The sequence below is a fragment of the Ranitomeya variabilis genome, chromosome 1 (genome assembly GCF_051348905.1).
Source record: "Ranitomeya variabilis isolate aRanVar5 chromosome 1, aRanVar5.hap1, whole genome shotgun sequence".
Classification (NCBI taxonomy): Eukaryota; Metazoa; Chordata; class Amphibia; order Anura; family Dendrobatidae; genus Ranitomeya; species Ranitomeya variabilis.
In genome coordinates this window covers 1,101,573,373-1,101,717,551 of record NC_135232.1, presented here as the reverse complement: position 1 = coordinate 1,101,717,551, position 144,179 = coordinate 1,101,573,373, and the positions used below count along the sequence as shown (strand labels likewise).

General features: G+C 44.9%; 2 protein-coding genes across 4 annotated transcripts; both read right to left on the bottom strand.

The window, feature by feature from the left end:
- Positions 1–2,618: 2,618 nt before the first annotated feature.
- GRPEL1 (GrpE like 1, mitochondrial) lies at positions 2,619–8,776 on the bottom strand. Its single transcript, XM_077280099.1, has 4 exons — positions 8,546–8,776; positions 4,157–4,304; positions 3,461–3,542; positions 2,619–3,332 (listed from the first exon to the last, which is right to left on the bottom strand). Exons 1-4 carry the CDS (start codon positions 8,617–8,619, stop codon positions 2,986–2,988), a joined length of 651 nt encoding a protein of 216 aa, XP_077136214.1. The 5' UTR covers positions 8,620–8,776; the 3' UTR covers positions 2,619–2,985.
- A 22,668-nt stretch (positions 8,777–31,444) lies between these two features.
- LOC143793269 (uncharacterized) lies at positions 31,445–110,168 on the bottom strand. Of its 3 annotated transcripts, XM_077280095.1 has the most exons (20): positions 109,936–110,168; positions 102,609–102,681; positions 98,024–98,199; positions 93,652–93,805; positions 90,720–90,889; positions 72,596–72,749; positions 71,615–71,796; positions 70,827–70,977; positions 67,355–67,399; positions 66,376–66,423; positions 65,279–65,353; positions 63,313–63,372; positions 61,453–61,512; positions 60,913–60,963; positions 56,873–56,986; positions 43,256–43,369; positions 42,072–42,185; positions 37,583–37,725; positions 35,685–35,722; positions 31,445–32,782 (listed from the first exon to the last, which is right to left on the bottom strand). In XM_077280095.1, the coding sequence occupies exons 2-20, from the start codon at positions 102,628–102,630 to the stop codon at positions 32,752–32,754; spliced, it is 1,902 nt and encodes a 633-aa protein (XP_077136210.1). In that variant the 5' UTR covers positions 102,631–102,681; positions 109,936–110,168; the 3' UTR covers positions 31,445–32,751. The 3 variants fall into 3 exon arrangements, with proteins under 3 accessions (XP_077136210.1, XP_077136211.1, XP_077136212.1); XM_077280096.1 differs by lacking the exon at positions 61,453–61,512 and having other exon boundaries at positions 109,936–110,167; XM_077280097.1 differs by lacking the exons at positions 31,445–32,782; positions 35,685–35,722; positions 37,583–37,725; positions 42,072–42,185; positions 43,256–43,369 and adding an exon at positions 54,985–56,431 and having other exon boundaries at positions 109,936–110,156.
- Between the last annotated feature and the right edge of the window lie 34,011 nt (positions 110,169–144,179).

Below are 144,179 nucleotides of genomic sequence, written 5' to 3'. Positions count from 1 at the left end.
TGTCATCTGCTGGTGTAGGTCCGCTGTGTTTTATCAAGACCAAAGTCAGCGCAGCCGTCTACCAGGACATTTTAGAGCACTTCATGCTTCCCTCTGCCAACAAGCTTTTTGGAGATGGAAATTTTATTCTCCTGCACGACTTGGCCCCTGTCCACACTGCCAAAAGTACCAATACCTGGTTTACAAACAACAGTATCACTGTGCTTGATTGGCAGCAAACTCGTGTGACCTTAATTCCATAGAGAATCTATGTGGTATTGTCAAGAGGAAGATGAGACACCAGACCCAACAATGCAGACGAGCTGAAGGCTGCTATCAAAGCAACATGGGCTTCCATAACCCCTCAGCAGTGCCACAGGCTGATCGCCTCCATGCCACGACACATTGATGCAGTAATTGATGCAAAAAGGAGCCCCGACCAAGTATTGAGTGCAGTTACTGAACATACATTTCAACATCATCAACATTAACAGAAATAAACACTTGAAATAGATCACTCTGTTTGTAACATACAGTGCCTTGCGAACGTATTCGGCTCCCTGGAACTTTTCCCACATATCATGCTTTAAACAAAGATACCAAATGTACATTTTTGGTGAAGAATCAACAAGTGGAACACAATTGTGAAGTTGAACGAAATTTATTGGTAATTTTAAATTTTTGTGAAAATTCAAAAACTGAAAAGTGGGGCGTGCAACATTATTCAGCCCCTTTACTTTCACTCCAGAAGTTCATTGTGGATCTCTGAATGATCCAATGTTGTCCTAAATGCCTTTTGATGATAAATATAATCCACCTGTGTGTAATCAAGTCTCCGTATAAATGCTCCTGCTCTGTGATAGTCTCAGGGTTCTGTTTGAAGCACAGAGAGCATCATGAAAACCAAGGAACACAACAGGCAGGTCCGTGATACTGTTGTGGAGAAGTTTAAAGCCGGATTTGGATACAAAATGATTTCCAAAGCTTTAAACATCCCAAGGAGCACTGTGCAAGCGATCATATTGAAATGGAAGGAGTATCATACCACTGCAAATCTACCAAGACCCGGCCGTCCCTCTAAACTTTCATCTCAAACAAGGAGAAGACTGATCAGAGATGCAGCCAAGAGGCCCATGATCACTCTGGATGATCTGCAGAGATCTACAGCTGAGGTGGGACAGTCTGTCCATAGGACAACAATCAGTTGTACACTGCACAAATCTGGCTTTTATGGAAGAGTGGCAAGAAGAAAGCCATTTCTCAAAGATATCCATAAAAAGTGGTGCTTAAAGTTTGCAACAAGCCACCTGGGAGACACCAAACATGTGGAAGAAGGTGCTCTGGTCAGATGAAACCAAAATCGAACTTTCTGGCAACAATGCCAAACGATGTCTTTGGCGTAAAGGCAACACAGCTCATCACCCTGACCACACCATCCCCCCTGTCAAACATGGTGGTGGCAGCATCATGGTTTGGGCCTGCTTTTCTTCAGCAGGGACAGGGAAGATGGTTAAAATTGATGGGAAGATGGATGGAGCCTAATACAGGACCATTCTTGAAGAAAACCTGTTGGAGTTTGCAAAAGTCCTGAAACTGGGACGGAGATTTGTCTTCCAACAAGACAATGATCCCAAACATAAAGCAAAATCTACAATGGAATGCTTCACAAATAAACATATCCAGGTGTTAGAATGGCCAAGTCAAAGTCCAGACCTCAATCCAATCGAGAATCTGTGGAAAGAGCTGAAAACTGCTGTTCACAAACAATCTCCATCAAACCTCACTGAGCTCGAGCTGTTTGCCAAGGAAGAATGGGCAAGAATTTCAGTCTCTCGATGTACAAAACTGATAGAGACAAACCGCAAGCGACTTGCAGCTGTAATCGCAGAAAAAGGTGGAGCAACAAAGTATTAAGTTAAAGGGACCGAATAATATTGCACGCCCCACTTTTCTCCTACTTCTAGGTCAGTTTTACCATATAGTGAAAAAAGGTAAATAAAAAAAGAAATTGTGGAATTGCATTTTTTTTTGCAATTTCAACACACTTGGAATTTTTTTTCCTGTTTTCCAGTACACTATATGAATGGGCCTTTTTATTTACTGTTTAAAAAAAATTAACATTGGGGTGTGGCTCACAGGATCCTCATGGGCGTGTCTTTAGGCTGCTCTGCATTACTGCACGATTAGCCATGCTCACTAAAATAGAATACTCGGGGGAGCAGCAGGAATAAAATGAGAGCAAAACCAGATCACTTTTGACCTAGTGACAGACACCCCCTTTAAGTAAAAAAACAAAAAATGCCCTGAATGTGTATTATGTCTTTATCTACTTCTGTGCATTGATGTAATCACTATAAAGATTAGGGAATTTCTCAGTGCAAAATTGTAACCTGAGGTAAGCAGACGACCGTATTTCTCATGCGAGGATCACTTCGCAATCCTCGGACTCACCGTCGGCCCGCCTGACCTGAGCATGACAGCTGCATAGAAATATCTCACGCTTAGGTCAGGAGAGGTGCCGGGCCAGTCCGTGCAGTGCACTGCGCTCCTCACACGAGAAATACGGCCGTCTGTCTACACCCGTAATTATGTAGATATTGGACTTTAGAGAACGGCAGAGTAAGCATCTTGTTCATAAATTATATATTGTGAAAAATATTTATTCCGGGTAATATATCCAAGAAACACGCGCTGCAGGAGAACAGACAGGCGGTAACCCTGCAGCGTACTGACCAGACATTATCATAATTATATGCAACATTCAGTCCGTCAGCATCATCCGCTGTGCGATAGGAGCACAATATTGGAATGCAAGTCTCAGTAAAAGTCGCCGCTGGCAGAGCCCAGTTCTGGTATATGATACTCATCAGCTTTACTCCTGGGACATTGACCATTTCCCTGCCTAATTTGAAGAGGCGTTAATATTTCTAGAATGGAATTGGTCAAATGATGTAATAAAATACTCCTCTGCTTAGCGACGGTACAACGTAGATATTAAAAACGGACTTATGTTCCTTTTACAACTCCTACCAGGGCCGGCCTCAATGTACGTTCATGCAGCTTGTAGCCCACTTTAGTGACTAAGGCTACTGTGCCAGGCTCCTTGCCCTCCACCGGGCTGTGGAATAAGGCTTCGTGCTCGTACGGATCAAACTTTGCACCCACTGGATTGAGCTTGACTATTCCATGCTTCGTAAAAACTTTTTGCATCTGGACTTGAGTCATCACCAGCCCTTCGTAGAGGTTCTTCAGATGAGGGTTTTGATCCTTGATTTCTTCCTTGGGGACGCTCTGAGTCGCTTTCTCCAAGATGTCGGCCACTTCCAGTAAATCCTTGCAGAATCCTTGTATTCCTTCAGATATAAGGAAATAAAAATATAATAATCGGTCTCCATTGTATCTACAGGATGTACCATAAATGTCAGAGTGGTAAGTGAGCGAAGGCCGGCCGTGTGGGTGACAGACGATGCTAGCTACTCACCGTACAATTTTGCATCTTCCAACATTTTTTGGCTCCTTTGCCTCAGGTTCTCTGTATCTGCTAAGGCCCGCTTGTATTTATCCTGGAGAGACAAAGACAATTATTAGGAACCTTCACCCCTGGGGTAAAATCAGAGTGACCATGGCAGCCATACTGTCGGCCTCGAAAGGGAACATGTAGGCTTGGATGCAACAGTGATCGCCCATCACTGCACCGACCGCCTCTGCAATCTCATCCGGGTATGTGTCATACAAAGGATCGGTCATTTGTAAATCCAAAGTCTAATCCTTGTTTCGCCCAAGAATGACGACAAGTCATGGCTCGTTTGACATTACAAGAATTTAGCTATAAGGTGGCGCTAGAGACAGAAAATACACACAGGGGTTAGAAACCTGGTGTACTCCCCTGTCAGGACCTGCTGGGATATGTAGTTTCAAAACAGCCAAAAAAGCCACAGCTTGATGATGGAGATGATCAAAATTGACCAGAGCTCTGAACTTTCTCCTACCTGCTGGCTTCCCTGGAACCTCTTCTGATTAGTAGGAGCGCCCAAAACATCGCGCAGGGCCTACAAATCAGAAGAGGTGCGGGAGATTCAACATCATGCAGGTAGTTGGGAGGATTGCATGGCTCTGATCTGGTGGCCAAAGACATGGCGGAGGGTCCAGGGTTCTGCAGATCTTTTTATTTACTCACCGTAACCTCTTTCACTTGATCTTCCAGCTTCGCCTTCTCTGCGCTCAGCTGTTCTGTGCTCTCCTCCCCTCGCTTTTTACCCTTCTCCTCCTCGCTCTCCGGGTTATTTGGCTGCTGAGCCGCTGTGCACATCAGCTGTGGACACGTCCTAATGTACAAAAAGGCAGAATCTGGGTTATTGATTGACCCCATCATTATAGTATTAATGGCCATTGTTGCAAAAAAATGCTTGTATTTAAAGGGAACCTGTCACCCCCAAAATCGAAGATGAGCTAAGCCCACCGGCATCAGGGGCTTATCTACAGCATTCTGTAATGCATTCTGTAATGCTGTAGATAAGCCCCCGATGAATCCTGAAAGATGAGAAAAAGAGGTTAGATTATACTCACCCAGGGGCGGTCCCGGTTCTGTTCTTGTCCGATGGGCGTCGCGGTCCGGGGCCTCCCATCTTCTTACGATGACGTCCTCTTCTTGTCTTCACGCTGCGGCTCCGGCGCAGGCGTACTTTATCTCCCTGTTGAGGGCAGAACAAAGTACTACAGTGCGCAGGCACCGGGAAAGGTCAGAGAGGCCCAGCACCTGCGCACTGCAGTACTTTGTTCTGTCCTCAACAGGGAGATAAAGTACGCCTGCGCAGGAGCCGCAGCGTGAAGAAAAGAAGAGTACGTCATCGTAAGAAGATAGGAGGCCCCGGACCGCGACACCCATCGGACAAGAACAGAATCGGCACCACCCCTGGGTGAGTATAATCTAACCTCTTTTTCTCATCTTTCAGGATACAATCGGGGGCTTAGCTCACCTTCGATTTTGGGGGTGACAGGTTCCCTTTAAGTAAGTAGAATGGTTTATTTGGTTTAATGTTTTTCTGATGAAGGCCACGCATACCTGGATTTGGGACATACATACACATATATATCAGGATGGGAGATATCAGTACAGAATTGACCACATTTTTTGCTTCAATTTTTTTTTTCTATTTTCCGCCTCTAAAATCTAGGTGTGTCTTATAGTCTGAAAAATATGGCAATTCTCTTGTCTTTCCTTGACTGTTGTCACTGTTTATGTGTTTTTATTTTGTTCAGCACTTACGTTTTCAATAAAGCCATTTTTACCATCTTTCATGGTTGGGGTACAGCGATATTTTGTACACAGGACGCTTTGCCGCAAGTATGCAATTTGCTTACATGGGAGCATGTGCCGACTAGAAGTGGGCAGCCTCGCTCAATACAAAAGTACACGTCTAGTGGGAAAGTGGCAGAAAGTATGCTAATCAGCACCAGCACTAGAGAATCCTCACAGTGTGTACTGTGTGGACTCAAGTCTACAGTCACATAGAGTGACTGCACACTTGTACCCCAAGGCCGGACAACCCCTCTAAGTCTAGGCAATCATCTACAGGGAGCATACTTCTGCTGCGCATATTGCTGTCTTGTTCTGTTAGTTTGGCACAGTGTATCGGTGCAGATAGAATGTATCGGCCCAGAGTATGAGCCGTTCAGCTCAGAGCACTGCTTACGCCTTTTAGGTATGTACCGTAATGTTCCCAATTATTGGTAACAATGTGCATGTTCGAGTCCATCGGGTTCGGCCGAACTTAATAAAAAAAAAAATAAAAAAAAAAGGTTTGGTTCGGGTACCAGAACAGTGCCCAAACCCCAATGAAATGAATGGGGGGCCCGATCAGCGCTCTGATCATCGGTAAACTTACCGCCAGTCACAACGCTGCAGTTCCCATGCAGTCACACAGATGACAGCAGTTGTGATCGGCGGTGAAAAGGCTACCGCCGTTCAGGTGTCGGTGGATGATGACTACTACTCTCATCAATGTAAGAGTCATCTTGCTGATTGCAGTGAGAGGAAGCGTACACTGATGAGAGTATTCTCCAGCCGGTGTATGTGCATAACAAGAAATATGTCAGTGAGATAATTAGTGCAGTGCGTATTTATTGTATTGTACATGTATTTAACTAATACATGAAAGTAAAAATTGGCATGAGGTCCCCCTTATTTTTACTAACCAGCTGAGGGAAAGCAGACAGTTGGGGTGATCGTCACGGGACCTCATTATTATGGATTATCTGCGGACACCTGATTAGTTGGCTTCCATATTTTTAATTTTATGCTAATAAATGCGTAAAAGAGGGTATCTGTCAGGGAGTGTTCAATTAAAGGACTTTTCTATGTGATTGTGCCTTTTTCTCTTTTGATTATGGGGTTAGTAATGTTCTGTTAGTTTGGCACAGTGTATCGGTGCAGATAGAATGTATCTACAAAGCTGACATCAATCCCACAACTATTAACCCACTACCACTGTACCAGGTCAAATGGGAAGAGTCCGGCAAAGCGCCAGAATCAGTGCATCTAATAGATGTGCCATTTCTGGGGGGGCTGAGGGCTGATGTTTTTAGTCTGAAAGGGGGCCAATATCCATGACCCCTTCCCAGCCTATTAATTTCAGGCCCCCAGCTGTCTGCTTTAGCTTGGCGGATTAACAAAAATGGGGGAGACCTCACGATGTGTTTTTCAAAATTATTTAATTTTTTTTTAAATGGCATGGGGACACCTATGTTTTGATAACCAGCCGAGATAAAGCTGACAGCCGAGGGCTGCTGCCTACAACTGTCGGCTTTACCTGCACTTGTAATAAAAAAAAAAAAAAAAAAAAAGAAGAGGGAACCGTACATCTCTTATTTTTACACTATGCTCCAGCCAATCATAGCCATGCCAATACTTGACATAGCAATGATGGGGCAAGAAGTGCCCACACCAGAAAAGCTTGTTGATTGGCTGTACTGCAAGTGTTGTTTGGGCTTACGAACCCGAACAGGAATACGGAGTCCATGTTCAGGGTCCTTGCATTGACACTAGACATCTGGTACAGACCCCGAACTTTACTGTTCGTGTTCACCCATCATTAGTCAGGAATGATTCCCAAAGGACAGTATACCCCCAAAACAGAGTATATCAAATTATATCTAACCTTTATTATAAACATATTATGGTCCCCCTGACAAAGCTGCACGCGAAACACGAGCCGGGGCTACTGGGTAGTGTGGTTTCTACTTACAACGGCATATGGTGGCTCTAATATATTGTTTTATTAATTATTCTAAATGCTATTGCAGGGAATTTACAGTTTTCTTACTGTTCTAATTAAGTACATGGTTGGTTACTTTTGGCTCTAGCACTCTGTACACTCATTAGTTATATTAATAATTTATATATGGTTATGTAATACCTAGCGTTTGTGATCATTGTATGTTTCCCTTTGCCCCCATTTTACTGATATATGAATATATATTATCTTCTCCACACTGCCCAATTTTTCCTTTTATGGGGTTTAATTAGTTTTTTTTGTCTTTGTGTAAAGCGATTGTTAATAATAAAGGTTGGATATAAGTTGACATACTCTTTTGTAGTATAATTATTTAATTTGGTGGTAATTATGAGATTATGTATTGGATGCTTTGGTACCCCCGGAAATTAGCTATATAAAATGTAGCCATAGTTTATTATGGGCCTAGCTCTCCAGTTATTGGTTATATAGAATTTAATAGGCCATAGTGATGTCCGTGAGTGCCCGGCCATAAAGCCATAATACACTGGGATATTACACAAATGTTTGTATCCTTGGAGCTCAAAGAAAAGTGAGGAAACGGCCAAAACAGAGGGATGATGCAACCCTGTACAAGCAGAGACTACGAGCAGATACTAGCAGCGTCCAAGGACGAGGGGTCATATGATGAACGAGGCGGCTACGCAGCTGAGCGAGCCGTCATGGGCGCCTATACTATACAGCCTCCATCATAGCGAAGGTCCGGCAGTGGAGGGGGACGCGCGGTCGGGGACTCTCGGCGGAGGGGGCGCGCGGTCGGGGACTCTCGGCGGAGGGGGCGCGCGGTCGGGGACTCTCGGCGGAGGGGGCGCGCGGTCGGGGACTCTCGGCGGAGGGGGCGCGCGGTCGGGGACTCTCGGCGGAGGGGGCGCGCGGTCGGGGACTCTCGGCGGAGGGGGCGCGCGGTCGGGGACTCTCGGCGGAGGGGGCGCGCGGTCGGGGACTCGGCAAATGGAAAGGGGGGATGCAAATTTCTTTAACATTTTACTGTTTAAAAAAAAGTTTCTATTTTTTTTTACAAATAAATGGGTCATAGCTATACAATGGCGGTGCAGATGTAGCAGAGCTGAGCTTGTAATCGCCCTTCACTCTTCTGTACACCGCAGTCCTATGTAAGACTAAAAAGAAAACAACAGGTGAGCAGCACAGTTATATGTGACTTGACCCCGGAGAACTACCATTCCCAGCATGCCTCCGTGCACTACAAGCATAGCGGAGAAAGAATAAGCACGCTAGTAAGGCGACTACAGCGGGCAATGTGTCTTCCTTCTTACCGGAGCGGCGCCCTGTGTGTCCGCAGCGCTGTGCTCAGGTTGTGCCCCAGTATCCGCAGACCCCTGGACGCCATGTCTGACCCTCTTAGCACTCACGCGCACTGCACGCAGAGGACAAGCCGCATCACAACCTAACTTGCAAAATTATACTTCAGCCAATGAGACGCCAGGACTATGGTGTTGCGCGTGCGCAGAAGGAACAAGGTCATGCTGCCAACCTAGTCAAGAGAGGTTGTAGAGGAGTTGAAATGTCAGATATGAAGTTGAGAGGGAGGACGCGCAGTGATAGGCTGGAGAGTGGGCGGGGCCTGAGATGACAGCTCATGTGATTCCCTGCAATATAAAAGCTGGCTACATCCCTGGCTGCAGTCCTTATCCTCACCGTCTGCAGCGCTCCCTCCTCAGTCCTTATCCTCACCGTCTGCAGCGCTCCCTCCTCCGTCCTTATCCTCACCGTCTGCAGCGCTCCCTCCTCCGTCCTTATCCTCGCCGTCTGCAGCGCTGCCTCCTCAGTCCTTATCCTCGCCGTCTGCAGCGCTCCCTCCTCAGTCCTTATCCTCGCCGTCTGCAGCGCTCCCTCCTCCGTCCTTATCCTCGCCGTCTGCAGCGCTCCCTCCTCAGTCCTTATCCTCGCCGTCTGCAGCGCTCCCTCCTCAGTCCTTATCCTCGCCGTCTGCAGCGCTGCCTCCTCAGTCCTTATCCTCGCCGTCTGCAGCGCTCCCTCCTCCGTCCTTATCCTCGCCGTCTGCAGCGCTCCCTCCTCAGTCCTTATCCTCGCCGTCTGCAGCGCTCCCTCCTCAGTCCTTATCCTCGCCGTCTGCAGCGCTCCCTCCTCAGTCCTTATCCTCGCCGTCTGCAGCGCTCCCTCCTCAGTCCTTATCCTCGCCGTCTGCAGCGCTCCCTCCTCAGTCCTTATCCTCGCCGTCTGCAGCGCTCCCTCCTCAGTCCTTATCCTCGCCGTCTGCAGCGCTGCCTCCTCAGTCCTTATCCTCGCCGTCTGCAGCGCTCCCTCCTCCGTCCTTATCCTCGCCGTCTGCAGCGCTCCCTCCTCAGTCCTTATCCTCGCCGTCTGCAGCGCTCCCTCCCCAGTCCTTATCCTCGCCGTCTGCAGCGCTCCCTCCTCAGTCCTTACCCTCGCCGTCTGCAGCGCTCCCTCCTCAGTCCTTACCCTCACCGTCTGCAGCGCTCCCTCCTCAGTCCTTATCCTCACTGTCTGAGCAGCTTTTTGTCTCCATTTCATTTTCTTATCTCTGTATTTCAGAATCTTTTTTATATTTTTTTTCCAGTGCATCTTAGTTTTTTCCCCAAGATCTGCATTACATACAATGAAGCCGCTGCACAAAGAGAGATCTTTCTCCACACTACTACCTTCACTGCTAAAGTCGAGAGTACTAGCTTTAGCTTTAAAGGGGATGTCAACCAATGGGGACTTTTTTTTGGGGGGTTGGGGTAGCCCCCTCATAGAATATAATGTAACCCCCTCATAGAATATAGTGTAGCCCCCTTCATAAAATGTAATGTAGCCCCCCTCATGGAATATAATGCAGCCTCCATAGAATATAAAGCAGCCCCCCTTCATAGGGTATAATGCAGCACCCCACAAAATATAATGCAACCCCCTCATAACGTATAATGCAGCCCCCCACATAGAATATAATGTAGCACCCACATAGGGTATAATGCAGCCCACCACAGAATATAATGTAGCTTCCTCAGAGTATAATGCAACCCCCTCATAAGGTATAATGCAGCCCCCCATAAGGCATAATGCTGCCCCCTTCATATAGTATGTCATAGCCCCTGAGAGAATAATGCAGCCCCCTCCACCTACATCATTGTTCTCCCCCTCCACCCCATCATTGCCCTTTCCACCACCTCCGTCATTGCTTTCTCCCCCACTACCCCATCATTGCCCATTCCACCACCTCCATCATTGCCTCCCCCCATCGTCCTTTCCACCACCATCAACATTACCTTCTCCCCCACCACCCCATCACTGCTCTCTCCATCACCCACATCATTGCCAATCTCCAATACACACACGGTACCGCGCACACAGCTCTGCACTGCTCTGTCACACACAAAGCACTGCATCGCACACAAACACATGAACACACACAAAGCACCGCACCACACTGCATACACACACAAAGCACCGCACCGCATACACACACAAAGCACCGCACTGCATACACACGCACGCAAACAGACACACAGCAACACTCACCTCTCCGAACGTTCCCCGCCGCCGCAGCACATCCCAGAAACATCTTTGTCACCGGCAGCTTTCTGTCTGAAATATCTACGCGCTTAAAGATGACGTCACCCAGCTGCGCTGTGTCAGACAGGAAGCAACGGGCACTGCCCACTATTAAAGTGAAATGAATGTTCACTCCTCTCCACGCCAACTTTTTTATTTTTCAGTCAATATGGCCATGTAAGCAGGGGTGTACATAGAAATCATGTCCCCACCCCTCCCCCAAAAATTGTCAGGGTCACAGAAGGTCATATCTCACAACTTTCTAGCCTTTTCATAGTAATTTTCATCCTGCTGAAGTCCTAGATTCCTCTTTCATTGCCACAGTATGATACCCCTATGGTGAAGTCCTCCACATTGGCTTCTACATGCACAGGATAATGACCCTACTGTACCCCACCTCAACTCCCAAGGCAAAGTATGGTGACCTGAACACAGTATGATCCCCCAATTGTAAGCCCCACAGCCCTCCATGTAGTATAATAGCCCCACGCTGTATAAAGGCCAGCACTAGCCCTCAAAATAGTAAAATGGCCCTCACCACAGTATCATGGACCCCATAAAAACCTTCACACTGTATAATTGCTTGTATACAGTATAATATATAATATCCAAATAACCTTCCACATAATATAATATGCTCATCATAATCTTCCATATAGTATTATGCACCCATCCATGGTCCTCCATACAATATACTGCACCCTCATGGTCCTCCATAGTCTATTATGGACACCAATCATTGATTAAGAAAGATAAATACAATACTCAGCTCTCCTTGTCCTACCCGATGCTCTGGACCGCTGAGCGTGTGGTGCGCTGAGCGTGTGGTGTGAAGCTCTGCACATCTTAGAACAGCGGGCGCTCTGTAATGACATCACGCCCGATACTCTGACACGTCAGGGGGTGGAAGTGTCTGCTGTTGCTACCTCCTCCATCATCATTGCTTGCGATGACGGTCGGTGACAAGAAGAACACGTCATTGGATGCTTCACGGATTACACAATTTTTTTAGGCAGCTGACTACTGCAGCCAATCACAGAGTGCAGCAGCCCCTCTAACTTCCAAACTGAGCAGGCCTCTCTGTCATTCAGGTTTTGCATCTGTATGTTACCACTGAAAAGACCAGACTATGTATGAGCAACGTCTTCATCGCCAGTGAAATGTTCCTCGATTTGTAGACCTTGTCCATTGACTTTTTTGTGGATTTGCCCATAGCTATTCTCCTATTGACTTCCGGTGTCGTCGTTGAATCTTGAGTGATCATTGATCCGAATAGGCAACAGTCCTCATCGAACAACATCCAGTTCGTCGCCGTCCATCTCAAATGTGTTCCCGTTGTACCTGGCAGTAGTCAGTATCTTTGTCCTCTTTGTATTGAGTAGCAGTCCCATGTTCAAGCTCTCCATCTTGAAACTCAGCAACAAGTGTAGATAGAAGGAAGGGCTGACGATCAATGTTGTATCATCTGCGTATTTAAGATGGTTGTTGATTAATCCAGCAATTTTCATTCCTTCTTTTTCAGCAAGTCCAGCTTTCCTGAAAATAGCTTCTGCTCTATGGGTGGGTTAAAAAAAAAAAATCAGATCCCACACAGAACATGCGTGTAGAATCTGATTTTTACCGATACATTTCTATTATAAACCTAGGAAACCATATTTTATCACTTACATTTTTCAATGTATGAAAATGGATCGCTCACAGTGCAGCACCCCAGAGTCCTGGTCGTTGCAGTAACGTCGCTCTGCCGCTAAGGGGAGTGATGTTACGTCTGATTGCACTAAAGGAGTTCACCTGACCAGGTAACACTCACACTACACTTCACACTCCGGCCACCAGGGGGAGTGGTTCTATCTAGTAGGCCACTCCTCACACTCTGGTAAAACTGGGGGTTGGACAGGAAGACCGGGAGAAGTAACTGGGAAGAGCTAGTGAGAGGACCTGTCAGGGATGGGATCCTGGCAGACTCCTAAGAATAGCACAAACCAGTGAGCAACGGGGATACAGCAAAGAAGTGATAGAACCAGAAGGAGTCGTGCTGTAAGATCGAGGCAACATCCTTCTGAGGGGCAACAGTCGGTGGCCGGAACGCCGAGCAAGTAAGAGACTACAAGCATTACTTCAAACCACGGCCGGACAGCCAATTATAGGTTGGCTGTCTCACTAAAACACCTAAGCAGACAACGGAGGCAGCTGTGGGAGAGGGGCGACTCTAGAGTCCCAGAATACCTCCAGGCCTACCCCGTCATACGGGTGCGTCCTAGCCATATCATCTGGGGGACGGAGAGAACGAGCATCAGAGACAGACAGAAGCAGTTGTGAGGGCTATCCCGGGAGCTCAGCAGGGAAGGACTACAACACATAAGCGCTAGAAGGTAGACGCTGATTCCCACCTGTGAAAGGGACTCCTGATGTGTCTTCGGACCGGCCGGTCTCAGACAGCCCGGTTAACAGTGCCCTGGATTGGACACCTGAAGCCTTCAGTAAAGAGGTAAAGAGACTGCAACCTGGTGTCCTCATTATTAACTGCGACCGGCGCTACACCGCACCATCCACATCTATCATTGTGCGCCCCTCAGCAGGGTCACGGACCGGGTCTAGCCACCGTGACAACCCCAGAGCAGAGACTCAGAGGCCCGGTACCGGGTACCCCTCGGCCCTGCGGCAGTGGGGGGGGGGCGCTACAACTTGGCGTCACGAACAGGATCTACTTAAGCCTGAACAATCAGGTCATGTGTGCCTTGGAACTGTGATTTACTGTGCTTGGACTGTACTTTATTGCAAAGACTGTGTGTTGCCAATTGCCGCCAAGAGTTCCCGCCACGATTAGCATTGCCGTGCACGGAGGGAGGAGCCTTAGCTTCGTGGGCGGAACCGGCCAAAAGAAGCGCGGAACGAGAAAGCGCGGTAACGTGCCAATCCCGGAAGAGGAACTCTGAACTCCAGCAGGTTAGTGGAGGAGGGGCCAGTCATGTCCGAGTCGGGAGGAGCGGAGGAGGAGGCCGCAGCCGGGGACGCAGGGGCACCTCCGGGCCCCGCTGCGGGCGAAGCCGCGGCCCTAATACAACCACCGGTTGCCGCAGAACCCGCTGCCCCCCTCAGCCAGTCAGACGCTGGCACTAACACAAAAGCCATAATGCCCTTCTCTATGCCGTACCTGCCCGGAGCGGCCTGGCTCCCACGATATTCCAGGGAGTCACATACATTCACTGACTTTAAAGAAGGAATCTGCAGCCTGATCAAGTTCTATCCCCTGACAGAGCCTCAGAAGGTTCATATGATAACCGGCCAACTCTTTGGGGCGGCTCTGAGAGAAATGAAGTCCTGGCCCGCCGCGGATAAGGAAACGGCACAGCAGGTTTTTGCAAAGCTTAAAGCCACCTTTGATACCCGCACTGCTACAGAGATTAAATTGACTTTCTATGTATGCAAACAGAGACCGCAGGATAGCTTACGGGACTATGCCCTTAATCTCCAGGAGGCGCTGCGGGCCATTAAGCAGAGTGACCCCGACAGCGTGCAAGATGAGGATAAACTCCTGAAAGAACGGTTCATTGAAGGGCTCCTGTGCAGCCACCAAAGGGGTCAACTGCACTTCCTGGCCATGCAAAATCCAGACTTGACTTTTGCGCAATTCAAGGATAAAGCTATCCAGGCATGGCAGGAGCGACAGCCTAGCCGTGCAGCACCTCCCAGGCGTCCCGCTCTCACATACCACCAGGAGGTGGCGTCGGATGCCCCAGTCGCCGCCGAGGCCGACGGCCAGAGCCTAGAGGACGACTCCCCTGCAGGACTCCGCCTCCAGATGCAGGAGCTAACCAAGAGCGTTGCTGCCCTGGCCCGGACGGTGCAGTCCCTACAGGAGGCCCCCAAGGAGAAGATCCAGCTGACCTCCAGACCGGAGAATGTTCCTTGGACGCGACAGAGGAGGACCCCGCCAACCAGAGGCCGATCCAACGATCGCTTCCATGAGGATGGACGACCCATCTAATGCCGCTGTCATCAGGTGGGCCACTTTGCAAGGTACTGTCCTTTAAACGAGCAACCCCTGGGGCGAAGGGCCAACCCCCAGGAGTAGGACGGTCAGGCCCACAGCATTGGAGAGCCAAATTGAAGGGCGACCAGTTCTTCCTGTGGTGGTTGACGGCATCCCCCTGAATGCTTTGCTGGACACTGGTTCTCAGGTGACGACTATGCCTTATGTCCTCTATAAACGGTATTGGGAGGACACCGATATTACTCGTGGCCCCGATGACGATTTCACCATAATAGCCAGTAATGGTCAGCCATTGCCACAAGTGGGGTATAAAGAGGCCACTATCAAAGTGGGGCGGGTGGAATTGAAAGCCCAAGGGATTGTGATTGTTGATATTGATCGCCGAGAATGTAATCCCATGATGACTCTTGGTACTAATGTTATAGAAAATTGTCTTGCAGAAGTTATTGTTTTGTTGCAACAGGTGGCAGAAACCGCTGGCCGCAGCGAACAACGTGCCCTGCAAAAAGAAATCAAAGCTCTGATGCAGAGACAGCAGGTAGAGCTGACTGGTGGTGAGATTGGTCGTGTCACTGTGCGTGATTCAAACCCCATCGCGATACCCCCCAGGAGTGAAATGTTAATATGGTGTCGGGCAGCCATAGGCCTCAGGGGAAAGGATTACCAGGCCTTGGTAGAACCCATATATTCAGACAATAGGCCTACTATTCTGACGGCCCGGGGGGTGGTCGACGTCCGCCAGGGGAGGGTGCCCGTCCGTGTCCTCAATTGCGGGGAGGAAGAGGTTCATCTCACCAAGTATGCCACGCTCGCCAAACTGTTTACTGTCAATAATAGTGTGATACAGACACTTGAACCCTTGGTCCCGTCAGACGTGGCGGAGGGCAACGGTTCTGCAGGGCACTCGAAAGATTGGTGTCGGGAATTGCATGTGGGCACTGACTCCACCCCATCCCATCAGAAACAGGGGGCCTACAGGGTGGTTCACGAGTACGAGCGGGTATTTAGCAAACACCCCCTAGATTTTGGACAAGTGAAAGGGATCCAACATCACATCCCCACGGGAGATCACCGGCCCATAAAAGAGAGATACCGCCCTGTACCCCCAGCTCATTACCAGTGTGCCAAGGACATGTTGCGAGAAATGAAGGAGGCTGGGGTGGTGAGAGACAGTTGTAGCCCCTGGGCAGCTCCGTTAGTCCTTGTTAAAAAGAAAGATGGCACCATGAGGATGTGCGTTGATTACAATCAGTTGAACCGCATTACACATAAAGATGCATACCCACTGCCCAGGATAGAGGAGTCTCTGGCTGCTTTAAAATCCGCTAACTACTTCTCCACCTTAGATCTCACCAGTGGGTACTGGCAGGTTCCCGTGGCGGAGGCGGACAAAGAGAAGACAGCCTTCACGACGCCGATGGGACTCTGCGAATTCAACTACATGCCCTTCGGATTGTGCAATGCCCCTGGGACGTTCCAGAGGATGATGGAGTGCTGCCTGGGACACATGAACTTCGAAACCGTGCTGCTGTATTTGGATGATGTCATTGTCTTCTCTAAGACCTACGAAGACCATCTGAAGCACCTGGCCGAGGTGTTTGAAGCCCTGTCCAACTTTGGCTTAAAGGTGAAACCGTCCAAGTGTCATCTGCTGAAACCTAAAGTGCAGTACCTGGGCCATGTGGTGAGCGCTGAAGGAGTGGCCCCAGACCCCGACAAGGTCACGGTGATCAAGGACTGGCCAAAGCCCAGTGACCTTCACGAAGTCCGGCAGTTCGTCGGGCTGGTAGGCTATTACCGGAGGTTCATTAAGGACTTTACCAAGAAGGCCGCACCCTTGCAAAACCTGTTGGTGGGCCAACCAAAAAGGACCAAGGGGAGGAGCACCCCCTTTGATTGGAACGAGGAGCTGGAGGGATCCTTCACTTGTTTGAAGTTGGCACTGACGGGAGAAGAGGTACTGGCTTACCCCGAATACGACCAACCGTTTGTGCTGTACACAGATGCCAGCAATGTGGGATTAGGAGCCGTGCTGTCCCAGGTCCAGAAAGGCAAAGAAAGGGTGATCGCTTACGCCAGCAGGAAACTCCGTCCCACGGAAAGAAACCCTGATAACTACAGTTCCTTTAAGCTGGAATTCCTTGCCATCGTCTGGGCAGTGACAGAGAGGTTCAAACACTACCTGGCCTCCGCGAAATTCACCGTCTTCACGGATAACAATCCGCTAACGCATCTGGATACTGCCAAACTTGGGGCCTTGGAACAGCGGTGGATGGCCCGGCTGTCCAACTACGATTTCACCATCAAGTACCGGGCAGGACACAAGAATGCCAATGCCGATGCCTTGTCCCGAATGCCCAATTTGCCAGAAACGGGAGAAGACCCGGAGGCACTTGAAGAGGTGGAGCTGCCTTCATTCCATCGCCCCAGAGCCACTCAGAACTCTCATCATGTGAAGAACAGGCACAGGAACCAACCGGATGCCACGCTGAATCCCCTGCCCCATCACGGATGGGCGGAAACTCAGGATGGTGACCCTGCGGTCCGTCGGGTGAAAGAGCTCTTGACGCAGGCAGGGTTGCATCCCGGCCCAGATGATCCACAAGAAACCCAACAGCTGTGGAAGGGGAGAAGCAAACTGTTTATCCATGATGGCAAGCTGTGCAGGAGGAGCATCGACCCACGTACTCATGAATTGGTGTGGCAGATAGTGGTGCCAAGGCGAGATGCGCCCATGGTTCTGGGAGCCTACCACGATGGAGCCGGACACTTCGGATGGAGGAAGCTAGAGAGGCTACTCCGAGGGAGGTTCTATTGGATTGGCATGAAGAGAGCCATTGAGAAGTGGTGTCGGGAGTGCGGTCCATGTAGCCTGCGCAGGAAGGACCGTGGCAGCCAAAGGGCTCCCCTGCAGCCTATCATCACCAAACGGCCGCTCGAACTGGTCGCGCTGGATCATGTGAAGTTGACACCTAGCCGGTCCGGCTATATCTATGCTCTTACCATCGTAGATCACTACTCCAGATTTCTGGTGGTTGTACCTGTCAAGGATCTAACGGCCAGGACTGCCGCCAAGGCCTTCCAGCAGTACTTTTGTAGGCCCCATGGCTACCCGGAGAAGGTACTGACTGATCAGGGACCAGCATTCGAAGCAGAAGTGTTCCAAGAGTTCTGCCAACTGTACGGGTGTAAGAAGATCCGAACCACGCCGTACCACCCTCAAACCAATGGGATGTGCGAAAAGATGAACCAGGTGGTGATCGACTTATTGAAGACCTTGCCCGTAGAGGAACGGAACCTGTGGCCGACAAAGTTGCCTGACTTGGTGGATATCTACAATCACATCCCAGTAAATTCCACCAACTGTACTCCAGCGTACCTAATGAGGGGAAGGCCTAGCCAGTTACCCGTTGATCTGGACATGGGGGTCCTAGTCCCCGAAGATACCTCGCCGGATGCAGATTGGGATGCAGAAAGGCAGCGAAGGTACCGCAAAGTACAGGAGTGCGTGGAAAGAAGTCTCGCCCAGGCTAGGCAAAAACAAGAAAGGGACTACAACCAGCACGCTCCTGCGATTCCCCTGTCACCTGGTGAGCAAGTACTTAAACGAAAGAGGAGACTACACAAGCTCGATGACCAATGGGAAGCAGAACCGTATACCATCCTACCATCTGATTTCGACAACACGAAGGTCTGTCTCATCAGCAAGGACAGAGGGGAGACCTCGACAGCGGTATCCAGGGATCACCTTAAGGTCTGCTCCGATAAGTTGAGAGAGAGGGACACGGCCCCAGGAATCTCCCCGCCAGTGGAAAAGGAGAAGATGATCCATACCGTCCTTGGTGACTTTCCCCAGTCCTGGACTCAGATAAATCAGGCCATCGTGGTACCTGTTCTAACGTTTCAACAGCCGGACCCACCAGAAACAATGGTGGTACCAGATCATCCGGCCCCGCAACCTCAACAAGCCCTACCTGAAGATGCTGTGCCGACCGTTGAACTGGCGGATCCTCCCTCTGCTATCGGCGAGCCTGCCGTACCCACTGTTGCTAGTAGCAGCCCTGAGAGCTCTAGCCTGCCCGTGCTACCCAGACTCACTAGAAGTGTAGCTAGGAGGCAGTACACTACACCAGCGGTAGCAAGCATAGTGGGCCCGGCTAGGCCAGTAGCAACCCCTGCGCTGCGAAGGTCCACGCGCAGCACTCAGAATCAAACTCCCCTCCGCTACAAAACTTGGAGGTATTAATATGGGCTGCTATGTAGTTGAAAATGTTTGTGTACATATCTTTTGTTACAGGTTGTAAAATGGACAATAGAGTAATGGACGGTGAATTGCTCAAAAACTTTCAAAAGGGGGACCCCTTTGTTTACCCGGGGTCCCTGCTGTTTCAACCACTGAACTGAGAGTCATAAACTGTGCATGACCTAACTTTCGCAACGTTCAAGAGTCCTCACCTCCCATAGAGGGAAGCAATGTTATGTTTAATTGTGTATAATCTTTCAAAATGTTGTGTGTGTTTTCCTGTTAACATGTATTGTTGTTCTTATTTTTCCAGTCCGGGAGTACTGGATTTAACCGGGGGGGAGTGCAGCGCCCCAGAGTCCTGGTCGTTGCAGTAACGTCGCTCTGCCACTAAGGGGAGTGATGTTACGTCTGATTGCACTAAAGGAGTTTCTCTGACCAGGTAACACTCACATTACACTTCACACTCCGGCCACCAGGGGGAGTGGTTCTATCTAGTAGGCCACTCCTCACACTCTGGTAAAACTGGGGGTTGGACAGGAAGACAGGGAGAAGTAACTGGGAAGAGCTAGTGAGAGGACCTGTCAGGGATGGGATCCTGGCAGACTCCTAAGAATAGCACAAACCAGTGAGCAACGGGGATACAGCAAAGAAGTAATAGAACCAGAAGGAGTCGTGCTGTAAGATCGAGGCAACATCCTTCTGAGGGGCAACAGTCGGTGGCCGGAACGCCGAGCAAGTAAGAGACTACAAGCATTACTTCAAACCACGGCCGGACAGCCAATTATAGGTTGGCTGTCTCACTAAAACACCTAAGCAGACAACGGAGGCAGCTGTGGGAGAGGGGCGACTCTAGAGTCCCAGAATACCTCCAGGCCTACCCCGTCATACGGGTGCATCCTAGCCATATCATCTGGGGGACGGAGAGAACGAGCATCAGAGACAGACAGAAGCAGTTGTGAGGACTATCCCGGGGTGCTCAGCAGGGAAGGACTACAACACATAAGCGCTAGAAGGTAGACGCTGATTCCCACCTGTGAAGGGGACTCCTGATGTGTCTTCGGACCGGCCGGTCTCAGACAGCCCGGTTAACAGTGCCCTGGATTGGACACCTGAAGCCTTCAGTAAAGAGGTAAAGAGACTGCAACCTGGTGTCCTCGTTATTAACTGCGACCGGCGCTACACCGCACCATCCACATCTATCATTGTGCGCCCCTCAGCAGGGTCACGGACCGGGTCTAGCCACCGTGACAACCCCAGAGCAGAGACTCAGAGGCCCGGTACCGGGTACCCCTCGGCCCTGCGGCAGTGGGGGGGGGGGCGCTACAACAGCATCACACACACACATTATAAAATGGACACACAGATGGCACATGGATGAAAATCTGATTAAAATTAGTTGAAAATCGTCCAATTTTTTTGGATGAAAATCGTCCAATTTTTTTGGATGAAAAGCGGACAATTTTTCATACTCTCGTCTTCAGCCAGCATTAGACTTTCTGACAGCCATAGTAGAAGGAGGACTCGGCCATAAAAACAGCACAGTGGGACCCCCTCCTAAATGTGGACCTCAAGAGTTTCCTATAATGGAGTGTAAAATTAGATCGGTGTTGCCTTCCTGGTTCCAGCGTCCGATCTCCGCACTACCTCGATCACAGTATTTTGGCTGCAGTGATGACATTTCATTGACCGCTCACACAAACGCACCAACCAATCACTGAGCTCAAAGAAATATTTGCGCACCATGTCTCTAAAAGTGGAAAAAAACTGTATTTTTTTATTAATACCTTTTTGGGTACATATGAAATTTCAATAGCTTGTGAATGCTTTTGTAGGGGAGGGGATTGGGAGTGTGGCAACTGAAAAACTACTTTTTTTTCCAGGATGGTAAAAATATGTAATTTTGATAGCGCAAACATTTATGGATTCTATGATGCAAATTTTTTTGTTATTATTATTATTTTTTAATTTGGAAAGTGAGAATAATTTAAAATTTTATATACTTAAAACTTTTTTTTTTTTACAGTATATTTTTTTGTCTCCCTAGGCTAGTACCTGAACCTCAGATCATTTGACAGCGCATACTATATATATATATATATATATATATATATATATATATATATATATATATATGTGTGTATATATATATATGTGTGTATATATATATATATATATATATATATATATATATATATATAGTGCCATACTATAGTATTGCAGTATATAGTGTAACTAATGTTCTCGTATGAAGCCCAGTCAAATACATGAGATGGCAGCAACATAGACCCTTTAGCAGGCCCCCAGCTTCCATGATAACTCATTGGTCCCATTACCCTGGCACGGAGGCCATTTAAAGGCTCATCAGTGGTTGACAGCAGCATCTAAGTGGTTAGCAGCCATGATGGGAGCTAGTGCTGAGACTTCAGTAGTCAGTGAAGGTGGCATTTTGTGATGAATTTAGAAAAACCACTCACAATATTAGTTGTGCAGATCCATCTGTCCAAGAAGTCTCCCATGTATCTCGGTCCACAGTGGTTTCTCCCTATACACAACACTAAAAGGGCAGTGTGAGGCAAGAAGCCGCCGGGAACCTGTCTGTGTATCCAGTCTCCTGTACTGCTTGGTCCCCGGCGGCTTTTACAATAGGTTTTTCTCGGAAATATCACAGTAAACATTCCAAAATTGGCTGAAATTTATGGTCGTTGTTTGGGCAGCATGTATCCATTTTCAGGTTCCCTTTAGGAATCCACTAGGTTCCCTGTCAGGAGCTATATCTATAATAAGCATACGTACTTATGTGCTTATTATACTGCTTCTCTGTTAGTGGAGACATATGTCTGAGGAGCTGGGTTACTTCAGACTACAGCCTATCCTGAAACGTGACTAGGACAACTGCCGTTTGAATCATGTGACGGGTGCCATTTTATTACATTTCTGGTGAACCCTATTTAGGGGGCTGTTCCGTACACAATATTTATCACCTATCCACAGAATAGATGATTGTTGAGGGACCAGCTGCTGGTAGCCCCACTGATCATGAATATGGAGAGAGAAAGTCACTTTTGTGAATCATGTGGAAGGGAGCATCTATATGTAACACCCCAGGTAACCGGCTGTTACAGTGATGTTGCCTTCCTTTCTGGGAGGGCGATATCATACTTGGAGGCAAGGAGGATTCCCTTTACCAGGTAACGCACCTACATGCAACACATTCTGAATCCAGGCCAGAAGGGGAAGCTCTGAACCCGGATTCAGGGGAGCTTCCCCAGCTTTAAGTGTTCTGGTCTGGAGGAGGAGTTAGTTCAGTCTGGAGCAGACAGTGAAGGGAGAGGAGTGGAGAGCAGACAGCGGAGCAGTGCAGCCAGGACTGAGCTGCAGTTCCAGGAAGGTAAGTGAACCCGAGGGGTTGAATGTAGTGAAGCATCAGAGCAAAGAAGCAACAGGAGAAGGAAAGGGGCTCAGAGGGGAACTGCGACCCAGCACCCTCAGAGCCGAAGAGCGGGAACCGGGAGCCCGAGGCTCTGTTGTACTCAGGGCACATGGCAGCACCGGAGGGCACAGGACTTTATGTAATTTGCCCGCACCCACACCTGAAGGTGCAGCAGTATACTAGGAGCCCGGGTCGTGATAGAAACCCTATAAAAAGGCTCACACTGATCATCATACAGGTAACCTGCTTCTGGTACCCTAGACTGTGGACTGCTACCATCAGTAAACCAGGTAAAGACGTTACAACTCTGTCCTCCATTTATTTGCCGGCATAAACCATCTCTGCCCAGCACATCGGGAGCCCTGGGGACCCTGCTTCACCTGTGGGAGGCGTCACCATCTTTGCTGCAGTAACATCACCCCAGAGGAACCTTTTAAGCAGCGTCGGTCCCTTTTGACCGAGAACCACAGGTGGCGTCACGAACACAAACTTTAATACAAATCCCCTTAAAAGACCTTTCCCTTTAATTGGGTGCCCAGGGCCACGAACCGGGTCGCAGCCACCGTGACATCCCCTTTAAGTGCGATCGGACCCGGTACCGAGTACCCTATTGCCCTGGCAGGCGTTCCATACAACCACCACTCGCTATAAACTATAAAAAACAGTTGAAACCAGAAGCTTCCATCCACTATATAAAAAGACACATCTGCAGGTTTTTCTCAATATCTGACATTAAATCAGAATAAACCTTTCCCATTTTAGATCATTTAGGATTACCATAATTATTAATATTTGCCAAATGCCAGAATAATGAGACAGAGAGAGAATGTGTTAAGGCATTTTTATTACTGCAAAATCAAAAGTTTACATACATTTCATTAGTATTTGGTATCATTGCCCTGAACCTGAATGACTTCGGTCAAACGTTTGTGATTTCCTTCCACAAGTTTCTCACAATAGTTGGTCGGAATTTGGGCCCATTCCTCCTGACAAAACTGGTGTAACTGATCCAGATTTGTAGGTCGCCTTGCTCGCACCGGCCTTTTCACATACCGTATTTTTCCGACTATAAGACGCATTTTTTCCCCAAAAAAATTGTGAGGAAAATGGGGGGTGCGTCTTATAGTTGGAATGCAGGCTTACCGGCATTGTGGCAGTGACAGAGGTGCGGGGATGATGTGGCGCAGTGAGCGGTATGGCGTGAGCAGGGTCCCTTCCACATTTGCGGTGACGCCGTGGCCTGGTATTGAAGGAGAGCAGCAGAGCTGGATGAGTTACGGCTTTTCCGGTGGCGGATGCCATCTTCCTGAGGCCGCGCGTGCGCAGATTGAGTTTTCTGCTTCCTGGGGCTTCAGGAAAATGGCAGCGGGAGGCCGCGCGTGTGCAGATTGAGATCGCAGCGACCATTTTCCTGAAGCCCTGGTAAGCAGAGTACTGAATCTGTGCACGCGCGGCCTCAGGAAGATGGCCGCCGCCACTGGGAAAACCGTGACTCACCCAGCTCTGCTGCTCTCCTTCAATACCGGGCCGCGGCATCACCTCAAATGTGGAAGGGACCCTGGCCGCCACCACCTGAGGAAGTGACCGCACATCTGCCGCCGCCACAGCACTGCCACAACCTCCCCATGGACACCAGGCCATGGCGTCGCCCACCTAAGCAGGATGGGACCCTGCTCAGGTGCACGCCGTTCCGCCCACCGCACCTCAGCATCACCTCACCTCTGCCACCACCATGCTTTCTGTGACCCTGCTCTGCCACTGCCTGCCCTCAGGTAAGAGATCTTATTTTCGGACAATAAGACGGACCCCCATCTTATAAAAAAATCTTTTTTTCTGCAATTTTCACCACAAATTTGGGGTGCGTCTTGTGGTACGGTGCGTCTTATAGTCCGAAAAATACGGTACATTTTCAATAGGGCTAAGATCAGGTCTTTGTGATGGCCACTCCAAAACATTGACTTTGTTATCCTTAAGCTACTTTGTTACCATTTTGATAGTATGCTTTGGGTCATTGTCCATTTCCCCCTAAGCTTTAGCTTCTTGGCTGTTGTCTTGAGATGTTGCTTCAGTATTGCCACATAATCTTCTTTTCTCATGATCCCATCTATTTTGTGAAGTGCACCAGTCACTCCTGCAGCAAAACAACCCCACAACATGATGCTGCCACCCTGTGTTTCACAGTTGTTATGATGTTCTTAGGCTTTCAAGCCTCTCCCTTTTCCCTCCAAACATAACGATGGTCATTATGCCCAAAAAGTTCAATTTTAGTTTCATCACTCCACAGGACATCTCCAAAAATTAAGGTCTTTATTCCTGTGTGCATTTGCAAACATTAGTCTTGTTTTTTTATGTTTCTTTTGAAGTAATGGCTTCTTCCTGGCAGAGTGGCCTTTCAGCCCATCTTGATACAGTACTCGTTTCACTGTGGATGTTGAAACAATCATACTAGCTTTCGCCATCATCTACACAAGGTCTTTTGCTTTGGTCCTCGGGTTGATATGCACATGTCGGACTGAAGCACCTTCATCTCTGGGACACAGAACAATTCTTCCTGACCGGTATGTTGGCTGGACATTCCCATCTTGTTTGTACTTGCATATAATTGTTTGTGCAGATGAACGAGGCACCTTCAGGCATCTTGAATTTGTACCCAAGGATGAGCCAGACTTGTGCAAGTCCACAATTCTCTTTCTGACATCTTGGCTGATTTCTTTAGACTTTCCCATGATGCTACACAAAGAAGCAGTATGTTTCAGGTGTGCATTAAAATACATCCATAGGTGTGTCTAATTACAGAAGCTTCCAAACACATGACATCATCATATGGGAAGTCCAGAATTGTTTAAAGGCATAGTAATCTTAGTGTATGTAAACTTTTGACTTTGCAATAATAAAAATGCCTTAAAACATTCTCTCATTATTCTGGCATTTGGCAAATATTGATATAGGGATTTTTGTGTACTTACCGTAAAATCCTTTTCTCCGACCCACTCATTGGGGGACACAGGACCATGGGTGTATGCTGCTGGCACTAGGAGGCTGACACTAAGTAAATCCAAAAAGGGTTAGCTCCTCCTCTGCAGTATACACCGCCCACTGGCTCCGGATAATACCAGTTCATAGCAAAGCAGTAGGAGATAAACAAAATGTAACCGTAGGAACAACATGTCAGAGACTAAAACACTTATCATAGGCAACAAGCCAAAACAAGGGTAAGTGCTGTGTCCCCCAATGAGTGGCTCGGAGAAAAGGATTTTATGGTGAGTACACAAAAATCCCTATTCCTCCATTGCCACATTGGGGGACACAGGACCGTGGGACGTCCAAAAGCAGTCCCTGGGTGGGAAATAACAACCCAACAGTGTAAACTTATGGCACCTGCTGTCTACAGGTGCGCTACTGCTGCCTGCAGAATACGCCTACCCAGGCCAGCATCTGAAGATGCCTGAGTATGGCATTGTAATGCTTTGAAAAGGTGTGCAGGCTAGACCAGGTTGCAGCTTTGCAAACCTGCTCTGCAGATGCTTGATTCCGAATGGCCCAGGAAGCACCCGCCGACCGAGTGGAGTGTGCCCTGAGGCCCGCAGGGATAGGCTTGCCTCTGACACGATAAGCCTCTTGAATAGTCGACCGAATCCATCTGGCGATTGTCGACTTAGAAGCAGCCAGTCCCTTCCAGTCTCCCGCCGGGAGCACAAACAGAGCATCCGTCTGTCGAAAAGATGCGGTCCTGGACACGTACTTCCTGAGAGCTTTAACAAGATCCAAGGGGTGAAGAGCCTTCTCCACACGGTGCGTTGGAGTGGGGCAAAGAGATGGAAGTATGATATCCTCATTGAGGTGGAAGGAAGACACGACCTTTGGGAGGAAAGTAGGGGACGGTCTGAGAACCACCTTGTCCCGGTGGAACGTAAGGAACGGCGTCTGACAGGAAAGAGCAGCCAACTCCGAAACTTGTCTGATCGAGGTAATAGTGACGAGAAAGGCCACCTTCCAAGAAAGGAGAGGTAGAGAGATGTCCTGCAACAGCTTGAAGGGAGATTCCTGCAGGACACCTAGGACCAGATTAAGGTCCCAAGCTTTGTAGGGAGGCACCACGTGAGAGACTCCCTGAAAGAATGTTCTGACCTGAGGTTTGGAAGCAATTTTTCGTTGGAAAAGGACTGACAAGGTCAAGACCTGCCCTTTAAGGGAACTCGGCGAAAGCCCCAAGTGCAGACCGGATTGGAGGAAATCCAGGAGGATAGGGATGTTGAAAACCATCAGAGGGCGACCTCTGCTTCTGTACCAATCAAAGAAGATCCTCCAGGTCCGATGGTAGATGCGCGATGACACCGGCTTTTGGGCATTGATGAAGGTGGAAACTACCTCATGGGAAAAACCCGCTTGAGTCAGAACCCAGGATTCAACGGCCAAGCCGTCAAACACAGGGCCCCTGAGTTCTGGTGGTAGATCGGGCCCTGAGAAAGTAGATCTGGACGATCTGGTAGGCGCCAAGGAACGTCTGCGATGAGCTGGACCAGCTCTGCTTACCACGCTCGGTGGGGCCAATCCGGGGTGATGAGAATTACCGGGACACCCTCTGCCCTGATCTTCCTGATGACTCTGGGAAGCAGGGGCAGGGGGGAAACAGGTAAGGAAGGCAAAACTGACTCCAAGGAAGGACTAGCGCGTCCACCCCGATTGCTCTGGGATCCCGGGACCGGGCCACAAACTGAGGTACCTTGGCATTGAACCAGGAAGCCATCAAGTCTACGTCCGGAGTACCCCAACGAAGGCAGATTTGTTGGAATACGTCCTGATGGAGAGACCACTCTCCTGAGGCAAGGCCTTGCCGGCTGAGGAAATCCGTGGCCCAATTCTCCACTCCTGGAATGTGAGCGGCCGATATGACCGAGTGATTGTGTTCGGCCCAGCGAAGGATGTGCTCTACCTCGCGCATTGCAGCTCTGCTGCGGGTGCTCCCCTGATGATTTATATAAGCCACAGCTGAGCTGTGGCATTGTCTGACTGGATACGGATGGGGCGGCCTGCTAGGAGATGATGGAACCGCTTTCGGGACAGCCGAATCGCACGTATCTCCAGGATATTGATTGGAAGACGAGACTCGTGATGAGTCCAGGTTCCCTGTGCAGTGTGATGGCGAAAGACCGCTCCCCAGCCTAGGAGGCTGGCATTGGTAGTGACCACCAGCCAATGGACTGGGAGGAAGGACCTCCCTTGGAGAAGAGAGGATCGGAGCATCCACCATTGGAGTGCTTGACCCGAGGGGAGAGAGGACACAATCGGTCAAGGGAAAACGGGCTCCCGTCCCATGCGTCCAGCAGAGCGTGCTGGAGGGGACGGAGGTGTAGTTGCGCAAATGGAATCGCCTCCATTGGGGCCATCATCTTCCCGAGAATCCTCATGCCGAAACGGATGGAAGAGGGGGACAGCTGAAGAAGCTTCCACACCCCCTGTTGAAGAGCCAGGACCTTGACCCGAGGAAGAAGCACCAACCCTAGGAAGGTGTCCAGGGTCATGCCCAGGAAGGAAATCCGTTGAGCTGGAACAGGAGATTACTTTTAAATCGATCAACCAGTCCAGCCGAGAAAGAGTATCCAAGGAAATGCATACGCACTCCTCGCAGGCTTGGAAGTATGGGCCTTTGACCAGTAAGTCGTCTAGGTAGGGAAGCACGACTAGACCCCGAGAATGCAGAATGGCCATGACCGTCGCAATGACTTTTGTGAAAACTCTGGGGGTGGTGGCGAGGCCGAAAGGCAAGGCCGTGAACTGAAAATGTTCCTCTCCGATGGCGAAGCGGAGAAACCTTTGATGAGGTGGGAAGATTGGGATGTGGAGGTACGCATCCCGGATGTCGATGGATCCTAAGAATTCGCCATGTTCCATTGAGGCAATGACGGAACGGAGAGATTCCATCCTGAAATTACGGACTTTGACAAATCTGTTCAAGAGCTTTAGGTCCAGGATGAGCCTTACTGTTCCATCCTTTTTGGGGACCATAAACAGATTTGAATAAAAACCGCAGAATCTTTCATCCTCTGGGACAGGGACAATCACTCTGTCTTGTCGGAGCGACTGGATGGCCTGGGAAAAAGCTCGAGCGTGCACTCCCGCTTCGGGAGGGCGGGAAGCGAAAAACCGGGTTGGAGGGAGAGAGGAAAAATCGATACTGTAACCGGAGGACACCAGATCCATGACCCACTCGTCGTGAACGACTGCGAGCCAGGCATGACGAAACAAGAGAAGGCGTCTGCCATCCTTTGCTGGTGTCGTCCGGACGAGATTGCAAGTCATTTAGAAGAAGATGGTTGGGGTCTGGACCCCCTGGACCTAGACTGTGTGGAGCGGCCCCTTCAGGAATGGTTGGGCCTGTATGAAGCCTGAGGGCTTATGTCTCTGCCGGCACGGCGCCCCGAACCAGGGGAACGGGCTGAGGAATGCCATGCGTAAGTTCCACGATAGGGCCGAAAACGAGCCTGTGGTTGTCGTCGGAACGGTTGCCTGAATCTCTGCTGGGGAAGGGAAGTACTTTTTCCCCCCGTAGCGTCTGAAATCAGTTTGTCCAGCTTTTCACCAAAAATACGGCCGCTGAGATATGGCAGAGACGTGAGGGACTTTTTAGATACGGAGTCAGCTCGCCAGTTCCTCAGGCATAGCGCTCTCCTAATCGCCACAGCATTTGAAGCCGTAAGTGCAGAGCAGTTCGCCGCGTCCAGGGAAGCTTTTACTAAGTAATCGTCAAAGGAAATTTGATTTGCTAGCTCCGCTATGTCAGAAGGAAGGTCACTGTTATGCAGAGAGTCTGCCCAACAAGTCACGGCTTTGGCTACCTAGGTAGCAGTGAAGGAGGGAAAGAGTGCCGAGCCTGAAGCCTCAAAAGTTGAACGGGCAAGACTGTCAACTAGGCGGTCTGTGGGATCTTTGATAGAAGATCCATCTGGTACGGATAGGATACTTTTAGAGGACAAACGTGAGACAGGAGGATCCACAGGAAGGGATTCTGTCCATTGTTTTCGGTGATCAGGAGAAAAAGGATATTTGGACTCCAGAGATCTCTGGCCCTGAAAGCGTTTGTCTGGACGCTCCCTATGTTGCTGGACTATGTCCTGGAACTCCGGGTGATTGGCAAACACCCTGTGAGTACGTTTTGTCCTTTTGAAGGACACCGAATTATCCGTACTGGAGGTCGCCGGTTCCTCATCAACCTGAAGGGACTGGTTGATGGCCTCAATGAGACTATCTATAGTGCTCTGATCTAGAGGCCCATCAGACTCAGGATCAGAGTCCTGGTCGGAAGAGGTGCCTGGGGAGCGAGAGCGGGAAGCGGAGCTAACGAATGCCGAGGCACCAGAGGGCCTGGGGGACGAGCTACGGACGTGCTTCCTAGATGGCCGCTTGTGCTTAGAATGAGAGCGGCCCCTGCAGGCTGAAGATTCTGCAGCCATAGGGGAAGCTTCCTGAATAGGCGGATTAGTGGTCCTGCTCCTGGTTAGATCCTGGAGTGACTCAATAGCTTTAGTCGAAGAAGCCATAGATGGCGAAAGTGACAAAGCCCACTCAGGGGGACTGGTCACCGCGGGCTCGTTTGCGGCGGGGGACTCCGGAGCGCATTTAGGGGCACAAGCACTACAGAGCGGAGAAGTATGCCCGCTTGGTAGTGCAGCCTGACAGGAGGTGCAAGAAGTGAAGAACACTGTATGTGTTTTTGCGGACTTTTTGTGTTTAGGCAGAGACATGTTGTCTGTTAACCTCCGTGCAGGGCTGTGGGGCACCCTCAGCATGCAGCGCACCTACCCAGGTCCTGTGTCCAGATGCCGCACTGAGACCGGGGGAAGAAGGTGGCGTTGAGGCTCCTCGTCCCAAGATGGCCGCCCAGAGTTTGGGGGGGCGCTTCTCGCAGTGTGCGAGAAGCGCTGAACCTGTGGGTGGGCCGTCACGCGTGACGCGCGCTGTGGGCGGAACGCGGCCTAGCTGAGGCCGAAGCCGGGGACTAAATTAGCGGTGCCCGGCCGCAAGATGCAGCCGAGCCCGCGGTGCGCTCGGGAGCCCCCCACCCCACCCCAGTAGACTTACCGCTTAAGATCCTCTTCAGGTGGGGTATGGGGGGAGATGCAGTCAACCTCGATCCACCGCCCTCTTGAGGAGGTGGAGAGGGACTGGGAAGCTCCTTGCAGCTCCGCTGTTCTTCAGTGGTGGAGCAGAGGGAGGGCTGCCGGACTGTGCCTATGGAAGGTGGCCTCTGTGTATCCTAAGGGTTCGCTCCCCTAGGATTTCACAGGGCTAGTCCTCGGCCGTACATCCCACGTCGCAGGAGAGGGTACGGGGAGTAAACTCGCCGTGCTCGCCTGTTGATGTTTCGGGGGAGATCGGCCCCCTTAAAAGGGTCTGTCGCCCCTTTCATCCTCTTGCGCAAAGTTAAAATATAAAAATAAAAATAAGAACGTTTGGAAAAAACAGACGCAGTGTGCCTCCTACGGACACTAAGCAAGAACTGGTATTATCCGGAGCCAGTGGGCGGTGTATACTGCAGAGGAGGAGCTAACCCTTTTTGTATTTACTTAGTGTGAGCCTCCTAGTGGCAGCAGCATACACCCACGGTCCTGTGTCCCCCAATGTGGCGATGGAGAAAATGATGGTAATCCTAATTGACCTAAAACGGGAAAGGTTTATTCTGATTTCATGTCAGATTTTGAGAAAAACATGCAGACGTGTCTTTTTAAAAAGTGGATGTAAACTTCAACTGTAAGTGGTCACACATGCTCACTACTATCTCCATTCACACAGGGAACTTTATGAGTCCCGATTTTCATGATGAAGGGGGGTCCCAGTTGTCAGCTCCACCGCCATTATTCTTTTCTCATCTAACTTGTTGACAGAGCATAATTATTTATATTTTTTAAAGCATAAAACACCTTTAATGCAAAGTGGACTCAAAATCTGAAATAAAATTCCGCACACCGATGTCTTATAATAAAAAAAAACTTTATAAATTACACAACAAAAAATGGAATACTAAACAACCCAGATAAAAATTGCAAGACAGTAATGTATTCCAAAGCGACCTGCAAAACAGAACACATTCATACTACGAAGCACAGCATGATAAATGAGGTGTTATATATTAAACAAGCGTACAAAAACGTACTAAAAAAAAAACAAAAATCTCTGTTCCACATTTACAGCCTATATACAATTATTTTTCCCCTGCACGAATATAATAAAAAAAATATCTGCTTCCTTTTACCAGAACTGGCCATATATATTATTATTATTATTATTGACAAAGAAATGTTTATTTTTATTTTTTACATATCGCCCCCTAGTGGTGGGAATAGGAAATTGAGAGGTTTTTGGGTGGCGAACATCAAAACAGTGCTTTGTAACAGAAATAAAAATAAAGGAAACTTAAAATTTTTTTAGGGAATGTTCCAAATGGTCCTGGTTGTGCGGGGTTCCTCATCTCGGCATCAGAAGGTGTGAACAGTGCCAAGGATGTCGCGTCTACAGATGCCTGCAAGAATGGGTGCACAATCAGTAGTGTGCATGCATCATAAATAAGGCGGAAATGAGGGGCTCCGGACAAACCCTTCAATGCTGCTGTGAAACAGTAAGGCCTTGTTCACACTTTGCGGATTTTGGTGCGTATTTTTCCGCTGCGGATTTGGAAAAACCGCAGTGCAAAACCGCTGCGGTTTTCACTGCGGATTTTCCTGCGGTTTCTTCTGCGGGTTTTCAACAGCACTTTCCTATTGGTGCATGTTGAAAACCGCTGCGGAATCCGCAGAAAGAAGTGACATGCTCCTTCTTTTTTTCCGCAGCAATTCCGTGCGTTTTTTTCCGGGATTTTCCGCAATGTGGGCACAGCGGTTTTTGTTTTCCATAGGGTAACATTGTACTGTACCCTGCATGGAAAACTGCTGTGGATCCGCAGCGTCAAAACCGCTGCGGATCCGCAGCAAAAACCGCAAAGTGTGAACATAGCCTTAAGGTGCTGCAGACAAAAATATAAAAGAAACAGGACATGCTCACAGTAAAGGTGCTGCAGACAGAAATATAAAATAAACAAGACATGGACTATAAAAATCTTTTTCAATATTCAAAAGAAATACTCTGCATATACATCTTTTCAGTTATTAAAAATATATTTTTAGAAATTCTATGAGATTTATTATTTTAGACATAAAATCTCTATTAAGTAGTTGCTGGTTATCATTTTTCTCATCTCAAAACGTCCCACGTGGTTGCGCCAAGACTGTGGTCCGCCATCTTTTTATGTTGCATTCTCTCTCATGAAAGGTTTCCTGGATAGATACAAAAGATATATATTATATATAAATCAGTCAGTATCACGCGATACGGCAAATGTAACAATTGTTCTGACATTTTAGTCTCCCTTTTAATTTTTTTTCCTCCTCTTCTTCTTCCAAAAGCCACAACTTATTAAATTTTTCATTGACATAGTCAAGTGAAGGCATGGGATTTATTTTTTTTTTTTTTTTGTGGGACGATTTCTAGATTTGAATGACACCATTCACGTTACCATATAATGTATTGGAAAAAAAAAATCCTAGTGGGGCAAAATGGTGGAAAAAAATTTAAAAAAAAAATAAAATTGCATAATGAATTCCAAAAAAACAAAACTAAAAATAAAATGGCACATCCAAAAATGAAAAAAAAAAACGACACTATTCCCCAGGTCAGTACAATTCCAAACTTATTTTATTATTATTATTATTATTATTATTTTGGTGCCTTCAAATTAAAAGTTGTAAAAAATAAATAAATAAATTGTCTTGTGTCGGCATTTTCTAGAATTCATAGAATTTTTATTTTTCCGTTGATGGAGCTATGTGAGGAGCTGCAGCTTTTATTGGCACCATTTTGGGGTGCCTGCAATATTTTTGTTGCCTTTTTAAGGACAGCAACCCAAATAAACGTCAATTCTGGCATTATAGGGGTTTTTTTCTGCTTAGTGTTTAACTTACGAGTTCAATTATTGTATACTTTGATAGTTCAGGCTTTTGCGGACATTGTGATAGAACAAGATACAGATAAGATGCTTCTATCATTCCTTTATTTTTGGATGAGTGAAAGGGGGCAATTCAAATTTATTTTTTTTTTGTTACTTTTTTCCCCTATAGGGGCATTGAACCTGCAGAATTGCTTGTTATATATACTGAAATACTTAGACCAATGACTTGCTCTTTTTTAACCACAAAGGCAAAAAAAGAGAATTCTGTTAGCAGGAACCAAGAAGGAAATACATGGTTCATAGGGGAAGAGTTTAAAGGACGGCACTAGGTCAGCTGACACCTGTGTCGCGGTGATTAAATATAAAAGGCCTGGCCAAGAAGAGGCCGCCAAGTGAAGCGACAGTTGGTCCTACTGCAGCTCCAGCAGCCGTGGGTACCAGTAAAGCCCAGACTTAGACGACGATGGTCAAGCACCAAGGACCCGAATTACACTGGTCAAGGCTGACAGATGACGTTGGTCAACAGCCTAGGACTAGCCCCCATCAATACTGACTGAGGTGACACTCGACGGTGGTCAGGTACCGAAGAAGCCCTGGGGATAACTGGCCAGAGACCCGAACCTGGGCAGGAGGACAAGGGAGACGTGTGGGACGGGCCGCTATTTTGAGCAGACACATTGTTTCGGTGTGGGCAGAGGAGAACCTGCAGATGAAATGGGGTCTGACTGACGCTGAAGTGCCCCAGAAAGCGTTATTAGACTTTATCAGGGCCCGTAAAGTTGCAAGGGTGTTATAGAGACTGTTTCTGCTAAATACGGCGTTTGTCCTCTTCCTGCTTAGACCAAGGTTGGATTGTAAACTCTGAACTGGTCTAATCTCGAGGAGATATCTCTTGTCATGTACTAACCAACATATCTCTATGCATGTAATTGCCCGTAAATGATACTGTGAATATTGTTCTTAAATAAAGTAGACTGTTGATCCCGCCTGTCGTCTCCACTGTTGTGTTCAGATCCCTTGCATGACATTTGGTGTAATCACAGGATGCAACAATCTAGTGCAGAAAGAGTGGATCAATCTGAAACCGGACCCACCAATGGAGGCATTCCCTTCAAATCTATGCTCAGCAATATACAAAAATTTACAGGTGACAATGTAATGATGAACGTCTGGGTTGAAGGTCTGAGAAGTATGTTAGGTATGTACCCTATCACACCTGCCTTACAGAGTTAGCCTTGTTGAATTTGGATGGAGAGCCTGACAGACAGTCATGTTAGGCAACCACTAGAGCGTGATACGGTAGATAAAGTGATCAACTTTTAGAAGACATTCACTGACACATCACCGATTTTAAATAATTTACACACTCTCCTCTTTCTTTGGGTTCAGCGAGAGGGAGAGAGTTACTCAATTCGTGAACACTCTGCAGGAGGTAACGGCCCAGATCACCAAGAAACAATATGGCGGCCAAGGTGCCCTGAATGAAGCTTTGAGAGATCAGTTGGTTGCAGGCCTGAGAGACACTTACATGAGGCAGGCCCTGAAAGAACGTTTACGCTACAATCCCAACATGAGCTTCCTCGAGGTCGGAGCAGAAGCTAATGTCCAAGAACAAGAGGCCCCGACTGTGGCTGGTATGGTCCAAAGTCAAGAAGTAACCGCCTCTGGGGTGCTCGATGCTGAACCAGACTGGGCCCATGAATTACAGCAGAAAATGCGAGAAATTAGAGGAGAACTACGGAGCATGAAAGAAGCCCTTGCTGCTACCCTGGAATCGAATCCCATACTCCGGAGTGACTTAAGGCAGGAAATGTGAGATATTAGAGGAGAGATACGGAGAATAACAAAAACCCAAGCAGCTACCCCGGAATCGAATCCCAACAATATATAACAATTCTGCAGACATGTAAGATGATTAAATCAGTGTGGCCTGGGGGTGTAGCTATAGGGGATGCACACGCAATTAGACCCTGGATACTCAATGCCACAAGATAGGTGTGTGGCCCCATAGGCATCACAGCTCCTTTTAAAGTCTTGGTATAGGAGCACCATTCACATCTTACTGGGAGATCTGCAGACACGCACTTGGAATAACCTTCGTTATAGTGATTCTCATGAATCCCCTCCCCCCAATTACGACATATTCTGACATGCCTAGGATTGCATTCTGTACATCATTTCTTAATTTTATTGGGTTAAAAACTGGAGCAAATCACTTAAGGTTCACTTACATTTTTCTTGTCCAAATGGGAGGTTTTAGGATTCCAGCCTGTTAATGAAAAGTGACAAGGCTGATTATCTTCTACAGTAAAAGTTTGGCACAAACGTTTTGCCCAGTGGGCTAAAAAGGTGCGAGAACAAGACTTGTGCCAGTATGGCCAATACTTATCTCCTCGGTCTCTGACATTCTGGAACTTCCTCCAGGGGCACTCTCTTCACCTTAAGTACTCTGTCCTGTCTAGGCCCGTTACCTGTGAGCCGTACCGCTAGGATTCCTGACCCAAGACCAATCTCCTATCGATCGCCTCTCTCTCTTACTCTCCGCTAGGCTCTCGCTATCCTCTGTCTCCGCTCTCATTACGGACACCATCGTCATGCAGCACTGCTCACAACATACCTGCACACTCTGAGCCTTTTCTGATGTCCGAAACGGAATCTGTCCCTTCAGCTTAGCCATTCCCACAACTCTCACTTTCCCTACTGTCAAACAACACACATTAACACCATTAATGTATAGCACAGTTCACATTACGGAAACACATTTGTTGACCATGGGGGAAACGTGGGCAACATGTCCATCTCCTTACATCAGTTTTTCATGTACAAGTTTTATTTGTGTTCTTCATGGATATAACGTGTACTCGTTATAGTCTAAGGTGCTGTTCACATGTTCTTGTATTTTTGTGGGCAGAGTGGTCCGCACAAGATCTCGGAGACATGTGCGATTTTGGTACAAGTTTCGGATCAATCTCTGCAATGCAAGTCTATGGGTCCGTAAGGGAAAAAAAATATCAGCAGTCTGCTGCCATGTGTGTGCTGTCCTTTTTTCAAGGACTGTTTGATTGGAGAGGCTTGAAAAAACTCTTTTTTTTTCAAAATAAGAAAAACTGATGCAATTATTATTGTAAAAAAATCTGATAAATCTAATCAAAAACACTGATTATTTTCTCATCTGCAAAAATCGGTCTGACGTCTGAATGAGGCCTTATGGACTGTTGTTTGGAGCCTGTTCACATCATGCTTCACTTATCTCTGGAAACTCCTGTGGTTTCCTCAGCCTCCATTGATATCATGTTTTCGACCTGCTGTATCATCTGCTCTCTGTTTGTCTTTACTCCTGGCTCTGTGGCTTCCACTAATTTACTAGCCTGTTGTCCAGGTCCTCACTGTTCCACGTGGCTTCTGGCAAGTCCAGTGTGCTGTGCCATCACCTTTTGTCATATGGTCACCCTAACTGGAATGTACCCGTCATGTTGACAAGAAGCATCAAGGATCGCACCTTGTATATTATGTCAGAGATTACATTACATTCAAAATTAAAGGGCAACTTTACACCCTGTGGTCTGATCAACAAGTCAGTAAATACTGGAGTTAACGGGGTTGTCTCCTTTTAGAACCCTGCCCAAGTCCAGCGTAAGTCATGGTGACCGCTCCTAGTATCTGCTGTTTGCAGTACTCACGTCACATTGACGGTGCTGCAGGCAGCTGAGCTCTGCAGCTCTGCTAATGTTGATGTCACAAGCCGATCAGCCGCTTCTAGCAGAGTCGGCGGAGCTACACCGTTTCTGTGGCTCCAAACACCTGTGGATATCACATGGAGACCCACGAATGGTTGAGATAGGAATACCGCTTTTAGATGGCCATATGTATTAGACTGGCTAAAGTATATGGGAGCCTCTAGAAAGTCTAGAATGAGTGATCAGGCAGTTGGTTTCAATATGCCCCATCCTTTCAAGATGAGCTACCGCTAGAGTTTTCTGGCAGCAGCTTACTCCTTTATCACTTATTTAATCACAGTCGGCCATGCATACTAGTAATAATACTTGTAGTAAAAGTGAGGTCTTACTATGACCTCATAAGACGCAGAATTATATAACAGCTTTTTCCAAAAATGCAAAATGACTTCTACCTTAAATAAACATTCCAATTTGATTTCTTCACATTGAATAGATTTCTTCCAGTTTTTGCTCGATGCTTTTCCTCCGTATTTTTCAAAAGTGATTACTGAAAATTTCTTCTCTTCGCAACGAATGCACAGATCTTTGGCCGAGTCTACAATTATAACGAGACATAGGATGGATGAAATCCTAGTACGTACATAGACATCTACGTCCAGCAATAATTCCATATACTGAAGTTAAATAGGATCTATCACCAGATTTCACATTACAAACTGCCTGCTATATTAAAGACGTGTTTTAGACCCAATGAGGCAGGTGTACTCACTTTGAAAATCCAGGTAATGTCGGTGGTATGCTCTTTTAAAAAAAAAAGTTTTCCCATTTATTACAAAGAGCAACAACATGGCTAATCAGCTGCAAAATTTACATATACTACCAACATAGTGATTTTGCTACAGATTTTACTCCTTAACCCTTTCATGACATGACGATTTTCCTTTTTTTTCGTTTTTGTTTTTTCCTCACCTTTTTCCCAGAGCCTTAACTTTTCAATTTTTTGGTCAATATAGCTATATGAGGGCTTGCTTTTTTGCAGAGCGAGTTGTACTTTTGAATAACACCATTCATTCTGCCAAACAGTGTACTGGAAAACGAGAAAAAAAAATTCCAAGTGCAGTGAAATTGCAAAAATATTTTTTTTTTTTAGTTTCTTATTTACCATGTTCACTATATGGTAAAACTGACCTAACAGTATGATTCCTTAGGTCAGTTCGAGTACACAGATAACAAACATGTATAGTTTTTTGTTATTTAAGTGGTGGAAAAAAAATTCAAGAACTTGTAAAGAAAAAAAAAAATTGGGGGGCTTTTATTGCCATTTTCTGAGACTCGCTGTAATGTTTTCATTTTTCAGGATCTGGGGCTGGGTGAAGGCTTATTTTTTGCGCTCCGTGCCTGATGTTTTTACTGATACCATTTTGGGGTAGATATGATGTTTTGATCGCCTCTTATTACATTTTATTGCAATGTTGCGGCGGTCAAAAACCAGTTATTCTGGCATTTTGATTTTTTTCTCGTTACGCCATTTACCAATCAGATTAATTTACCGTATATACTTGAGTATAAGCCGACCCGAGTATAAGCCGAGACCCCTAATTTTGCCACAAAAAACTGGGAAAACTTAATGACTCGAGTATAAGCCTAGGGTGGAAAATGCAGCAGCTACTGATAAATGTCAAAAATACAAATAGATACCAATAAAAGTAAAATTAATTGAGACATCAGTAGGTTAAGTGTTTTTGAATATCCATATTGAATCAGGAGCCCCATATAATGCTCCATACAGTTTATGATGGGCCCCATAAGATGCTCCATATTAAAATATCCCCCATATAATGCTGCACAAATGCTGATTATGGCCCCATAAGATGTTCTATACAGACATTTGCCCCATATAATGCTGCACAAACGTTGATAATGGCCCCATAAGATGCTCCATAAAGATATTTGCCCCATATAAAGCTGCACAAACATTGATTATGGCCCCATAAGATGCTCCATGTAGATATTTGCCCCATATGCTGTTGCTGCGATTAAAAAAAAAAATCACATACTCACCTCTCGTCGCTCAGGCCCCCGTCACTTGCTATATTCACCTGCACCGACGTTCAGGCAGAGGGCGGCGCGCACACTAATCGCGTCATCGCGCGCCCTCTGACCTGAGCGTCAGTGCAGAGGACGGGGAAGACGCAGCAGCGGCCGGCGGCGGTGGAATGGGGAGCAGGTGACTATCGCACACTGCGTTATACTCACCTGCTCCTGGCGCGGTCCCTGGTTCCCCAGCAGCTTCTTCCTGTATTGAGCGGTCACATGGTACCACTCATTACAGTAATGAATATGCAGCTCCACCCCTATGGGAGTGGAGTGGGATCCATATTCATTACTGTAATGAGCGGTACCATGTGACCACTCAATACAGGGAGAAGGTGCCGGGGAACCAGGGACCACGCCAGGAGCAGGTGAGTATTATTACACAGCTGCCGCTCCCCCTCCCCTGCCGAACCCTGGGTATGACTCGCGTAAAAGCCGAGAGGGGCAATTTCAGCCTAAAAAAATGGGTTGAAATTCTCGTATATACGGTAACTTTATATTTTGATTGAGCTTTTATGAATGCAGTGTTACCAAATATGTGTATTTTTTTTAATTATTTTATTTTTAATGGGGCAAAAGGGGGTGATTGGAACTTTTGTGTTAATTTCCTTTCATATTTAATTTTTCTTTTACTGAATTTTATAGTCCCCTTAGGGGACTTGAAGCTATGATTGTCTGATCCCTTGCGCTATACATAGCAGTGCACTGCTACATACAGCAGAAATCTCCTATGAACGTCAGCCACAAGCTGACATTCACAGAAGGACCGTAATGACAGGCACGGGGATCTTCAGCAGATCTCGGACTGTCTTGGAAACCCATCGGCACCCCGCGATTGCATGTAAATGCTGCTGTGAGAGATTGACAGCAGAATTTAACAACACGGCTCCACCCGCAGCTGTTAAAGGCACACAACAGTCGATTAAATCAGGTGCGGAGAAAGATGCGGGCTTGGCAGGGATGTGACGTATGTTTACGTCATATGTCGTGAAGGGGTTAATGAAGTCTACCCAAAGAAGTCACAGGTAATGCGGATTTTCCATGCAGAAAAATTCTACCGTATATACGGTACATAAGAATTTAAATACAGTGGGGCAAAAAAGTATTTAGTCAGTCAGCAATAGTGCAAGTTCCACCACTTAAAAAGATGAGAGGCGTCTGTAATTTACATCATAGGTAGACCTCAACTATGGGAGACAAACTGAGAAAAAAAAATCCAGAAAATCACATTGTCTGTTTTTTTATCATTTTATTTGCATATTATGGTGGAAAATAAGTATTTGGTCAGAAACAAAATTTCATCTCAATACTTTGTAATACATCCTTTGTTGGCAATGACAGAGGTCAAACATTTTCTGTAAGTCTTCACAAGGTTGCCACACACTGTTGTTGGTATGTTGGCCCATTCCTCCATGCAGATCTCCTCTAGAGCAGTGATGTTTTTGGCTTTTCGCTTGGCAACACGGACTTTCAACTCCCTCCAAAGGTTTTCTATAGGGTTGAGATCTGGAGACTGGCTAGGCCACTCCAGGACCTTGAAATGCTTCTTACGAAGCCACTCCTTCGTTGCCCTGGCGGTGTGCTTTGGATCATTGTCATGTTGAAAGACCCAGCCACATTTCATCTTCAATGCCCTTGCTGATGGAAGGAGGTTTGCACTCAAAATCTCACGATACATGGCCCCATTCATTCTTTCATGTACCCGGATCAGTCGTCCTGGCCCCTTTGCAGAGAAACAGCCCCAAAGCATGATGTTTCCACCACCATGCTTTACAGTAGGTATGGTGTTTGATGAATGCAACTCAGTATTCTTTTTCCTCCAAACACGACAAGTTGTGTTTCTACCAAACAGTTCCAGTTTGGTTTCATCAGACCATAGGACATTCTCCCAAAACTCCTCTGGATCATCCAAATGCTCTCTAGCAAACTTCAGACGGGCCCGGACATGTACTGGCTTAAGCAGTGGGACACGTCTGGCACTGCAGGATCTGAGTCCATGGTGGCGTAGTGTGTTACTTATGGTAGGCCTTGTTACATTGGTCCCAGCTCTCTGCAGTTCATTCACTAGGTCCCCCCGCGTGGTTCTGGGATTTTTGCTCACCGTTCTTGTGATCATTCTGACCCCACGGGGTGGGATTTTGCGTGGAGCCCCAGATCGAGGGAGATTATCAGTGGTCTTGAATGTCTTCCATTTTCTAATTATTGCTCCCACTGTTGATTTCTTCACTCCAAGCTGGTTGGCTATTGCAGATTCAGTCTTCCCAGCCTGGTGCAGGGCTACAATTTTGTTTCTGGTGTCCTTTGACAGCTCTTTGGTCTTCACCATAGTGGAGTTTGGAGTCAGACTGTTTGAGGGTGTGCACAGGTGTCTTTTTATACTGATAACAAGTTTAAACAGGTGCCATTACTACAGGTAATGAGTGGAGGAAAGAGGAGACTCTTAAAGAAGAAGTTACAGGTCTGTGAGAGCCAGAAATCTTGATTGTTTGTTTCTGACCAAATACTTATTTTCCACCATAATATGCAAATAAAATGATAAAAAAACAGACAATGTGATTTTCTGGATTTTTTTTTCTCAGTTTGTCTCCCATAGTTGAGGTCTACCTATGATGTAAATTACAGACGCCTCTCATCTTTTTAAGTGGTGGAACTTGCATTATTGCTGACTGACTAAATACTTTTTTGCCCCACTGTATCTCCTACTTCGCTGGTTCTGAATTACAAATGCACATATGGAAAATTGTGAAAAGCCCATAAAATACATTGCTTGATCAGAAATGTGAAAAACGGATGTCCGAATAAGGGCTTGGTGGAAAAAAAATATAGTTGGATAGCGTATACACTCACCTCCAGTCCACAGTGACTTCTTGAAGATTCCCATCTTTCCACCACACCGCACTCGAAATTTTTCATTGAAAACTTGTTTGGGGAACTCCACCTTTACCGACACAGGTTTTATCACTGGGCAATAAGAAAACGCACCATCACTTAGGATTCCATGCTGGCGCCAAAAGAGCTACATACACCTCTCTGAATTCTCTGGTGGGTGTTTTTTCATCATTTTCTTATGGGTAAATAATTTTATATTTGGAAAGATTGGACTTCTGCAAACTAGATTTTTTTTTTAAACTTTTTTATTTATTTTTGTAGTAGGAAACCCCCTTTTCCTGAGAGGCTCCAATCAAACTTATCTTTTTGTCAAAACATTTTTTTTCTCTTTCTCATACAACTGGGTATTATGACACTTTTTGTCAGATGGATGTGTCCGTGCACACTAGGAAACTGGCCGATAATTGCTGATAATGTCAGGAGAAGGCAATCGGGATTGTAATACACAGTTGTTTAAAAAAAAAAAAAAATTTAACACAAAAACCTGATTTAATTTCTAATAATACAGATTTTGATACTAGAAAAAATATTAATTAAAAATGAAAAATAGAAATCTTGCAATTTTCGCACTGGCAACTGGGGTTTTTTTTTTAGACTCTGACATTCTTTCAGGAAATTCACATGCACATTAACCACAATGAACAGACCACAACATTATCTTTTATATTGAAGCATCTAATGAGTGTGTGCAAATGCTATTGTGACATGAGGGGGAGGAGGTGAGCTGTGACATCAAATACTGTAAATAGTTGATCTTATATTGTAGAAGTCATTGTAAAAGTGCTGCAGAATAATAAATTATTATTATTGTAATACTGGCTGTGATAAGGAGACTGCTGAAAACTCTTCCAGGAAGTAAAAGTCTAAAAACATCCCAAATGCCAAAGTGAAAATTGAAAAATTACTAATTTTCTTATTTTTAATACGGATCTTGAGCGTAAAAAAAAATGGCAAAATTTGTAAAAAAAAAAAAAAAAAACATTTAAAACACAACAAACTAATTTAACAATAGTTTATTTTCTGACAACACATTCTCTTTAATAATAGGAGGTCTTGATAAGGAAAATCCATAAGTGACATGTAACAATGAGTAATATTTTCTAAATTTATGTTTATTCTGTAGTTAGAAATTAGGAACAAACCTTGTACTGCCTCATATTTGTCGTTTAGATGAATTCTGCTCTTTGTAAAGTAAGCGATGTTGGTTTGCTGGGTTTTGCTTCTTCCATGTTTGTGCCCTTTTGAGTGTTCTGGAACTTTAAGATGTAGATAAAGAATAAAATATTTCAATACTAGCACATATGATAGAATATTAGTCATTGGATCCTGATTAGAGATGAGCCAACCTTTCAAGGTTCGGTTCGTTTCGCCGAACGATTAAACGTTCAACGAACGTACATGAACGCCATTAGATTCAATGGAAAGCCAAACCAAACGTATACACAACACCTTAAGGGGTGACAAAAAGATTCCCAAACAGCTAAAATTAGGAGAAGACAGCACAAAAACTGGCATCAATTGACCCACAGTAGAAATTTGCAAATGGCGCAGCAGCAGTCAGCCATGGGACATGCATGAGGTATCAAGGTCTGGCCCAACATTTACAGCTTGGAATTTAAGTTTCAATGAGGACCTGGTGGTGAAGGGACGGTGAAAGCCTTCTTAGCTGGGAGAACTCACACCTCATGCAACAGTTCAATTTTTTTTGTTTCCTAGCCACGCTCCAGTGGCACAAACATTAGTTTCATAGACTACAATTGGTAGAAAAATGTAAGAATAGTGTGGGAAACAGCATTTAATCAGAATTATCCAGACGTATTATTTCAGTAGGCCCAGGGACATGGGCTAGAGTTGATGTGAGAATGAATATTGACTCTTATTGTCAATGAATTAATGTTCATTGGCTGCCATTTGTTGACTGGCTGCTGATTAGCTATTGTACCTGTCCTAATATTGCAGTCCAAGTAGTGGTCTACTATCTTTGGGACGCAAAGGCACATTGTTTGAATGTTTGTTAATATGTTGATGACCCATTGGTGCTCTGCAAATATGAAGGACAATCTATGTATGTTGTTTGAACACTCCAGCTGTGAGGGATGGCCTCCATCCATCGTTCCCCAAGCCTGTGGTGGAATGCCTGAATGAGAAGTTGTGACCTATAAAAAGGAGGATCCGCCTGTGTTTAGGGAGACCAGGGCCGGCCTTTGCCCTGTGCGACCTGTGCGGCCGCACAGGGCGCCAAGCAGTGGCGTAGGAAGGGGGGCGCAATGCGGGGGGCGGCACAATGCGGGGGGCGGGTCGCCGGCGGCGCAGAATTTACCTGTTCGCATGTCGGCTTCAGAAAAATGGCCGCCGCGATCTCCATCTGCGCATGCGTGGCATCCCGCGGCCATTTTCCTGAAGCCCCAGGCAGCAGAGCACTCCACCTGCGCACACGCGGCCTCAGGAAGATGGCCGCCCCCACCGATAACCAGACAGAGCAGGATCGCGGTCAGGTAAGCAGAACTTGTTTTTTTTTTTTTTTTATTGAGAGCGGCGATCGGGGGGGGGGCCCAGGGCAGAAAGCTGGACACAGGGGGGCAGAAAGCTGGACACTGGGGGGCAGAAAGCTGGACACAGGGGGGCAGAAAGCTGGACACAGGGGGGCAGAAAGCTGGACACTGGGGCAGAACGCTGGACACAGGGGGGGGGCAGAAAGCTGGACACTGGGGGGCAGAAAGCTGGACACAGGGGGGCAGAAAGGACATTGGGGCAGAACGCTGCACACGAGGGCAGAACGCTGGACACGGGGGGGCAGAACGCTGGACACTGGGGCAGAACGCTGGACACGGGGGCAGAACGCTGGACACGGGGGCAGAACGCTGGACACTGGGGCAGAACGCTGGACACTGGGGCAGAAAGCTGGATACTGGGGCAGAACGCTGGACACGGGGGCAGAACGCTGGACACGGGGGCAGAACGCTGGACACTGGGGCAGAACGCTGGACACTGGGGCAGAACGCTGGACACTGGGGCAGAAAGCTGGATACTGGGGCAGAACGCTGGACACTGGGGCAGAACGCTGGACACTGGGGCAGAACGCTGGACACTGGGGCAGAACGCTGGACACTGGGGCAGAACGCTGGACACTGGGGCAGAACGCTGGACACGGGGGCAGAACGCTGGACACGGGGGCAGAACGCTGGACACGGGGGCAGAACGCTGGACACTGGGGCAGAAAGCTGGACACTGGGGCAGAAAGCTGGACACTGGGGCAGAAAGCTGGACACTGGGGCAGAAAGCTGGACACTGGGGCAGAAAGCTGGACACGGGGCAGAAAGCTGGACACAGGGGCAGAAAGCTGGACACTGGTGCAGAATGCTGGACACTGGTGCAGAATGCTGGACACGGGCAGAATGCTTGACACAGGGGCAGAATGGAGACACGGGGCAGGATGACAGACATGGCGTCATGACTGGAGACACTGGAGGCAGGATTGGAGACAGATGGGGCAGGATGGATACGATGGAGACAGATGGGGCAGGATGGGAAGATCATATGGGGCAGGATAGATACTCATTAGGGCAGGATGGGAGAATATATGGCTGACGCCAGGAATGAGACACACGGGGGCCAGGATGGCGAATATTATTACCATAGGGGCTAATTAAGGGATATTATTACTGCAGTGATGTATTTATTTTATTTTTTGAGTACACTGTTTTAAATGGAGGGGCGGTCCTATTACTGTGTAGAGTGACACTATGTCGCCTTCTTCATGTGGTGTAATGTAGAAGTTGGGAAAATTAAGTAATGTGTTCTGCAAGTGGAACTCGAGATAACTGTGTTATTTCCTGCAGAGACGAGTCCTGGCTAGATGAAGTGATGGCGGTCTGTGCGGGATGAAAGATGAAGGACTTCACCTAGAGATGTCACTGGTGAGTCAGTGTGTTACCTATACACTGACACTATACACTGTATACTATATACTGAGGTCCTGTGTATGTCACCGGTGATCACTGTATTACCTATACACAGACGCTGCATACTAAGTACAGATCTCCTGTGTATAATGGCACTTATGGTGATAGTATTGTGGGGTTTTTTATTATTGATCAGTATTGTAGTATTCAGTCACTATGTGGTGGTAATATGTGGTCTGGTCATGATGTTGTGGTATTCGTTCCTTGTATTTGATATTATTCGATCACTGTGGTGGTAATATGTCATCTGGTCATGGTGTGGCGGTGTTTGGCCTTGCAGGCCGCCGCTCTGCACTCTGATTGGCTGTCAGCCCATATGGCTTTGGACCAAGCGTCATTTTTTCCTTTTGGTCCGCTTTAAAGCACTTTATAATTCCCGTTATTGCAATATTAGTGTTTCTTCAAGTGTTTTGCAGGGAAACACAAGTTTTCTAAGTAAACGTGTTGTTGTGAATATTAAAGAGTTATTGTTTTCTTTCAAAGTTTGGAGGGGGGGGGGGGCGCCGTCCTGCAGTCTCGCACAGGGCGCCTTTTGGGCTAAGTCCGGCCCTGAGGGAGACTCTACATTATAGTAACCATGTCATCATGGCTCCAGCTGAAGAAATACAGTGCTGCTTCATTGACCATCACTGAACCCTCAAAGAGGATTAGAGAATCTAGGTTGGGACAATCAAGTCACCTGGCCTCGTACATCAATGGGCTGTCAGATTCCTAAGCTTGTCGTTTTCTTCTCTCTGTGGGGGCTGGCCAAAATCAGGGAGCCACTGGTGGGGGTAGCCTGCCTTGGAAGCAGCTCTAATCATGGTGAGTCCGCAGAAGCAGTCAGCCATGGGCCAAGCATGAGGTAAAAGGCTCTAGCCCAGCATTTACAGCTTGGAATTTAAGTTTTAATGAGAACCTGGTGGTTAAGGGAGTGATGTAAGCCTTCTTAGCTGGGAGCCCTGATACCTCATACAAAACCTCCATTTTTTTTTAATTCCAGCCACACTCAGATGGCACAAACATCAGACTACTATTGGTAGAAACACTTAAGGAAAGTAACACAAGTAAGCGACTGATCAATTGACCCACAATAGAACCTTTTATAATGGCACAGAAGCAGTCAGCCATGGGCCATGCATGAGGTATCAGAGTCTGGGACAGCATTTACAGCTCTGAATTGAAGTTTCAATTAAGACATAGTGGCTAATGGAGCGGTGTAAGCCTTCTTTGCTGGGAGCCCAGATACCTCCATGCAGCAGCTCAATTTTTGTATTCCCAGCCGGACTCAGGTGGCACAAAAATCAGCTAGATAGAGCACTAGTGTTAGAAAAATTTAAGGATATTAACACTTGTAGTTGACTAAAAGTAAGTGCAGGCCTGCCTGTCAGGGATTCCAACTTACACAGGAAACCCACCAGATGGAGACCCAACTTGGAGTCTCCACTTTTCAAAGAATAGTTTGTAACATCATCAGCAGTAGCAACAGCAGGCACAGAAGACACCACAATGATGGCACAGACTGCAATAACTCAAGAGCAATACATGACACTAAAAACGACAACAATGCCAAGTGTGCACAATCTGCAACTGCAGTGCAAAAGTCATTGGAGATCCACAGAGTCGGAACATTGCTAATCAAACGGTTTACCGGTAGGTCGAAAGACCTCTGTAGCAACGCAAGTCGATGACCTGTGAGGTGCCATCGTTGGAAGTTAGCACACAGCGACTGTGCTTTCTGCAGCAGCGCATCCAGGCCGGGATAGTTGCTGTACCACCAGGATGAGAGGATGTGAGCCATGCAAGGCATGCGTGTAAGGTTGCCACGGTGTAGGGCCGCCACCAAGTTTGCACCGTTATCACAAACGTGATGGGCTGAGAGATGACGAAGGTCACGCGAAATGCACGTAGGGGTCACATGTGCGACGTGCAGCAGGATTATGGGTAAGAATCATTGACTTAATGTGATTTTTAGTGGAAGCCATGGGCTAACAGTATTAGTATTACATGCTACTATATGTCACATTGACCACATTATATCTGACATGTTTATCCTTATTATCACTATGTGAATTTGGAGTACACTTGAAGCACTGTCTCTTTATTAGTAATGATAGATGGTCTTACTTTATCTTACTCTGTTGTGCTTTCTGTCTGCATGTGAATTGCTGCACCTGAGTCTTTGTCTTGTAAAAAACCTCTGTTATGATATGATTATGTTACATGTTATTTCGGGGCCTTATATTTATTAGTTAAATAAACTATTGTGATTTTACTTCTTCTTGGATACTGTTGGAAGGCATGTCTGATTAAGGGAGAGGTTTAGGGCACAGGTGGAGGCCCTAGAGGAGATGGAGGAGGCAAAAGCAGTGGAGGAGCTGTTAGATACAGAGGTTTGTCTTGCAGGCCTGGGTATTCAAAGACTTGTGGAACAGCCCCTTGACCGCCTGCCCTCACAGCCACCAGAGTCACCCAGTGCCCAGTCAGTGAGATGTAATGCCCCTGCCCATGTTTGCTCATTCTGGTGTCAGTTGTGTAATGCACCCTGGCAGACATATTTTTTTAGGGAATGGGTGATGTCAGCGAAATGCTCATGTAGCATAGGCACAGCTTTCTTAAAGAAGTAATGGCGACTAGGCAACTGGTACTGGGGGACTGAGACAGCCATCAACTTTCTGAAACCGTCTGTATCCACCAGGCGGAAAGGCAGCATTTCCGTGGCCAACAGATTAGAGATGGAGGAGTTCAAGCTCAGCTTTGGCATGTGTAGGAGGAAACACCACAACTGTGGGACCGAGGGCTGGCTGCTGTGCTGAGAGAGGGCAGAGTACGGAGAACCGGACAACCAGCTGGACTATGAATGAGGTGCAGGCGGAGATGTTCTCGTGGATTGAGAAAGATGTGTTGTGCTAGGTGACACAAAAGCAGCAGTCATGTCTACTTCCATAACAGCTGACCAGCTCTCAGTCACACCGACTGTGGTGGGTAAACAATTATAGTTTTTGTGGTCAGAGACCTGTGTGAGAAGACTTGAAATGGTGACGAGGAGGAAGAAGCAGCAGATGGGGTGTCGATGGGATGGCTGGTGGTTGGCAAGTCCTGCTAGTCCGCATTTTAGTGCAGTGAGTTTCCCACACCAAGGCATGTTGATCACGCATGTGCCAATTCATGCATGTAGTTGTCAAATTATTGCAATTTGTGCCTCTACGGAGATTTTTTTTGCAAATTTGACAGATAACGTGTGTTTGGTCATCCTTTGTGGTCTCAAAAAAGGCCCAGGCTAGGCAACCCTTGCTGCCCTTGCGAAGTGCACACTTACAATCTGTGCTGGCCACAGCCAGTTGGAGCTCAGGATGCAATGCTTGTTGTGGTTGCATCATTTTGTGTCTATGTGGGAAGCTGCAATGTAACCTCATCTTATTCCGCTTTCTCTGCTGAGCTACTCAGCTGTGTACCTCTGGGTTCACACCAAGTGGGATCTACAACCTCTTCGTCATCCTCTCTGTTCTCACTCCTCACCCTGAGAGTCACCTTTCTCTTATTCTTGCCCTGACACCACAGTTCAGTCTGCATGCGCCTCTGGTCTCATCAGGATCACCTCCACTCTTGGTGGTTAATGTTTGGTGGCGAGCGTCTGTATTCTGCTTGGACACTACTTCATCTGGGCCCACATCCAACTTGAAAAACGTTGGGGCATCGGTGCAGGTACTTTCCTTCTCTGGATTCTGTGATTCTTCGGAGCAGACCTCTGATGCCCATGGGATAGAATGTGTGAACAGATCTTTAAAATGGCCCCTGCGTTAAAGGGGGAAAAAAAAGAACAAAAAAAAACGCATCGCTCCTCTAACCTCTCCACACCCCCTCCCTCCTCATTGAGTAAAAATGCTCGTGAACGTGAACACGAATCAGAATGTGCTACGTTTGTTCTTAATTTGAAATTGGCGCACGTTTTCCGAACACGTTTCCTCATCTCTAATCCATCTCCCTATGTAACACTACAGTGCCTCCATGGCAATAACATACTTCATCTCTGTGAAGGAGTCACTCCAGTTGCTGCTGTGCAGGTTATCCATTAGTGGAAACATCTATAGAGTGAGGCTCTATGAACATGATAATTTTTTTTTGTTTTTTTTTTTTTTACAAATTGACTCAAAGTTTCCATTTTTTTTAACTAATCCCTTTAAGAAAAAAAACATTGGTTTCCACTTTGCATTACTTGTTGTTCTATTTTAGAAAGGATTCGTTTTACTAGTGTTAGTTCTGACAACCTTTTATGTTTAGTGCTAAATAACCGGATCCATTAAAATGATGACATAATGGATGAACTCACATTATGATCCGTTTCCAATAGATCTTAATAACAAAGTGAATCCGTCAGCAGGATTGTGCTCAGTAACCTACAGACAGTGTCAGGTCAGCGCCATTATACTGATTATAATGATACCTGGTGATTAAATCCATCTTGTGGTCTTTGTTTAATCTTTATTCTCTGTTTTCAGTTATGAGATTCTTGTGCTCCAGTGGCGGCCTGTGGGCGTTGCTGTGGGTGGGGCTGTGGGCGGAGCTTTATTTGTGGCGCTCTGCTTACATATGCATCTGTGTGGGCTTATGACAGGTCACTGATCTTTCACTGACCTGCCCCCTATTTTACATATAGTTTTGTTGGGGGGGGGCATTAAAAATTATCTTACTCATAATTTCTTTATTCTACCAAAATGGCAACGGCATCAGCGCAGTAGCATCTATCGAAACCATTTTGATTAAGCCTATAAAGATGCATATGTAAGCAGATAAGCAGAGCATCACAAAGCCCCACCCACGAGCTTGAGAATCTCATTAAGACCGGAGTCACACTTGCGAGTGCAATGCGAGAAACTCGTACAAGTCTCTTGCATCAGTACCCGGCACTGCCGCCGGCACTCAGGACCGGAGTGTGCGGCTGCATGTATTTCTATGTAGCTGAATGCTCCGGTCCCGAGTGCCAGCGGCAGTGCCGAGGATTGATGCGGAAGACTCGTGCAAGTTTCTCACATTGCACTCGCAAATGTTACCCCGGCCTAATTGAAAACTACAAATTAACATTATTGACAAACAAGAAAAATCGGAACAAGTACGTTTCATTTCAACCTATAGTGACAAATGGAATGAACTAAAAGAAATTATTCTTAAGCATTGGAAAGTCCTACAGGTGGACCCTACCCTTCAAAAAATTTTACCGGACCGTCCATCGTTTGTTGCTAAAAGATCGGCTAATCTCAAGGATACTTTGGTTCACAGCCACTATGAGCGGAAAAGGAATAAGAGTAATATAGGAAGACCTGGATTCTTTCCATGCGGAATGTGTAAAGGGTGTGCTAATCATTCCAAATCAACTAGCTTCTGTAACTTTGATGGATCTAGGGAATATCAAATCCGCAAACATCTTAGCTGTAATTCCCAAGGAGTTGTATACCATGCTCAGTGCCCGTGTGGCAAAGTATATATTGGGCTGACCACTAGGGAACTAAAGGTAAGAACCAGAGAACACGTTGGTGACATTTTAAGAGCTAAAAATGCAGGTAGTGATGTGCCCCTTAAACCCATTGCAAGGCATTTTAAATATCATCATGGATGTAATACAAGGGGTCTAGTGGTGAAGGCCATAGATCAGGTCACATTGGGTGTCCGGGGGGGCGATCTGGCCAGGCATCTGGCTCAGATGGAAAGTAGATGGATTTTTCGCCTAGGTACTCTTAGTCCTAATGGTCTTAATGAAAATTTTGGGTTTTCAGCATTTTTATAACATTTTCTATAATATTATCTTTCAACATCATATAATGTAGTTATTATTCAGAGGTATTTTTTTAGGGGTAGGGTGTTTTTATTCTATTTTGGTATTTGTATGTTTTATATGTGTGCTAACTTTGTTTTTGATTTATTTATAGTATATATTTATGGGTCTCGTTTTCCCTTCCGTGTTGTTCTGAAGATATTCCTTGGGCCTTCGCACTGGTGCTTCGGTTGAAGAATTTTCAAGAATCCATTTATTGTTGTTATGGCTGCTTATATATATATAGTTATTATTAATAGAAGATATCCATGTATGTATGTGTATGGTCCTTGGGACCTATGGTTGTGTATCGCCCTTTCGGGGGTATTCTCTTCATTTTATGTGTGTATATATATATATTAGGTTGTCTATGAGGAATTATGTTGTATATTTATATGTTTTTTATGGAGACCTATGTGAGTGGGATATGCTTTCTATGTGTAATGATGGATGTCTTGTTATCAACCGTTTTATATATATATATATTATATTTATTTATCAATAGGGTTTATTAGATGGGTCAGGCTAGCCCCCCTTTTCCTTGCACGCCTCACTTTACGTCTTTTTGGACGGCACTTTCTCTCCATTTGGCCTTTTGGCTGCTAAATAGCCTTATGCACTTTAATAATATTTATTTATTCACTAATGCACTTTATATTCTTCAATCCATTGTATTTATTTTTTGGAGGGTATATATACACGGCATTTTTGCCTACATTAGTATAAGCTTGGGTAACTTTGGTCATTATATATTTTGTACTCACTTAATAAATTAATTATTAAATTATTATATGCACTTTTGTCATCTATGCACTTTATTTACTTATTTATTTGTTAGTTTCTATGGGGTTTATTTTTTCAGTTGCGTTTGGCCTATATATCCATCTATGGAGAACCTTATTACCCTTGGGGCTATTACCTCCTGTTTTTGTTTTCATTTTGACACTTAGTCATTTAGTATTGTAGTTCCCTTGTCTCCTGTGTGATTGTGCGCATGCGCGGATCGCCATCTCCGTGCGCTTCTGACAGCGCCATAGGTGGTAACCGAACCGCTTGTGTTCCACTGCGGTTCACCGGGCGGATGTCATGAAGGGCTATTATATCCGGAGTTAGCCGGATCTGCGCATGCGCCGCTAGGTCATTTCAGAAGACCGCTTGTTACTTGCCGACGTCATTTGGCGGGGGATTCTCGGCACGGGATTGGTTAAGGGATTCCATAAATAATCACTCTACCTGGGTACGGACACGCCCCCGGAAGAAGCCAGGGCGAAACGCGCGTCGGGGCGCTGGGAAGGAGACGTGGGAGGACGCACATCAGCCACTTCTTGATTTGGTGAGCACTTCTGTATACCTTTCCTCTCCTCATGCCATGTGCGATTTGTTGTCATTATAGGCATATGGGGAGTGGTAGGTACGGAGACTTCAGTCTGCCTATGTACTTGGGACCTGCTATTATTTTTCCTATAGTGGATGCGATCTGCACCTAGAGATTTATAGGCCCAGTTTAGACCATAGGTAGGTAGGTGCTCCTTGGATACACATATTCATCTGTCCTTATGGACATTGTTTGTACTGTGCTTCCCCCTTTTCCTCCCATGAGGTACTATCTAGAGTATATGCTGTAGCTTTTTTTATATATATATATATTTATTTATATTGTTATGTTATTCTCAATAAATTGATTTTAAATCTATTTTTTGGTTAGCTTCTCTTTGGATGACAGTTACTCTGCTGCCATCTAGTGGTTTTTTCATTAAACAACAACCAGAAGACGGATTTCATCACCAGGTATCATTTTAATTAGTGTAACGCCGCTGACCTTACACTGTATGTAGGTTACTGTGCACAATCCTGCTGACAGGTTCACTTTAATGAAAAAAAAAAAAACATCAGACAATTTTTTTTTCTGTTTTTTTTGTACTTTAAGGCGGCCAGGGTGGTAGTCGTGGCAAGTAGTGTTCCCACACTCTGGCGCCCCACAGATGAAATACAATGTCCCTTCTTCTGAATGTTCAGCGTACCCAACAGTACACTCACATTTACTATCAGAGTCCCCCTCAGCTTCTGTCACTCCGGCTCTACGTTCCTGAGCTCCACAAATCATTCCAGAGACAAAGGTCTTTTCCAATGGTTTAACTTTACTAAGCAGAAGGGTATCCATCACATTTGCAGCACAAAATATACAGAGCGACATGTCCTGCACATTCCCTGCCTTCCAGGCATCCTCGGTTCTTCCTGACAACTCTGTTTCTCTTCTGGCAATCCCTGCCTGACTTCTGGACATTCTCTGTCCCACTTCCGTGCCTTCAGTCCCACACCAGCTTCCTACCATTCCCTCGTCCGGTTTCAGTAGGAAAAGGTGCCAGATTCGCCATCTCAGCTTCACCTGCCCCGGTCATAGACCCTGGATTCCCCTTGGAACGGTCCTGTCTAAGGCCTCTTTCACACTTGCGTTGGTATGGGTCCATCGCTAAGCGTCGGCGCACCGTACCAACGCACCCCCTGACGAAGGCTGACGCCGAAACGCGCGTCGGGGTCAGGCACATCCAGGAGACGGTCTCTACACCATCCACAGGTAATAGCATAATAGCATATGTGGCCTCAATCTTGTTGTTATAATATACTAATTGCAAGCACTGCAGGTACTTTATTTATAGAATAGTTATTAGCGGTGGCTACCATTTTGAGTCACCTTGCACTTGCACCTTATTGGGTCTACAGTGTATTTCCATTTACATACCTGCCGCACTTTTCCCTGTGGTCATTCATATATTTGTTTATTTATGATTTATTTCCGTTAATGGTGTTATATATTTATTTATTTCATGGTTTCAGTACTATGAATCACTGGAGTATTTTATAGCCATATGTTTCCGTCTCCTGGCACAGTGCCCCTCTTTTTTGGTATCTCTTTTCCCCTCCCCCACCAGTTGGTGTATCCCTATTTCAAATAAACGCATTATTTTCCAATTTGGGCATGCTATCGTTTTTTTTGTTCTTTTCCTGTGTTTATGTGTTGCCGAGATGTCCTGTACTTAGTCCATATTGGTACACACAGTAATTATTATTCAGCAATTTTTGGTTCTTACATATTTTTTATTTATTTATTCTGTGTGTTTACCCTGCCGTGAGATTTGTGTTGTGAAATTTCTGCACAACGTGGGCAGCGGATGCAGTTTTTCAACGCATCCGCTGCCCATTCTAAGGTCTGGGGAGGACGGGGCGGAGCTCCGGCCGCGCATGCGCAGTCGTAAATGGCAGATCCGACGTACGAAAAAACGTTCCTTTGAACGTTTTTTTTGTGCCGACGGTCTGCCAAAACACGGTAGATCCAGTGCACGACGGATACGACATATGTCCATACGTCGCGATCCGTCGGCAATACAAGTCTATGGGGAAAAAACGCATCCTGCAGGCACATTTGCAGGATGCGTTTTTTTCCCAAAACGACAGATTGCGACGGAGCAGCCACGATGCAAGTGTGAAAGAGGCCTAAGCTGATGGCCCAATGCACGACTCTCAGCCTGGGGCCCCTTCCTGCATAGCAGCTTTATCCCCACAGCTGGCAGACTGTCCCTCCCACTGCTGCTTCTTACTCCTTGCCCTATGCAAGGCTACCCGGTCTCTGCTGCCTAACCAGGAAGTCTCTATCCTATGTGCTATTGCTCTGCACTAAACTACTCTGTTAACTCCTCCCCTCTGGAAAACCCCTATGCTGCCTGTACCTAAGCTAGCATTCCTATTCTCTATCTCTAATATGCCCCCCTCTATTCTAGCCCCACTATTGTTCTATACTACCTTATATCCTATCCTAGCCCTAATCTTATACACAACACATAGTACATTTATATTACAGTACATAACACATCAATTACATTCACATTAATGAACATTAGGGAACCGCACACAATTAGTAGACCAAAGAGGGGAAAGCATAGGAGGGTCCCCGCCCCCTCCTTACTCTACCATCCAATAATGGACAGCAAAACAGAAAATATGCCTTTTTTTAGGAAACAGAAATACCCATCTAAATGACTGTATCCTGTAACATTTTATTTTTCATAAGAATGGAATGGACACGTGAACGGAACCTTACCAAACAGATCTAACACAATCCCGTCTATAGGGAACTTTGGCCTATGATATCAGTCATCCCTCTATTAGACATAAATGGGAATTTTGGCCATTCGATATGCAAGAAGCATCGGCTTTATTAGATCCCACCAACACAGTCTTTCTGAAATGCAAAGTAAGAGTCCATTTAAACAGATACTTTTTTAACCCACCGAGTTTTTCACGAGGAAGAAGCTTCAGGTCTTATTTTTTTCCCTGAAGCATTTTTTTTTTGTTTTTTTTGTTTCCTGATCGCTTTTTTTCTCCAGTTTTATTTTTAACTACATTGAATAATGAAGAAACCACTAGTGATTTTTCAAACAACTGTGCTGGAAAAAAACACTCAAATAGACGCCCGGCCTTCTTTTAAGCCTTCCCATCGACTTCGTATTGTATAAGTATGGCGTGTCTTCAGACTGGAAAATGCCTTTTAACCATTTGGCGTCTTTGGAAACCTGAAGCGGGTAAAAGACTTAACATATGATCTTATATAGAAATGCTAAATGTACATTCATTTGAACGTTACCCTGCGGATATGGGTGGCGTAAGTCTAAGACGCACAGTCCGGGCTGACCGCCACAAGTCTCCAGACCCAAACATTTATATATGAGGCCGTTGAGTTCAGGTCAAGAGACCTCTGGCTGTTCTGGACCATAAATGGTGGAGGCCTCAATGTGGAGGCCTCAAGGAGATCAATGTGAGCATATGAATGGTTCACAATGTCCCCAGAACACACCCACAGTCAGTAACTTATTGCATTTTTGTCTTCAAAATAAGCTTTTCTAATAAAGTTTATAGAGTTAAAATAGAGGATTTCTAGAATATTTAGCAATATTCAACTTTAAATATTAAAATAATTTGTCATCATCTTCATGTACAGGTTATAGAATACAAACCTTTGCGTTTCCTTTCTCCATCTTTGACTTCCACGTCAAAATCCGGTGGCTCAGAATAATTAATAGGCTGCAATCTGCATTTTCTGACTGGAGTTGGTAACGTGTCGTCTGAACCTGTGGAATTGCAGAGTGAAGGTGTGAGGGTCAATAAATCGATCCAAAATTCCTCTAACAAATACAAACTAGAACACAAATTATTCACCATCACACATACAATAAATGATATACCGTCATGGATGAAAAATTTGGCACCCTTGAAATTGTTTCAGAAAATAAAGTTTTCCTCCCAGAAAAATATTGCAATTACACATCTTTATTTCCTTTGTCTGTATCGGGACCCCCCAAAAAAAAAACGAGAATAAAAGACGAATTGGACATAATTTCACACAAAACCCCCAAAATAGGCGGAGCAAAATTGTAAAAAAAAAAAAAACAAGTGCAATGCCACAATTGTTTTAGGGTGAAAAAAAATTCTGAAATTTGTAAAAAAAAAAAAAAAAAAAATATATATTATTTTTTTTTGCTTTTGTCGTCATTTTCTGAGAGTAGTTTGAACTTGTTTAAAAAAAAAAATAATAATATTTTTGAAAAAACATTTTATCCTCAATTTTTACAAAATTTTAATAATCTCCTGAGGAGAAGCTGTGATGGACTGATCGCTTGTATTTAATCTTCTACCAACACTGACAACAGGCCGGCGTTCACAGGAGGATTATAATGACAGACATGGGGGTCATCAGAAGACCCACGACTGTCATGCTGCTTCCTGGCACTGAGGTTGTTAATATAAATCCATGAGCTCCACGCTTTTTAACTATATGGCATAAAAGATTAATCTTGTAATGACATCTGAGTGCCACCATATTCCTATCTTTGAAGAGATAGCATGGTTAATCCTGTCCACTTGTTTTACGGAGTTAAAGACCCTGAACACCTTTGACATAATAAAATAATTTTTTTACTTTAGTTAATAAAATTGCACTTCATTCTTTCATTAATTTTCAGACCCTCTGCTATGCAGTTTACAACCTTATCTAAGTGTTAGATTTTTCATTCATGGGAGTATCCCTCGCAGTAATATAGGCTGGATGTGAGGTTTCTGCATTTGCAGGGTACCGCTTTCTTCACTTACATTTATGTATCAGCATAGCTCTAAGGCTACTTTCACACTAGCGTCGTGTACTGCACGTCGCTATGCGTCGTTTTGGAGAGAAAATGCATCCTGCAAAAGTGCTTGCAGGATGCGTTTTTTCTCCATTGACTTGCATTAGCGACGCAGTGCGACGCTTTGCCACACGTCGCAACCGTCGTGCGACGGTTGCTTCGTGTTACGTCGGACCGTCGCCACCAAAAAACATTGCTTGTAACGTTATTTTGGTGCGTCGTTCCCGGCTTTTCCGACCGCGCATGCGCGGCCGGAACTCCGCCCCCTCCTCCCCGCACCTCACAATGGGGCAGCGGATGCGTTGAAAAACAGCATCCGCTGCCCCCGTTGTGCGGTGCATTCACTGCTAGCGTCGGTACGTCGCAACGACACAATTCGTCGTGCGTCGTCCGACGCTAGTGTGAAAGTAGCCTCACACTATATTTAGCTCCTCTCCATGTGTTTTCTGTTCTCCACAATACTATAAATATTTTCCTGTTTGTCCACTGCAGATCCTTCTCTCATTGTTAGAGATAGCAGAAGAGATTGTCCACTGCAGATCCTTCTCACATTGTTAGAGATAGCAGAAGACATTGTCCACTGCAGATCCTTCTCACATTGTTAGAGATAGCAGAAGACATTGTCCACTGCAGATCCTTCTCTCATTAATAGAGATAGCAGAAGACATTGTCCACTGCAGATCCTTCCCACATTGTTAGAGATAGCAGAAGACATTGTCCACTGCAGATCCTTCTCACAATGTTAGAGATAGCAGAACAGATTGTTCACTGCAGATCCTTCTCTCATTGATAGAGATAGCAGAAGACATTGTCCACTGCAGATCCTTCTCACATTGTTAGAGATAGCAGAAGACATTGTCCACTGCAGATCCTTCTCACATTGTTAGAGATAGCAGAAGAGATTGTCCACTGCAGATCCTTCTCACATTGTTAGAGATAGCAGAAGACATTGTCCACTGCAGATCCTTCTCTCATTAATAGAGATAGCAGAAGACATTGTCCACTGCAGATCCTTCCCACATTGTTAGAGATAGCAGAAGACATTGTCCACTGCAGATCCTTCTCACAATGTTAGAGATAGCAGAACAGATTGTTCACTGCAGATCCTTCTCTCATTGATAGAGATAGCAGAAGACATTGTCCACTGCAGATCCTTCTCACATTGTTAGAGATAGCAGAAGACATTGTCCACTGCAGATCCTTCTCACATTGTTAGAGATAGCAGAAGACATTGTCCACTGCAGATTCTTTTCTCATTGTTAGAGATAGGAGAATACATTGTCCACTGGAGATCCTTCTCTCATTGTTAGAGATAGCAGAATACATTGTCCACTGCAGATTCTTTTCTCATTGTTAGAGATAGGAGAATACATTGTCCACTGGAGATCCTTCTCTCATTGTTAGAGATAGCAGAAGACATTGTCCACTGCAGATTCTTTTCTCATTGTTAGAGATAGCAGAAGACATTGTCCACTGCAGATTCTTTTCTCATTGTTAGAGATAGGAGAAGACATTGTCCACTGCAGATCCTTCTCTCATTGTTAGAGATAGCAGAAGACATTGTCCACTGCAGATTCTTTTCTCATTGTTAGAGATAGCAGAAGACATTGTCCACTGCAGATCCTTCTCTCATTGTTAGAGATACTAGAAGACATTGTCAACTGCAGATTCTTTTCTCATTGTTAGAGATAGCAGAAGACATTGTCCACTGCAGATCCTTCTCACATTGCTAGAGATAGCAGAAGACATTGTCCACTGCAGATTCTTTTCTCATTGTTACAGATAGGAGAAGACATTGTCCACTGGAGATCCTTCTCATTGTTAGAGATAGCAGAAGACATTGTCCACTGCAGATTCTTTTCTCATTGTTAGAGATAGGAGAAGACATTGTCCACTGGAGATCCTTCTCTCATTGTTAGAGATAGCAGAAGACATTGTCCACTGCAGATTCTTTTCTCGTTGTTAGAGATAGCAGAAGACATTGTCCACTGCAGATTCTTTTCTCGTTGTTAGAGATAGCAGAAGACATTGTCCACTGCAGATCCTTCTCTCATTGTTAGAGATAGAGAAGACATTGTTCATTGCAGATCCTTCTTTCATTGATAGAGATAGCAGAAAACAATTTCTAATGAAGAGTATTTGGAAATCTGCATAATTTAACATTCTGACATATGAACAATAAAAAAATATTCAAAAAGGTGTACGTAGCCTTGAAAGGGAACCTGTCACCCCCAAAATCGAAGATGAGCTAAGCCCACCAGCATCAGGGGCTTATCTACAGCATTTTGTAATGCTGTAGATAAGCCCCCGATGTATCCTGAAAGATGAGAAAAAGAGGTTAGATTATACTCACCCAGGGGCGGTCCTGCTGCAGTCGGGTCTGATGGGCGTCGCGGTCCGGTCCGGCGCCTCCTATCTTCATCAGATGACGTCCTCTTCTTGTATTCATGCTGCGGCTCCGGCGCAGGCGTACTTAGTCTGCCCTGTTGAGGTCAGAGCAAAGTACTGCAGTGCGCAGGCGCCGGGCCTCTCTGACTTTTCCCTGCACCTGCGCACTGCAGTACTTTGCTCTGCTCTCAACAGGGCAGACTAAGTACACCTGTGCCGGAGCCGCAGCGTGAATACAAGAAGAGGACGTCATCGTAAGAAGATGGGAGGCCCGGACCGTGACGCCCATCGGAACGGACCGCAGCAGGACCGCCCCTGGGTGAGTATAATCTAATGTCTTTTTCTCATCTTTCAGGTAACATCGGGGGCTTATCTACAGCATTACAGAATGCTGTAGATAAGCCCCTGATGCTGGTGGGCTTAGCTCATCTTCGATTTTGGGGGTGACAGGTTCCCTTTAAGATTGAAGTGAATATAAAATACCGTACCTGTGAGAGGTACACGAGAGTCCTTCTTGTGAGTTTCATCATTTGGGGTCACTGTAAATCAAGTATCAGAAAAATTAATGCAAAACATAAAAAAGCACAAATTATTTCCTTGTCTATGGTATTGCTTGAGAAAAAAAAAAAGAGCACCGTCCGCCATCTCACAGTCTCAAAAATCAAGACCATGAATGGAACCACCACTCAACTGTAAGTGGGCATTTCAGGAGTCCGTTTTTTTTAGCATTGGAGGGGGTAGGACTTTTGAGCAATGTTATGTATTAAGTCTTTCGGAAATGTGATCGCTCGTCATCGTTCGTAATGGAAAGATCCAGATCAATAGAAAATGCAATTAGGAAGGAAAGTGAAGAAGTAGATAACTAAGCAATTGGGAAGGAAAGTGAAGAAGTAGATCACTAACAAGAAGATGGATGGAGACAACCACCAACACCTTAAATATGGAGTTGAGAAGCCCGATGACCCAAATGGAGACAAAAAAAACACTATTCCTGTGGTAGTGAAGAGCCACAGTGTTGTAGCACTAACTGGGGGAAGGATCCATGAAGTCCGGTTCAGGTAGGGCTAGAGGTTTTTCTTTTGCAGACACTTTAAAAACAGATAATAAAAAAAGTAGTTTAAACATTATAAAATAAGCACATGTAGGTCCAAAACATATAGTGGTATGTTATTTGGTGAAATACTGAATTATACAGGATTTCATTCGGTTTTGTCAAAAAAATAATGAGCCAAGTTGCAATGCCAAGGCATCCAAATATAGAATGACATGCCAGTGATTCAAATAAGTGATGGTCCAAGAAACCAGCAATATCCAATAAAATGCAATATCTGCAAAAAGGCTAGGTTATGACTAGTACTGGTCTTCTCATATGGGCCAAAAGGGAGCTTTTTGGTGCCCCCTAATCTCCAGGGAATGGGTGCGAAAGTTACACCACTGCACATCATTTTTCTTTATGAGAAAATGGCAATACACTGCTGCAGAGCATCTTTATCAGTAGCTCATCTCCCTTGAGAAAGAAGGACAGGGAATGTTGAAATCCAACATACCGCATATCGCAAATTATCGCGTATCCACAGGATAAATCATAATTTGCTGATCCATGAGGGTCCGAGTGCAGGGCTCCCCACTGATCCAAGAACAGGGCTCTAAAATTCCTCATCTGAATAGACGGGTGGCCACATATGTGAGATGACAGAAAGAAATGAATACAGACAATAAGTGACGCAGTGGCTATGGCCAAGAGTACCATAGAGAATTGATGGAGCCGAGCCGTGCTTGCACGGCTCACTGCTCCAGATGGGGCATTGTATTGGGCATTGGCGAAAGTCCTAGTAGTCAGACCCCCAATCGATCGTCAAATTATCAACTATTTGGTGGATAGCTGGTAAATTACAATGTTAAGAATAACACTTTAAAATAAAAAACGCTCGTGGTCAGGGTGTACTTGAATTACAGTCTTACATTAAAAAAAAGATCTATTCAGAAGAATATTTATCACTTTGTCCTTATGTTGTAGACACACAGGCGTATCTATACATAAATGTTTTCTACCAGGAAAAACATCTGTTGTATATTCAAAACAAAATGACATCTACAGAATGGGAGGAATAGAACTAAGCAACAGCCCATGTGAAAAAGACTTGCGTATACTAATAGATCACAGACTGCACATGAGTCAACAGTGTGATGCAGCAGCAAAAAAAGGCAAACACAGTTCTGTGATGTATTAAGAGAAGAATAGAGTCTAGATCACATGAAGTAATTATCCCCCTCTACTCCTCCTTGGTCACGCCTCATCTGGAATACTGTGTCCATTTCTGGGCACCACATTTTAAATAAAAGACACTGATAAACTGGAACAAGTTCAGACAAGAGCTACCAGAATGGTGAGCGGACTACAAAGTATGATGTCCCCCAAAAAACGGTTAAAGGATCTGGGAATGTTTAGCTTGCAAAAAAGAAGGCTAAGAGGAGACTTAATAGTGGTCTACAAATATCTGAAGGGATGTCACAGTGTAGAGGGATCATCATTATTCTCATTTGCACATGGAAACACGAGAAGCAATGGGATGAAACTGAAAGGGAGAAGATGCAGATTATATATTAGAAAAAAAAACTTTTTGACAGTGAGGGTGACCAATGAGTGGAACAGGCTGTCACGAGAGGTGGTGAGTTCTCCTTCAAACAGAGGCTGGACAGACATCTGTCTGAGATGGGTTAGTGAATCCTGCTTTGAGCAGGGGGTTGGACATGATGGCCCTGGAGGTCCCTTCCAACTCTAACATTCTATGATTCTATGATTAATTTTACATGGTTTTAACTGCTGCAAAAACAAAATCATATAACCATAACCACATTAAAAAAAAGAAAAAAAAAAAGATATCCACCTCTGGAAGGCACATTGTAATCATTCTCTTCAACGTCATTGGTTTCATCTCCATATAACACTGCAACAGAAGAAAATCTAATGACTCAAGATAAGTTCTGCGAGCTAGTGAGGAGATGGAATAATTTGTGAATGTGTAGAAATCCGAGAAGTTCCAGACTGGGAAGCCAAGGGCCCACCAATAACATTGACTCTGGAATGCCTACTGTTCAGCTACATGTAAATATCACATTACCTTCATTCACAAATTTTTCCTATGTTTCTATAGAATAATAAATGGATTAGTTTGTGAAATGAAAGTTGAGATGATTTTTTTCTGCACATGGTGAAACAAATGTATTGTGCCAACTACTTCTCATATAAGTGGAGTAGAGAGCCCGCTCCTGCACGGGGGTCCGCCGGAGGATTCCCCTGTTCTCCTGTGGGCCAGTGTGAGTCTGAATCCAAGGATATGTTGTGTTGGTGAAGACAAAGAAATGTGATGCTAAGGCCTCGTGCAGACGACCATATTTTCCGTCCGATTGCGATTCGACAAAACATCATATCGCACAATGTTATTCTTTGGGGCCGTGCACATGTCTGATTTTTCCTTGGACACAGTTTAAGAAAAAAAAAATTGTCTTTCATGTATTTCTAAAAAAAAATATTTAAGCAATGTTTTTTTTCCATAATACAATCTTGATTATTAAAAAAAAATCTCCAGAACTTAGTATTCTTTCAATTTTTACACTGGCCACTTGGTAATTTTTAGACTCATACTTCCTGTCCTTTCAGGAGGAGTTTTCAGCAGGCTTGTTATCAGCAGAGGTAGTATTATAGTGACAGGTGACACCTGTATACGCAGCTGATAACAATGGATCCACCAATCACAATAGGAGAGGTCATAGGTCCCCCTCTCTTGACAATGACGTTTGCACACGCTCATTAGATGCTTCAATAGAAAAGATGGGGTTGGGGTCTGCTCATTGTGGGTGATTTTCATGTATTGTTGCCAATACAGGAAGTTAAGCTGCATTTATATGTACAGATTTCTGACGGATCTTCCAGATTATAAAAGGTCAGAGCTAAGACAGAGCATACGTATTAGATAGCGATCATCAGCCGAACAATGCTTTGACCGATTATTCAGCCAGCAGCCTTCTTGGCCATTTTTTAATTTTTTTTTTTACAAATGGAGCACTCGTTCAGTGGAACGTTCCTGTGTCATTCATGAGAAAGCCGCCAGCAGAGATGTCTGTCGGTTGGTTTTCTCCGACAGAACAAAGCCATTGGCAGTCCAAAATTGGACATGCCCAATTGACATCTCCCATGTTGTTTGGTCGGCCAAAGCCATCGATATTGGCGGGTTCAGCCGGGCTTTAGCATGTTCTCCCCGTCATTGCGTCAGGTTCCTCCCACTTTCCAAAGACAAACTGAAAGGGCATTTGCTTTGTGAGCCCTAATGAGGACAGATGATGACGTCTGTAAAGTGCTGTGAAATGAATGGCGCTATATAAGTAAAATGAATAAATTAACTCCAGTCCTTGCCTGGAGTAACATTTCTGATGAGGAGCGTTGAGGCGCACACCACCGATAAGGTACACCAAATTCATTAAGTGCCGTGTGCATCTTATTCCTGGACGACCATCATTTAGACTGGCGGATAAGAGGCCAGTCTTAACGAAAAGAGACCTTAGGAGCCTAAAAAAGCCTCAATGTGAAAACTGTAAAATTTATATTTTTTATTTTTAATAGAGATTGTGAAATGGAGGGGAAAAAATTGCACCCTATCCATAAAAAAAAATATTAGATTTAACAGAAAAAAAAAACATTTTTAAAGAAAATGTCATTTTTGGATGATGGGTCCTGTCAATTGTACATTGTGCCTGGGATACTTGTCTGTATGGTTGTAGACGACTTGAGTAACACGAATATCACAGATGAAGCCTGTGTTAGCCTTGAAGATTCATTTACTGATGGGAACTTACCTGTGGATGGTTCATTGGAGCTCTCCTCAAATTCTTCCATAGTTTCATTTTTCACCATCACTGAAAATCGAGAATCTAAAAAAAGTAAAAAAATAATATTAAACAACAATACAAAATTAAATTACAATAAGATCTGATTTATAGAGAAGACAGTGGTGTCTTGAAAGGTTTTAAAAAATGAAATTCTACTGTAGGTTAAACACAAGAGATGATATAATATATTTTCTATATATTAGAATTGAATTGATCAGCTCAGATTTTTAACAGTTTGAGATTCCATTAAATACCAAAAACGAAAAAAAAAAAAAAAAAATTAAAAGTGCCCATCACCGTTATATTTATTTTCATCAGGAAGAGGATCATTTTAAACTGCAAAAAAAAAAAAAAATCACCTTTTCTTTAGCACAACTTTTTTACTAGTCCAATTAAACAAGTGTATGTGCCACGACTATAATATGATACTAAAAAATGGGAATTAAAAAATTCAAGTGAAGTGAACTGGGGAAAAGAAAGGCAATTCAGTCATTGTATGGATTATATGATTTATGGTATTCATTGTGCAATACAAAATTCTGACCTTTGTAAAATAATTTTAAAAAATAAATGTATATATTCTAGCAATTTACCTCATTGGTTAAATAATTTTATATTTTAAATAGATTGTACTATTATGGATATGGTGATATCAAATATATATATATATTATTTATATTTTTTCATTTTTCAGTTGGTAACAAGGGAGGAATTTAAACAATTTTTTTCTTTTTTTTTTTCTTTTTTTCTTTTAAGTCTTTCCCAAGGATTTCAAATAATTTCTAATTTACTGCAATACGGCAATGGCAGCTCGTCAGTACTCTTGATAGCCAAAACGGAGGCCAAAAGGACACTCTTTCAGCCTTAGGTTTGGCGAATGGAGCTCTATGGATACACTTAATGCCAATGGAATATGGGAAATCCAGTGGGAATTCAATCTTTAGATAAATTCTTGTGCAAGAATTTCCTCTGTCTGCCGTGTTTATATAGAGTTTGCTGTGAAGGTGATAACGAAATACAAAGAAATAAGTATATTACAGCAATAAATAAGGTGACATAAAAACCTGCGATTGGTCGTTTGGATGTTTCAGTGCTTTTATCTGAACGGGATACTAAAACAGAATATTAAAATGTTAATATTACAGCTTTGAAAAGTATAAGGGTAGATATAAGTTGTATACAAAATGATCAGAAGATTTGGCAGCTGCCAACAGTTCCACATTTGCTGGGACTATCCCAATTTTTCAGACACAATCTTGGCAAATTCCGAGTTACTATGGAACAGAACAAGGGGCAGAGTTTATGTAGACGACACCTGACTGTGGGTCATTGCAGGCGGGTTGGGATCATTCATGGGAGATGGGACATAAGGGGGTATTCTCAAATGTGGAAGTTATTCCTGAAATACAGAAGAACTTCCAGATCACTAATGGAACCCCACCAATCCTAGGAAGAGGCGCTCTGAAGAGCCCTACGTGGATAGAGTGGTGGCCAATTATGCACACTAGCGCTCCGTTAATCCTTATAGAAGTGCTGAAGACCAGCCGAGCGCAACACTTGGCAATATCCGGTGGTCCCATTAAGAATTAGTGGAGCGACAACACACATGACTGACCACCGGTCCATTCGGTTCTTGGGATCAGTGGGGGTTCAAGCGGTCAGACCCTCAGCGATCAGGAGACCGTCTCTTATTCCATGGAGGGAATAACTTTCACACTTAAGAATACTCTTTTAAAAAGGGAATAGGTTCTAAAAAAAAAATTGGAAATTTCCAGCAATTATTTGAGACACTTCTCCTGCTGAGGAATGAACGGTCCCACACAAGTCCATCACGGCGGCCGTCACTCTTTCTGAGCAGCATAAAATAATGCACTGGTAACTCGTATATATGTTTTTCACAGCCATGGAACCTGTAATATGTCATGATTTTCCTTTGCAAAACGAACATCGAAATGACGTTGCGTTTGGCATCCATTGAATATCTGTAAGTTTGTGATCAGAGATAGATCAATATGGGATAGTAAGTGATTTGTGGGTAAATACCTGGAGTAGGCGGACAGACATCCAAGGACAATGCTACGTTTAAACCTACAATATACATTAATTGATTTTAAGAAAACATATGTGACTTATGTTTAGGCATTTTGCATGTTTTCTACTTTATGCAAAAATAAGAATAATTACAAAACAATTAATTCCTTTTAATTACTACGGTAAGCCAACTTTGGGGACTTTTTTTCTATTAAATGCTAAAATATACAGTGGGTACAGAAAGTATTCAGACCCCTTTACATTTTTTCACTCTTTGTTTCATTGCAGCCATTTGGTAAATTCAGAAACGTTCTTTTTTTCTCATTTAGGCTACGTTCACATTTGCGTTGTGCGCCGCAGCGTCGGCGCCGCAGCGCACAACGCAAACAAAAACGCAGCAAAACGCATGCACAACGCTGCGTTTTGCGCCGCATGCGTCGTTTTTTTCATTGAATTTGGACGCAGCAAAAATGCAACTTGCTGCGTCCTCTGCGCCCCGACGCGGGCGCCGCAGCGACGCATGCGGCGCAAAACGCAAGTGCGCCGCATGTCCATGCGCCCCCATGTTAAATATAGGGGCGCATGACGCATGCGGCGCCGCTGCGGCGCCCGACGCTGCGGCGCTGGCCGCAAATGTGAACGTAGCCTAATGTACACATTAATCTTGACTGAAAAAAACAAATGTAGAAATTTTTGCAAATTTATTAAAAAAGAAAAACTGAAATATCACATGGTCATAAGTCTTCAGACCCTTTGCTCAGTATTGAGTAGAAGCACCTTTTGAGCTAGTGCAGCCATGAGTCTTCTTGGGAATGATGCAACAAGCTTTTCACACCTGGATTTGGGGATCCTCTACCATTCTTCCTTGCAGATCCTCTCCAGTTCCGTCAGGTTGGATGGTGAACGTTGGTGGACAGCCATTTTCAGGTCTCTCCAGAGATGCTCAATTGGGTTCAGGTCAGGGCTCTGGCTCGGCCAGTCAAGAATGGTCAGAGTTGTTCTGAAGCCACTCCTTTGTTATTTTAGCTGTGTGCTTAGGGTCATTGTCTTGTTGGAAGGTGAACCTTCGGCCAAGTCTGAGGTCCAGAGCACTGTGGAAGAGGTTTTCATCCAGGATATCTCTGTACTTGGCCGCATTCATGTTTCCTTCAATGGCAACCTTTCGTCCTGTCCCTGCAGCTGAAGAACACCCCCATAGCATGATGCTGCCACCACCATGTTTCACTTCACTGTTGGGATGTGATGAGCAGTGCCTGGTTTTCTCCACACATACCGCTTAGAATAACCACCAAAAAGGTCTATCTTCATTTCATCAGAACAGAGAATCTTATTTCTTATAATCTGGGAGTCCTTCATGTGTTTTTCAGCAAACTCTATGCAGGCTTTCATATGTCTTGCACTGAGGAGAGTCTTCCGTTGGGCGACTCTGCCATAAAGGCCCAACTGGTGGAGGGCTGCAGTGATAGTTGACTTTGTGGAACTTTCTCCCATCTCCCTACTGCATCTCTGGAGCTCAGCCACAGTGATCTTGAGGTTTTGCTTTACCTCTCTCACCTCACCGATGCTCTTCTCCCACGATTGTTCAGTTTGGCTGGACGGCCAGGTCTAGGAAGACTTCTGGTGGTCCCAAACTTCTTCCATTTAAGGATTATGGAGGCCACTGTGCTCTTAGGAACCTTTAGTACTGCAGATATTCTGTTGTAACCATGGCCAGATCTGTGCCTTGCCACAATTCTGTCTCTGAGCTCCTTGGCCAGTTCCTTTGACCTCATGATTCTCATTTGGTCTGACATGCACTGTGAGCTGTGAGGACTTATATAGACAGGTGTGCGCCTTCCCAAGTCAAGTCCTATCAGTTTAATTAAACACAGCTGGACTCCAATGAAGGAGTAGAACTATCTCAAGGAGGATCACAAGGAAATGGACAGTATGTGACTTAAATATGAATGTCTGAGCAAAAGGGTCTGAATACTTATGACCATGTGATATTTCAGTTGGGGTCTGAATACTTTCTGTACCCACTATATACACAAAGTATATATGAGAATTCAGCACATACAAAAAAAAAATCACCATATAGAATTTTTTTATTTTTTATTTTCCAGAACACAAAAGAGCAAATTTTTCTTTTTCTGAGCTTGCCTAAAGTCAGCTTTATTAATGGGAACCTAACAGCTTCCCCACCATTTATTTATTGCGACCTTTATACCTTTCCTAACAATTCCATTTTATTATGGTCTTATTTATTTTTTCAATTGTTCAAAAATAGTTTCGATAACTGCGGTTTCTATGTGCTAATTAGCGGGGGTGTCATTTTTCCCAGACTAATTGTCCCATTAATCATGGCGTCACCTTCCTGTGGGTGTCAGTAACATGATTTGCAAGAGCAGCATCACCGCCTTCCGAAAATGGGCAGCAAGATGCGGGTATGCTCTCTGGGTTCATTGGCGCATGGCACATGCCCAGGGATGACGCAGGACACAACCAGCTCTGCAAACCTTATGGTTGGCTGAGTCCTTCATCACCGATGTCGCCCTGGGCATGCAAAGTGCACCGATGAGGTCAGAAGGCATAGACCCGGCTTACTGCCCATTGTCGGAGAGGGCATTGACACCGCAGGGGCATAATAAGATTAGTCTGGGGAAAACAACGCTCCCACAACTAGTCACCTAGTATTAGAATATTGCGACCAAAGGTAGGACATTGATTTTTGGCATATGCAGAAATCAGCAAGACAATAAAATGACTTGTAAAGAAGGGTATAATCACAATAATAATTAACTACATGATGGTGGTCCGGGAGGCCTAAAGAAGCTGACAGATTCCCTTTAAAGGGTACATATACTTTTGCAACAATCTAAAATAATCAATGAAGCCATAAAAAAGGTTCTGATATTTGGTGTAAGCAGCTCCTTTACTGGCCTGTGTGTGTCCATGGTTAAGGCCTGATAAAATACCCTTGCTGTTATGAGATTGACCACGTATTAAGATGAAGATTGGGTAGAGGAAGTGAAGGAAGTAATGATTATACTATCGGATAATTAGAGACCTTGTTTTTAGTCTGTAACTATGGAGAAATATAGGCCTGTGTAGGAATTGTATACACACAAAAAAATAATAATAAACAAAAAGTTGACTATTTTTTTAGTTTAGGGGCATAACAACAAGAAATGATGCAAAAATATACCGAGCCAATACGCTCGAACCTTTGTGTGGTCTGATTCTGCGTTCATGTATTCAGGCTGCTCGGTGCTTCTTGCAAACTTATAGACAATGGTGGAGGAGGCAGATAGCTTCACTGCAGCGTCAGACTACACACAGGGTTTGTAGTCTGTAACCGTGGATACACATAGATCTGCGGAGGAGCTGCGTACACCAAATTGAGGCCTGTTTGCAAAGTTGCTCAAATCCTACCTCGAATGTTTGTAGCATGCAACTAGTTGTACAAATCCAAAATACTTTTGTATTAAAACAGGTGACCTACATTTCAGGATCGTATGGAGCTTGGGGTACAGCTTGAGGTAGAATTCTTGAAAGAGGTAGGCAAAAAAGCTTTCAACGTCCCTTATATCCTGAATGTCACACAGCGCGTCATATAGCACCTGTGTGGTCAACCTTCTATCTGCCAGAAGTTTCTGCAAAGACACAGATTATTTCATAGTGAGAATTATAGGATTTAAGTTCTTCAGAAACCAAGATAAAAAAAATGGTTCTATATACATTAGCAGTTTAGCGGTGTCAGACTGGGATGCCAATGGCCCACCAGTAACATTGACTTGGGGGGGCCCACTTTTCACCAGCATACAAATATTACACAAATTTACCTTTATCTCTATATAATAATGAACTGGGTAGTTTGGTTAATGAATGAGATGTTGTTTTTTTTCTGTACAGAGTGAATCAAGTGAATAATGCCAAGTACTGCCCATACTGTGGGATTGGGAGCCCACCGGGGGATTGCCCTGTTACCCGATGGGCCAGTCCGTGCTTGTACATAAGCCATGCAGCTAACTGGGATCTCACCCTCCAACCAAGGGTGTAAGCAAATGGCAAACAGTTCTAGAGGTGTGTGGACTGATGGCCATCACAGTCACAGATATCGGCCCGAATAGCCCGATATCGACCCGTGAGGTTTGTGATGTACGCCAAGCATGAAAACCCTGAGCGTATCCATACGGTTCCATTCAGCCGATGGGAGGATAAAATAGTGTTCTTCAGTCCCCGTATTTGTCCCAATATCCAAATAGTCCTAAGGAGAAGATATCAACTTACCAACAAGTGTTTGTGAGAAAGCAGCTCTAAATCATGTAATCCATGTAGAAAAGGAAAACGCTCGTTTACGGCTTCACATATATACATTTTATTGTGCTCGAAGAATTCAAGTAGATCCGTGGCGATATTAAAGGACGGGTACTGTCCTCCATTGAAGGGTGCAACAAACTCTCCATTTGGTTCTGTGGGGAAAGATGCAATGTCGTCATTGATTTATCAAAGTCAACCCGGGTTTTCGTATGTGAATGATTACGAAATTGTGAGGAGGAAAAAAAATATTGGCACATCCATCCAATAATGAATAAAATATATCAAAAATGTATTGGAAAATTTTTTTAAAAACATGGATTCCAAGGATATAAAAATCTGACACGTTTCTGCCGTCTAATATAAAACATGACTTATCTCCACTAAGATGGCGCCAGCCATGCCTGTGCAGTAGCATCTATTGGCAATTCAATAGATGCTACTGCGCAGACGGCGCCATCTTGGAGCAGGCAATATTTTTTTCTCTAACAAGATGACAAGATGGCGCCAACTGCGCAGTAGCAGCTATCGGATCACCTCTATATACACTGACAGCTGCTAATGCGCAGGCACGGCCGATGCCATTTCCAGACTGATATAGATATATATATATATATATATATATATATATATATATATATATATATATATATATATATATATATATAGATAGATATAGATATATCTCTCTCTCTCTCTCTCTCTCTATATATATATATGGAATAGATAGATAGATGATAGATAGATAGATAGATAGATAGATAGATAGATAGATAGATAGATAGATAGATAGATAGATAGAAGAAAAATAAGTGGCTGTCCATCAAACAGTTTTCATGATTTGAGGATGGTGGGGCTCATCATTAAATCCCAGTTTTGGGAACCAAGAGAGCTTGTCGGTGCCTGTAGCGCCTCCTCAATGTCAGGTATAGGCAGAACATGGACGTTACGTACCTTGTAGTATGTCTTGTAGACCAGGATACAGCTTCAGGTAACACTGCTGGAATATGTACTCAAACACTATATTTAATTTCATGTCTTTCTTCTCGATTAATGATAACGATTCATATATGACACGACTGACCGGCCTCTCATCCGCCTGCAGTTTCTGTAAAAGATAGCAAGTCTTAAAAATCAATTGTCCACTAAAACCATTTCTTGTTATGTACAACATCATTTACATCGATACATCTCCTCCATGGTATCTTCTATCAACGAAATAGGTAGAACTAATATTTTGCGTACCAGCAGCATATATAGGAGTCATAAGGCTCCAAAGCAAAACTTAAAAAGCCCCTCAGCCGTTCATCTTTCCTTCGCCACCCAAAAAAAAAAATTGTTTGTATGTGGATGTTTTTTGTTTTTTTTAAAAGAAATACTGCATACTTTATCTGATGCAAATTAGAAATATTCTTTCTTTCTGCAGCCACCAGTAGGAGGCACCACTGCATATACAGGTCCTTCTCAAAAAATTAGCATATAGTGTTAAATTTCATTATTTACTATAATGTAATGATTACAATTAAACTTTCATATATTATAGATTCATTATCCACCAACTGAAATTTGTCAGGTCTTTTATTGTTTTAATACTGATGATTTTGGCCTACAACTCCTGATAACCCAAAAAACCTGTGTCAATAAATTAGCATATCAAGAAAAGGTTCTCTAAACGACCTATTACCCTAATCTTCTGAATCAACTAATTAACTCTAAACACATGCAAAAGATACCTGAGGCTTTTAAAAACTCCCTGCCTGGTTCATTACTCAAAACCCCCATCATGGGTAAGACTAGCGACCTGACAGATGTCAAGAAGGCCATCATTGACACCCTCAAGCAAGAGGGTAAGACCCAGAAAGAAATTTCTCAACAAATAGGCTGTTCCCAGAGTGCTGTATCAAGGCACCTCAATGGTAAGTCTGTTGGAAGGAAACAATGTGGCAGAAAACGCTGTACAACGAGAAGAGGTGACCGGACCCTGAGGAAGATTGTGGAGAAGGACCGATTCCAGACCTTGGGGAACCTGAGGAAGCAGTGGACTGAGTCTGGTGTGGAAACATCCAGAGCCACCGTGCACAGGCGTGTGCAGGAAATGGGCTACAGGTGCCGCATTCCCCAGGTAAAGCCACTTTTGAACCATAAACAGCGGCAGAAGCGCCTGACCTGGGCTACAGAGAAGCAGCACTGGACTGTTGCTAAGTGGTCCCAAGTACTTTTTTCTGATGAAAGCAAATTTTGCATGTCATTCGGAAATCAAGGTGCCAGAGTCTGGAGGAAGACTGGGGAGAAGGAAATGCCAAAATGCCTGAAGTCCAGTGTCAAGTACCCAGTCAGTGATGGTGTGGGGTGCCATGTCAGCTGCTGGTGTTGGTCCACTGTGTTTCATCAAGGGCAGGGTCAATGCAGCTAGCTATCAGGAGATTTTGGAGCACTTCATGCTTCCTGGCACCTGCTCACAGTGCCAAAACCACTGGTAAATGGTTTACTGACCATGGTATTACTGTGCTCAATTGGCCTGCCAACTCTCCTGACCTGAACCCCATAGAGAATCTGTGGGATATTGTGAAGAGAAAGTTGAGAGACGCAAGACCCAACACTCTGGATGAGCTTAAGGCCGCTATTGAAGCATCCTGGGCCTCCATAACATCTCAGCAGTGTCACAGGCTGATTGCCTCCATGCCACGCCGCATTGAAGCAGTCATTTCTGCCAAAGGATTCCCGACCAAGTATTGAGTGCATAACTGAACATTATTATTTGATGGTTTTTTTGTTTGTTATTAAAAAACTTTTATTTGATTGGACGGGTGAAATATGCTAATTTATTGAGACAGGTTTTTTGGGTTATCAGGAGTTGTAGGCCAAAATCATCAGTATTAAAACAATAAAAGACCTGACAAATTTCAGTTGGTGGATAATGAATCTATAATATATGAAAGTTTAATTGTAATCATTACATTATGGTAAATAATGAAATTTAACACTATATGCTAATTTTTTGAGAAGGACCTGTAGATTTCTTTTTTGCACTGCATTCATCGGGAGCGGTGTATATAGTCAAGGCCAAATGTTTTGAGACGGACACAAATTTATTTATATATTTACAAAGTTTGCTGCTTTAATTTTTAAAGTGGCAATTTGCATTAACTTAAGATTGTTATGAAGAGTGATCATATAGGTATTATTATTATTATATATTTTTACTATTATATTATTGATTTAAAAAAATATGATATTATTGATTATTATATAGCGCTATTAAATTCCACTGCACTTTGCAGACATTATCATCACTGTTCCCATTGAGGATCACAATCTAAAATTCCCCATCAGTATGTGATTGAGAGGAAACTGGAGAACCCAGAGGAAACCCACGATTGCACAAAAAGAACATACAAACTCCTGACAGATGTTGTCCTGGTGGGATTTGAACCCAGGACCCCGACATTAAAATTCACTTAAAAAATCACAAAAATCCTATTGTCGCTGAATTTCAGCCCTACCACAAAATGGCCCGTTTACATCATTTCAATAATCTTTTCATTGGCTCAGGAGAAAGCATTAACAGGGACAAGGCAGCTGATATAATACACTCTGAATGACAGAGTGATAAGAACAGACAGTTTGCTTTAAAATGAGGCTGGTGTATGAAATCATTGCTTTCTTCTGTTAATCATGGTTACCACAAAGGAAACATGTGCAGTCATCAAGTCATCATTGTTTTGCATCAAAAGGGCCTTACGGGCAAGGACATTGAAGTGCTTTATCTTTATATATAATCGTCTAAGGGGCACTTCCGTCTGTTTGTGTCTGTCTGTCATGGAAATCCCGCGTCGCTGATTGGTCGTGGCCTGCCGGTCGCGACCAATCAGCGACAGGCACAGTCCGGCCGTGAATTCGCCCCTTCCTACTCTCTGTCACCGCCCCCTCCAGTCAGCGCTCACATAGGGTTAATGGCTGCGTTACACCGCGTTATGCCGCGGTGTAATGCAGTCCGTTAACGCTGCTATTAACCCTGTGTGACCAACTTTTGCAGTATGCAGCATCAATAGTAAAAAGATCTAATGTTAAAAATAATAAAAAAAGTAAAAAAAAATCATTATATACTCACTTTCCGGCGCCTTTCCCGCTCCTCGCGACGCTCCGGGCCACGCATGTCTCGCGAGACCGCTACATCATCATCTCGCGAGACCGCAATGCATTCTTGGGACTGGAGCGTCGCGAGGAGCATCGGTAAACGCCTCGCCTGGATCCGGGGGCCGCTGGAAGGTGAGTATATAACTATTTTTTATTTTAATTCTTTTTTTTTTAACAGGTATATGGTGCCCACATTGCTATATACTATGTGGGCTGTGTTATATACTACGTGGGCTGTTATATACTACATCGCTGTGCTATATACTACGTGGCTGTGTTATATACTGTGTGGGCTGTGTTATATACTACGTCTCTGTGCTATATACTATGTGGGCTGTGTTATATACTACGTGTCTGTGCTATATACTATGTGGGCTGTGCAATATATTACGTGGCTGTGTTATATACTGCGTGAGCTGTGCTATATACTACGTGACCTGTGCTATATACTACGTGGCTGTACAATATATTAGGTGGCTGGGCAATATATTACGTGGCTGTGTTATATACTGCGTGATCTGTGCTATATACTACGAGAGCTGTGCTATATACTATATGGCTGTGTTATATACTACGTGGGCTGTGCTATATACTACGTAGCTGTGCAATATACATGGCTGGGCAATATATTACATGGCTGTGTTATATGTTGTGGATTCTGTTTGTGGGCTCCCTCTGGTGGTTACTGCTGGTACTGGGTGACTTTGGTGGGTTGCGGCCTTTGGTTTCCACCTGTCCATCAGAGGCTGGGTGTTTCCTATTTTACCTGGCCTTTCTGTCATTTCCTTGCCAGCTATCAATGTATTCAGATGTGCTCTGTTTTGTTCCTGCCTACCTGCTCCCAGATCTTTCAGGATAAGCTAAGTGCTGATTTTCAGTTGTTTGGTTTTTTGTCCAGCTTGCTTATTATGTCTCTATGCTAGCTGGTAGCTCTAGTGGACTGAGGTTCTCCCCATGTGCCATGAGTTGGCACATGGGTTCTTGTAATCTCAGGATGGTTTTTTGATTAGGGTTTTTTGCTGACCGCTCAGACCCCTTTTGTATCGTTCTGCTTTCTAGTTTACAGCGGGCCTCTATTTGCTAAACCTATATATATCATCTCTATGTGTGTGCCTTCCTCTCATTTCACCGTCAATACATGTGGGGGGCAACTATACCTTTTGGGGTTCGTTCCTCTGGAGGCAAGTGAGGTCTTTATTTTCTCTGCAGTGCTAGTTAGCTCTTAGGCTGGTGCGTGGCGTCTAGAACCAACGTAGGCACGCTCCCTGGCTATCTCTAGTTGCGTTTGTCAGGCGTAGGGCAGCGGTCAGCCCAGGTTCCATCACCCTAGAGCTCGTCCGTTATATATTGGTACCTTGCTTGTCCTGTGCTATCCCTAGCCATTGGGATTCATGACAGTATAGCCGGCCACAAAGTGTTAATTGTTTGGGCTGAAGCAGGAGAATAAGAAGTGTTTAAGGGAAATTTTTTTTTTTTTTTTTTTTTTCCTTCAGAGTTTTGCTGCCTAGCCCTTAATTGCTGTCTAGCTGCTTCTTACCTCCTCTTAACCCTTGAATGGCTCTGATCTTAGCTGTTTAACATGGATGTCCAGAGTTTGGCTTCCAGCCTGAGTAATCTCGCGGCAAAAGTTCAAAACATACAGGATTTTGTTGTTCACACTCCCATGTCTGAACCTAGAATTCCTATTCCAGAGTTCTTCTCTGGAGATAGATCTACCTTCCTGAATTTCAGGAACAATTGTAAATTGTTTCTTTCTTTAAAATCTCGCTCCTCTGGAGACCCTGCTCAACAGGTCAGGATTGTAATATCTTTCCTGCGGGGCGACCCTCAGAATTGGGCATTTGCATTGGCACCAGGGGATCCTGCATTGCTCAGTGTGGATGCGTTTTTTCTGGCATTGGGATTGCTCTATGAGGAACCCAACCTGGAGATTCAGGCTGAAAAGGCTTTGTTAGCCCTCTCTCAGGGGCATGATGAAGCGGAAATATATTGTCAAAAATTTCGGAAATGGTCGGTGCTTACTCAGTGGAATGAGTGCGCCCTGGCTGCAAACTTCAGAAATGGTCTTTCTGAGGCCATTAAGGATATTATGGTGGGGTTCCCTACGCCTACAGGTCTGAATGAGTCTATGGCTATGGCCATACAGATTGATCGGCGTTTGCGGGAGCGCAAACCCGTGCACCAGTTGGCGGTGTCTTCTGAACAGGCACCTGAGACTATGCAATGTGATAGAATTCAGTCCAGAAGTGAACGGCAAAATTATAGGCGGAAAAATGGATTGTGTTTTTATTGTGGTGATTCAGCTCATGTTATATCAGCATGCTCTAAACGCACAAAAAAGCTTGATAAATCTTTTGCCATTGGTACTCTGCAGCCTAAGTTCATTTTGTCTGTGACTCTGATTTTTTCACTGTCTTCCATTTCCGTTGATGCCTATGTGGATTCGGGCGCTGCCCTGAGTCTTATGGATTGGTCATTTGCTAAACGCTGCGGTTTTAGTCTGGAGCCTCTGGAAGTTCCTATTCCTCTGAAGGGAATTGACTCTACACCATTGGCTATGAATAAACCGCAGTATTGGACACAAGTGACCATGCGCATGACTCCCGTTCATCAGGAGGTGATTCGCTTCCTTGTACTGTATAATTTACATGATGTACTAGTGCTGGGGCTGCCATGGTTACAAACTCATAATCCTGTCCTGGACTGGAAAACAATGTCTGTGTTAAGCTGGGGATGTCAGGGGGTTCATGATCATGCACCTCTGATTTCAATCGCTTCATCTACTCCTTCTGAGATCCCTGAGTTTTTGTCTGACTATAGGGATGTTTTTGAGGAGCCTAAGCTCAATTCGCTCCCTCCTCATAGAGATTGTGACTGTGCTATAGAATTGATTCCTGGCAGTAAGTTCCCTAAGGGTCGTTTATTTAATCTGTCACTGCCAGAGCATACTGCTATGCGGAATTATATTAAGGAGTCCTTGGAAAAGGGACATATTCGTCCATCTTCGTCCCCTCTGGGAGCAGTTTTTTTTTTTCGTGGCAAAAAAAGATGGTTCCCTGAGGCCTTGTATAGATTATCGCCTTCTGAATAAGATTACAGTCAAATATCAGTATCCATTGCCATTATTGACTGATTTGTTTGCTCGCATTAAGGGGGCTAGGTGGTTCACTAAGATAGATCTTCGCGGTGCGTATAATCTGGTGCGGATAAAACAGGGTGATGAGTGGAAAACCGCATTTAATACGCCTGAGGGCCATTTTGAGTATTTGGTAATGCCTTTTGGACTCTCCAATGCTCCGTCAGTCTTTCAGTCCTTTATGCACAATATTTTCCGTGAATATCTGGATAAGTTTATGATTGTGTATTTGGATGATATTTTGGTGTTTTCTGATGACTGGGAGTCTCATGTTCTACAGGTCAGGAAGGTGTTTCAGGTTCTGCGGGCCAATTCTCTGTTTGTGAAGGGCTCAAAGTGTCTCTTCGGAGTCCAGAAGATTTCTTTTTTGGGGTACATTTTTTCTCCTTCTACTATTGAGATGGATCCCGTCAAGGTTCAGGCAATTTGTGACTGGACACAACCTACATCTGTTAAGAGCCTACAGAAGATCTTGGGGTTTGCTAATTTTTATCGTCGGTTCATTGCAAATTTTTCCAGTATTGTTAAACCTTTGACTGATTTGACTAAAAAGGGTGCTGATGTTGCTAATTGGTCTCCTGCGGCTGTGGGGGCCTTTCAGGAACTTAAGCGCCGGTTTTCTTCTGCTCCTGTGTTGTGTCAACCAGATGTTTCACTTCCTTTTCAGGTTGAGGTTGATGCTTCCGAGATTGGAGCGGGGGCGGTTTTGTCACAGAGAAGTTCTGATGGCTCGGTGATGAAGCCATGTGCATTCTTCTCTAGAAAATTCTCGCCCGCCGAGCGCAATTATGATGTGGGTAATCGGGAGCTTTTGGCCATGAAGTGGGCATTTGAGGAGTGGCGTCATTGGCTTGAGGGTGCTAAACATCGTGTGGTGGTCTTGACTGATCACAAGAATCTCATTTACCTTGAGTCTGCCAGGCGTTTGAATCCTAGACAGGCTCGTTGGTCGTTGTTTTTTTCTCGTTTCAATTTTGTGGTTTCATACCTGCCAGGTTCAAAGAATGTGAAGGCAGATGCTCTTTCCAGGAGTTTTGTGCCTGACTCTCCTGGAGATTCTGGGCCTACTGGTATCCTTAGGGATGGGGTAATATTGTCCGCCGTATCCCCAGACTTGCGACGTGCATTGCAGGAGTTTCAGGTGGATAAACCGGATCGTTGTCCACCAGAAAGACTGTTTGTTCCGGATGATTGGACCAGTAGAGTCATCTCCGAGGTCCATTCTTCTGTGTTGGCTGGTCATCCTGGAATATTTGGTACTAGAGACTTGGTGGCCAGGTCTTTTTGGTGGCCTTCCTTGTCTAGGGATGTGCGTACCTTTGTGCAGTCTTGTGAAGTGTGTGCTCGAGCTAAGCCTTGCTGTTCTCGGGCCAGTGGGTTGTTGTTATCCTTGCCCATCCCGAAGAGGCCTTGGACGCACATTTCCATGGATTTTATTTCTGATCTCCCGGTTTCACAGAAAATGTCCGTTATCTGGGTTGTGTGTGACCGCTTTTCTAAGATGGTTCATTTGGTGGCCTTGCCTAAGTTGCCTTCCTCCTCTGAGTTGGTCCCTTTATTTTTTCAGAACGTGGTTCGTTTGCATGGGATTCCGGAGAATATCGTTTCTGACAGGGGATCCCAGTTTGTGTCTAGATTTTGGCGGACATTTTGTGCCAAGATGGGCATTGATTTGTCTTTCTCGTCTGCATTCCATCCTCAGACGAATGGCCAGACGGAGCGAACTAATCAGACCTTGGAAACTTATTTGAGGTGTTTTGTTTCTGCTGACCAAGATGACTGGTGTCATGATCTCTGCAGGCAGAGATCATAGCAAGCCTATAGAGGGACAAGCTCTCGGAAGATGGAACTATACTGACCATGAACTAAGCCTGCCGCGCAACTAGAAATAGCCAGGTAGCATTTCCTATTTATCGCTAGATGCCCAGCTCTGGCCTAAGACCTAAATAGCTAGCAGAGGGAAATATAAGACCTGGCTCACCTCTAGAGAAATATTCCAAAGAAGACAGTAGCCCCCCACATATAATGACGGTGAGTTCAGATGAAACAACAAACGCAGCAGGAAAATAGTCTTAGCAAATTTGAGGTCCGCTTACTAGATAGCAGAAGACAGATAGTATACTTTCATGGTCAGCAGAAAAACACTAACAAAACACCATCCAGAGATTACCTTAAACTCTGGCATTAACTCATAACGCCAGAGTAGCAATCCCTGATCAACGAGAGCTTTCCAGACACAGTAACAAAACTTCAGCTGTGAACTGGAACAAATAGGCAAAACAAAACATGGACAAAAGTCCAACTTATCTAGTAGTAGTCTAGAAGCAGGAACAAGCACTGAGAGGCATCAGATAAATTTGTTGACCGGCAAGAAACCACCATAGAAATGAGCTTAAATAGCGACACCCACTACTGATGGAACCAGGTGAAACAGGAAAGAGGATGACAAGTCCAATTCCACAAGCGGCCACCGGGGGAGCCCAGAATCCAAATTCACAACAGTACCCCCCCCTCAAGGAGGGGGCACCGAACCCTCACCAGATCCACCAGGGCGACCAGGATGAGCCCTATGGAAGGCACGAACAAGATCAGAAGCATGAACATCAGATGCATTGACCCAAGAATTATCCTCCTGGCCGTAACCCTTCCAGTTGACCAGATACTGGAGTTTCCGTCTGGAAACACGAGAGTCCAAAATTTTCTCCACAACGTACTCCAACTCACCCTCAACCAACACCGGAGCAGGAGGCTCAACTGAAGGTACAACAGGTACCTCATACCTGCGCAATAACGACCGATGAAAAACGTTATGAATGGAAAAGGACGCAGGGAGGTCCAAACGGAAAGAAACAGGATTAAGAATCTCCAATATTCTATAAGGGCCGATGAACCGAGGTTTAAACTTAGGAGAAGAGACCCTCATAGGGACAAAACGAGAAGACAACCACACTAAATCTCCAACACAAAGCCGAGAACCAACACGACGATGACGGTTGGCAAAACGCTGAGTCTTCTCCTGGGACAACTTCAAATTGTCCATAACCTGCCCCCAGATGTGATGCAATCTCTCCACCACCGCATCCACTCCAGGACAATCCGAGGATTCCACCTGACCGGAGGAAAATCGAGGGTGAAACCCCGAATTACAGAAAAACGGGGACACCAAGGTGGAAGAACTGGCCCGATTATTGAGGGCGAACTCTGCCAATGGCAAAAAAGCAACCCAATCATCCTGGTCAGCAGAGACAAAACACCTCAGATATGTCTCAAGGGTCTGATTAGTCCGCTCGGTCTGGCCATTAGTCTGAGGGTGAAAAGCAGATGAAAAAGACAAATCTATGCCCATCCTAGCACAGAATGCCCGCCAAAATCTAGACACAAATTGGGTACCTCTGTCAGAAACAATATTCTCAGGAATACCGTGCAATCGGACAACATTCTGAAAAAACAGAGGAACCAACTCAGAAGAAGAAGGCAACTTGGGCAGAGGAACCAAATGGACCATTTTAGAGAAACGGTCACAGACCACCCAGATGACAGACATCTTCTGGGAAACAGGCAGATCTGAAATAAAATCCATCGAGATGTGTGTCCAAGGCCTCTTAGGAATAGGCAAGGGCAACAGCAGTCCGCTAGCCCGAGAACTACAAGACTTGGCCCGAGCACAAACGTCACATGACTGCACAAAGACTCGCACATCTCGTGACAGGGAAGGCCACCAGAAGGATCTTGCCACCAAATCCCTGGTACCAAAAATTCCGGGATGACCTGCCAATGCAGAAGAATGTACCTCAGAGATGACTCTGCTGGTCCAATCATCCGGAACAAACAGTCTATCAGGCGGACAACGATCCGGTCTATCCGCCTGAAACTCTTGCAAGGACCGCCGCAGATCAGGAGAAACGGCCGACAAAATTACTCCCTCCCTAAGGATACCTGTGGGTTCAGAATTACCAGGAGAGTCCGGGTCAAAACTCCTAGAAAGGGCATCTGCCTTAACATTCTTAGAACCCGGTAGGTATGACACCACAAAATTAAAGCGAGAAAAAAATAAAGACCAGCGCGCCTGTCTAGGATTCAGGCGTCTGGCAGTCTCAAGATAAATCAAATTTTTGTGGTCAGTCAATACCACCACCTGATGCCTAGCCCCCTCGAGCCAATGGCGCCACTCCTCAAACGCCCACTTCATGGCCAAAAGCTCCCGATTCCCAACATCATAATTCCGCTCTGCGGGCGAAAATTTGCGAGAAAAGAAGGCACAAGGCCTAATGACGGAGCAGTCGGAACCTTTCTGCGACAACACTGCCCCAGCTCCGATCTCCGAAGCGTCAACCTCAACCTGAAAAGGCAGATTCACATCAGGCTGACGCAACACAGGGGCAGAGGCAAAACGGCGCTTAAGCTCCTGAAAGGCCTCTACAGCATGAGGGGACCAATTAGCAACATCAGCGCCTTGTCTGGTCAAATCAGTCAGTGGTTTAACGACATCCGAAAAACCAGCAATAAATCGGCGGTAAAAGTTGGCAAAGCCCAAAAATCTCTGAAGACCCTTAAGAGAGGAGGGCTGAGTCCAGTCACAAATAGCTTGCACCTTGACGGGATCCATCTCAATGGAAGAGGGAGAAAAAATATACCCCAAAAAGGAAATTTTCTGGACCCCAAAAACGCACTTAGACCCCTTCACACATAAAGAATTAGACCGCAGAACCTGAAAAACTCTCCTGACCTGCTGGACATGAGAGTCCCAGTCATCAGAAAAAATCAGAATATCATCCAGATATATTATCATAAATTTATCCAGAAAATCGCGGAAAATATCATGCATAAAAGACTGGAAAACTGAAGGGGCATTAGAAAGACCAAAAGGCATGACCAAATACTCAAAGTGGCCCTCGGGCGTATTAAATGCGGTCTTCCACTCATCCCCCTGCCTGATCCGCACCAAATTATACGCCCCACGAAGATCAATTTTAGAGAACCACTTAGCACCCTCTATACGAGCAAACAAATCAGTAAGCAATGGCAATGGGTATTGATACTTAACAGTGATCTTATTCAGAAGCCGATAATCAATACATGGTCTCAAAGAGCCGTCTTTTTTTGAGACAAAGAAAAACCCAGCTCCCAAGGGAGAAGAAGATGGACGAATATGTCCCTTTTCCAAAGACTCCTTTATATATTCCCGCATAGCAGCATGTTCCGGCACAGACAAATTAAACAAACGACCCTTTGGATATTTACAACCCGGTATCAAATCTATGGCACAATCGCACTCACGGTGCGGAGGTAACGACCCAAGCTTGGGTTCGTCAAAGACGTCTTGATAATCAGAGAGGAACTCAGGGACTTCAGAGAGAATGGACGACGAAATAGAAACCAAAGGTACGTCCCCATGAATACCCTTACATCCCCAGCTCAACACAGACATTGCTCTCCAGTCCAAGACTGGGTTGTGAGACTGCAACCATGGCAATCCCAGTACCAAATCGTCATGTAAATTATACAGCACCAGGAAACGAATAATCTCCTGGTGATCCGGATTGATACGCATGGTTACTTGTGTCCAGTATTGTGGTTTATTATTAGCCAATGGGGTGGAGTCAATCCCCTTCAGAGGAATAAGAGTCTCCAAAGGCTCTAAATCAAAACCACAACGATTGGCAAAAGACCAATCCATAAGACTCAGAGCGGCGCCAGAGTCCACATAGGCGTCCGTGGCAATGGATGACAAAGAACAAATCAGGGTTACAGACAAAATAAACTTAGACTGAATGGTGCCAATGGAAACAGACTTATCAAGCTTCTTTGTACGCCTAGAGCATGCTGATATAACATGAGTAGAATCCCCACAATAGAAACACAATCCATTCTTCCGTCTAAAATTCTGTCGCTCGCTCCTGGACAGAATTCTATCACACTGCATACTTTCTGGCGTCTTTTCCATAGACACCGCCAGATGGTGCACCGGTTTGCGCTCCCGCAGACGCCTATCAATCTGAATAGCCATTGTCATGGACTCATTCAGACCTGCAGGCAAAGGGAACCCCACCATAACATCCTTAACGGCATCAGAGAGACCTTCTCTGAAAGTTGCCGCCAAGGCGCACTCATTCCACTGAGTAAGCACAGACCATTTACGGAATTTTTGGCAGAAAACTTCAGCTTCGTCTTGCCCCTGAGATAGTGCCATCAAAGTTTTTTCTGCCTGAAGTTCCAAATGAGGTTCCTCATAAAGCAAGCCCAAGGCCAGAAAAAACGCATCCACATCGCGTAACGCAGGATCCCCTGCTGGCAATGAGAAGGCCCAATCTTGAGGGTCACCCCTGAGCAAGGAAATCACAATCCTAACCTGCTGAGCAGGGTCTCCAGCTGAACGAGACTTCAGGGACAAATAAAGCTTACAATTATTTCGGAAATTCTGGAAGCTAGCTCTATTCCCTGTGAAGAACTCCGGCAAAGGAATTCTCGGCTCAGATACCGGAGCATGTACCACAAAATCTTGTAAATTTTGTACTTTCGTGATGAGATTATTCAAACCCGCAGTTACACTCTGGAGATCCATTATTGTCAGGTGCACACAGAGCATACAGAGATTAGGAGGAGAGAGAGAAAAAAGACTGCAGCAAGGCAGACTGGAGGAAAAAAAAAAAAAATTCCAGCAGACTTCTTATAACTCTCCTTTCTCGACCTGGGTCTTTAACACTTTATTGGCCGGTCAAACTGTCATGATCTCTGCAGGCAGAGATCATAGCAAGCCTATAGAGGGACAAGCTCTCGGAAGATGGAACTATACTGACCATGAACTAAGCCTGCCGCGCAACTAGAAATAGCCAGGTAGCATTTCCTATTTATCGCTAGATGCCCAGCTCTGGCCTAAGACCTAAATAGCTAGCAGAGGGAAATATAAGACCTGGCTCACCTCTAGAGAAATATTCCAAAGAAGACAGTAGCCCCCCACATATAATGACGGTGAGTTCAGATGAAACAACAAACGCAGCAGGAAAATAGTCTTAGCAAATTTGAGGTCCGCTTACTAGATAGCAGAAGACAGATAGTATACTTTCATGGTCAGCAGAAAAACACTAACAAAACACCATCCAGAGATTACCTTAAACTCTGGCATTAACTCATAACGCCAGAGTAGCAATCCCTGATCAACGAGAGCTTTCCAGACACAGTAACAAAACTTCAGCTGTGAACTGGAACAAATAGGCAAAACAAAACATGGACAAAAGTCCAACTTATCTAGTAGTAGTCTAGAAGCAGGAACAAGCACTGAGAGGCATCAGATAACATTGTTGACCGGCAAGAAACCACCATAGAAATGAGCTTAAATAGCGACACCCACTACTGATGGAACCAGGTGAAACAGGAAAGAGGATGACAAGTCCAATTCCACAAGCGGCCACCGGGGGAGCCCAGAATCCAAATTCACAACAGACTGGGTTGCTTTTTTGCCACTGGCCGAATTTGCTCTTAATAATCGGGCTAGTTCTGCCACGTTGGTCTCTCCTTTTTTTTGTAATTCGGGGTTTCATCCTCGTTTTTCCTCTGGTCAGGTGGAGTCTTCGGATTGTCCTGAAGTGGACGTGGTGGTGGACAGGCTACATCAAATTTGGAATCAGGTGGTGGACAATTTGAAGTTATCTCAGGAGAAGACTCAGCAGTTTGCTAATCGCCGTCGCCGCGTGGGTCCCCGACTTCTTGTTGGGGATTTGGTGTGGTTGTCTTCTCGTTTTGTCCCTATGAAGGTCTCTTCTCCTAAGTTCAAGCCTCGGTTCATCGGTCCTTATAGGATCTCGGAGATTCTTAACCCTGTATCTTTTCGTTTGGATCTCCCAGCATCGTTTGCTATTCATAATGTGTTCCATCGGTCGTTGTTGCGGAGGTATGAGGTGCCCGTTGTTCCTTCGGTTGAGCCTCCTGCTCCGGTGCTGGTGGAGGGAGAATTGGAGTATGTTGTTGAGAAGATCTTGGATTCTCATGTTTCCAGACGCAAACTCCAGTATTTGGTTAAGTGGAAGGGTTATGGTCAGTAGGATAATTCCTGGGTGGTCGCCTCCGATGTTCATGCGACTGATTTGGTCCGCGCCTTCCATAGAGCTCACCCTGATCGCCCTGGGGGTTCTCGTGAGGGTTCGGTGACCCCTCCTCAAGGGGGGGTACTGTTGTGGATTCTGTTTGTGGGCTCCCTCTGGTGGTTACTGCTGGTACTGGGTGACTTTGGTGGGTTGCGGCCTTTGGTTTCCACCTGTCCATCAGAGGCTGGGTGTTTCCTATTTTACCTGGCCTTTCTGTCATTTCCTTGCCGGCTATCAATGTATTCAGATGTGCTCTGTTTTGTTCCTGCCTACCTGCTCCCAGATCTTTCAGGATAAGCTAAGTGCTGATTTTCAGTTGTTTGGTTTTTTGTCCAGCTTGCTTATTATGTCTCTATGCTAGCTGGTAGCTCTAGTGGACTGAAGTTCTCCCCATGTGCCATGAGTTGGCACATGGGTTCTTGTAATCTCAGGATGGTTTTTTGATTAGGGTTTTTTGCTGACCGCTCAGACCCCTTTTGTATCGTTCTGCTTTCTAGTTTACAGCGGGCCTCTATTTGCTAAACCTATATATATCATCTCTATGTGTGTGCCTTCCTCTCATTTCACCGTCAATACATGTGGGGGGCAACTATACCTTTTGGGGTTCGTTCCTCTGGAGGCAAGTGAGGTCTTTATTTTCTCTGCAGTACTAGTTAGCTCTTAGGCTGGTGCGTGGCGTCTAGAACCAACGTAGGCACGCTCCCTGGCTATCTCTAGTTGCGTTTGTCAGGCGTAGGGCAGCGGTCAGCCCAGGTTCCATCACCCTAGAGCTCGTCCGTTATATATTGGTACCTTGCTTGTCCTGTGCTATCCCTAGCCATTGGGATTCATGACAGTTATATACTACGTGGGCTGTATTATATACTAAGTGGGCTGTATTATATACTACGTGGCCTTTGTTATATACTGCATGGGCTGTGCTATATACTGTGTGGGCTGTGTTATACACTGCATGGGCTGTGCTATATACTATGTGGGCTGGGCAATATACTACGTGGCTGTGTTATATACTACGTGAGCTGTGCTATACACTGCGTGGGCTGTGCTATATACTACGTGGGCTGTGCTATATACTGCGTGGGCTGTGTTATATACTGCGTGGGCTGTGTTATATACTACGTGGCCTGTGTTATATACTACGTGGGCTGTGCTATATACTGTGTGGGCTGTGCTATACACTGCGTGGGCTGTGCTATATACTACGTGGGCTGTGCTATATACTATGTGGGCTGTGCTATATACTATGTGGGCTGTGCTATACACTGCGTGGGCTGTGTTATATACTACGTGGGCTGTGCTATATGCTATGTGGGCTGTGCTATATACTATGTGGGCTGTGTTATACACTGCGTGGGCTGTGCTATATACTACGTGGGCTGTTATACACTGCGTGGGCTGTGTTATATACTACGTGGGCTGTGCTATATACTATGTGGGCTGTGCTATATACTATGTGGGCTGTGTTATACACTGCGTGGGCTGTGCTATATACTACGTGGGCTGTTATACACTGCGTGGGCTGTGTTATATACTACGTGGGCTGTGCTATATACTATGTGGGCTGTGCTATATACTATGTGGGCTGTGTTATACACTGCGTGGGCTGTGTTATATACTACATGGCCTGTGTTATATACTACGTGGCTGTGCTATATACTACGTGGCTGTGCTATATACTACGTGGCTGTGCTATATACTACGTGGGCTGTGCTATATACTATGTGGGCTGTGTTATACACTGCGTGGGCTGTGTTATACACTGCGTGGGCTGTGCTATACACTATGTGGGCTGTGCTATATACTACGTGGGCTGTGCTATATGCTACGTGGTTGTGGTATATGCTACGTGGCCTGTGCTATATGCTACACGGGCTGTGTTATATGCTACGTGGGCTGTGGTATATTTCTCTGCTGTATCTGTGCATCATGAATCGTGGTATGTGTTAAAGAGGGGGGCCCACTGAGACTCTTTCGCCCGGGGCCCTCAAAAACCTAGAGCCAGCCCTGGCTTCACTGATTGTTTGCGGCCGGCCGCAAACAATCAGCGACAGGCGCAATCTGGCAGCAAATTAGCACGGAATTTGAACCACGCTTCGCTAATTGGCCGCGCCCGGCAGCCGAATCCTGTGTATAAATTGCATTATTCTGAAAACTTCATAAATAAACTACATACATATTCTAGAATACCCGATGCGTTAGAATCGGGCCACCATCTAGTAGCTTAATAAGGGGGCTCTGGGGCCATCATACTAATGTGGCGCCCCTAGGGGTATTTGCCACAAAAATAGTTATTGACACTAAATACAAATGTTAAAATAGCAAGACTGCACTACCATCTCCGGCCAGAAGGGGGAGCTCCAGAGATTCCCCTTGATCTATTCTGGTCTGAGAAAAAGATTGGCAGTTGGGTTGAGGAGCTGAAAGTGAGAGGTCGTATAACTGAGCTCCTAACAGCCCTATGACGGATTATAGGCCCGTAATACCGATAGTAAGAAAAGAGGAATAGAGAAAAAGGACATTGTGAGAACCGGGTAGCAATAACCTATACCCAGAATAGGCGCAGAGACGGATACCGGATCCGTGGCTTTATTCATTATATATAATACAACAACCGGAAGGAAGTGAGGTGATATCAGCTTCACCAGGGTAAGACGCAGCAACAGACACAGAGTTCAGCAGTACTCCCAGAGGGGGTAAGCCGACAAAAAGGGACTCGGGTTGTCCGTCGAACCAGAGCACAGAAGGGACAGATTGGGTCGGCAGCCAGTTCACAAACAGCAGCAGGACCATACAGAAACTGCGCATAATAAGAGGTGGAAATCCTGACAGGGTCAAAGTAATTCAGGGTTCTTATACAGACTCCGGTGACAGTATTGGTAGCAAATCCCTTTTTGTTGAAGTAAATTGGTTAAACGTTTCAACGCCTCAGTCTTTCATTTGGACAATAGCCGTCGATCCAGGATCGGGGCCATCACAGCTGAGAAGACCTGCTGCTGACCAAGTAAGTGTCTGTTCCTTCATGATATCCCTTACACTGTGCATCGCCTGAGGCCACAGCACCGGGTCAAGCCACTAGTGACATCCCCCTTAAGAGACGGACCTCATTGATCTGGTGCTGGGTACCTCGGTCCCCCGGGCGTCACACTATATATAGGGAGCTGTGGGTGCATCATACTGTATAATGGGGAACTGTGGTAAACATGCTGTGAATAAGGGGCTGTAGGGCTCCCATACTGAAAGGAGTTTGTATGTTCTCCCCGTGTTTGCGTGGGTTTCCTCCGGGTTCTCCGGTTTCCTCCCACATTCGAAAGACATACTGATAGGGAATTTAGATTGTGAGCCCCATCGGGGACAGTGATGATAATGTGTGCAAACTGTAAAAGCGCTGCGGAATATTATCGCTATATGAAAATAAAGATTAATATTATTATAGGTCACTTTGGGCGATTTGTATATAGATGATCTGTGGGACCATCATACTGCGTATAAGAAGCATCATTCTGCATATATGAGAGCTATGGGACAATCATACTGTATATAGGGAGTTGTGGGGCCATCATACTGTATATAGGGGAGGACCATTAGAGCACCACCGGTGGATCAGCAGGGTAATACTTGTTTACTTGATCACATTATCAGTTATTTTTACATTTTTATTTTAGAGGTTGTTTAACCATTTTAATTCTTAAAAACTAACCCAAAATACAGAAATATTAAATCTTACCAGAGACTCGGATTCCGAGAGAATTGTAAGATCTTGCAGTCCATGCAGAAATGGAAATCGATCTGTAATAGTTAAACAGATCCGAACTTTTTCTTGGGCAAATATCAGCGGATCTTTTTCAGTATCAGCCGTACTGTGGATGCCGTACCGGTATTTTCCCTCTGTGTATTCTGTGCAGAAGATCCCAAACGAGTGTTAATATGAATTTTACTGAAACTATTTCAGATCGTTTATACAGTGTCCCTTTTAAGACCTCCTTAGATGTTGAAGGGGGTTGTCTCACCTTTTGGCACCTGAACCAATTTCCAGAACACAGGCTCCACTATCACCCTTTCCAACTGGTGCCTGGAGCAGTGACAGGACGAGGCAGCGTATGCGCAGGCTCTCCCTCTAGTCACTGCTATGCCAGTTTCGAACACAGCCATACGCACTTGCTTTTTGCAAACTGATCTGCGGTGCAGAATATACATTGGCAACATGTTCATTTTTTGTGTTCGTGTCGGCGTTTGTAATGCATGCGATAAAATCTACAACAAAATTTTCCATGCACATTTTTTGCTGCAGATTGTCTTCAAATTTGCGGTCATAATATTTTTATTCTATATAGATGCACACAAATGCATGCTACTTTTTGATCATTTGACTTCTATTTGCCAGGACCCCAGCAGTGGCAATGCAAAGTAAAGGGATTGTCTGGCGCCACTTTGCATCAGAATGTGAGCAGTGTCGATGACGCAGGGTCTGCAAATACCTGCCATGATATATGCACAATTAGCATTGAATTCTAGTAGGACAGGTGTACGATCCCTGCCGATACGTCTACCCAGATGCGCACAGTCGGCAGGCATTATACACCTGTCCTATTGGAGTAGATTGACGATTTGGAATCCATCATGGCAGGTATTCGTAGATGCTACATCACCTGCATTACTTACCTCCTGATTTGGAAGAGTGAACACAGCCATTGGCTGGTCAAAGGCGAAAGTTAAAGTAAAGAAAGAATTACAGTAGTAAGAACTTGATAGTGGGAACCCATGTTCCCACAGGAGGAGTTTAAAGATGACACCAGGTCAGATTGTGCCTGTGTCGCAGTTATGGATTATAAAAGGCCTGGCCGAGAAGAGACTATTAGTGCCAGAACCTGTACCAGGACAGGTCGTGTGACTGTTAAGTGGGCTTACAGCCACCATTGCTGCTGAAAAGTCCGGTCAGATATCAGAGAAGGCCTGAGCTGTGAGGAATATCCGCGCCAGTTGAAGTCTGTGACCAGCGCCAGTAGAAGAAAGTGACCAAATTCAAACCAGGCTTGGGAAATGATCCGGCTGTGGCAGGGGACCATTCTTGTGGATCGTTACTTTCAGCATAGATGTACGGTACAGGGTGTTTGCTAGGGCCATGCTTCGGGGAACAGAGATGGCCAGTGCGACAAGCACACTGTACACCCAGTGACTTGCATATCTAGGACTTGTGGCCTAGAGGGAAATACCAGTGACCCCCACGAGGGCCAGTGTAACGATCAGACATTTTTACAGACACTTTTCCGGCCCCTCGGATTCAGATCTGGCCTTTCCCGCTCCTCACGGCGCTCCGGTGACCGCTACATCATCATCTCACGAGTCCGCAATGCACTCTTGGGACCGGAGCACCCGAGGAGCGTCGGTAACCGCTTCGCCTGGATCCGGGGGCCAATGGAAGGTGAGTATATAACAATTTTTTATTTTAACACGGATATGATGCCCACATTGCTATATACTGCGTGGGCTGTGCAATATACTATGTGGTCTGTGCAATATACTATGTGGTCTGTGCAATATACTACATGGCTGTGCAATATACTACGTGGGCTGTGCAATATACTACGTGGGCTGTGCAATATACTGCGTGGGCTGTGCAATACACTGCGTGGGCTGTGCAATATACTATGTGGACTGTGCAATATACTGCGTGGGCTGTGCAATGTACTACGTGGGCTGTGCAATATACTGTGTGGGCTGTGCTATATACTACGTGGGCTGTGCAATATACTACGTGGGCTGTGCAATATACTACGTGGGCTGTGTAATATACTACGTGGGCTGTGCAATATACTAAGTAGGCTGTGCAATATACTATGTGGGCTGTGCAATATACTACGTGGCCTGTGTTATACACTACGTGGCCTGTGTTATACACTACGTGGGCTGTGTTATACACTCCGTGGGCTGTGCTATATACTACGTGGCTGTGCTATATACTCCATGGGCTGTGTTATATACTCCGTGGCTGTGCTATATACTCCATGGGCTGTGCTATATACTACGTGGGCTGTGCTATATACTACGTGGGCTGTGCTATATACTACGTGGGCTGTGCTATATACTACGTGGGCTGTGCTATATACTACGTGGCTGTGCTATTTACTACGTGGGCTGTTATATACTACATGGCCGGCCGTGAACAATCAGCAACAGGCACAGTCCAGCCGCGAATTGGCGTGGGATTTGAACCGCGCCTCGCTAATTGGTCGCGGCCGGACGAATCCTGTGTATTCAATGTATTATTCTAAAATCTTCATAAATAAACTACATACATATTCTAGAATACCCGATGCGTTAGAATCGGGCTACCATCTAGTTTTGATATATCGGGCTTTTATGAACACAGCGATACCAAATATGTATATTTAAAAAAAAAAAAATGTTTTACTGCTATTATCATCAGTGTAGCTCCTCCTGTAGGCACTGTGGGCCCCCAAGGGAGTAAGGGGTCATGAGCAATTGCCCAGTTGTTTCCCCCTTAATGCCAACCCTGGATTCAAGAGACCCCCTTAAATTCCCAGATTTTCCCTGAAAAGGTTGGATCATGAAGTAGTGTCATGCCAAGTCATCATATGATGAAAATACCCCCTGACTTTGTATGGCCGAGTGCAGAAGTTATGGACGATGTAACCTACCTGCATGAACGGGCTTTAGATCTGGATACTTTTTCAAGAAGGATTTTTGGAACAAGAAATCACAGAACTTTTCTGGACTGATGCCCTTTTCCTCTATACAGCAGAGGCCCTCATACACCACTCGATGGTCAGTCCTACTGTCTCCTTGTAACTCCTGCAACAAAATAAGAAAAGATTATTCGACTTTAAACTGGAAAAATGGGTCCAACTTACTACATCTATGCAATGATCAGCCAAAGCAATAAAACCACCGACGTAAAATGAATAACATTGGTTATCTTATAGCGCCATTCAAGGAGTGAGAAATACATGGCACCAAGTGATCCATGTCTGCCGTGGTGTTATTCCTATGATGTCCAGTTGTATTGTAGTGCATTGTACAGATGATCAATCGATCGCTGGTCCAAGTTACCTAAAAAGACTAATAAAAAGTGCAAAAACTTAAAAATATTTGGCTGCTTATTTCACTTTTTGTTAGTCCCTGTAGGTACTTGGACCTGCAATCGATTGGAGCTGCACGTTTACGTTTAAAATCACCCCTCTCCCCTGTCCCCAAGCGGAATTAAAACATGGATAAAAACATTTTTGCTATTTCCGACAAGCAAAAAATGCCCGGAATAATAAAATATAAAAAAATATTTATACTACACAGAAATTGCCAAAATGGAAACAAGAGTTAATTAAAACGCTAGCATTGGTATTTTTATGGCTGCCACAGTTTCCCCCCAAAAATGCAAGAAAAAGCAATCAAAGGGTCGTAACTGCTCCAAAATGGTATCAGTAAAAACATCAGGCATAAACCAAATGGGATTTTTAAAAATTTATATTTCATTTTTTAAAGGGAACCTGTCATGAGGAAGAAAAATGCTATTAAGCTTCAGATATGGGGTTAATCTGCAGGTTAATAATGTTCTGAAGCTGCTGAGAGCCCCACTGCCGGGAGGAAATTGGCTTTATTCCTCCCGCCACTTCGTTAGCACCCCCAATTTTCAGTCGCAGGGATGGGTCGGCGCAGCTTCAGTCCCTGCTCAGTACATAGTGAGCGGCAGCTGTAATCGCGCTCTGGCACTGACTGACAGCTAGCTCTATACTAATGCACTGCTGCTGAGCTGGCTGTCAGTTAGTGCTGGGGTTTGGTTACAGACGCAGCTCGCTATGTACTAAGCGATGATGGAAGCCGCGCCGACATGCCTCTATGACTGAAAGCCTGAGGCTGCCGGGGGGAATAATGTTCATTTCCGCCTGGCAGTGGGGGTCTCAGTGCCAGCACTGAGCAGCTTCACAACAACATTAACCCCATATCTGCAGATTAAGCCCTTTCCAACATCGGGCGTAAATGTACACCAATGTCGGACTCCCTCTCTTTGATGTGGGCTCTGGCAGTAAGCACACATCTTTCCCGGCACATGTCAGCTGTTTTGAACAACTGACATGTGCCCGGAACAGCCGCGGTGGAACTACGATCCACCCGCAGCTATTAACCCTTTAAATGCGGCTGCCAAACTGTGCTTATTGCAATCGCACCGGAAATCCGCCCATCCGTGAACCCCGTGATCACGGGTCACTGATTGGGTTGGCATGACAACCAGAGGTCTCCTGCAGACCTCTATGGTTCTCACTGCCGGAGGTCAGCGCTCATAGCAAGTGAGTAATTCTGCTATATACAGGTGATCTGATCATTACCTGTATGTAGCAGAGCCAATCGGGTTATGGCAGGTTCTAGTCTCCCAGGAAGACTACTAAACCATGCCAAGAGTAAAAAAAAAAAAAAGTTTTTAAAAATATATATAAAAAAAATTTATAAAAAAAAGTTCAAATCACCCCCTTTCACCCCATTCAAAATAAAACATTAAGCAATAAAAATTCAAACCTACACATATTTGGTATCGCCACGTTCAGAATCTATCAATAAAAAAAGGTTTAACCTGATCGCTAAACGGCGTAACGAGAAAAAAATGTCAAAACGTCAGAATTACTTTTTTTTGATCGACGTGACATTGCATTAAAATGCAATAACAGGCGATCAAAAGAACGTATCTGCACCAAAATTATATAATTAACCCCTTCATGACCTTGGGATTTTCTGTTTTTCCGGGTTCGTTTTTCACTCCCCTCCTTCCCAGAGCCATAACTTTTTTATTTTTCTGTCAATATGGCCATGTGAGGGCTTATTTTTTGCAGGACGAGTTGTACTTTTGAACGAAATCATTGGTTTTAACATGACGTGTACTAGAAAATGGAAAAAAAAATTCCAAGTGCGGTGAAATTGCAAAAAAAGTGCAATCCCATGCGTGTTTTTTGTTTGGCTTTTTTGCTAGGTTCACTAAATGCTATATCTGACCCGCCAATATGATTCTCCAGGTCAGTACGAGTTCATAGACACCAAACATGTCTAGGTTATTTTAAAATTTTTAATTGCGCCATTTTCCGATACATGTAGCGTCTCCATTTTTCGTGATCTGGGGTCGAGTGAGGGCTTATTTTTTGCGATCCGAGCTGACGTTTTTAATTATACCCTTTTGGTGCAGATATGATCTTTTGATCGCCCGTTATTGCATTTTAATGCAATGTCGCAGCGACCAAAAAAAACATAATTTTGGCGTTTCAAATTTTTTTCTTGTTACGCCGTTTAGCGAACAGGTTAATCCTTTTTTTTATTGATAGATCAGGCGATTCTGAACTTGGTGATACCAAGTATGTGTAGGTTTGATTTTATTTTTATTGTTTTATTTTGAATGGGGCGAAAGGGGGGTGATTTAAACTTTTATATTTTTTTTATTTATTTCATATTTTTTTAAACATTTTTTTTTAACTTTTGCCATGCTTCAATAGCCTCCATGGGAGGCTAGAAGCAGGCACAGCACGATCGGCTCTGCTACATAGCAGCGATTATCAGATCGCTCTTATGTAGCCTAATTACACGCTTGCTATGAGCGCCGACCACAGGGTGGCGCTCACAGCAAGCCGGCATCAGTAACCATAGAGGTCTCAAGGACCTCTATGGTTACTATCCTGATGCATCGCTGACCCCCGATCATTTGACGGAGGTCGGTGATGAGCGCATTTCCGGCCGCGCGGCTGGAAGCGGTAGTTAAATGCCGCTGTCAGCGTTTGACAGCGGCATTTAACTAGTTAATATCGGCGGGTGGATCGCGATTCCACTCGCCTCTATTGCACGTACATGTCAGCTGACATGTCCCGGCTTTGATGCGGGCTCACCGCCAGAGCCCACATCAAAGCAGGGGATCTGACCTCAGACGTACTATCCCGTCCGAGGTCAGAAAGGGGTTAAAAATGTCAGCTCGGCACTCAAAAATAAGCCCTCACCCAACACGAGATCACGAAAAGTGGAGACGCTACGGTATCGGAAAATGGCCCAATTTTTTTTTTTTACTTTAAATAAAGTTTGACATTTTTTTTTTCCACCACTTCGATAAAAAAGAACCTAGACATGTTTGGTGTCTATGAACTCGTAATGACCTGGAGAATCATAATATCAGATCAGTTTTATCATTTAGTGTACATAGTAAAATAGCAAAACAAAAAACAAGTGTGGGATTGCACTTTTTTTTGCAATTTCACCGCACTTGTAATTTTTTTCCAGTTTTCCAGTACACGATATGTTAAAACCAATGGTGTCGTTCAAAAGTAAAAAACTCGTCCCGCCAAAAACAAATCCTCACATGTATTTTTTACACGACAGGTTAAGCATGCTTTCGCCTGTAATCTTATTAACATGGAGAATCATCTGAATTTTTTCACACAGTGACCACCCCTTAAAAACCCAAAAATCAAAGACGGAAATGTTTGCTTTTGTTCCCACACCATTTTACTGCACTTGGAATTTTTTCCTCATTTTACAGAACATTTTAAGCTAAAATACAGTGTTATTCAAAAATACACTTTTACACACAAAAAAATAAACCCTTAAATGGCCAAGTGGATCTAATTTTTTTTTTGCTTGTGAGAAAAACAGAGACACTAACAAAAATCTGATTCAGTATACGGATGGATCGGTTCATTTTTTCATGCACAAAAAAAAAAAAAAAATGGACATTTTAAATGAGGCTCAAAAAGGAATTTCAATATAAACAATGACTTCCATTCCATGACAGTAAACAGATCCTAAAAGCAGTTAGCAATACAAACATAAAACACAATATAAAGCTGAAGAAACGCTATGGCCGCATCTTACTGTGGACGTATTGGGAAACGCATGGAGGGGACGCCGGCATAAGAGGGTCCTTGCGAAAAAACACTGTACGACATTGATAGAAGTGGCCCCAGGAGGTACCAATGGTGGGATGTCCGCCCCTGGGGAAACGCCTTCTAGTATCTATCATATTAGTGGATAATAAATCATTATTCTTACCAGCGACTCCTCTCTGCTCAGGATTTTGGCGTTCTTCAGTTCCTTCAGGAAGTGAAAGCTATCAGTTATTGCTAGACAAATGGGGACCTTTGACTTGGCATAAAACCACTGGATGTCCGCCATGGCCACATTGTCCGGGACCTGGCTGCATTCTGTGGAGAGGACCATGTTAGGATCTGTGGACATAAATGTGATTAAATTAGAGTTATTTGCCAAGCCTATTTTTTTTTTTTTTTTTCAGCTGACAGCCACACTGTCCCGTTCCTGCCCACACTTGTCTATGCTTGCAAAGTCTCATTTTAGAGGCGTTGGAGAAATTTTAAAAAATATTCAACTATTTGGGGGTTTTTTTGTACTAGTACCTGTCATTTCAGGTGACTTTTCAGAATAAGCTGCACTGTGTATGTACATGAGGAATAACACTATTTCTGGCCATTATGTGACTTACATCCTGCATTTTCCACCTGTTTTTCCCTGTGCAGGTCCTGGGGCCGATTCATTAAAGGAGTTGTCCACAACTCAGACAACCTCTTCTCAATCCACATGTTTGTACCAGTAAAATAATACATGGTCTCTCCTGGGGCTTGCGTGACATTATTACATCACGTGATCCCTGCAGCCAATCAGTGCTGGCTTCACTCTCTCCTCCTTCAGGCGTATCACATACATCAGGCGAAGCGAGAAAGCAGCAGCTCTCACTTGCTCTGGATGACTTTAATTTGTCCGAAGGCTGGGACAGTGAAGCAGCACGTGAGCCCTAGGAAAGACAAGGTTGACACCGCTGGAACGTTGCCGGTCCTAGAGGCGAGTATAAGTGTTGTTATTTTACTAGGAGCAAACATACAGATTGAGAAAGGGGTTGTCCGAGTAGCAGACAATCCCTTTAAGACTAGCTTTTTGCACACAAGTCTCAAGGAAATAATTACTAGAGTAAGATGCTCATTATTCATTAAAAGGCACATGACACTTGAATGAATTAAGTGCATCTTACAACTCTGCCAAAAAGAACAAACTTCTGGCATAAATTTACCAAAGCAGTGAAAATGTTGATGATTTTGCTAGGTGGGCTTCACCATACCACATCCAAGTGCCAACCACTTTGGCAAAGTTGTCAATGGCTTGTGTAAAAACAAAAAATTTCACAAAACTTTTGTTCAACATTTCAAAAAATGTTCTTGCCAGAATTCTGTTAAAAATATCTCGATGACTTGGGCCCTTAGTCTCCAATTGTCAGTTGTCTCTGAGCTGGTGGGTGCAGACTAGCTACTATCATGTCTTTCGTACTCAGAGATTAGAAGAAAAAATATTTCCCCAATGTCTCTGGAGCTCACCTTCAGAATCAACAGCAGGGCAAAGGACATTATACAGCAGAACTGAGCAGTGTATCTGTGAACCCAGCTCTGGGCTCAGATAAAATACTTACTAGAAAACAGCAACACGGGTCTGTGTGTCTACCTCACTCAATAGCTTTTCTTCTCATCCCTCTACTCTCCAATGCCCTCTATGCACAATAACTGTTATCTTATCTCTTAGTGAGCTCGTGACTAGTGATGAGCGAATGTGCTCGGATGAGGTGTTATCTGAGCATGCTCGTGTGCTAACCGAGTGTCTTTGGTGTGCTTGAAAAATATGTTCAAGTTTCCGCAGCTTAGGGTACTTATTTGTTCCCTTCATGGTACTTTTTGAATATATTTGTGTTTTACGTGTGTCTTATCCTGGGTTAGAGTCTTTTCTCTGAAAATTCAAACTATAAAAAAAAATATATATAAAGTGTTTAACCCAATGAACTTTTACACATTTCAACACAGCCCTGAATGCATTTCTAAACTGTGGCTTAGATTTATAATGCCAGGCAAATTATGTACACGTTTAGAGAAAAATTGTTCGGATAGCGACTCAAAGACTTAAATGGAACTGTTATATTGCAGATTGTAGAACGAGTGATCAAATCCTCCCAGGTTTAAGTTCCCTATGGGGACTAAAAGACTGAAATAAATTGAAACGTAAAAAGTACACAGATTTGCCATCACCACGTTCACAAAAATCCAATTTATCAAAATATAAAAATTATTTAACACATACAATACAAAAAAAAAAAAAAAAAAAGCACCAAAATTGCTGTTTCAGTCACCACACACACACACAAAAAAAGGCACTGAAAATTATCAAAATATTGTAGGTACCCTAAAATAGTACCGATAAATATGAACTCTCACCACACAAAAAACAACCCCTCACATAGCTCCATCAGCAAGGAAATAGAAACATGAGGGTCTAGATATACATACGCTGAAAAAAAGAGAATGGACAGCACCTACAAAAATCATGAAGTGATCTAATGCCGCTAGGCAAATATATATGTGACACCCCAGGAGTGCGGCTGCCTTCCTCACGGGGGGGGGGGGGGGGGGGGATGTCATGCCTGGATGCAAGGAGGGAAGGAGGGATTCCCTAATCAGGTAATACAAACATACAACATCTTCCTAACTCCAGGCCAGAAGGGGGAGCTCTAAGCACGGTTTCAGGGTAGCTTCCCTATAAGTACTGGTCTGGAGGCGGGGTTGGTTAGTTGAGTGTGAGACACTGAAGGGAAAGGAAGCAAGAGAGGAGCCTGGGGTCTGGAGCTGCGATTGGGCTCACCCCAAGATAAAGTGCAAAGAGGCCGGAGTCCGTGGTGGTGAGAGGATTTCATACTCGGTCACCGAATCTAGAGGGCAGGAGATTCCAAGTCTCCTGGCCCCAACTGACATCCGGAGGCAACACAGCAGGTCAGGAGCCTGCGGCTGCCAGAGAGAAGGCAGTACCCAAGACAGGCTCAGGCTGTCAGCCATACGGGTTGGAAGTACAGACACTGAAAGGACTTGTGTAAAGCTTCAGGCAGCAAGGGTCAGAGAATACAGCGAAGAAAGGAAGGCCTCCGAACCCACCTGGCTAGGTGGATCCCAAGTTGCATCCAGGCTGCCCGGACCCCATCAACACCTGTTACCTGCACCCTGGACTGTACCTGCATTTCATCAATAAAAGGTAAAGGAAACTGCTATCCCTGTGTCCTTCAATTATTTCTTGCACCCCACCGTCAATCATCCCTTTTACCAACTGTACCGGTAGCCCTGGGGACTAAGCTCTACCTGTAGGGAGCTATACCAACTCTGCTGCAACTGCATCAGTCCCAGTGGACCCCTTTAAGCAGCGTCGGCCTTCACTGGCCGAATACCACAGGTGGCGTCACGAATTATCTTTTATAGACTTTATTCTCCACTTCCATTCATCCACTTTAACTGGGCCACGGACCAGGTCACTGCCACTGTGACCATCCGTTTAAGTACCGCTGGACCCAGCCCAAGTACCCCACGGCCCTAGCGGGCACTCCATATTTATAACTGAACGCGAGGTTCTTAGTTTAACAAAACCACAGCAACAATGGCCACCACACATCACCAACACCAAATGTACAGAGCAATGAAACTCACCGCTTTGGCGATGGTCGGCGCACGGCTCCGCTCTTTTGGGGCAATACGGACTCCTTTCATTTGATGTTGTGCTGTGTGACGGCCATTGTTGCTGTGGTTTTGTGCTGGTGGCGCGGTTTAAAGACACCTGGCCGTCTTCACTGCCGTTGCATTGCCTCTGTGACTGTGGTTGGTGTGTGGCTCCACTCCGTTGGGGCGATACAGACCCCTTTCATTTGATGCTGGTGCTGTGTGGCGGCCATTGTTGCTGTGGTTTTGTTCTGGTGGCATGGCGCGGCCTAGAGACACCTGCCCGTCTGCGCTGTTGGTGCATTGCCACAGCAACAATGGCCGCCACACAGCACCAGCACCAAATGAAAGGAGTCTGTATTGCATCAACAGAGAGGAGCCGTCCGCTGACCACCGCCAAAGCGATGAGTTTCATTGCTCCTTACATTTGGTGTTGGTGATGTGTAGCCGCCATTGTTGCTGTGGTTCTGTGCTGGTCTGGAGTCATGGGGGACTCTGTCTTGCAGCATGGGTGCTGTGAGATACAATGCCATCTGCCCTGCCGCAGCATTGCCTCCGTGGCGGTGGATGGCGTGCGGCTCCACCCCGTAAAGGCGATAGGGACCCACTAAGAGGTTTGCCGTGACGTGGCAGTGGGCTTCATACACTCTAATCAGAATGTTAAACTAAGAACCTCATGTTCACAGATATATATATATATATATATAATTTTTTTTTTTTTTTTTTTGCCTAGCGGCATTAGATCAGTGTATGATTTTTGGAGGTGCGGTCCATTCTTTTTTTCTGCAAAATACATATACATACACACATACCAGGATGGAGGTGTGTGTGTGTGTGTGTGTGTGTGTGTGTGTGTGGGGGGGGGGGCCCAGTCCAAATCTTGCATTGAGACCCATCAGACTGTAGTTACACCACTGTATGCTGGTGCCATATTGAGGAACTAGCATTTGCCACCGCTTTATTATCGGAGGTGGAGGGTGGGGGGAGTGGAGGCATCCCTGAACCAGCACGTCTTCATTCTCAGGATAGTGGGAGTTCCAGCGGTTCAAGAATTATGTCACCACTTATACATGTACTAGTTACATGCACATACTGTAAGCACCTACCATATACAGTTACTGCGTCCATCTTTGGAAGTTCTCTGATGTATTCATAATTTATTGGACTGCAGGGTCATATCTGAAACAGAGATATTATGATCTGTAATATAAGGTAATAAGGTAATGACCTTATTATATTACATAAATTACATCATTCTGAATAAAAAATAGACACACGGGTTCTCAGCCAAAATCCCAATCAGCCTGATTATGCATTGATACATTCTACAGTATATCTCTTTTACTAATTGCTGCATAACCAGTGAGGATTCCAGAAAAACTGAGTTACGACTGCAATAGAAGATCAGTGCCATATTATGTAACAAACATCCGCTATATGGAGAAAAGTATTGGATACACCTGTTAAAGTAGTTGTCCAGGCTTGGGACTCAAGTCTGCAGTCATTCTATGTGACTGCAGACTTGTGAATCCTCACAGAGTGCAGTGTGTGCACTGTCAGGATTCTCCAGTGCCAGGATTGGGAGGTTATGTTACCGCAAGAATGTGATTTGCATACTTCTGGACACATTCCAACTAGACATGTCCAGTGCTACTCAATTCACTTGTATTGAGTGAGGCAGCGCATGTCTAATTTGCACGTGACCGCATGTATACATATCACAGTCGTGCACTCGCCTGCACCTGGAGACAAAGGATCCCGACAGAGCGCACACTGCACACTGTGAGGATTCACAAGTCGGCAATCACATAGACTGACTGCAGACTTGAGTCCCAACCCATTTAATCATGGAGTTCAATTTATTATTCAGTCCCATTGCTCCCTGGTATAAGAATCGAGCAATAATAATGCAAATACTGATCGTTTTGTTCACCTGCTAGATACGAGTTCAGGGTGACGTCCCATTCCAAATCCACAGAAATGTATTGGGACAATAAAAAATTGTGATCCTTCGCTCCACAGAACACGTTTCCAGTGATAGCAAATTTACACAACTGTGTATGGAAACTAGAGTACATGGGTATGGGCTTTTTTGTTATCTAAAATCCTATCTTAATATTTTGGTATTTGACCTGTTCATGGCTCGTTAATACCCTGACCCCATTGGCTCTCTCTAATATTACTTCAGTAGATGAGCATAGGAGTGAATTACCAAATGGTTACTGAATGTACTTTCTTACCTACTTCTGCATACTTTGCCACTTTGGATTAGCGGATATTTATCCACAATGCTGAATTTACGGTGTTTGTTGAGGCATGTCCACAATACTATGGTTACTCAACCTCTCATCTGCCTGGCTACTTTATGTAGGTATGGTTTTTTAGGCACAATATTGAGAATAGAGTGAATGACATACCCCACAGGCTAGTGTGGACTCTGGCTCTCCCTCACAACAGCCATATACAGCACATCAGCACTTTAGTACGCAGAGATAATCGATAGTTTCCCTTGAGACTCTGCTGTCTCCCCATTAGGGGTTTATTTTTTCTGTGTGTGTGTGTGTGTGTGTGTGTGTGTGTGTGTGTTTTTCGTGTGTCCCATTTTTGGTTTGTTTTAGGGTTTACAGGGCTACCGACAGGGGCGCCGTTGCGTCTACAACTAGGGTGTCAACCTCCACTGGTAGGCAGGGCTTCTCTCAGGGCCTTACAGGGTGAGATTAGCCCCCCTTCCTTATTATTTTTGGTTATTATACTTTTTTTTGGGGGGTGTGAACACTGTTTATTAGGTGGTTCCTGGTTGACTCTTGCACTTTTTTTTATATATTGAGAACTATTAATATAACAATCAAAGTTATTTTTTAGGGGTCTTGATTTCCCCGTTGGTATGTTTTCTGATATCAAGACCCCATTTATTTTTCTAGAGGTTGTTTTTTCAACTTTACACCACTCCACACTGTTGGTAATACAAAGCTACATGCAGCTGCTAGGCCATAGAAACCAAAACTATCAAGCTCCCGACATGGGCACAGTTTTTATGCTGATGTGTGGCAGACTGGTTGGTAGTGTGAAGCTCACTGATACCATCGCGGTTCTAATAGGAGCCACCGGTGTAACAAGTTTGGTCATGACATTTCTTCTTTCCTAAATCTTCACTTGTGAATGATTTTATTGAGAAGTGGAAAAAAACACAAACTCCCATCCAGAGAGTGACCTCGTTTTATACACTTGTATGGAGCGAGGCCATGCCCCGAATAGTGGCGCAGCCATCCAGTTGGCACGGCCTCACTTCACATGGAGCGAGGTCGTGCCCACTGGCCAGGCTCTGGCCGGGAGTATATATAACTCATACATATTCTCCGGTCCTGGCTCAGAAACCGATGAATCCTCACAGCACATAGTGCGTGCACTGAGGGGATTCATAGACAGAGACACAGAGTGACTCCAAACTTATCGATTTGGACCGGACAACCCCTTTAATTCAATCACTATATATTGAAGTAATAGTTGTACAGTATTTGTTGTCCTTTCCTGCCATCTACTGCCCATTCCTAATATATGTTCTCATGTTTTGCTGATCTAATCTCCCATTATGCCTTTCTCTCTGTAACTCCGCCTAACTTTTTTCCTCACATCCTTTTTTTCTGGTCAGTGCCATCTTGGCAGAAGCGTGCATCAGAGCTGGAGAGAGGATTCTCCTGTTACCTCTTTCCATAAAAACCTCCATTTTCTATCTCATCCTCATCGCTTCATCTTGTCTGACATCAACATTATCATTCGTCAAGGTACTGTGAATAAGCGACCTAAAAATTCATCCACATCATCTTCCTTTCTGGATCATCCACATGTAGCTGGTCAGGCTAAAGGGAAGGGTATAGTGAGTAACACTATCTTCCATTGCTTGTACAGAAATCTGTGCTCACATCCCTCAGACACATCTCACCTACATACATCGGTGGCAGAATAGATGCATCACACTGTAATTGTACATCACAGTTATGGTGTGCGCACGGTAGATGTGCAGGAGCCTCCTGAATTTACCAATGACGCTCCACTCTAATGGGGATCTCGGCTAACAGGCATTTACATGTAGCCGTAGTCAATTCTACCCGTGGGCCACAGGCAGCCCTGTCCGAAACTCCAGGTCAACCTCACGGTTCATACCCGTACTGTGATACACGCACGTCTGAGTATGGCCTAAGGAATGGAGTCCAATTAACAGTAGATCATGCACTTTCCTACTGAAATTCACATAAAAGTGTTTTTACTTTCTATTAACCCAGAACCCTTAGCTCTTAATGTTATATTCAAGAAATTTTACTGTACATACAAAGACTTGCAAACATATTCACCCCCTCCCTCTACATGACTTTTTACTTGTTTTGTTACATTACAGCCGGTGTTTAAATATTATTGTAATCCGATTTGTATGTGATACATCATCAACAAATAGGATTGACAGACTGAAATCTCTTTCTCGATTCTGCGGGTGGTGGTGCATGGCCGTTCTTAGTTGGTGGAGCGAACTGTCTAGTTAATTCCGGTAAGAACAATCATCGACAAATAGTCTAAGTCGGTGAAATGAGAAAAATATAGGCATAAATTAAATTTATGGGATCAAATAACTAAAAATCATCATGTGCATATGTATTCACCCCTTTTGCAATGAAGACCCTACAAATTTCAGATGCAAGCAATTCTCTTCATAAATCTCATGCTTAGTGACAGGAAGTCCACCCGTGAGTAATCTAAGTGTCACATGTCTGTCAGTATACACACACCTTTTCTGAATCGTGGACATGGGCCACTTGCAAAACCCGGAGTGAAGGGAGAGACCCGCGCCCAGTGCCATCCTGCAGATCTCTCCAAAAATAACAGCCCATGTCAGGTTTTCTTAAATCTTACTTTGGTTAAATAGTTCGACCAAATCCACACTCTTTTATTTGCATTGCGACCACAGGTGCGGCTGTGATTATAATGCACTCCAGAGGCTTTAATATGCTTCTATGTGCATACTGGGGGATACATACCGGCCCTCGTATATGATCCCCCTCACTGTCTCACATATCCCCCGCTCCGTTCAAATCTGTGAGGTTGAACACCTGTCACCATACAGGGGGCCTGTTACAGGGCATCCGCATTTCATTGCTCCTACCTAGCCCGGTGTTCCACCTCGAAGCTAAAATTTTACAGTGACAGGAACCATCTGGTGATTCGAGCATTCCTCTCCTTGGCATTTCTAATCCAGACCAAGGGTGAATGGTATATCAATGTGCATTTTTTCTACTAGGCAGCCAACCCCTGCAATGTTTGGAGGGTGGGGGTGGTTGTTTTTATCAAGTAGTTTGCACATGTGCCGCTCCTAGCCTTTATCAGTGGAGGCCTGCTGCATCCTGCTAAGTGTGCATTTGTCATCAGACAGGGTTTTGGGAAGGCCATACCTCATTGTATTTATTTTTTCTAAGTTTTTTCTATGCTAGCTGTTTTTTGATATTAGGGTAGGACCCGCAATATTATGAGGACCCTTGACGACGGGTTGCGGGCTTACTTTATTTTGGCCAAAATATTAAACCAATACCTCATATAGTGTATGTGTTTATCATATGCATACATTTTTTTGCCCTATATCATATCCTTTTTTGCAGGATGTGGCCAGGCCTCTTTATGTTGGTTAGGTTTTTTTCTGGTGCATCTTTCACTGTGTGCTGCATATTATAGTGCTGGGCAGCCCGCCTGTTAATACAAGGGGCGTCATTAATAGGTTGCATACCAGACACTGTGCACCACACTTATCAGTGTGACTGGCGTCCTATGTGAGTTATATCAATGTGCATTTTTTCTACTAGGCAGCCAACCCCTGCAATGTTTGGAGGGTCAGGGTGGTTGTTTTTATCAAGTAGTCTGCACCTGTGCCGCTCCTAGCCTTTATCAGTGGAGGCCTGCTGCATCCTGCTAAGTGTGCATTTGTCATCAGACAGAGTTTTGGGAAGGCCGTATCTCATTGTATGTATTTTTTCTGAGTTTTTTCTATGTTAGCTGTTTTCTGAATGGTACATTGCAAAGCAAAACTGTCTCCCGAGCAAATAATAACATAGGGACTCCAAGGCCAAGCACTCCTTCTCCACTACGCTATAATTCTTTTTCTGCCAGGGGACATTTCCTACTAAAGTAGGTGACCGGATGTTCTCCATTCACCTCTTGTGACAGAACTGCTCCTAGGCCTACCTCAGAGACATCCGTTGTACGATAAAGTCTTTCTTGAAGTTGGGGCTCGTGAGGACAGGCTGTGTGCAAAACGCCAACTTCATAGATTGGAATTCTTCCTCCGCCTGGGGGTTCCACCCAACCATGACTGATTATCTTCCCCTTAAGAGATCGGTAAAGGGTGCCGATCTTCCAGCAAAATTAGCTACAAACGGTAGGTAGTACCCAACGATGCAGAGGAATGCTCTTACCTGTTTTGTAGCAAGAGGCCAGTACCAGTTGTGAATGGCCTCAATTGTGTTTATTTGGGATTTAATAACCCCACGGCCAGTCATGTACCCCAAGTACCGGGCTTCCTCGAGATCGGACGCACATTTTTTGGGGGGTTCACCGTCATGCCCGCGGCTCTGAGCAAATCCACTACTGCTTGTACCTGGAACAACGGGGTATGCCAATCTGTGCTAAATATGATAGTATCATCCAAATACGCTGACGGATACATCTGATGGGGGCTCTAACGCTATGTCCATGGTCTCTGGAGTGTGGCAGTGCCCCATGAAACCCAAAACTCAAGATGACATAGTGATAAGGACCTCGGCGTTATAATCGCTGACTTTGTAAGAGGCACCTGCCAGTAACCCTTGGTCACATCGAGTGTCGTGAAGTACTGGGCCTGTCCCAGTCTCTTAATCAGCTCGTCAACCCGAGGCATTGGATAAAGGTCAAATTTGGGCATTCAATTTTTGGAAGTCATTACAAAATTGTAACGATCCGTCCCTCTTTGGAATCAGTACATTGTGGCTAGCCAACTCACTTCTGGACTCCTCAATAACTCCTAGTTGGAGCATTTTTTTTCACCTCCGCCACGATGGCTTACTTCCTCGCCTCCGGCACATGGTACAGTTTCATTCATACCCTTACCGGAGGGTCATGTTGGATTACAGATGGACGGCAGGCCAGTTCTGTGAATACGTCCGTATTCTGCTGCACAAACCTCCGAGCCCCCCCATCGCTGATGTTTGGAGAAAGTGTCACTTACCTTTACCTCTCTCCCGACCTCCTCCCAGGACCGGAGCCGCATGACTAAATCAATTACATTGTGCCACATACAAGGGAGGTATCAAATACAAAGCAACTTAATGTAAAATATGACATAACAAAAACCGCAATAAAAACAAGTGTTATGTAAACGAAAAAAACAAAAAAACAACATAAAACCTAAATAACTTAATTGTAACTAAAGTTAAGATCCCGCGATGAGTATTTGGTGAGTTTTTGCAGATTTTCTGCACCTGTTATGTAAGGTTACATGCGTTTTTCAGTGTTTTATTTATTTATTTTTATTTTTTTAAGATGAGTCTGGCACGTTTTTTGAAGCTGGGGTTTTTGTGTCTTGTGCGTTTATCTGCGTATTTTTCTGCATCAAATATGGGAAAAATTTGCACAGAAAACGCAGAAAAAATTGACACTTTGCAAATTTGAACATACACCGCAGGTCAGTCTAAGGCACATAAAAAAAGCAAAGAAATGCAGTATGTCACTTCCTTCAGCGCTTTTAATCCAAAACTGCCTGTATGGTTTAGCTGCGTTTTTTTATGCCAAAACCTTATGAAGTTCAATCAGATTATTTTTTTTTGTTATGCACTAAACTTTATCAGCATGCATAAGAGACAAACGTACCATGAAAAAAACAAAACACAGCAATAAAAATGTAGCAAAAAAAAATGAGCAAAACCTGCTTTTTGTAAGCAACTTACACTTTGCTTAAAAAAAAAAAAAAAAAAAGCCGAGCAAAAATGCAATGTGTGAACATAGCCCGATAGGTGGTGAAAAGCTGCAGCATCAAAATGTCACCAAATACTCATCGTGGGAACATAGCCATTAAAATATATATATATATCTCGATGATTTGCTTTTTCATCAATGCTTTAAATGTATGGAACGGAAGGACGATTTTGATGAATTGAATAGTATCACTTATAAGATGTATCTATCCCGCTTACTACACAGATACAGTCGGGTACACAGATACAGGAACAGTACACGGACAGTACTCTCCGCAGATTTGTAATCTAATTTAGGTTTCAATTCCTCACTATTTCCAAGACATATGTTCGCTGCCAGTGAGCGACAGCATGCAGTACATTCAGTAATGGAAGTACACCCCGCGCTGCGCTCAGCTGAGGAGCGAACACCATTGTACCTAAGCAGCGTATACAGCTGTATACTCACTCCTGGGAACTCCAGAGCCGTCATGTGTCTGCAGCCAGGAAGGGAGGAGCAGATCTGTGACCTCGGAAAATGACTTTAGGGCTTTTCTCTTCCAGAGCAGCTTTCGGTTTCTTCTCTGCCCGCCTGTGTATACAGAGGGGGTCCTGCCCGCCTTATTTACATGACTACATAGGGAGGATTACAGACAGCAGCCCCCACATCAAGACCTCCTTCCCTACCACAGTGTGCACCTCCCCCGCCTCTAGAAAACCCTTCACAAATAACCCAGCTTCTCTGCAGTAAGGGCTCATATCAGTGATTTTTCTGATTTTTTCTTTTGATGTTTGTTTTTTTCCGCAGACAAAACCTGCTCTCTTGGCAGAAAGAAATTTGTTTTAAAAAAAAAAAAGCAGGTTTTGCTGCATTTTTGTCAGCGTACATTTGTCTCTTGTGCATGCTGATAAAGTTTTAGTACACAAAAAAAAAATCTGATTCTACTTCTACTAACTGATATCTGCGTTTTTTTGCACCAGTCATTGCATTCAATGGGTGAACAGCGCTGAAAAAAAGCTGAAAGTGCCATGCTGCATTCTGCAAAAACCAAGGTATTGCACAAAATACTGAGGACAAAAAAACAAGCTGTGTGCATGAGATTTCGGACATCTCATAGACTTTGCTGGTACTGTAAAAGGCAGCTGAAAATTTGCATTAAAAAAAAATTGAAAAAAGTCAGTATATTCCATATTCTGTGCAATGGCGCCCTCTGGTGGACAATTATAACAATTACATCCAGTAGCTTTCTGATCTCTTATTGCATTATTTTGGGAGACAAAATGAACAAACAAACAAACAAAAAAAAAAAACAATTCTGCCATTTTGATTTTTTTTACTCTTCTGGTATTTACTGTATGAGATAAAGATTACAATATATTATTATTCCAAATGCATATCTATCTATCTAGAAAAAGTAGTAACATTTAGATTATATGTTCTTAATGTTTTTCTGTGTTTTCACATGGCCTAAACTTCTGCTGTGCTTTTTTTTTTTTTTTTTTTTTTTTTTTTTTTTTTTTCTATATAATGCAGTCTGGCAGCTTGCACATGTTCACATTGTATATCTATCTATTAATGTTCCAATATAAGGGGATGATATGGGTATTGAAAAAATAATTTAATTTTTTTTTTTTTTTACATTTTTTATTTATTGTTCTCCTGGCTTTGTATGTGTAGAATCATGGCAGACACGGGGGACCTTCAGTAGGCTCCTGGCTGCCAAGATAATGATATCAGCACCCAATTTCCAACCCTGTAAATGAGGCTGTCACTGATAGATAGCAGCAGTTAATCTTGGGCGTTGGCCGTATAACACAGCTGGCACCTTTGTGATATGGAGAAGGCTCAATATATGCAGTATGTGCAGTGCTGAATGGGCACCTCGGGCAATTGTGGTCCTTGGCGCTTGACTTAGTTAACCTGTTGCTCTTGGGACCTGCAGCCATCTCAAGAACCAAGCCCCATCCCACACCATCAGAAATGTTCTCTTTTATGAGGAGTCCTAAACTAGCCGCGCGCACTTGCACTTCCCTGCAGTTTGAGATCCAGTAAATATGTAGCAGCCGCTGCCAGGTACTGTAGAACATCGCCTAGTCAGGAGTATGGCAGCACTCTGCAGTGGCTGCTACATACTGAATAGAGTTGTATAGGTGCCACCGGCGCTTGGAACAGCTGATTAATGGGAGTATCAAAGAACAGGTCATCAATATCCCTTAAGTGTAGTCATCAACGGTTTTCTATGCAGAGGTATCGTATAAAAAACATGTACTGCACAATATGTTGTTTTTGTTTTAAATTGATGCCTGATGAATGGGGGAAAAATGCATTAAAAAAAAAACACAAGAATTTTATGCAGCGTTTTTTTCAGGCAACACTTTGTTTTTGGTTTTTTTGTGTAGAAAAATCTGCTGCAAATACTCACTGTGTGACCTAGTAACTCTATGTCCTGAGCACATGGGCATATATCAACTAGGCGTATACTACCTTTGATGCTGGCCAATCAAAATTCAGCCACACCCACAGATAAGTTCTGTGGTACACACCCAGTTGGTTGAAAGGAAGATCTACACCATTACAGGGCATCTGTCAGTAGGATCGTCCCTCCTAAGCCTCGATATAGGTCATAGGAAGCTGAATAAAATGACACCTTGATATCTGTGATCTGATGTCTTATTCCAGAGAAATCCATGCTTTTCTTAATATGTAAATGAGCTGTTAGGATCTATGGGCAGGACATAGATCTCCCCAAGAATCTGCCTCCAGGACTTATCGATAAACATACTACCCAAGCCCATCTTCCTCACACAAGGAATGGGCAACACTCCACATGATGGATAAGCATACTGATCCTGCGGTAAATATATCATATAAGGATCAATACAGTTATATGAAAAAGTTTGGGCACCCCTATTAATCTTAACCCCTTAACGACCGCCGATACGCCTTTTAACGGCGGCTGCTAAGGGTACTTAAACCACAGCGCCGTTAATTAACGGCGCTGTGGAAAAAGTGAATAGCGCCCCCCAGAGTCGGATTTTGTCTGGGGTCTCGGTTGCCGAGGGTAGCCGAGACCCCAGAGAACATGATTCGGGGGGTTTTTACCGACCCCCGAGTTGCGATCGCCGGTAATTAACCGTTTACCGGCGGTCGCAACCAAAAAAAAAAACGCGATTTGCCGTTTAATTTCTCTGTCCTCCGATGTGATCGCACATCGGAGGACAGAGAAATGTGGTCCCCGATGGCCCCCAATAGCCCCCCGATACTTACCTACCTCCCCCGGTGCTCCTCGTGGCTCCCGATGGGCGCCGCCATCTTTTTTCCGGGAAAAAATGGCGGGCGCACGCGCAGTTCCACCGCCCGGAAGTTCTGTGGGGTCTCGGCTGCCGGGGGTAGCCGAGACCCCAAAGAACATGATCGGGGTCGGTTTGCACCGACCCCTGTTTTGCGATCGCCGGTAATTAACAGTTTACCGGCGACCGCAAAAAAAAAAAAAAAAAAAGCGATCTGTAATTCTCTGTCCTCTGATGTGATCGCACATCAGAGGACAGAGAAATAGGGGGATTCGGGGACCCTAGCATACTCACCCGGTGTCCCTGGGTCCTCTTCTGTCTCCTCCTGCCGGCCGGCTTTTTCCTTATGGCGGGCGCATGCGCAGTGCGCCCGCCATCTGCTGCCATCTGCTGGCCGGCAGGAGAGACGAGTTGGGGCTAAAATTAGGGTTAGAGTTAGGGTTAGGGCTAGGGTTAGGGTTAGAGTTATGGTTAGAGTTAGGGTTAGGGTTAGGGTTGGGGCTAAATTTAGGGCTAGGGTTAGGGCTAGGGTTAGGGTTAGGGCTAAATTTAGGGTTAGGGTTAGGGCTAGGGTTAGGCTACTTTCACACTAGCGTTTTTTGGCTTCCGTCGCAATGCGTCGTTGGAGAGAAAACGCATCCTGCAAAAGTGCTTGCAGGATGCGTTTTTTCTCCATTGGCTTGCATTAGCGACGCATTGCGACGGATTGCCACACATCGCATCCGTCATGTGACGGATGCGTCGTGCTTTGGCGGACCGTCGGCACAAAAAAAGCTACATGTAACTTTTTTGTGCGACGTGTCCGCCATTTCCGACCGCGCATGCGTGGCCGGAACTCCGCCCCCGCCTCCCCGCACCTAACAATGGGGCAGCGGATGCGTTGAAAAAACAGCATCCGCTGCACCCGTTGTGCGGTGCTTACAACGCTAGCGTCGGTATGTCGGCCCGACACACTGCGATGGGCCGAGTACGATGCTAGTGTGAAAGTAGCCTTAGGCTTCTTTCACACTTGCGTCGGTACGGGGCGGTCGCAACGACGTACCGACGCACGTTGTGAAAATTGTGCACAACGTGGCCAGCAGATGCAGTTTTTCAACGCATCCGCTGCCCAGTCTATGTCCTGGGGAGGAGGGGGCAGAGTTACGGCCACGCATGCGCGGAAATGGCGGACGCGACGTACAAAAAAAAGGTTACATTGAACTCTTTTTGTGACGACGGGGCTAAAGTTAGGGTTAGGGTTGGGGCTAAAGTTAGGGTTAGGGTTGGGATTAGGGTTAGGGGTGTGTTGGATTTAGGGTTTTGATTAGGGTTATGGTTAGGGTTGAGATTAGGGCTGTTTTGGGGTTAGGGTTGTGATTATCATTAGGGTTGTGATTAGGATTATGGATCGGGTTGAGATTAGGGTTAGGGGTGTGTTGGAGTTAGGGTTGGAGTTATAATTTGGGGGTTTCCACTGTTTAGGTACATCAGGGGGTCTCCAAACACGACAGCCAATTTTGCGCTAAAAAAGTCAAATGGTGCTCCCTCCCTTCTGAGCTCTGCCGTGCGCCCAAACAGTGGTTTACCCCCACATATGGGGCATCAGCGTACTCGGGATAAATTGGACAACAACTTTTGGGGTCCAATTTCTCCTGTTACCCTTGTGAAAATAAAAACTTGGGGGCTAAAAATCTTTTTTGTGGGAAAAAAAAATATTTTTTTATTTTCGCTACTCTGCATGATAAACTTCTGTGAAGCACTTGAGCATTCAAAGTTCTCACCACATATCTAGATAAGTTCCTTAGGGGGTCTAGTTTTCAAAATGGGGTCACTTGTGGGGGGTTTCTACTGTTTAGGTACATCAGTGGCTCTGCAAACGCAGCATAACGCCCGCAGACCATTCTATCAAAGCCTGCATTTCAAAATGGGGCTCCTTCCCTTCCGAGCTCTGCCGTGCGCCCAAACAGTGGTTTACCCCCACATATTGGGTACCAGCATACTCAGGAGAAATTGGACAACAACTTTTGGGGTCCAATTTCTCTTGTTACCCTTGTGAAAATAAAAATTTTGGGGCTAAAAAAATCTTTTTTGTGGGAAAAAATTTTTATTTTATTTTCACTACTCTGCATTATAAACTTCTGTGAAGCACTTGGGCATTCAAAGTTCTCACCACATATCTAGATAAATTCCATGGGGGGTCTAGTTTCCAAAATGGTGTCACTTGTGGGGAATTTCAATGTTTAGGCACATCAGGGGCTCTCCAAACGCGACATGGCGTCCGATCTCAATTCCAGTCAATTTTGCATTGAAAAGTCAAATGGCGCTCCTTTGCTTCCGAGCTCAGCCATGCGCCCAAACAGTGGTTTACCCCCATATATGGGGTGTCGGCGTACTCAAGACAAATTGTACAACAACTTCTGGGGTCCATTTTCTCCTGTTACCCTTGGTAAAATAAAAATTTGGAGGCAAAAAGATCATTTTTGTAGAAAAAATTCGATTTTTTTATTTTCACGGCTCTACGTTATAAACTTCTGTGAAGCACTTGGGGGTTCAAAGTGCTCACCACACATCTAGATAAGTTCCTTAAGGGGTCTAGTTTCCAAAATGGTGTCACTTGTGGGGGGTTTCCACTGTTTAGGCACATTAGGGGCTCTCCAAACGCGACATGGCGTCTGATCTCAATTCCAGCCAATTCTGCATTGAAACAGTCAAACGGTGCTCCTTCACTTCCAAGCTCTGCGGTGCGCCCAAACAGTGGTTTACCTCCACATATGGGGTATCGGCGTACTCAGGAAAAATTGCAAAACAAAATTTGTGGTTAAATTTCTGTTTTTACACTTGTGAAAATTAAAAAAAATGGTTCTGAAGTAAAATGTTTGCAAAAAAAAGTTAAATGTTCATTTTTTTCTTCCACATTGTTTCAGTTCCTGTGAAGTACGTAAAGGGTTAATAAACTTCTTGAATGTGGTTTTGAGCAGCTTGAGGGGTGCAGTTTTTAGAATGGTGTCACACTTGGTTATTTTCTATCATATAGACCCCTCAAAATGACTTCAAAGGTGATGTGGTCCCTAAAAAAAAACATGGTGTTGTAAAAATGAGAAATTGCTGGTCAACTTTTAACCCTTATAACTCCCAAACAAACAAAAAAATTGTTTCCAAAATTGTGCTGATGTAAAGTAGACATGTGGGAAATGTTATTTACGAACTATTTTTTGTGACATATCTCTCTGATTTAAGGGCATAAAAATACAAAGTTTGAAAATTGCAAAATTTTAAAATTTTCGCCATATTTCCATTTTTTTTATAAATAATCGCAATTAATATCGAAGGAATGTTACCACTAACTTGAAGTACAACATGTCACGAAAAAACAGTCTCAGAATCAGCGGGATCCGATAAAGCGTTCCAGAGTTATAACCTCTTAAAGTGACACTGGTCAGAATTGTAAAAATTGGCTCGGTCATTAAGGGGTTAAAGAAGTTGTCCACTACAATAACCTTTTTTTTTTTTTCCATAAATCTTGCTATTATGGGCCACTGAAAACATCTACTGTCTTTATTTTAGCAATATTACCTTTTATCATGCTGTAGCAGCACATTTTCAGTGCTGGATCCAGCTCTCATGAGGTTAATCGACAACTTCCTTTCTCCTGAGTCATTGTGCTCTAATACTACAAGTTCCATGATGCATTGCACTGCTACTAAGCCTGAACCTAGCACACCCTCTCCAAAACACACCCCAACCCCTCCCTCCTCTCCCCCCTCTAGCTTCAAAAAGATTTGTGATGTCATTTCTGTCCAACCTCCTCTTTTACATCTGTCCGACCCACACTCCATTACACACAGATAAATGGATAGATAGATAGATAGATAGATAGATAGATAGATAGATAGATAGATAGATAGATGTCTATTTCCATAGGTATGTCCATATCCATGTTTCTAAACCCCTTCATCCCTGGAGCTTTTTTGTTTTCGTTTATCGCCCCCCTTCTTTCCAGAGCCATAATTTTTCCGCCACTATGGCCGTGTGAGGGCTTATCTTTTGCGAGACAAGTTCTACTTTTGAACGACACCATTGGTTTTACTATGTCGTGTAACAGAAAATGTGCAAAATAAGGCAAGGTGCAATGAAATTGCAAAAAAAGTGCAATCCGACGCTTGTTTTTTGCTTGGCTTTTTTGCTAGGGTCACTCAATGCTAAGGCTGTGCACACATTGTGGATTTGATTGCAGATCCGCAGGGTTTTTTGCTGCACAGTATTGCATCAAATCCGCAGTGTAGAGCACAACCAATGTAAGTCTATGGGAGCCGCAGACTTGTTGTGCACATGCTGCGGAAAAGGCCGCACCGAAACGCAGCTTTTTTTTTCTGCAGCATGTCACTTCTTTTGTGCCGAACTGCAGCATTTCTGCACCCATAGACTTTTATGGAGTCGGGCACATCCGCAGCAAAACCGCAGATGTAAAAAAGATCTGCAGTTTAGATGCGGACGTGGGTCCGAGAAACGCTGCAGTTCGGGAGGAGGGAAGTGTGTGGGCGGCAGGGCCGGACTGGGACTAAAATTCAGCCCTGGCATTTGAAGTTACACAGGCCCACTTGTCACATGGTGACTGTATAATATCTTTGTACACTTGTAGGCAGGGCCGGTTTTAGGCAAAGTGGGGCCCTACGCCTAGGCAAAGTTTAAAATGGAGCCCAAAATGCTAACATATTGCACATCACACAAAAGTGTTTCGGTTGTATTTACATGCGCTGATCTCAGGCCGCTAAATGAGTTTGATCGACAATACTGAAGTTGTTCAACACTTGTTTCCCGGCCTCTTTCCACCGTCTGAGAAAGAATGATGGGACAGAACGATCACTAATAGATCACTAACAGATCACCATACAGTATCATGTTATCAGCAGCACATCTACAGTGTACAGCGGCGATGTGCTGCTGAGAACAAGGATTTTTGTTCCGGCAAAAACAATCTGAATATGCAGCATTTTACTTGTTTAGTAAAATACACCCCATAGTTCTCCATATATTCTAATGTGCACCACAGTCCTCCATATAGTATAATACACTCCCTATAGTCCTCCATATATTATAATACACTGCTCAGTCCTCCATATAGCATAATACACTCCTCATAGTGCTCCATATAGTATAATGCACCGCCATAGTCATCCATGTAGTACATTTCACATCCCATAGTATAATGCACCCCATAGTCCTTCATATAGTATAACATATTCCCCATAGTCCTCGATACAGTATAATGAAGCCCACATATAGTATAATGTAGCCACCACCCTACAGAATATAATGCGGCAACCACAGAGTATAATGCAGCCACCCTACAGTATAATGCAACCACCCCACAGTATAATGCAGCCACCCCACAGAGTATAATGCAGCCACCCCACAGAGTATAATGTAACCCCATAGAATATAATAAAGCCCACCTCCCCATAATATATAATGTAGCCCCCCATAGAATATAATGCAGCCCCCCATAGTATATAACACAACCTCCCCCATGATATATAACCCAACCTCCCCCATAGAATATAATATACCCCCACAATAGTATATACCACAGCCACATAGTACATAACATGGCCTCCCCATAGAAGATAATATACTCCCCATAGTATATAGCACAGCCCGCATAGTAGATAGCACAGCCCACACAGTAGTATATACAGCACAGCCCACACAGTAGTATATACAGCACAGCCCACACAGTGGTATATACAGCACAGCCCACACAGTGGTATATACAGCACAGCCCACACAGTGGTATATCCAGCACAGCCCGCACAGTGGTATATCCAGCACAGCCCGCACAGTGGTATATACAGCACAGCCCGCACAGTGGTATATCCAGCACAGCCCGCACAGTGGTATATACAGCACAGCCCGCACAGTGGTATATACAGCACAGCCCGCACAGTGGTATATCCAGCACAGCCCGCACAGTGGTATATCCAGCACAGCCCACAGTGGTATATACAGCACAGCCCGCATCTCTCCTCCTCTTCCCCCCCCCCCCCCCCCGAGAATGTCCCCACAGTCCGGTAAAAAAAACAAACAAAACACTCCTCACCTTTCCTCTTGCCCGCGTTGCTTCCTGCTCCTGTCTCGCCGGCAGCAGTCTGTCCGGGACACAGCAGGTGCGCGATGATATGACGTCATCGCGCACCCGCAGTGTCAGAGGCGGAGCGGGGAATGATGGGAGAGGGAGCGTCTGTAGACGCTCTCTCCTCCATCATTGCATTCAACTGTACCGGCGTCATAGACGCCGGTATAGTTAAATGCGACGGCAGGAGGGTGAGTCAGCGGCGGCAGGGGGTGGAGGATCGAGCGGCCCACGACTGGCACCGGCACTTCTGGCATTTGCCAGAAGTGCCCGATGGCCAGTCCGGCCCTGGTGGGAGGAATGTGGGCAGTGACGATGTGCGTGTATGTGTGTGCTGGGTCTGCGGGCTGTTCGGATGTGTGCGGCGCTGTGCGGGACTGATCAGGTGTGTGCGGGGTCTGCGGGCTGTTCGGATGTTTCTGGGGAACTGTTTGGATGTGTGTGGCGCTGTGCGGGACTGTACGGGTGTGTGCGGGGATCATCCAATGGTACTACAAGTACGCAGCATCCAATCTGCAGCTAATTCGGATGTAATCCTGACAGTGGACACGCACCCTACACTATCAATACATCTATCAATAGATATATCTATCCACATATATCTATAGATAGATATAGGAATAGATAGATGTATGCATCTATAGATCTATCTATATGTAGCTCTGTCTATCCATTTCATCTATCATCTATATGTCTATCTATCTGTGTGTAATTGAGTGTGGGTTGAACAAATGTAAAAGAGGAGGTTGGACAGAAATGACATCACGCAATAATGTTCAATAATACATCTTTAGCTTTCAAAAACGCATACAAAAACGCACAAAAAACAAAACGCATACAAAAATGCACAAAAAACACGCAAAAACCGCACCAAAATTTTTAAAAAAAGCATCAAAAGCGCGCAAAAACTGCACCAAAAACTGCATCATAACCGCACCCAAAACTGCATCAAAACCGCACCAAATACTGCATCAAATCTTCACCAAAAACTACATAAAAAAGCATCAAAAACCTGAATCAAAACCACGCAAAAAAACGCACCAAATACTGCAGCAAACAATGAATCAAAACCGCGCAAAAAACAACACCAAAAACCGCACCAAGAACAGCATCAAAACCACACAAAGAAAGCCTCATCAAAACCGCGCAAAAACATGAAAAAACCGTGAAAAAAAATGCATCCAAAATGCAGCTGCGTTTTCTGCAAGGAGATGCAGATTTTGTGCAGACAATTCTGCACCCAAATCTGCAACGTGTGCATACAGCATAAAACTGACCTGCCATTATGATTCTCCAGGTCATTATGAGTTCATAGACACCAAACACGTCTAGGTTATTTTTTATCTAAGTGGTAAAAAAAAATTCAAAACTTTGCTAAAAAGAAATAAAATAATGGCGCCATTTTCTGATACCAGTACTATATGTTCTGAGATATCGGGTCGGGTGAGGGCTAATTTTTTGCGCGCCGAGCTGACGTTTTTAATGAAACTACTTTTGTGCAGATACGTTCTTTTGATTGCCCATTATTGCATTTTAATGCAATGTCGCGGAGACCAAAAAAACATAATTTTGGCGCTTGATTTTTTTTTCTCGCTATGCCGTTTAGCGATCAAGTACATTTTTTATTTTTGTATTGAAAACAGCTGACATGTTGCGGCTTTGAAGGGGGCTCACCGCGAAGCCCACCTCAAAGTGGGGGATACTGCCAGCTGACGTACTATTCCATCAGCTGGCAGAAAGGGGTTAATAAACACTATGGTTATGTAATTTAAAAAAAAAAAACGGCGTGGGCTCCCGTGCAATTTTCTGCGCCAGAGGGGGAAAGCCGACGGCCGGGGGTCAATATTTGTAGCCTGCTATGAATATCAGCCCACAGCTGTCTGCGTAGCCTTTACTGGCTATTAAAATAGGGGGACCCCCCCCCCAAAAAAAATGACGTGGGGTCCCCCTATATTTTAGCGGTGGGATATGGGGTAATAAGGGGTTAATGTCACCTTGCTATTGTAAGGTGACATTAAGCCAGGTTAATAACGGAGAGGCGTCAATAAGACGCCTATCCATTACTAATCCAATATTAATAAAGGGTTAATAAAACACACACACATTAGGAAAAAAGTATTTTATTATTCTTCATTTAACCATACTTACCATACTTCAGCGCCTGCAAAAAACGTAAAATAATAAACCGTATACTACCTGTCCGCCGTAGTCCAATTAATAACGAGTGTCCCACGACGATCTCCCCTATAGAGCAGTGACATCGGGTGATGTCACTGCTCTATAGAACCCTCAGTGACACACTGACAGGAGACAATGGCTCCTGCAGTGCATCACTGAGGTTACTAAGGTTCAAAGTCTTACTTTATGGCAAAAAGCTGTGTGGGAAAATTTCTCAACAGCAATGCCATAAAGTGAGACTAGGGACTATTTTCTCACAGGGGCGTAGGAATACATTGTGGGGAATACATTGTGGAAGGATACCTTCCTCCCCTCATTGTGTTCCTGGAGCCTCTGGAGAGCAGTCGCATCAGCAGATGTTCCTGCTCTCCACGGGAGATCGTCGAGGGACACTCGTTTTAATTGGATTTCTGCGGATCCGGGAGTATAGTGTTTATTTATTATTTAAATATTTTTTACAGATGACAATGGCTTCGGGGATCAAAGTGACAAGTGATGGTGAGTATGTACTCTATGTTACATGTACTGTATGTCTATATGTATGTTGTATGTCTGTACTGTATGTATGTACTGTATGCGGCATGGTGCATGTCGCATGCTGCATGCCGTCGCATGCTGCATGTTGTCGCATGGCACATGTCGCCGCATGGTGAGTGTCGCTGCATGGTGCATGTCGCTGCATGGTGCATGTCGTCGCATGGTGCATGTCGTCGCATGCTGCATGTCGCATGTTGGCGCATGGCGCATGTCGTTGCATGGCGCATGTCGTCGCATGGTGCATGTCGTCGCATGGTGCATGTCGTCGCATGGCGCATGTCGTTGCATGCTGCATGTCGCATGTTGTCGCATGTCGTTGCATGCTGCATGTCATTGCATGCTGCATGTCGCATGTTGTCGCATGGCACTTGTCGTCGCATGCTGCATGTCGCATGTTGTCGCATGTTGTTGCATGTCGCATGTTGTTGCATGGCGCATGTTGTCGCATGGCGCATGTCGTTGCATGCTGCATGGCGCATGTTGTCGCATGGCGCATGTCGTCGCATGCTGCATGTCGTCGCATGCTGCATGTCACATGTTGTCGCATGGCGCATGTCGTCTCATGCTGCATGTCACATGTTGTCGCATGGCGTTGCATGGCGCATGTCGTCGCATGGCGTCGCATGGCGCATGTTGTTGCATGGCACATGCTGCATGTCGCATGTTGGCGCATGTCGTCGCATGGCGCATGTCGTCGCATGGCACATGCTGCATGTCGCATGTTGTCGCATGGCGCATGTCATTGCATGGCGCATGTCGCCGCATGGTGAGTGTCGTCGCATGGTGTGTGTTGTATGTATGTATGTACGTACTGTATATGTATATGTGTATTTTTTTTTTATTACATTCAACACATTAGCCGGATGATGGGACTACTACTGTCCCATCATTGGCTAATGTGTCACTCACTGCCACTGTAGCAGGCAGAGCCCGATGGGACTTGTTGTCCCATCGGACGATACCTGCAGAGAGACACACACACACACGCGCACATACCGGCGCCGGACCGCACAGCGCCGGGGACCGCACAGCGCTGGGGACCGCACAGCGCCGGCGCCCGGGACCGCACGGCGCCCTGGACCGCACGGCACCGGCGCCCGGGACCGCACAGCGCCGGCGCCCGGGACCGCACATCCCTGCCTAGCCCGCCCCCAGCACAGCCCCGCAGTCAGCCTCATCCCCGCCCACAGCCCAGTCACTCTTTATGAGTGACTGCTCTCTGTGGAGCCTGGGGACACGCCTGCTACTGACGTCACGTCAATTTCCAGAGTCTGGAAATTGACGTGACGTCGGCGGAAATGAGCGGCGGCTGAACCCTGGGGGTCACGTGACCCGGACTCAGCCACCAGCATAGCGCCGCTCACAGGCGAAAACGGCTAAAGAAGGTATTTACACAAATCATCAGGGGCCCCGGGGGGATACATTGGGGAGTTAATTGAAAGTAGTGGACAACCCCTTTAAGCTTAATGTTTTATAAAAAAAAAAATTTTTGCAACAGCTATTTCAGTTTCATATATCTAATAACTGTTGGACACAGTAATGTTTCTGCCTTGAAATGAGGTTTATTGTACTAACAGAAAATGTGCAATCTGCATTCAAACAAAATTTGACAGGTGCATAAGTATGGGCACCTTTATCATTTTCTTGTTTTAAATACTCCTACCTACTTTTTACTGACTTACTAAAGCACTTTTTTTGGTTTTGTAACCTCATTGAGCTTTGAACTTCACAGCCAGGTGTATGCAATCATGAGAAAAGCTACTTAAAGTGGCCACTTGCAAGTTGTTCTCCTGTTTGAATCTCCGCTGAAGAGTGGCATCATGGGCTCCTCAAAACAACTGTCAAATGATCTGAAAACAAAGATTATTCAACATAGTTGTTCAGGGGAAGGATACAAAAAGCTGTCTAAGAGATTTAACCTGTCAATTTCCACTGTGAGGAACATAGTAAGGAAATGGAAGAGCACAGGTACAGTTCTTGTTAAGGCCAGAAGTGGCAGGCCAAGAAAAACATCAGAAAGGCAGAGAAGAATGGTGAGATCAGTCAAGGACAATCCTCAGACCACCTCCAGAGAGCTGCAGCATCAACTTGCTGCAGATGGTGTCACTGTGCATCGGTCAACTATACAACGCACTTTGCACAAGGAGAAGCTGTATGGGAGAGTGATGCGAAAGAAGCCGTTTCTGCAAGCACGCCACAAACAGAGTCGGCTGAGGTATGCAAAAGCACATTTGGAGAAGCCAATTTCTTTTTGGAAGAAGGTCCTGTGGACTGATGAAACCAAGATTGAGTTGTTTGGTCATACAAAAAGGCGTTATGCATGGTGGCAAAAAAACACAGTGCGTTGTATAGTTGACCGATGCACAGTGACACCATCTGCAGCAAGTTGATGCTGCAGATCTCTGGAGGTGGTCTGAGGATTGTCCTTGACTGATCTCACTATTCTTCTCTGCCTTTCTGATGTTTTTCTTGGCCTGCCACTTCTGGCCTTAACAAGAACTGTACCTGTGTTCTTCCATTTCCTTACTATGTTCCTCACAGTGGAAATTGACAGGTTAAATCTCTGAGACAGCTTTTTGTATCCTTCCCCTGAACAACTATGTTGAATAATCTTTGTTTTCAGATCATTTGACAGTTGTTTTGAGGAGCCCATGATGCCACTCTTCAGAGGAGATTCAAACAGGAGAACAACTTGCAAGTGGCCACTTTAAGTAGCTTTTCTCATGATTGCATACACCTGGCTGTGAAGTTCAAAGCTCAATGAGGTTACAAAACCAAAAAAAGTGCTTTAGTAAGTCAGTAAAAAGTAGGTAGGAGTATTTAAAACAAGAAAATGATAAGGGTGCCCATACTTATGCACCGGTCAAACTTTGTTTGAATGCAGATTGCGCATTTTCTGTTAGTACAATAAACCTCATTTCAAGGCAGAAACATTACTGTGTCCAACAGTTATTAGATATATGAAACTGAAATAGCTGTTGCAAAAATTTTTTTTTTTATAAAACATTAAGCTTAAGATTAATAGGGGTGCCCAAACTTTTTCATATAACTGTATAATTCCCTCATATCCTCACGATTGCCAAGCAGATCCCACACTGCAATGTGAATAGACAAGGGTGCTCATAAATGAACAAAAAATATCCCTATAGCCAGTGTAGCATAGCGCCTACTACGTGTCTTGGGGGACACTCGCTTGGCACGGGATTAATGCACTCAGGCACGGTTTTCTATCAAAAACAGTCTCTTAGGTTTATTTCGCACAACATAAACCACATCCACAGGAACTTAGTAACAGCTTGAACAGTATCTGGACATATTCAACTTTACCACAGTTCGTATCTGACCCTGGTCAGCATTACACACGGTTTTCAGACCGTTACCCATTGGCAACCTTCACGGGTTCCTGGACACCCCTTGGCCTCAGACGTGCCCCAGATACAATGTCTCTCTCTTCCTTTCACTCTGATCCCGGTCAGTACAACACGGTTCCTTCCCGTTACCTGTGGGTGCCGCACAGGTTCTCGGATACCTCTCTTCCTTAGAGGCATCCTGCAGACATTCACACTCTGTCTTTCCTTTTCTCTGACCCCGGTCAGTACAACACGAATCTCCTATCGTTACCTGCCATTGACGCACAGGTTCTCGGATACCTCTCTTCACCAGAGGCATCCTTCCGACATTCTCACTCTGACCCTGGTCAGTACAACACGGATGTCCATCCGTTCCACAGTCTGGTCTGTGCGAAGTCCAGGGCCCCTGCCATGTGCTCTTCAGGGAGCCGACACTCCCAACACATGGGGCTCCCACCAGGACCTTCCAGCACAGACCATTCAAATCCACACTCAGAGCCCATGTGACCAAACCTCAGTCACATTATATGCTACCAACCATTCCCATAGATGGGAGTGTGTTTGTGTGGCTAGTTTGTCCCGCCCATCTCACACCACTAGCCTAGTATGTCTCCCTTACAACTACACCAACTCTTGAGGGACTACAGGTCCCAGGACAACAACATTGCATCAGACTTACCACGCAGACTCCCTCTGCGACACATATCGGCCATTCACAACACTGCCAGTCACTGTTTTACCACCATTATCACAACAGATATGCCTCCATGCATATCCCATTTAGCACACACAGCGCCCCCTAGCTGCCACAGGGGTCACTATGCTACACCAGATAGATAGATGATGTGGCATAAACTGTTAAAGTGCAGGTGCAGAGATAAGTGAGTTCCACTTGGTGGAGCGGTAACTCCGAATAGAGCACAGTAGTGGCAACTTCCGTAAGTATATTTACATTTACAATGTTTACAGTAAAGTTGTGGTACACCGCGCCATGTACTTATTACATGTACATTAGACACCCCCCCGAAGAAGCATTATAGCGAAATGCGCATCGGGGCTTTCCGTCCACGTCCCGCTTATAGGTTGGTACTGCTGTTATTGTTTAGTTACTGTCTCTTCCTCTCTACCTATTTGGTATGCATATGTCTTTGTGTCAGAGGTGGCAATTTGGAGCAATGGATTTTGCATAGGAATTGGTTAAATTGGCTGTGGCTCCCTGTATTATATTGTATTGGTTGGGCTTTCACTTATTTACTTGTATTACTCTTCATTGCACTTGCATATCTGTGCTAGCCATCATTTAGCTTCAAACCTTGCCATTTAACTAGCTACTGTCCAGCCACCTCTGTATTAGCATTTAGAGGATTCTCACTACAATACTGTTGGGACAATTTCTGACATTTTTGTCTTTGCATTTGTATTTCATCCCTGCCGGACATGGCACCTAGGTGTCACTATCCCTGTTATTTTTTGTATGTATTTTAATGATTATTTTTTCTTAAATTATTCATTATTAAAGTGACTATATTTATCGTACTCTGCTCTTTGATTCATTTTTTTGTTTTGGGTAATACATATTACCTGGGTTTGTTCTGCTCCGGGAGTAAAATGCCAAATGGCACGCCGTCCCTCCTAACCCCGACGCGCGTTTCACTTGTGCTTCTTCCTGGGAGCGCAAATTTACTTTTCAGCTCTGTTCACAGTGCCATGGCCATTCTCGTGTTCTGCAGATCAGCTCTTATTGAAGAGAATACAAAACTGAACTACCGGGTGACAGTCTCCAACTGATATGATATCAATGATCTATCATTAGGATAGATTATCAATATACGGTAATAAGCCTAGAAAAGCCCTTTAATGAAAAGCTCTCTCTATTTTATCTCCTCCATAGATCAGAGATCTCAGGAGCAGAGACATGAAGGTTTCCGTTCACATGCTCAGTATTTGGTCAGTATTCTACATCAGTATTTGTAAGCCAAAACCAGGAGTGGGAGATAAATACAGAAGTGGTGATGAGTTTTTATTAGGGTACTTTCACATTGAGCTTTTCTCCACGTTCGTTGGTCCCGTTGGGTCTCGCATCTGAACCCCCCCATAGTAGTGTGTCCGCCTCCAGTAGACATATACGCCCGAAAAAGATGCGCGGCAGAGCACAATTCACTCTGTCGTCACCACTATAGTGTATGACCTCGTCGGTGCATACGCCCAAATCTCATTTTGCGGGGGGGTCAGACATATGCACCGACAGGACCAACGAACCGGTGCCAGACTGCAATGTGAATGAACTCTTATACTTTTCCTCCTGGTTTTGGCTTACAAATACTGATGTAAAATACTGATCCAATACTAAATGTGTGAACGTGGTCTAAAAAAATACATGTTTGTTAGACCGCTGCAACACATGCAGGGATTGCCTAACAGCCGCGAGACATGCAGCCGCGAGGATTCGAACATATTATTCAAGCATGCTCATATAACACCTTATTCGAGCACGTTCGACCATCACTAATAACGACCAAAGTGAAGTAAAAGCACAAGAATAATAGTCATATTGTATCAACGCACAGGAATAATTCATAAAGAAGATCTGGCCTTTGGGTGCAATTACTACAACATTGCTAGCAGTGGTGTACCGGCAGTGGCGGGAGGCCAGGCGACTACTGGACCCGTGATCTTGAGATCTCAGCTAGGGGCCCATGGGTGGGAGGTCCCCAATGTGGACCGTTGATATAAGACCCCCTGAATTTCTATGTAAGCCTGCCTACTAGTATCAATTCTTTGAATATGGCTACTCCTAATAAAGGTTGTTTTGACTTTACTGCTTTGCATCCTTATTCAATGTGTACAAGTTGGGAATATTTTAGTGCTTGGTTTTATCCCCATTATTATTATTAAACATATAATGCTACAAGCTAATACTGAATAAATACTATAACCCCCCTGAAGCAGCAGAATATCAGATCATACATCATTTACATGTATAATGAGAACAATAAGTTCAATATGTAAACAATTACAGGATAAACAAAAAACAAAAAAATGACAAATAACAACCATGTAAAAAAAGGAAACTAAAACTAGATTTATTCCTAGTGAGACCCATGCCCAGGGGAAACAAGTATAGAACAGGGAAACGAAAGTAAGACATATACAGGAAAAATGGCATCACAGAATTAAAATCTCTAATTATACAAAGCATCATTTTTTTTTTCAATTGGTATAATTTAAAAAAAATTGCTTATTTGGAAAGATATAACCTGGGGTGTAATGATCATAGCAGCAGAAGATGCGACTGTAGCGCCCCCACTGTCGCAGGGCCGAGGGGTACCCGGTACCGGGTCTCTGAGTCTCTGTTCGGGGGTTGTCACGGTGGCTAGACCCGGTCCGTGACCCTGCTGAGGGGCGTACAATGAAGGTGGAGAGGATGGTGGTGGTGCGGTGCAGGTTAAATAACGAAGACACCAGGTTGCAGTCTCTTTACCTCTTTACTGAAGGCTTCAGGATCCTCAGTCCGGAATACGGTTAACCGGGCTGCGCAAGTCCGGCCGGTCCGATGGCACCTCCAGAGTTCCCTTTGCAGGTGGAAATCTGTGCCTACCTTCCTGCGCTTGTGTGTTGTGGTCCTCCCCTGCTGTGCTTACGGGATAGTCCCCACAACTGTTGTGTCTGTTTCTGAAGTTCCCTCACAACTCGATTAAGATGTTCTTCTTCGTCCCCCAAATGATATGGCTAGGACGCACCCGTATGACGGGTAGGCTCGGAGTTCTTCCGGGACCCTAGCGTCGCCCCTCTCCTATTGTTGCCCCTTATGTCTTCGTAGGTGATTTGTGTGAGACAGCCCGCCTATAGCTGACTGTCCTGCCGTAGGTTTGAAGTATTGCTTGGAGCCTAGTACTTCCTCGGCGTTCCGGCCACCGGCTACGCGCCTCAGTAGGTTGTTGCCTCGGTCTTGCAGCACGACTCCTACTGGTATTCTCCTTGTTGCGTTGATCTCGTTTCTCACTCAGCACAATAAACCTCGCTTCTTGTCCTTTCTTAGGGCACCGCCGCAAATCAGTGCAGACGCGGTCCCGTTACGTTCTCTCTGTTCGCTAGACCTCTGTCAGGATCCCACCCCTGACAGGGACCCCTCTGAGTCTCTCCCCGCAACACCCTCTGCCACAGAATGTTGCCTGTTCGATTCCCAGTCAGCTTCTCACTAACTTTCTGCCTAACCCCCAGTTTTACCAGATTGTGAGGAGTGGCCTAATACATAGCACCCTTAGCTCCCCCTGGAGGCCAGACTGTGAAGTGTATTGGTGTATGTGATACCTGGTCAGAAGAACTCCTTCAGTGCCATCAGACGTACCATAGCCCCCCTTAGCGGCGGAGCATCAGTACTGCAATGACCAGGACTCTGGGGCGCTGCACGACCACAACCGGGACCGTGTGGGTGAGGTACCCACTGATGCCAATTTCACCTGGATGTGCGTACTTGGATGCTCATCCTGGTGAAATGTATTGTGGCGAAGAGATCCATTGGCTCCCTGCACTGTAATACACGCTGCCGACCAATCAGTGACCAGCAGCAGACGTCCTTGCTGGCACACTGAAGGAGGACGTCACACATCATGGAGGAGTCCAGGATGGGGGACATTGTACCATGAAGGGTTCATTGTTAAAGGATGGGACCCAGGAATGGGGGCAATATTTCTGGAAGAGCGCAGGACGGGGAACATTATTACTGGAAGGGATTAAGATGGGAAATTATTACTGGAAGTTTCCCAGGATGGAGGACATTATTATAAGAAAGGGTCCAGGATGGAGGACATTATTATAAGAAAGGGTCCAGTATGGGGGACATTGTTATAGCATGAGGCCCAGAATGTGAGACATTATACCAGGAAGGGGCCCAGGATTGGGGACTTTTTTACAGAAAGGGGCCAGGATGGTGGACATTACTACATAGGGGGCAAGCACTTATCTCTTTATAGGATCTAGAATTCTACAAGTTCTCATATTTCTGACCAACACACAGGTGGGGGCCCATGTCCAAATTCTGCATTGGGGCCCATCGGACTCTCGTTATGCCATTGGTTATTGTTTCTTACCTGTAGTGCCCACTTTTTAGAAGTGTTTTTCTACTTTTTATATAAAATCTGAGACCCGTAGAGGTTCGGTGTGGGCACAGAGTATTACATGGGCGCTGTAATAAAGTAGGGCACAACAGGAAGCATGTGTCTCTTATTTTTTTTAACATCCTTGTCACAGACGGAAGCAAAATGGCAGCACAGCCTGCGACACAGTGAAATGTGATCGGGGTACATGAACCTAATTATTTGGCAGACATAAAAACGCTGGTGATGCCAGGGCACACTACACTTCTGTTCCTGGTTACATGGTCGTGTTGTGCACCGAATAGTCCAGAAACAGGCAGACATCAGGTGTAAATGGCAGAACATAAATACGTCACTCTGTGCAGATATAAGCCACTTCTATGTGCCGGCATCCTCGAGGGAAATATTATCACAGTGCAAAGTGGGTCACACTAGTCAAGGTGTAGCGCTGAGACCCCAGGCGCCAGTATAACGGCTTCCTGTGGGTGTAGTTAGTACATTCAGATGTTCTGTGTTCAGGCCACAGACCCTCAGATGGTGCAGGAGCCCCCCCGCTGTATTATGATCATGAGGAAGGAAGCGGCCCATTTCATAAAAATAAAACAGTCTTTACTGATGAAACTGGTGTAACGTATGAGATCGCAGGCACAAAACATAGGGCCGGATTCATCGCTGCCCTTACTCCTGTTTTTTGTCTAGTTTTGCACCTTTTTTTGCTTTGCTTTTAAGTCTATTTTATAAGTGCTCCCATTTTTTTTTGTGACCGGAGTTTTGCAATTCCTGAAGTTTTGGCCTGATTTATTAATTATGACTTTTTTAAAAAAAGCAACAAAAGTCTCAAAAACAATTTAAGACAGGGAGAAAGCCTATTTTTTACGTTGCGCAAAATTCATCAAGTGAACCATTTTTATTAATTTGGCACCAATTAATTTTTCTTTATTTTTAATGGGGGGTGGGGGGAGAAGAGGGTGATTCGAATTGTTAGATTTTTTTTATTTTTTTTTTTGCATTATTTATTATCCCTTTTAGGGGAATTGAACCCACTATCATTTGATTGCTTATACTAACATGTTTCCCCAAAAATAAGATAGGGTCTTATATTATTTTTTGTTCTGAAAAATGAGCTAGTGCCAATTTTCAGGGGATTTCTTATATTTTTCCATGAACAACAATCCAAATTTATTATTTAACAAGATATCAACATTTATTCAAATATAATCATTAGTGATTAGCATACGTGCCCAGATAAGGTCTTTTCCGAGCATGCTTGGGTGCTTACCTAGTGTCTCCAGCGTGCTCGAAAAATATGCTCGAGTCCCCGCGGCTGCATGTCTCGAGACTGGTCGACAGCCACAACACATACAGGGATTGCCTAACAAGGGTAACAGGAGAAAATGAACCCCAAATTTTTGTTGTTTAATTTCACCTCATAGGGGAAAACAACTGTTTGGACACAAGGAAGGGCTGAGAAGTGAAGGAGCACCATTTGACTTTTTGAATGCAAAATTTGCTGGAATCATTAGCTGACGCCATGTCACCTTTGGAGTGCCCCTGATGTGTCTAAACTGTGGAATCGCTTCACATGTACCCCATTTTGGAAACTAGACCCCCTCAAAGACCTTATCTAGATGTGTGGTGAGTACCTTGAACCCCCAGGTGCTTCATAGAAGTTTATAACGTTGAGTTGTGAAAATAGTTTAAAAAAAATCACATTTTTCTCACAAAGATATTCTTTTAGCCCCAAATTTTTTATTTTCGGAAAAACTTGACTTCAAACTTTGTTGTGCAATCCATCTTACATAAATCCCTCTGTAATATTAAATTATTCTCCACTGTGTTGATTACCTTGAAGAGTTTAGTATCATCTGCAAATATTGAAATTCTACTCTTTATGTCTTTTGCAAGGTCATTAACAAATATATTAAAAAGAAGAGGGTGCAATACTGACCCCTGTGGAACCCCACTATTAACTGTGACCCAGTCAGAGTGTATTCTAGTAATAACTACCCTCTGTTAACCCAATTACACATTATCATACCGCTGCTGCCTCCTCGCTCGCTCCCGACCTCTGCTTCTCGTGCACGCGCGCATACCAGGTTCAGTGCTGCGCGTGTGCACTTCTGATCTTCTGTCGGCGCTCCTCTTCGTCTCCTCTATGGTCCTGGAGGACTAGTACCTGGAAGTCGGTCCTCCTTATTGTCCTCTCTATGGTTCTGGGGGTCGGTTACCCGGAAGTGCTACCCTGCCTTTAGGTATTTAAACTGCTTCCTGCCGTCCCTCTGTGCCTGGTTATCATTTGTTCCTTCAGGTGTTCCGGCCGCTCTTAGTCTCTGTGAAGTTTGTTTTCCCTCTGACTTTGGGTTTATCCTGTCTTTCCTGTATACTGCTAGCCTCTGCGTTCCCTCAGTTCCTCTGCCAGTCCCTGCACTGCTGCAGTTTACCCACCAGTCCTGTGTCTTTGCAGTACTCACCTATCTTGTGGTCCTACTATCTCCGCCTCTTCTTGGTCTTCTCCCATCCTGGTCCTCCAGCTTCCGTGGCGATAGTCCCTCACGGGCCTGCCCCTAACTCTCTCTGTATAGGGGCGGTCTATCTGGTCAGCTCGTCCGTGAGGGGTTCGTCGTCGCGGTCTAGAGGGTCCACTTTCCGTTTTCCCTCTTTGTATCGTCACACTCACAATAGGACTGCACTCGGATGACATCTGAGTGCAGCCTGATTCTTACAGCATAACAGTATAACCAGGCCATGGAGCCCACTGGTGTCTCTGCCACTCAAAAGGAGTTACTTTTTTTGCGGGAGAACCAGACTAGAATCATGTCCTTTCTCAAGAACATGGAGTCTCGTCTCGCGACATTACAGTCTACCGACCCTGGTAACGCTACTCAGTTGGCGTCTCTTCAGCAAGAGTTAAGTCAACAACAGGACACTCAGTCCCATATTTTGAATTTTATGGCCTCTGTCGATAATCGACTTCTCTCTCTTCAGACTGCCGCTTCTGCTCCTGTACAGCCTTCGCCCCGTCTTGCCAGGCCACCTCAGTATGGTGGGGATCCTAAATTATGTCGCGGGTTTCTCAACCAGTGTCAACTACACTTTGAATTATCCCCACTACTGTACCCGACTGACCGAGCTAAGGTGGCTTTTGTGATGTCCCATTTGGAGGGCGAGGCTTTGGCTTGGGTGAACCCTCTTTGGGAGCGAGATGATCCAGTGATTTCTTAACTTGCTCTCTTTTTAAACACCTTCCGCAAGGTGTTTGATGAACCTGGTCGTCTGGTATCGACTACTGAGTCCCTTTTCAACCTTAGTCAAGGGACCCTTTCTGTAGCTCAATATGCCATCCGTTTCCGGACGCTGTCCTCTGATTTAGGTTGGAATAATGAGGCTTTGGTGGGAGCATTTTGGCGAGATTTGTCTTCTCGTATTAAGGATGAGCTGGCAGGGCGGGATACTCCTTCTGCTTTAGATGACCTTATCTCTTTGGCGACTCGCATTGATTTGCGGTTCCAGGAGCGTTCTCGTGAGGTTGTCAGAGAGAGGAGATCTCCTCGTTTATCCTCCGTTACATGTGGTACTTCTCTTTCCCAAACCACTGCAGCTTCTTCCTCTTCTTCCCCTGAGCCTATGCAGGTTGATCGCCTCAAGCCTGCCGAACAACGCCGAAAGGAGAGACTCGCACAGGGCTTATGCTTTTATTGTAGCAGCGCTTCTCATCTTCTGCGTTCTGGTCCCCAGAAGCCGGGAAACGCCTCCGCCTAGGTCACGTAAGAGAGGTCTCCCTAGGTAGCCATGATTCCTCTCCACCTTTGATTTTGCCTGTTATTTTACACATGGGTTCCAGTCGCTTCTCTCTTGAGGCTTATGTAGATTCTGGTGCGGCTGGGAATATTGTTCAACTTGAGCTGGTCGAGAGGCTTGGGATTCCATTCCTGTCAGATCCTTGGTGGTTCCTAGGCAAATAGCTTCTGTCGACGGTCAGCCTTTGCGGGAGGTCGTTTCTTCAGTCACAGAGGAGATTGAGATTCAAATTGGAGCTTTACATCGAGAAAAGTTGGCATTTTATGTTTTACCGTCTTTATCCTATGCATTTCTTTTATGACTCCCCTGGCTAAGAAACCATGAACCTACTCTGAATTGGCGTACTGGGGACGTCCTATCCTGGGGACAGTTTTGTCAAAACAGATGCCTGCTTCCCATCAAGCCTGCTAGTTTCTCTCCCTCGGCTCCGGAACTAGCTTATCACTCTTTTTCGGACGTTTTCAACAAAAAGGAAGCAGAGGTCTTACCTCCGCATCGCCCATACTACTGTCCGATAGATCTTGTATCCGGCTCTACTCCTCCTAGAGGTCGTATTTATCCTCTGTCACCCTCCGAGACTCTAGCCATGTCTGAATACGTTCAAGAGAATCTGGCCAGAGGCTTTATACGGAAGTCCTCCTCACCTGCAGGCGCTGGTTTTTTCTTCGTCAAGAAGAAGGACGGTTCCCTTCGTCCCTGCATTGATTACCGTGGCTGGCCTCAATAACATCACCATTAAAAACAAGTATCCACTTCCTCTCATCCCAGAACTTTTTGATCGTCTGCGTGGAGCATGAATCTTCACTAAACTGGATCTCAGAGGAGCTTACAACTTGATCTGAATTCGTTCGGGAGATGAATGGAAGACTGCGTTTAACACCAGAGACGGTCATTATGAGTATTTGGTGATGCCTTTCGGCTTATGTAATGCTCCTGCAGTTTTTCAAGAGTTGGTGAATGATGTTTTTCGGGACCTACTTTACACCTGTGTAGTGGTGTACTTGGACGACATCCTTGTGTTTTCACCGGATCTGCTTTCTCATAGGAGATATGTGCGGCAAGTTCTTCTCCGTCTGAGGGAGAATCGTCTGTATGTTAAACTTGAGAAGTGTGCCTTCGAACAGTCGTCCCTGCCGTTCCTGGGCTTCATCATCTCTGATTCTGGTCTGTGTATGGATCCGGCTAAAGTTTCTGCCGTACTCAACTGGCCACGTCCGCTTGGGGTTAAGGCGATTCAGCGTTTTCTTGGATTCGCGAATTACTATTGGCAATTTATTCTTCATTTCTCCTCCTTGTCGGCTTCCATCTCTTCTTTGATAAAGAAGGGTGCAATCCTTGTCTTTGGCCAGCAGAGGCTGAAAAGGCTTTTCATTCTCTCAAAGAAGCTTTCGCCTCCGCTCCTTTACTCCATCGCCCTGAAGCTAATAAACCCTTCTTCCTAGACGTTGACTCCTCTGCTGTCAGTGCCGGAGCTGTGCTTTCTCAGAAGTCTTCTACTGGTCGTCTTGTGCCCTGTGGTTTCTTCTCCAAGAGTTTCTCTTCTTCTGAAAGAAATTATTCCATTGGAGACAGAGAACTTTTGGCCATTAAATTGGCCTTAGAGGAGTGGAGATATCTGTTGGAAGGAGCCTTACATCTCTTTGTGATCTTTACGGATCATAAGAATTTGGCATACATCCGTTCAGCACACCGTCTGAATCCACGACAGGCCAGGTGGGCCTTGTTCTTTGCCCGATTTGACTTTGAACTTCACTTCCTGCCTGGAGAAAAGAACTTCAAAGCTGATGCTCTATCCAGGTCCTTCTTGTCGGTGGACACTGAGGAGGAGTCTTCGCACATCATTGACCCCGCTAGAATCATCACACTTGCTCCAGTATCTATGACCTCTTTACCTCCGGGTAAGACTTTCGTTTCTGAGAGGAACAGGAGACGTGTGTTACTCTGGGGACATGCTTCCAAGCTAGCGGGACATGTCTGTTTCAAGAAAACTCTTGATCTAATATCTCGTTACTACTGGTGGCCGACTCTTTTGAAGGATGTCCAAGCTTTCGTGGTCTCTTGTCCTTCCTGTGCCAAGAACAAAGTACCCAGGCAGCTTCCTTCCGGGATTCTTCTTCCTCTTCCAGTGCCTACCGCTCCATGGCAACATATTGCAATGGATTTCTTAACTGATCTGCCTCGAAGAAAAAACAGGTAGTTTTTTCTTCTATCCTTCCAGTAGACGGGCATGGCACCAGGAGATGGAACAGAATCCTTGTTGCGAACAACTGGCTAAGACGATGGTGCAAACAACAAGGATTCGGATTCCTGGACCACGGTGTGAATTACTTGTACGATGGACTCCTCGCCAGAGACGGACTACACCTCAACAAACCTGGGAAACACACATTCGCCAGAAGACTCGCTACACTCATCAGGAGGGCGTTAAACTAGAAGAAGAGGGGACGGGAAGAAAAACATTAGACTTGAACAAAGAAGACCCAGGAAAACATACTCAGAAGAACATTTCTAAAACAATCCACAGCGAGGAGATTGGAACAAAACAAAATCCTCTAAACTGCATGCTCGCAAACGCCAGAAGCCTGACAAACAAGATGGAAGAACTAGAAGCAGAAATATCTACAGGTAACTTTGACATAGTGGGAATAACCGAGACATGGTTAGATGAAAGCTATGACTGGGCAGTTAACTTACAGGGTTACAGTCTGTTTAGAAAGGATCATAAAAATCGGAGAGGAGGAGGGGTTTGTCTCTATGTAAAGTCTTGTCTAAAGTCCACTTTAAGGGAGGATATTAGCGAAGGGAATGAGGATGTCGAGTCCATATGGGTCGAAATTCATGGAGGGAAAAATGGTAACAAAATTCTCATTGGGGTCTGTTACAAACCCCCAAATATAACAGAAATCATGGAAAGTCTACTTCTAAAGCAGATAGATGAAGCTGCAACCCATAATGAGGTCCTGGTTATGGGGGACTTTAACTACCCGGATATTAACTGGGAAACAGAAACCTGTGAAACCCATAAAGGCAACAGGTTTCTGCTAATAACCAAGAAAAATTATCTTTCACAATTGGTGCAGAATCCAACCAGAGGAGCAGCACTTTTAGACCTAATACTATCTAATAGACCTGACAGAATAACAAATCTGCAGGTGGTCGGGCATCTAGGAAATAGCGACCACAATATTGTACAGTTTCACCTGTCTTTCACTAGGGGGACTTGTCAGGGAGTCACAAAAACACTGAACTTTAGGAAGGCAAAGTTTGACCAGCTTAGAGATGCCCTTAATCTGGTAGACTGGGACAATATCCTCAGAAATAAGAACACAGATAATAAATGGAAAATGTTTAAGAACATCCTAAATAGGCACTGTAAGCGATTTATACCTTGTGGGAATAAAAGGACTAGAAATAGGAAAAACCCAATGTGGCTAAACAAAGAAGTAAGACAGGCAATTAACAGTAAAAAGAAAGCATTTGCACTACTAAAGCAGGATGGCACCATTGAAGCTCTAAAAAACTATAGGGAGAAAAATACTTTATCTAAAAAACTAATTAAAGCTGCCAAAAAGGAAACAGAGAAGCGCATTGCTAAGGAGAGTAAAACTAATCCCAAACTGTTCTTCAACTATATCAATAGTAAAAGAATAAAAACTGAAAATGTAGGCCCCTTAAAAAATAGTGAGGAAAGAATGGTTGTAGATGACGAGGAAAAGGCTAACATATTAAACACCTTCTTCTCCACGGTATTCACGGTGGAAAATGAAATGCTAGGTGAAATCCCAAGAAACAATGAAAACCCTATATTAAGGGTCACCAATCTAACCCAAGAAGAGGTGCGAAACCGGCTAAATAAGATTAAAATAGAGAAATCTCCGGGTCCAGATGGCATACACCCACGAGTACTAAGAGAACTAAGTAATGTAATAGATAAACCATTATTTCTTATTTTTAGGGACTCTATAGAGACTGGGTCTGTTCCGCAGGACTGGCGCATAGCAAATGTGGTGCCAATATTCAAAAAGGGCTCTAAAAGTGAACCTGGAAATTATAGGCCAGTAAGTCTAACCTCTACTGTTGGTAAAATATTTGAAGGGTTTCTGAAGGATGTTATTCTGGATTATCTCAATGAGAATAACTGTTTAACTCCATATCAGCATGGGTTTATGAGAAATCGCTCCTGTCAAACCAATCTAATCAGTTTTTATGAAGAGGTAAGCCATAGGCTGGACCACGGTGAGTCATTGGACGTGGTATATCTCGATTTTTCCAAAGCGTTTGATACCGTGCCGCACAAGAGGTTGGTACACAAAATGAGAATGCTTGGTCTGGGGGAAAATGTGTGTAAATGGGTTAGTAACTGGCTTAGTGATAGAAAGCAGAGGGTGGTTATAAATGGTATAGTCTCTAACTGGGTCGCTGTGACCAGTGGGGTACCGCAGGGGTCGGTATTGGGACCTGTTCTCTTCAACATATTCATTAATGATCTGGTAGAAGGTTTACACAATAAAATATTGATATTTGCAGATGATACAAAACTATGTAAAGCAGTTAATACAAGAGAAGATAGTATTCTGCTACAGATGGATCTGGATAAGTTGGAAACTTGGGCTGAAAGGTGGCAGATGAGGTTTAACAATGATAAATGTAAGGTTATACACATGGGAAGAAGGAATCAATATCACCATTACACACTGAACGGGAAACCACTGGGTAAATCTGACAGGGAGAAGGACTTGGGGATCCTAGTTAATGATAAACTTACCTGGAGCAGCCAGTGCCAGGCAGCAGCTGCCAAGGCAAACAGGATCATGGGGTGCATTAAAAGAGGTCTGGATACACATGATGAGAGCATTATACTGCCTCTGTACAAATCCCTAGTTAGACCGCACATGGAGTACTGTGTCCAGTTTTGGGCACCGGTGCTCAGGAAGGATATAATGGAACTAGAGAGAGTACAAAGGAGGGCAACAAAATTAATAAAGGGGATGGGAGAACTACAATACCCAGATAGATTAGCGAAATTAGGATTATTTAGTCTAGAAAAAAGACGACTGAAGGGCGATCTAATAACCATGTATAAGTATATAAGCGGACAATACAAATATCTCGCTGAGGATCTGTTTATACCAAGGAAGGTGACGGGCACAAGGGTGCATTCTTTGCGTCTGGAGGAGAGAAGGTTATTCCACCAACATAGAAGAGGATTCTTTACTGTTAGGGCAGTGAGAATCTGGAATTGCTTGCCTGAGGAGGTGGTGATGGCGAACTCAGTCGAGGGGTTCAAAAGAGGCCTGGATGTCTTCCTGGAGCAGAACAATATTGTATCATACAATTATTAGGTTCTGTAGAAGGACGTAGATCTGGGGATTTATTATGATGGAATATAGGCTGAACTGGATGGACAAATGTCTTTTTTCGGCCTTACTAACTATGTTACTATGTTCCTGTGGTTGTACCATCATCCTCGTGGTTGTGGACCGTTTTTCTAAAATGGCACATTTCATTGCTCTTCCTGGTCTGCCTTCGGCTCCTGAACTGGCGAAGATTTTTGTTCAACATATTTTTCGCATTCATGGTCTTCCACAGCACATTGTTTCTGACCGGGGAGTTCAGTTCACCGCTCGTTTCTGGAGATCTCTCTGTAAGTCATTGAACATTTCGCTTGATTTTTCTTCGGCCTATCATCCACAGTCCAACGGCCAAGTGGAGCGTACCAATCAGATCCTAGTTACTTATCTCCGGCATTTCTCCAACGCTCATCAAAATGATTGGTCTGACTTACTACCATGGGCCGAGTTTTCTTATAATAACCACACCAGCGAAGATTCTACCAAATCTCCATTTTTTGTCGTCTACGGACAACACCCTGGTCTTCCTCTACCAGTTCCTTCTGTCTCTACTGTGCCGGCGGCAGATCTTCTGTCTAGAGAATTCTCCAGGGTTTGGCAGGAGACCAAGTCCGCTCTCGAACTAGCTCAGCATAGGATGAAGAGGCATGCAGATAAAAGGCGTCTCGATTCTCCTGTGTTCCATCCTGGGGATAAGGTCTGGCTTTCTTCTAGATTTATTCGCCTTAAAATCCCTTCACATAAACTGGGTCCCTGTTATATTGGTCCTTTCGAGGTTTTGGCACGTATTAACAACGTTTCTTACAAACTTAAGTTACCTGCCTCTCTTCGTATCCCTAATTCCTTTCATGTATCTCTCCTTAAGCCTGTAGTTTTTAATCGGTTTCATACCTCGACTCTTTCTTCACCTTCGCCTGTTTCCACAGACAATGTTTTTGAGGTTAAGGACATTTTGGCAATGAAAAAAAATAGAGGTAGAACTTTGTTTTTGGTTGACTGGAAGGGTTTGGGTCCTGAGGAGAGATCCTGGGAGCCTCGGGAGAATATTCAGGCTCCGTGAATTTTAGCTAAGTTTCTTTCTGGCCTAAAAAGGAGGGAGGGATGTAAAGACGGGGGTACTATCATACCGCTGCTGCCGCCTCCCAAGTCAGCGTCTCTCCCTCCGAGCTCGCTCCTGGCCTCTGCTTCTCGTGCGCGTGCGCATACCAGGTTCAGTGCTGCGCGTGTGCACTTCTGATCTTCTGTCGGTGCTCCTCTTCATCTCCTCTATGGTCCTGGAGGACTAGTACCCGGAAGTCGGTCCTCCTTATTGTCCTCTCTATGGTTCTGGAGGTCTGTTACCCGGAAGTGCTACCCTGCCTTTAGGTATTTAAACTGCTTCCTGCCGTCCCTCTCTGCCTGGTTATCATTTGTTCCTTCAGGTGTTCCTGGCCACTCTTCGTCTCTGTGAAGTTCGTTTTCCCTCTGACTTTGGGTTTATCCTGTCTTTCCAGTATCCTGCTAGCCTCTGCGTTCCCTCAGTTCCTCTGCCAGTCCCTGCACTGCTGCAGTTTACCCACCAGTCCTGTGTCTCTGCAGTACTCGCCTATCTTGTGGTCCTACTATCTCCGCCTCTTCTTGGTCTTCTCCCGTCCTGGTCCTCCAGCTTCCGTGGCGATAATCCCTCATGGGCCTGCCCCTAACTCTCCCTGTATAGGGGGCGGTCTATCTGGTCAGCTCGTCCGTGAGGGGTTCATCGTCGCGGTCTAGAGGGTCCACTTTCCGTTTTCCCTCTTTGTATCGTCACACTCACAATAGGACTGCACTCGGATGACATCTGAGTGCAGCCTGATTCTTACAGTATAACACACGTTTTCCCTTAGGTAAACAATGGGAAGCTCTCATTTTATGTAACAATCTTTTTTGTGACACCATATCAAACACCCTTGAAAAGTCCAGGGAGATAACATCCACAGCTTTCCTCTGGTTCAGTCTCAAACTTACTTCCTGATAGAAGTTAGAAGTTGATCAGATTAGTTTGACAGGACCAATCTCTCATAAACCCTTGCTGATGCTGGGTCATGGCGTTATTTATATTGGGATACTCCAGGATAGCATCTCTTAGAAAATCCTCAAGGATTTTAACCCCACTATAGGTTAAATTTACCCACCTATACCTTTTTTTAACATTGGCACCACATTTGCTATGCTTCGGTCCTGTAGTAGAGACCCCATTATTATGGGATCATTGAATATTAGAAATAATGGTCTGTCTATCAGGATACATAATTTCTTCAGTACTCGGGGTTGTATGCCATCCAATTCCGGTGATTTCTTTACTTTAGGGTTTTTAATTTAGTGCCTCGTCACTACCCTCTTTCTTTAGTTGCCTAAAATCTTTCTTTTTGTCATTTATTGTGGCCCTTACAGCTCCATTTAGCCCTAGTGGTTTTCTCCTACTTCTAGCTTGTTTACTCCCATTTGGGTATATATTGTGCATAATTATAAAATTTCGACAAATTTAAAAAAATGTGTTACTTGATTCGTACAGAATCTATTTCTCTCTTTTTATAAACTGAATCTAATACCACGGTGTAATTTGTCCCTAAATACATATGCCAGCATGCTCATGTAGTGACAATGACCAAATGAAGCGGTGCAGTAATGGAGGACAGGTAAAGATTCCATGTAAATGAATGCCAAGAGTTTGAGGTCAGCCACAGTAAATTTAGGAAATTCCTTTGAAGCTTTTCTGATAACGACTCCAATATGATAAAGTCTTACTGTTAATATATTCAGTGCCGTGTTCTGTTTATCTTGCACCCTCCATGCTAGGAATTTCATGAATAAAAATGAATCATCCGAGTTGCCAACACAAGGGTCAGAGATGATGGCTGCCATGCTGGTGCCGCATTTAGTATTTCGGGAGTCGTTGGCGCTCTCTCCGGTCACCGTGAGCAGAATACATGGCATATAGATCACACTAATTGTACAGAGCTGCAGCCTTGATCTGCGGCTCCGAACAAGATACATATGTTTAATACTTTATTTATTAGACCCTCGCTCGCTTCTAATTTTAGTCCCAATCAATCAAATTTTTTTTAATTAAAAACAATAACGATGTGAAATTAAATCATATATTTTTATGCAGTGTCCATGGACACATTTTACAATTGATGTGCGTCTCCATGTGATTCGCCATAAATCTTAGGTATGCCATTTCTGGTAGTTAATTTCCACATCCCCTCCCCGTCCCCACCCAGCTCTGCCCATTTTGGCAGAGGTGGCCAGGACTTTATGCTGTATGATGGGGGCTACTGTGTAGCCATTATACTGTGTGTGAAGGCTATGGGATCACCATAATGTGTGTGGGGGCCATTAGCTGCTCACCGTATATGACACTATAACAAATGCAGTAAATGACACCAATAAAACTTAACATTTACTAAATTTAATTATAAAACGATACAACATACACGACCTAAAAACATATATGTCTGCTAACAAAGATACAAGGTGCACACGTTCCCTATAGGACCAACTATCTGTCTCCTACCTTGCAGCGGAGGTTGGCACCCTATAAGACCTGCGCATTGGCACCCCTGCTCAACGTAGACTAGCCCCAACTGACCCTATTAGGCCTGTGGGGGCCATTATACTGTGCGTGGGGACTAAAGGGTCAAAATAATGTGTGTGGGGGCTGTAGTGCCATCATACTATGTATGTAGGGCTGTGGGGCCATCATACTATGTATGTAGGGCTGTGGGGCCATCATACTATGTATGTAGGGCTGTGGGGCCATCATACTATGTATGTAGGGCTGTGGGGCCATCATACTATGTATGTAGGGCTGTGGGGCCATCATACTATGTATGCAGGGCTGTGGAGGCCATCATACTATGTATGCAGGGCTGTGGAGGCCATCATACTATGTATGTAGGGCTGTGGAGGCCATCATACTATGTATGTAGGGCTGTGGAGGCATCATAGTGTGTAAGAGCTATGAGGGCCATCATACATGTGTTGGGGCTGTGTGTGGGGGCAATCGTAATGTGTGTGTAGGGCTGTGGGGACAATCAAACTATAAATGGGGTTTTGTGGGGGCAAACATACTCTGTGTGAGGGGGACAATGCGGCCATTATATTGAGTGGGGAAATGAAGTCTATGCTGTGTGGGGGGCTATGGGGACATCATACTGTGTGACCATTATACTGTGTGGTGGGTTGTGGGGGGATTTATTTGAATCAATAAACTGTGTAGGCGCGTGTCAGGAAAACTGCCAGGGAATCTTGCAGATCTTAGTGGAGGAAAGCTCTCCTGAAAATGGTACAGAACTGCAGCATACTGTGTCTTTCAGGACTGACAATTATTCTATTTCAAAATCTGTATTTTTCAGATAAAAGTCACAACCACATACCTTCCTTGGATGACCTCAGATTGGGACTGGTCAATGGGATATGGCTAGAGTGCCAAAAAATTATGAGCTCCCAAATTTTCAGGATATCTGCCCAAGTGGATGTCCCAGGTGGGAAATATTAATGCCACATTTCCTATCATGATTTTAGCTTTCTATAGATTAGAAACATGGTCTATAAATCAATAATCATCTGTCGGATATTAATTTGGAGCTGATGCGCGGACATGACAGTGATGTGAGTACATGTGTTATGTTCACCACAACACCAAAATATGTCTCCCATAACTGTAGCACCTAAAACTGTCACACAAAAAAACATTATTCATACTGGAATCCGGCTCCAAAAAGTCTGCTGCAGATAACCTACTTCAATTTCCTGTTCACAGCAGGAGGTTGTAAAGCAACTGGGATCAGATGAAGTGTTAGTGCTTTTTCCTTTCCCAAGTTATAATTAAGCCATGTTTCAACGTTCAATATGATAGTAATGCAGCGCCCCAGAGTTCTGGTCGTTGCAGTAATGTCGCTCTGCCACTAAGGGGAGTGATGTTACATCTGATTGCACTAAAGGAGTTCACCTGACCAGGTATCACAGTCACACATTACACT

Coding starts and splice junctions, on each gene's coding strand:
- GRPEL1 (XM_077280099.1), bottom strand. CDS start 8,619: ATGGCGTCCAGGGGTCTGCGGATACTGGGGCACAACCTGAGCACAGCG. Junction 4,305..8,545: donor ACACACAGGGCGCCGCTCCG/GTAAGAAGGAAG, acceptor TTTGTACATTAG/GACGTGTCCACAGCTGATGT. Junction 3,543..4,156: donor ATCAAGTGAAAGAGGTTACG/GTGAGTAAATAA, acceptor TTGTCTCTCCAG/GATAAATACAAGCGGGCCTT.
- LOC143793269 (XM_077280095.1), bottom strand. CDS start 102,630: ATGGACGCAGTAACTGTATATG. Junction 60,964..61,452: donor CTTCATGGATCCTTCCCCCA/GTTAGTGCTACA, acceptor CTTGATTTACAG/TGACCCCAAATGATGAAACT. Junction 43,370..56,872: donor TGGAGAAAGGAAACGCAAAG/GTTTGTATTCTA, acceptor TACATCTTAAAG/TTCCAGAACACTCAAAAGGG.